Source organism: Juglans microcarpa x Juglans regia, chromosome 2D (assembly GCF_004785595.1).
Source record: "Juglans microcarpa x Juglans regia isolate MS1-56 chromosome 2D, Jm3101_v1.0, whole genome shotgun sequence".
NCBI classification, from domain to species: domain Eukaryota; kingdom Viridiplantae; phylum Streptophyta; class Magnoliopsida; order Fagales; family Juglandaceae; genus Juglans; species Juglans microcarpa x Juglans regia.
In genome coordinates, this window is record NC_054596.1 from 40,317,943 (window position 1) to 40,435,124 (window position 117,182).

Sequence of the window (117,182 nt, forward strand, 5' to 3'; positions counted from 1 at the left end):
AATATTTAAATGGAGTGAATGAGGCTTAAACACCTATATGTTTACTTAATTAATAAATACGAAGCCGTATAATATATATATATATATATATATATATATATGCATTATAAAATTATCTGGGTACGTGATTGGACAGATGCAGCAAAAGGAATGATTCACACTGCATATATTTCCATATATGCCATAGATAGATATTAAATGCTTGTGCTGATCAATTGTTTCGTGCTGTAATTATAAGCGTAAGGCATTTCCCGATCGAACAAAACAGAAAACGAATAAAGACAAGAGACTACTGCATGGCGAGAGGTGGTGGGTGGGAAATTTATTTCTTTGTAACTTTGGTAACCCTTCCATGCCATCTCACTGTGCTGCCAGAAGTATGAAAGGCCGTTGCAGAGGAGATGTCAAGGGCCATTTAATGCTCTCACTGTAATGCTAGCTATAAGAAACTCAAAATCCAAGGCGATCGAAGAAATACTAGCACAGAAAAGATGGGAGGGGACGGAAAATGCTTTTAAGTTGGTAACAATTAATGATCGATCAACATGAAATCAGAAATGTTCTTAAATGTCAATCACCAATATTCTATCTGATTCAAAATAATTTTAAAAACATTGATAAACGTATTTTCAATTGCATGACAATGATGACGTACTTGTGCAATGATGACTTTTTCTTTAAATGCACTTGACAGTAGTGTCTCTCTCCTCTCTCTCATATTCATCAACAATCAGGCCCTAGTACTATTAGAGCTGATGCATGCATGCATGTATGCCTGACTTTTATGTTTCATGCCTACATGCAGATAGACAATGCATGTCAGCATGAGAATGCTAGCATATACATCGTGAGGTATATGACCAGGATATCGTGCTATATATCAAGGCTATGTTATATGTATAGGTATAGAGTATTGATATATATATATAATATATTTTCACAATATATTTTATAATAATATTATTTTTATAAGATGTTTTATAAAAATACTGTTTATTTAAAATATAATTGTATAAAGTATTGTAAAAAATAATGTGTAAATCATTTTCTATATGTATATAGGCGCTTACCATTGACCTATCTTATATTTATATATAAGGCTAATTAATATGGCTGACTCTATATATCCAACATGTCAAATTCTGTTCATGATCAAATATTTCAGCCCTTTTTTGAAAAAAATTAAGATCATTTGTGTGTATGCCAAGTTTTTTCCAACCCAAATAATATATATATATATATATATATATATATTAAGAAAAGATAATAAGAAAGAAAATCAAAAGGACAAACAAATATTCAGTATTTATTGGTAAGGCCGGTGGAACATCATTTACATCAACAATATATAATAGAGACATGGTCTAATTTGTCTTTTATTTCTTTTTTGGAACCATGCATATATATATATATATATTTAGATATAGATATATAGGCATGGACTTTATCATTTTCATGAATTGATTAATTCCCATGCTTAATCATTTCTTTGGTTCTTTTTCCTCGTCCCTTTAGAAATAGCCTAAAACCAACCAACCAATCGTCCAAGAAGCTCGTGCCGTATAGTATTTCATTTTTATAAACCCAAGCTGCAGGATTTTACTTGCATTGAAGTTCTACTTTCATTTTATATATGATTCAATCATGCACGACGACTCTGAATGCACAAGCAATTTCTCTGGGAAAGCTAGGCATGCATTCTCTGCAGCCAAACATCATCTAGATCTCAATTATCATCAGAGCCCAAATATAGTACTGTTTAATTAGCAGTATAATAATCCTGATAAAAGAGCTAGCTCCAACTTGCAGCCAATTTGTTATCATCATGAGCATCACTACGTACCACTTGACCAATTAATTATTAATTAATTTTGACAATACAATATATATTGATTTGGACTAGGTAGCGCTGAATATAGTCTATAACTTTTAGCAATTATTTATAAATGTAATGGCCTGGCAAATATCAAATTAAATAAAGAAAAAAGAGCTACTATTTGTGATAATGATAGTAATTACCAACATCAAGTTAATTACGCAATTTTTTTTAAAGATTATTTTGTCTTTTTTTTTTTCTTTTCTTTTTTTTTTTAAATTTTTTTTCGTTCATTTGATTGATTGATTGGCATTAAATAACCACTGAATAATGGAACATCAAGGGAAATATATACACAAAAACAAGTGCATCTTGATCTTATATTTCGTTTTCATGTATGGTATAAAGTAGATTGATGGAGATAGATCAATATATATATATATACATTGGACAAGATCGATGGTCAATGCATGAAACGTACGTTAATGATGTACGTAGATGTTTCGGACCTCTCCTTACTTACACGAAACTAGAGAGAGTCAATACGATGGATGTCTGCAAAGATAACATGAGACTAGATCATGTTTTGGTTCGGACCTTTACATCACACGAAACTGGATGTGTTTTAAAAGACTAGATATTATTATAAGAGCAATCACACGCAATTCACACATGTGATTTGAGCATCTTTTAGCCCAAAAACTGCCATATATTCATATATCTTTCAACCTCCAAACATAATATATCGCACATGATGCATTAATTGTTTAGCCTTAAAAGAACCATATTTACCATGCACATTAATTATTTTGAAGTTTCTACTTAATTTCTAGTCGTTGGTAGATGAAGAACATGACGGCCAATTAGTCACTTCATTCATCAAGAAATTGGAATTCATTTTATTGATCATGATCAGAGACAGCTATATATATTTACACACATCAGTTTAATTAAATGCCACAGCTACCATATATAGCTTGGTGCATCATGATCAGTTCATGAATATATACTTCCCATCTCTGTTGATCAGACAATAATTCATGAATGTACCTTCAAAAAGGGAAAAAATAGTTTGCAGCTTAGGATTGAAATGGGATCGAAGCCCCTCCCCATATCTAATGTTTGGTTACTTCTTGTACTGATTTCTTTGGGGGGACCTTCTTGTACGTACTAGTTGATTTTGAATGAAGAAATACATGATCATATTGAGTAAACCCTAATTTGAATTCGTTTTTATTCAGAGAAATGATATATATTATATTCACACACACACACAAGACTCAATATATAAATATATATATATATATATATTTTTAATGTAACCTTATTTTTTTATTTTTTATTTTTTATTTTTATTTCTTTTTGGGATTGTTTGAGTGGGTGCATGACATGAGGTGAAAGGGACGGTTTTAAAGGTAGGGGGATATCCCGACACAAGCACGCCTTACGGAGCCGAGCTTAAAAGCAAATTAAAGGGTTTTAGCATTTATTTCGGGTTGTCCCTCTGAGACGTAGTAGTACCACACCCATCCCTCACAATCCCAATACAAAAAATAAAAAAATATTTACTACTCAATGCAGCATCCGCATTTATTGGACAGTGCCAACACCATGATCACACTATTCTCTCTCTCTCTCTCTCTCCATTGGTATGAATATGAATGTATGACTTGACTTATGCTCACTCTTACAATCTGGGCAGGGCCTTTGACTATTCTTTCCTTCTTTCTATTCCCCATTTTAGGAGTTTGGCATTACACGCTTTCCAATAGTTTTTTTTTTTTTCTCTCTTTATTCTAAGTATACAGAAACAAATAATAGAGAGAGTGTGAGAGAGAAGGTCAGAGGAAGAGAAAAAAAGGAACATTTCAGAGCAACACCTGTTACATCTCTTTCTCCACCTTACTGCCTTCTTTATTTACGTGCTTTTTGTCCCCCGTCTCTCCCCCTTTCCCCCCGGCCTAATTTCCCACCTCTCTTTCTAAATAAATCAAATCAACACCCTTTTTACCACCAACAACACATACAGCCGATCGATCGCCTCTGGTCTAAAGTCCACAAAGCTTGCTTTATAAAGGTTATTTCCCTATGCAATGACGGTCGGTGTACGTACCTGCATGGTGTTCATTGTGGGGGCAAGTAGTGTAAAATTCTAAGTTTGACTGGTTTAACTGATTTTGTGGTGAAAAATGAAGATATTTAGTCGATGTAAAGACGTCAGGTCTTTAAAGGCTAGCTGTGTGTCAGGTTATCAAAAAGTAATAAAAAGTACTATATAATACTGTGATAGTTGATCTGAAAAATGCATGCGTAGATTTACAAGTAGGAAATATAGATGAAAGTTTGATGAACATAATCAGTTATGAAACAGATCTGTTGGTTTAAAACAAAGAATCAAAACAGAGAAAAACAGAGAAATTACTTGAGAAACCTCAACCCTTTTAGTTCACGGATTGATACTATGGTTCTACCATTCATCTTCCATTGATCATGCTTTTATAAGCTTACATAGACTCACAAAATTCATTTAAAACAGAAATATAACTTCCAATTCAGACTAATAATAGTAAAACTAAATATCGTAAAACATGAATAGGAACATGAAAAGTTTCTAGGAAATAAACATCACACTAACTAATCTTTAATACTTCTCATTGATATGATTTCCCGTTACACTAAGTTGTGATCTAAGAAACTGAAACTTGTCTCTTGGGAGTGCTTTTGTGAATATACCAGCAAGTTGCTTTTCTAATCTACAGAACTTCAAAGCAATTTCACCATTTGATTCAACTTCACTCAAGAAATGATATTTAATTGCAATATGTTTAGTTCTACAATGCTGGATTGGATTTTTGGCAATTGCAATGACTGATTTATTATCACAGAAAATTTCAATAGATCCTAACAATTTGTCTCCCATATCTTCAAGTATTCTTCTCAACCGAATAGCTTGGTTTACACAGCTTGCAGCTGCCACATACTCGGCTTCTGCAATAGATTGTGCCACATTACTTTGCTTTTTTGAATTCCAGGAGAACATAGCTGATCCTAAACTGAAACAGTAGCCTGAAGTGCTTCTTAGATCATCACAAGAACCTGCCCAATCACTATCTGTAAATCCTACCAATTTAGTATTTGATGTTTTTCTATACCAAATACCAAAATTGATAGTTCCTTGCAAGTATCTCAAAACTCTCTTGGCTGTTCCAAGATGTATTTGGCTAAGACATTGCATGAATCTAGAAAGTAAACTAGTGGCATACAAGATATCAGGTCTGGTGTTCAACAGATACAGCAAATTGCCTACTAAGCTTCTATAAATCGAAGCATCCACCTTATTTCCACCATCTTCATTTTTCAATTTCTCATTAGGAATTAATGGAGTTGCCACGAGTTTATAGCTTGACATATTGAGTCTTCTTAAGAGATCTTCAATGTATTTTCTTTGAGAACAGAAAATTCCCTTAGCCTCTTGACTCACTTCTATGCCTAGGACATAATGCATATTTCCTAAGCCATTCATCTCAAAACTTGCCATCATTTCTCCTTTAAAATTTTCAATCATTTCAACATTGCTTCCTGTAAAAACCAGATCATCCACATAAAGAAATGCAATGATCAAATCATTACTGTTTTGAGACTTTATGTATAATGTAGGCTCACTCTTACTCCTCCTGAAGCCTTGCTCAATAAAATATTGATCAATTCTCCCATACCAGGCCCTTAGTGTCTGTTTTAATCCATACAAAGCCTTTTTTAGTTTGTAGACTTTGCCTTCTTCTTTCTCAAACCCCTCGGGTTGATCCACAAAAACCTCTTCTTCCAACTCCCCATTTAGGAATGCTGATTTCACATCTAATTGCAAAACTTTCCAACATTTTTGAGCAGCAAGTGAAACTAAGACTCTAACAGTATCCATCCTTGCAACAGGAGCAAAGGTTTCATTGTAATCTATTCCATGTTGCTGCACATACCTCTTAACAACCAACCTTGCTTTATGCTTCAAGATAGATCCATCCAAATTTAATTTAGTCTTATAAATCCATTTTACTCCAATAACATCTTTATTTGCTGGTAAAGAAATCAACTCCCAGGTTCATTTTTCTCTATCATTCTGATTTCTTCTCTCATAGCTTTCTGCCAAACTTCCTCCCTTGAAGCTGCTGCAAAGCTATTTGGTTCAAGTGTAGCATAATTACAATGCTCATATACTTCACTAAGAAGTCTTGTTCTTCTTATTGGAGATTTGACTCTTCTTCACTGTCATCAGAGAATACTTGAGCAACTATAGGACTTTCTGTGTGAGTTTACTGAATATCACATGTTTCAGCTTCAATTTCTTCTTCTTCCATCTCAGTTAATGGTTGAAATGATATCTCAACTCTTGGTTGAACAACTTTTTCAGCTTCCCAATCCCAAAATGCATCTTCATTGAACTTTACATTTCTGCTCACAACCAGCTTTCTAGTTTTCAAATTGAAAATTTGAAAACCCATTGAAACTGAACTATAACCCACAAATACACCTCTTTTAGCCTTCTGTTCAAGTTTGGTTCTTTTCTAAGATGGAATATGGGTGTAACATATACAACCAAACACCCTTAGAAAGCTGGCAGAGGGTTTTATCCCAGTCCAAGCTTCAAATGGTGTCTGATTTTCAACTGATTTTGTAGGCAATCAATTAAGCAAGAACACAGCAGTGTTCACTGCTTCACCCCAAAATTCCTTGGGTAATTTTTTCTCATGTAGCATGCATCTAGCCATTTCCATCACTGTCCTATTCTTCCTTTCGAATACTCCATTCTATTGTGGAGAATAGGCCATAGATAGTTGATCTTCTATGCCTTCAGATTCACAAAACTTCTCAAATTCTCTTGAGTTATACTCACTGCCTCGATCACTTCTTAGTGTTTTAATCTTATGTCCAGATTGATTCTCAACTAGTAATTTGAACTTCTTAAAGGTTCCAAAAACTTCAGATTTTTCATGAAGAAAATAAACCCAAATCATTCTAGTAAAATCATCTATAAAAAGAATGAAGTACCTTCAGTGATTATGGGTTGAAGTCTTCATTGGACCACAGACATCTGTATGGACCAGTTGCAGTCTCTCCTTGGCTCTCCAGCTGCTCTCTAATGGGAATGGAAGTTTGTGATGTTTTCCAACCAAGCACCCTTCACACACTGATGTCTCTTTTTCAAAGAGAGGTAGATCCTTCATCATCTCCTTTTGATGCATTAATCTCAATGAATTAAGATTGTAGTGGCCAAATCTTTGATGCCACAATCTGGTTTCATCTATGGTTGCCACCATAGCATTAGGAAAACTCCATTGAATGGGAAAATTTCTGCTCCTCCCCATTTTCACTTCAGCTAGTTCCATCTTACTCTTTTCATCAAATATTATGCACATATTATTTTCAAAGCACAAAGAGTAACCATTTTCCATTATTTGGCCTACACTCAATAGGTTTTGACCAAGGGATGGAACCAGCAATACATCCTTGATGAATTTTGTACCCTTCTTGGTCGAGATGGCCACTGTGCCTTTGCCTCTAGCTTCAACAAGTTCACCATTACCCATCTTAACTTTGGTTTTGATAGAAGTGTCCAGACCAGTGAAGATAGCCCCGTCAGTTGCCATGTGATTGCTACATCCACTGTCTATGAACCAGATATTCTCTTCTTGAGTGAGAGCTTGACATGCAAAAAACAAATGCTCATTCTCCTCTTTTTCTTTTGAATAGTTAGCTTGTTGATTGTTCTTGTATCTGTAATCCTTTTCCATATGCCCAAATTTTTTACAATTCCAACATTGTGGCTTCCCGGCATGATAACAATTTTTTTCTAAATGGTTTGTCTTCTTGTAGATACCACAGGGAGGAAATTCGCCCATTTTCCCTTTCATCTTGCTTTCCTTTTAAGCTTGATCAGAATTCTTGTAATCCTTTTGAGGCTTCTTTTTATAATCTTTTGTTTTTTCATTTTTCAGATTCTCCAAATCACCATCATTCCTTCTAGCTAATCTTTGCTCATGGGCTTGAAGGGAACCCATCAACTCAGTAACTGACAGAGTTTGCAAACCCTTTGACTCTTCAATAGCTGCTACTACATGATCATACTTCTTGGGTAAACTAATCAAAATCTTTTGAACAATCCTTTGATTAGTCACCTCTTCACCATGGGCACGCATCTGATTAACTAATTCAATTAATTTGGAACCATATTCTTTTACTGCTTCAGATTCCTTCATTTTTAAATTTTCAAACTCCTTTCTAAAGTCTTGAAGTTTGATAAGTTTTATCTTAGTATTTCCTTGAAATTCTATCTGCAGAAGCTCCCATGCTGCCTTTGAAGTTTCAGGCCTCATCAATCTTGAAAAGATTGATTCAGACACAGCCTATTGTAGGATGAACAAAGCCTTTCCATCTTTGGTAGTTTCTTGCTTGGATTGAGTTGAATCCGAAACTCCTACTGCTAGAACTGTCATCCCCTTTTCCACTACATCCCACAAATCTTGAGAGATGAAAATAGTCTTCATTTTGATGCTCCAATAATCATAGCTTTCACCACTGAAAATAGGAACAGATGTTGATGATCCAAAGGTAGCCATTTTCGACCCTCAGATGAACCTGGTTAGCTCTGATGTCAATTGTTGGTTTAAAACAGAGAAAAACAGAGAAATTACTTGAGAAACCTCAACCCTTTTAGTTCACAGATTGATACTATGGTTCTACCATTCATCTTCCATTGATCATGCTTTTATAAGCTTACATAGAGACTCACAAAATTCATTTAAAATAGAAATACAACTTCCAACTCAGACTAATAATAGTAAAACTAAATATTGTAAAACATGAAGAGTTTCTAGGAAATAAACATCACACTAACTGATCTTTAATAAGATCTCATTCATTTAAGTGAAAACTAGCTAGGCTAGCTAGGTTTATGAGCATCTATGTCGATCTAGTAACGATTAAGGAGCTACGCGTACGATCATGTTACTCGAAAGTGAGTAGCATGATCGATCTTTGGGTCAAGATATATATGTGTGTGTGTGTGTGAACAAGCTAGAACGAATACATGCAGAATTAAACATGATATATATGGTTCTACTCAATCCCATGCCCTATGGGTGGAATTCTGCACACAGAAATGCCTTTTGTGCATACTTTCTTTTAACAATTCATTTTCTGCAAAGTGGTTCTTTTCAGCCCCACTTAGCCACTCAAGTGTACCCCAAGTGCATTTTGGGTTTTGTTTTTTTTTTTTTTAAATGTTTAAACAAAAACACACACATAAATTTAGTAGCTGGAATTTTCTTTTCTAAATTATATATGACATCGAAGTTTCAGGCCTTGAATATTGCGAGCTAGCAATGTCGGATCGATACCCATGTCCACAGTAGGCGCTACAGCCCAAGCCTTGAATGGTAAAAGGTTAGGGCTTTCCGCTTAAAACCGCCGCTTGTTTGTTGAATTTCTAGACCCGAGGCCTCCTGCAGGGTAGACATTCAAATCAAATTCCCAAATTCGAATGAAAATGCTAATCATAAAATTAGATTTGATGATACGATATCATATCGGTCCGAGTAACGTTAATTCCCTCAAACCAACTTGTTTGTTTAGTTGAAAAGCACAAAGAACACTTGTAATTCGCATATAGGGCGATGAGAATCAACTTTTTATCATCTTGCACTCGGGACAATATGATAATTTTTTCCTATTTCTCACCCTTGGATTGAGCTTTGGTGACTTGTTGTGCACATAAAAACGATGTAAATTATATGAACAGAACATGGAGAGCAGAAACATATGTGTGTGTGTGTGTGTGTATATATATATATATATATATATATATATATATTCAACTTTAGGACCATAACTTCTGATTAAAACAAAGGATTCAAGAAACGATATTCTGAAGAAAGTATTTCATCCTTTAATCAAACGTGCAAAACAATTACCGGATGTGCAGAGAAAGGAAAATACACAAAAATTCAGGCAAAACCTGTTCTGCTTGCTGGGTTCAGTTAATTAATAATCCTCTTATCTACATAGGTTTTCTTGATGTATGCAAATGTGTGTATCAAAGTGCACAAAAAGAGATGAATGAATATGAAAGAATAAACCAATAGGAGAGTAAGCCCAGAGGAACAAAATCTAACAAAATGCCTCTAATCTCCGAGATGCCTAGCTCCTATACAGCTCATCCTAATTGTGTCATGCATTGGAAAGATTTGACAGAATAGAGGCGATGTGCCAAGAAGCAAGCAAATTCCATTGCGCTAGATCTCAGCCACCAAAAAATGAAAGAGTTTCAGTAACATCATCTACCAGATCCAGACGTAGAAGCCAACCTTCCTGACCTCTCAACGATGATGCACACATGCATTTACTGGGAACGACCTAACGCCATTGTCCAATTGATGTCCATAAGGACTGCCTTCAATAGAAAGGAAGTCTCATTTGATCAATTGAATTCCATAAAGCACAAAATTACCAAGATCGAACAAGTTTTGTTAGAGCTTCCCGGCCTCCACCCCTCAGCACCAGAACACCGTCTGGCTCAGAACATGGACCAAATAAAACTCCTGATCTAAACCCTCACATTGGCTATTCTAGTAATATTTTCAGTAAAGGTAATGGTCTCTGTGTACTTCCTTTCATAACTTTTAACGTCAATAACTCTGGAAAAACTAAGCTGCGCAAATCTTGGACTACAAACAATTTTAATCGTCTGTACTGTCTCAATTTGAACCATATCATCTTTTTTTTTACTTGGGCATAACCTCCTTCCCAACATGTTCAACCCCCCCCCCCCCCCCAAAAAAAAAATTTCTCTTTCACTTATTGTAAAGCGCTGAAAAATTGTTGATTCGTCTCCATTCCATAGACATATTCTGTCTCCTATTCACTGGGAGAAAGGATCTCTTAAAAACTCTTGATTCCTATCCATGCCATGTATATGTTCAGATAGTGACTAACTTTTATGTATCACAGTCCCCATTTATTCACTGAGTTCTACAGCTCCACTCAACTAAATAATGTACATACCCATGGTGGAAAGAAGTCACGAAGTGAAGGAGCCAGGGGACAATTAAGAGTCTGATCTAGAAGCTGTGAATGATGAAAGAAGACCTGCAGCTTGGGCAGGTAAAATGTAACCAAATGTCGACATGGCAGCTGCCGATCTATCATTGAATATGCCCACTTGCCCATCTGTAAGCATGGATCCGAATTTCAACGTGCTCTCTCCGAATCTGCTTCCAACCTGGCCATTACAAGGAAAACATTTTAAGCTTTGGTTCCCAAAATGCAAACACAAATGGAAAACAAAACATTCAGCCCATACTTACACAAAAAACAAGGCCAGTAACCATAATATATATTTTTTTATCATTTTTTTTTTTGTTTTATTGGTAATCAAGTATTTTATTTATAAAAGTAGGCAAAGTCCAAGTATACAAGGAGCATACATGAGAAATACCTAACTAGAGTTTACAACTGATGGTAAAAAGTCATAGACACTTAATCCGTTACAAACAATGGCCCCCACCCATGAGAACAATGTTTTAAAGAAAAAGACTTTCAGTTTATCAATAAATAAAACTTTATTGATCATAAGAATAAGTACAAGCCTAAGCATACGGGACATAAACAAGAGCATTGGCTATGGATTCTGGTTTAGTGAAGGCCAGTACCATAATATATACCTTCACTCAAAAAAACAATCTACATAACCTCTTACAAGATTTCCATCTCAGTTCACTTGTTACATTAGACAAGAAAATCGATACTAATGTACTGCTATTGCATGCAATTCAATGCCCAAATATTTACGTAAGAGATCGTGGGCCCCCTAGCAAGTCCTCACCCAAGGCTACCTCCAGTGGGGGTTGCCTCTTGAAACTACATGGACCAAATTCATATATAAGGACCTAATTGGCAACAAACTATGAACAAAATTCGCTTTAATCGGGATGCTTCTGTGTCGGATCTGTTGGCATTTTCTCATGGTTCTTACCAGTGGGATGTTCAAGTTACTAGAGATGTTCGTGATTGGGAAATGGACACTGTTTCTAAATTTTTCAGTCTTTTATATATAAGTAAATGATTGTATTAATAAGAATAGGCATAGCCCAAGTACACAAGTTCAATCTTTTAAATTCTACGAGAGGCCAAACGGTACATGGGATAGGATGTAGTGGAGGCCTAAAGGGAGCAATCAGTTTACAGTCAGATCTTATTACAAGCTGTTAGCATCACATGGTTATGTTCCTTTCCCCTAGAAGAGAATTTGGAGGACTCGTGTGCCTTCGAAAGTAGCTTTCTTCATATGGACCACCTCTCTTGAGAAAATCCTGACCACATACGATTTGAGGAAGCAGGGTTTCATTGTTATGGATTGGTGTTATTTGTGCAAGAAGAATGAGGAATCGGTGGATCTTTATTACTGCATTGTGAGGTGACAAGAGTGTTGTGAGATGAGATCTTTAGTAGAATTGGCATGGCTTGGGTGATGCCTTTGAGGGTGGTGGATTTAATAGCTTGCTGCAAGGATATTCAAGGCTGTCCCCAGGTAGTTGCAGTTTGGAAGATGATTCATTTGTGCATTATGTGATGTATTTGGATGGAAAGGAATGATTGATGCTTTGAAGATAGGGAGCGCACAATGGAGGAACTTCGGAACTTTTTTGTGCACACTTTATTGCTCTAGTTTTTAGCCATTGTACTTAATGGAACTGTTCATGACTTTATGTTTTTAATTTTTGGCTCCTAGAATGTATTTAGGTATTTTTTTTGTATACTTTCTGTGTACACAGGCTTCACCTACTACATTCGTATTAGTAAAATTTTCATTCTACTTATAAAAAAAAATCGTTTAGTCTTTTTTTTGTCAAAACATATTATTAAAAGACGAGGACAAAAGTTTGACATGCCATCCAATGTAAGAGCAACCCCATAAACACCATAAACATAAGCTTCAAGCTAACCACAAGAAGCTCAAATCCTTCCATCTATATCGAAAGGGTCAAAGGTTTCATTTTAATAATCTTATATCATCATTATTATTATTATTCTTTTTTTATTTTGGTATCATCATAACATTCGACTCTATCCAAATACTAAGTGTTCCAACTATTTGCGAGGTCTACCACTACAAGAGAAGTGACTTTTTCCAGCGATTATTTTCGCTGGGAAAAGTTCCTAAATCGCCGGTATTATTTTCGCTGCATGTTCGCCGGTATTATTCCTCCGCTTCTAATCAACCACAACGGAAGCAAAAAATCGCTGTGAAAAATGTTATCTTTTCCAACGATTTTTTTCGCCGTAAATTCCAAATAAAATGCTGCAAATATCCATTTCGTTTATCTATTAAATCGCCGGAAAAACTTTTGTGGCGAATTATAGTTGTCGTTAAAATTTTATTAATCGCCACTAATAATAAGCTCTATTCCAATGAATAACTGAAGTCGATGTACAACTATTTGTGGCAACTTATAATCGCCGCAAATAGTATAAAAAGCGTTGCTAAAAAGTATTTCCGGCGATACTAGATCGCCGGAAATAATTTAAATTTGCAAAAAAAAATTTCGGCGAATTTTAAAGGCCGCAAAAGATATTTCACAAAATAATTTAAAATAAAAATTCCACAAGATTAACCCTGATGACTATACCCAAACTATACATATTAGAGATCCTTATATATAATATATGTCTATTATTATTCTTCTAATCTATAAAATCACAAAAGACTTGAAAAATCCAAGAAATTCCAAAAAGATCATGACAACCACAATAATGGTAAGAGCCAGTATTCTGCATAGCAGAACAGCAATTGTAGAGACCGATAATGGAGAAGGTTAGACCAAAAAGTACAAACCAAAGACAAGGAACCCCTTAGTTATTCGTTAAAATTAATAAAAAATTATACAACTATAAGCAGCAACCCAAAACTGGTTATGAGCATTCAACAGTTCTAAGCATGTAGCTGACATTTTCACATCACCTCTCTAATTTGAAGAAAATAAATAAAGCTTACATGAGCCGATGTTACGAGATTAGAACCCATATGATCAAATAAATGCCTACTTTCCTCACAAAGATCTAAAATAGATACAAACAATCATTTCATATGCTCATATTAATCAGATAAATGCTCAAACAACTTATTGAGTAACGTCATTATATATATATATATATATATAGAGAGAGAGAGAGAGAGAGAGTTGTTTTTCATTAGAGTTCTTCAAACTTGGGACTTGGGAGGATGGGTTGGGTAGATACATAAACATGTGCAGGATTTATACGTGAGGTCTAACCTTCCTCCGGAAACATAAACACTTGCTAGAGAAAATTAGAAGGAAAAAAGCACAAGGATTATTAGTTTATCTTCCCGTATGAACCTGCTTAACAAATATATGCACATAAGCATTATTATCAATGGCTACGCAAGTTTCACCTGTATTGTGGCCCAACCAATCAACAATTATTTCTTTAAAAGCAATAGAATATAAATGAAAGAAATAGAAATGAGTTGTACCCATTAGGGGAAACGTGGTACTTAGGCCCTGCATACATATAGGGAACTCTACCTTTTTTTTGGGTTGAATACTACAGGGAAAGCCTCGACCTTTGACTGGATACAAACAGCATGCCTTGAGTTCCAGACAAGGAGGTTCTCCACAGTGATATCTGATATACCACCAGACATTTCACTGCCTATTGATACGCCAGCACTGTTACATTTCAGCAAAGGGAGATCTCAGTCACTATCTGAACATGTCACACTATCACATGCATGTCGTCAATCGACCAACCAAAATAAAAGCAAAGATCCCAACTACAGTGAAAGCAAGGGCAACAGTTGGTTTAACTGGTAAAAACTATTTAAGTTGCATAAGAAGCCTATAATCAAATCAAATCCAAAATTTCATCAAGTATAGTGAATTTCTATATGAGGAGTTAGCTCCTGGTGTATTGCACATTATTGGACCCCCTGCCTACCAAAAGGTTGAAGATTGGCCTCATTTGGTTGGGCCACATTCGGTACAGTACAGGACCAAATGTTGGGCCGAGAAGCCACGTGGGTATAATGCCTTACTTTCTTTGCTCAAACTTTACGAACAAGCAGCAGATATATTTATATCATGCAATCTCCCACAACTGAATGTGAATCCTTGCTTCCCACTTTGAAGCTTATATGGTTACAAAATTTCTTGCAACATATTGGCTAATCATTGTAACACAACGTCAAATGATTTCATCTGTTAATATCTCGTGCATGCAAATAATAATGGTAATATTTTTGGATGTCATAAGTACTAAAATGTGGCGAAAGAGGAGGCCATGATGGCACCCTAAGTCCAAAGTTCTTGAAAAAAGATCAGGTCAATTAAACTGTTAGAATGAGTACAAGATTATGCCCTCTTTCGATCAAAAGCATAAATATATATAGATATATATATATATATATATAGTACTGTAGAACCAATAGAGCTTTCAATATTTCCTGAAGACAAAATTTAGTATTTATTAAGGTTAGTGACTCAAATTCAATATAAAAACAAAATACAACATTCTATTTAAATATCAAAACATTATGCTGGAACTTTATTTTGCTCTCACTTGTCCAAAGAGCAATTAAGAGCTGTAAATTGTGCAACAATCTAACAGAAAGGCATCCAAAGCAAGCACTTGTAATCATTTGACATGGTTTAAGATAATATAAGAAGTTTTGTCCAATGTCAGCGTATGAATACCCAAACAGAATACCTAACAAGCAGTGAGTATATAATATTACCTTGCTATATGCTTTCCATCTACAATATTAGCATGTTTCATTGTCTAATCTAGATCCTCGACCACCATAGACAAGTCACTACAATATTAACATGTTTCATTGTTTGAATATAACTCAGTGCAAGAAAGTTACAGAAAAAGTACCCATAGATATTTATTGAGAACCTATATCTGGGCACACAAAACCCATATATGAGCAAACTACATCTAGAACCCAAAAGGTTATCAAGAACCCAAATCTGAGCACACAAAACCTAGATCTGGGCAACTACATCTAAAACTCATGTTTTTTAGAAATCATATTGGACGGTTCATCATATGGGTGTATGTAAAACAACAATAAGATATGGAAAACAGACGAAATACCCACTAAATCTGACGGCACAAACAAAACCTAGACAAGAAATTAGAGGTCCGAGATAAAGAAATCAAATAAAATGGAAAAAAGAAAGGGGAGAAGACAGACCCATGTACATAATTGAGAGCACAAGTGGGGAATCTTACACTAGTTTAGATTTTTTACAAAAATTCTATTATTTTTTACAAAAGAAAAATGATTGATATGTAGCTACAAATTCCCCATCAAAGTTACTTTCCTATATGCTGGTAAACAAAAATAGTTAAGAGCGAGGGAGATACAAACTTGAGTAAAATGGGAGATATCAAAGTTCCACGACAATATCAGTCATTACTTGCTATCAACAACTTGAGTAAAATGGGAGATACAAACTCTGTAAACAGTTAAGAATTTCTCCAAACCAATTAACAATTTCGCTTAATTTGAGATAAAAGCTACTTTCCTATATGCTGGTAAACAAAAATAGTGCTCTGTTCTGGGTTGGCTTACGGCGTTGAAGGGGAGGGAGGGGAGCATGGGGTGGTCCCGCGATCGTGGAAGAAGGCGGCTCAAGACTTGTACAAGGAGCTTGAGCAAGATCCGTGAGGAGGAGAGCAGATCGACGGTGAGAGAGAGGGAAAGCTTTGGTGGAGGGGTTGCAGACCCTTGGAGGGGTAGCTACGCCGGTATATGTAGGTGGTGTGGCGGCTGAGGACGCGGCGGCATAGGGAACCTAAGGGAGAAGGACTTCGATCGTGAAGAGCGAGGGAGAACTGCGGGAGAGAGAAACCGCGAGGGAGGGCCTTGGCTGGGTTGGCCGGCGACGGTGGAGGTGGACGGTGAGGGTGGATCAACGGCAACGTGCAGTGGCTGCTACGTGGAGGCATGAAGAGTGGGAATCGGGGAGAATAGGGTTTGGGAAGAGATGGGAGGGGGGTGTGACGCCCCGACTCCCATGTTCAAAAACAATGGAATCGTGATGTCAGGATGATGACAACACGGGTCACGCATTCCAACGAAATGTGCTCAAGTGTGTGCAATATGCAAGAGTGCACAATAAAAATCGCAACGGATAATATAAATAAGTCATCTAAGTACCAGAAATTTAAATACAAATATTCAAAATAAATTACCTTTAAAGAGTTATACAGTCATCCCAAATATATTACAAAGTCAACACATAAATTGATAAAAAATGAAACTCAATAAACAGGAGCAATCCCAGATCACTCCACCAACAGAGCCAAGCTAAGGCTCGTCATCCTCATCTGCTTCAAAATCTACGATACCATAAAATGGTACCACAAGTAAGTATAAACCAAACAACTCTCGGGATAAAAACATATTAATGCAACCAACATACATTCATACGACAAAATCCACTTAGCCATAAAATACCATTTTTCTCCAAAAATGATTATTTCCAACACACGCCAAAATCCCATTTTGGCCCAAAAACATAGTCTATCATTTTTCCAGAAAATGATTCACACAAACAAACCAATTATCGGACACTGTAGGCGGGAATCGCAGGCGGGACTCTACCACCGTCGCTGCTTACCACCATCCCTACCGCGTGCACCGTAGGCGGGAATCACAGGCGGGACACAACCACCATCCCTACCGCGTGCACCGTAGGTGGGACTCTACCACCATCCCTACAGTTCCTTTCCACACAATGAATACTTATCAGAGCACTGTAGGCGGGAATTACAGGCGAGACTATACCACCATCACTGCTTACCACCATCCCTACCGCCTGCACCGTAGGCGGGAATCACAGGCGGGACACAACCACCATCCCTGCTTACCACCATCTCTATCGCGTGCACCGTAGGCGGGAATCACAGGCGGGACTCTACCACCGTCCCTGCTTACCACCATCCCTACAGTCTCTTTCTTTTTCTCAAACCAGTCAATCCAGTCGTTTCAAACACACCCAAAAATCATTTCTCATATGAAAACCCAATTTTCAAATGAACACATGAACATGTATGCAATCATGCGAAAACCCAGTTTTCATTTACAAACATGAACATGTGTGTAAATATGTCATATACATGAAACAACACCACAACAACCAACAGTTCACAATACCAACCAAACACACAACTCCGTCCATAATCCATCCGACCCCCGAATTCCTCGGACTCAGTCCGGCATGTCCAACCAGATCACAATAATATGTGTTAGTGCAAAAATACATTTAAATCACGAAAGTTTTTTGGAAAAATACTTACAGTGCTATATAATAATTTTCAAAGGATCACGAAGCTATAAGAAGTGGCAGCTCAACAACGTAACAGTGTAAAATACACTGTGGCCGTGGGTCTCAAATACCCACTTTTGAATGGAGACAAACTAAGACCCGAAATTGATAGGGTAGGGCCTAGAGAGGTCGGTGAAGCCAATGGTGGTGGTGGTTTGCCGTGGGTGGCGGCGCAAAGGGTGGTTTTAAGGCCAAAAAGTCGAAATCTGAGATAGGCTTGGTTGTGCTTCACCGGTGATGGATCGGAGCTGGGGGTTGGGTCCATTGGGTTGGTCGAAGGTCGAGGATGAAGTGGTGAAGAGATGGTGGCCGGAGGTGGCGCGACGGCGGCGCGCGAAGGAAGAGAAGGCTGGGGCTTGGTGTTGCGCGTGGAGGCTATCGGTGGCGAGATAGGGGCTGGGATTTGGAAGGTGAGGTCGCCGGCCGATGGAGAGGTGAACGGAAGGGGCGGTGTCGGTCACGGCGGCGGGCTGGGTGGAGGAGAAATCGGACGGGAGAGAGGGAGGGACTACATGCGCGGGGAGAGAAAAGGAAGAGGAAGAAATGGGGAAAAAGAAAAGAAAAAGCAGAAAAAGAAAAGTGGGGAAAAGAAATGAGGTTCAATCCTTACATCTTGGGTCATAGAAAATGATCCAACGAAAATGATTTTAAAACAGCAAATCCATTAAAATAAATTAAACGTAATGATACAATGAAAATAAAATAATTAAATCTTACAATCAATTGATTTAATAAGAAGAACAATTTAAATGTACAACAATAAATAAATATTAAGAAAACATATCAAATTTAATTTTCACAATTTAAAGATCATAAAATAACTCATTTAAAATATCTGATAATTTTAAAATAAGAGAATAAATTTTTGAATTATTAAAAATAATCTTTCAGTAAAAATACACTAAAATACAGGGTGTTACAGGGGGAGACGGTTGGATGGAATTAGAGGAATGAGGGGAAAACGCGGGATTTTAATTTTATCAATTTTTTCCGGCGCAACTGATTCGCCGCTAATAAGAAAATGACTTTGCAGCGTCAATATTCGTTGGCAAAAGTAACTATGGCGGCGATTTTTAATTCGTCGGAAATAAAAAGTCGCTACAGTTACGATATTCTATTGCGGCGACACAAATCGCCGTAAAAGATACAAAAAGTCGCTGCAAAAAATAAGCAAGAAACTCTCATTTCGCATTCGTCAATTTTGCGCTGAAATTCAGCGGCGATTTAAAAATCGCCATAAATAAGTACTTTTAGCGGTGATTTTTTTTGCGGCGATCTTAAAATTGCTGGAAAATGTATAATTTCTTGTAGTGTACCCATTGTTCTTTACAAAATAAGCTAATTATTTTAGCTGCCACCTAAGTATTTCATCAACAAATTGCCTCTCATGAAAGTGCATGCGACATCTTAAAATGAAATGCTTTACATATGAGACTGAAACCCTTAGGTAGGAATACCTTCTACAATTTTTTAAAAAAAATATAGATAGCAGTCTTACCTGCATGAAAGACTTCAATAATGGTGCTGCTACTCCAAAGCTGGAGTTATCGTCCAAATCCATCTTTTGGGAAAGCTCGCCATTTGCATAAGCTTTCCAGGACGTTCTTGAAGAGATATTATCTGAAGATGTTGAAATAGATGTCTTAGTTGTGCCTCTTGAAGACAATGCTGGAGCACTGGATAACAAAGATGGATTTAAAAGTCAAATAGTTTTTTGAAGTATATACAAGCTGCACATCAACTCTATGTATACATAAGATTGATTTCAAATCCTCAGCTCAGGTTTGGTAGAAGTTGATTAAATAAATTAAAGCACATACTTACACACAAATTCACCTATATATGCACATTCACACATAACATATCGATTGACAAGAAAGCAGAACGCTAACCTGATTGGAAGATATTTGAAGCGAGGAACTGTAGAGCATCTCATAATATTGGACACTGAATTAGCAGGCAGCTTCTGAACAGTATCTGTGTACATTCGATCGTGTTGCACAAAGAATCGAAAGAGGACGGCATGTTGTACGTATGATTGCCTCTCATTCTCCCAGAGGTATGGCTCATACCTGAAATGAGTTAAAATAAGTTAGGAAACAATTAAAAGATATAACCAGTTAATAGTCAACAAAAATGATTAAAAAAAAGTACATATAAGTAATCAATTAATGAATCAACTAGTAGGAAAACCTTCAGAAAACAAATAAAGCCTTTGGGTGTTTTTTAGACAAAGATCTACTCTAATCATCCTTGGCAATGCACGGATAAGCACGCTATTTTATCCTTGACTAATCAGGAATTTTTTAGCTATGTACTTCACAACATAAGCAAACTATTTTATCCTTGGTTCTAATTATGTAGTGACAGCACAATCACTATGCACAATCACAATCACACTTCATAACACAATCACACCTCTACGTGATAGCAAATCAACCAGATATGATGTTATATGTCTGCCAGCTACATTCATTCGCTTTGTGAGATGAGGGAAAGAGTAGCCATCAACAACTGGAACCTGGATAGGAATCAAGTGAAATAATCTAAAATTAACCTTCAGATATACAGTACATGACAATGCTGCCTTCTTTAACTCTGTCCGTTACTCATCAGATTTTAATCATTTCTCCAGCTTGAAAAAAAATTTCAATGAACCCATTGAAAGCAAAGATGTTCCCCTCTTCAAAAAAACTTGAGTGGAAGAATTTTGAAACATCATATGTCAGTCAAACTACAAATCAAGTAAAACTCAACAGACCTCACAAAATAACCTTTAAAACTTTTAGTATCAGTGGTGGCACCATTTACTCATTATTAAAATTATCTTACCTGTCAAAAAAGTTTCAGCATCAAGAAAAGCAAGAGTGTTTATTGCATTGAAGCCGAAGTGATCTACATATGAATTGATTAACTCTGTTTGTTGACAAATATCGCGTTGGGTACGTTGGCTGAAAGTATAGATAATTGTTGCAAACAGGCTTCTCCCCACTTTTCCAAGCACTCCAACTTCTTTTCACGATCATATACCAATTATGCCCGAGTTGCAAACTGTTCCACTTGGACTTCACAATCAGACATTTAAATTATAATCCCTTGAGGATAACACAAAGACATAAGCAACACAACCCCCGTTTCTAATCCTAACTTCGAAGATGATACTTTTAGAAAATTTCAGCACTTAAAATGAGCAAAAGAATACAATTCAAACATTTTTTTTTTTCCCTTCACAAGAATGAAACTTACGTAAGCCAGTCTATTGGATCCAATCTTTGTGTAAGGCGGTTTACCAATCCATAAACACGCTCTCTAGTCAGTCCTTGATCCTGCTTCCGTCTGAAAGGCAGCTTTGGCTTGAGACCAGTAGAGAACTCCTCATTCATACAGGACTCACCTCCAGAAAGAATATCAGCAGCAAATCTCAAGTCCAGTAAAATCTGCAAAACTCTTTTTTCTGACAGTTGAGATCCACCAGCCCCTCTAGTAGAAAGGAAGTCCCCATAAACGTCAATGATCTACATGGAAACAATGCTATCAATACACAAATGAAAGTAATTCAGGGATGCTTTTGAGATCATGGAGTACTCCAATGGCATTACTAAAATAACGGCTGGACACAACTAAAAATGTTAAAACTTTTACTCCGTTGGTCTATTGTAATTGATTTTAATGGCATGATTTTTCATGACTTCCTTGCATCACTAAAGTAGTATGCATAGGCAATGCTCTTGTATATGTCTCATATACCTCGAGCCTTTGTGTATTTTATGATCAATAAATTTTTGTTTACCGATAAAAAAAAAAAAACAGCTAAAAAGTTAAAAATAGGAAGAAAAATCATTTACATTTATAGAAGGAACAGCTTGCAAGGTATTCATTTTTTTTTTATATATATAGAGAGGCTCTCATGCAGCTCAGTAAGGAGCTTGATTAAATACTTAATATCTATAACATGAAAAGATGAGAATGTAGGTGTTCTTTGGATTTCAGACGTTGTGACAAAGCTTAGTTAATAAATTAGTAAAAAACACCGCTATCTGAAAGGATGTCAAATAAGGCCCACCCATGTGAATATATCATTGGCTAAAGTAACAGCAACTAGGGGTGTAAATTGGTCCGGTATGGGGAAAATTTTTCGGACTGGACCAGACCAGACTGAATATCCCTAGTTATCGGTCCGGTCCAATTCTTTTTTTTTAATTTTTTTTAAATAAATTAATAAAAAAATTGTTTATAATACTAAATTAAAATTAAGTGAATTATTAATGTGGATTATGTAACTAACTCAATAAAAAATTATTTTATATGGTCAATGATAAAAAAAATTAAATAAAAATTACATTCTTAACTTATATAATTACTATATAATTAGTTAATTGATAGAATATTAATTTGTTACTAACATATTTAAAATTTTATATTTTTAATGGTGATAAGTTAGATCAAAATTACATAATTAATTATACAATTATTATATGAATAATGTATATATTTCTTTTAAATTCGGTCGGTTTGGTCTGGAGTGGGAAACCCCTGGACCGGGACCGGACCGAAAAGTCTCAGTCCTATATTTTAGGGACCGAGACCGGCCGGTCTTGGTCCTGGGTTGTTTCGGTCTAGACTGAACCAACCAGTCCGGACTGACCAACTTTCACCCCTAACAGCAACTGATCACAACCTGATTGTGGAATGCTGCAGAGACATGTTGTGATAAGGAGTGGTGTTGCACATGCAAAAGGGCTGGGGAAAATGGATCATCTCTTACTTCTATGTCAAATAGCTAGTACTTTGTGGAAAGCTGTTTTTTGGCCTCTTTGGGTTGGTATGGGTGATGCCGAGACAAGTGGTAGATCTAATAGCATGCTGGAAAGGCCGATTTTAAGTGAACACAACTAAATATTATGGGAAAGATTTCGATTTGCTTAATGTGGTGCATTTGGCATGAAAGAAGTTATCGAAGTCTTGGACACCACAAGGACAATGGAGGATCTTAAAGCTTTATTCCTTTTTTTATTGATAAACAAAAATTTTATTGATGATATTGATAGGCATAGCCTGAGTACACGGGACATGTACAAGAGCGACACCTGCGCATAGTGATCTTAAAGCTTTATTCCTTAACACGTTATACCTGTATACCTGTGGATGGATGCTTGTTAATGTTTTTCTAGCTTTAGTTCTCAAGAGTTTGCCAATCTTTTTACTTTCTCTAGTAAGGTTTTTTTTTTTTTTTTTTTTTTTTTTTTTTTTTTTTTTTTTTTTTTAAGTAAACTTTCTCTAGTAAGGTATATCTAATGTATTGTCCTAGGGTACTAAGATAGTGCGTTTTGAACATCAATAAAAATTATCTTGCTGGAGAATAAAAATCAAAAACTAAATGAACAATCAGAATTGCCTTTAACTGGTGTGATTCAATGTTGATTTCTAAACAAGTTGATCTAACATTTAATTCATGTTGATTTACTCTACGGCTAATTTAAATGTCTTGCTTCTAAAATTTCCTATATTATATATTACTGTCAATACAAAAGCAAACAACTTTCTATTAAAAGTCGTTAATATAAAGTAAACAAAATTTTAGGAATATCACCTTTCAAGAATGAGTGATATCCATGCCTATTATAGTATTTAGGGCTACAAGCCCATTTACCCTAATTAAACTTGTCAAATGCTGAAAATGTCAAAAGTGTGGAGAAGAAAAGGGCATCAGATATATATTTTTTCAATAAGAAAAGGGCATAAGATAATACAGGAAGAAAAGACAGATAAAGGAGACAAACCACTATGCCACATACCCTCAAGGGAGTTGTTGATGACAATGCATCATCTTGTCCAAGATCCTGAGAAATAATAACTGAAAGCTCATCTGTTAACCATGATATCCATAAACTATGTGCTCTAATGCAAAGATCTCGTGTAATTCTATTAAATTCTTCGAGTTTTGAGCTTGCAGTTTCACTGTCTCCGAGCAATGCTGCAGAGGCCAATGATGCTTGTCTTTTAGAGCCAATGTGCAATTGTCTTCCAAGTCTATCAGAGATTGGATAATCAGTAGCAACTCTATATAGTTGTCTCAACAAGGAAGGTAATTTCTCAAAAACCACATACACGGTTTCATTTACCCAGAACCTTGGAGAAGCAAGTATCACTGGAATGTGTGTTGTGTGGACCTGGAACGCAAACAAGAGTCGCCCAATAAAAAGGGATCTCTAAATAGTTATAGCTGGAGGAACAGGCTGACCTTCCTTATTGGTCTTTTCCATGGCCGCATATAAATTATAAAGCTCACTCCTCAATTGAATCAATATAGTAGACATGCTCTCATAACACTTGTTTTGTAGATATGGTGCCAGATCCCTTAACCTTAGAGCCGCCTTTAGAGATTCTAAGAAATCGAGAAGGTCCTCAAGAATGCTTTGACTATTGGAGAATGAATCACAACAACATACAAATAATGGAAAAGAGATTGCCATCACATGACATTCATTTTGCTGCTCACATTTACGTTTGTAATTCTATTTTTTGTTTTTCTTTTGCTAAGTTGTATATAGAGGGCACTATTGTCTTTTAATAGCTAGAGTTAGTTAGAATATTCTTTCCACTTTTGTATATATAGACGTACTGTTTCACTCCAAAGCATAATACATGAGACACAAAGAATATTTTCATTCTGCAGTTGTTCTTCCTCTGTGCTCTTCCCTTCCATTTTATTTTTTTTACATGGTACCAGAGCACCAACGATCCGATGGCGAATGTAGAAAATGAAAATATTTCAAAATATGCCCATGAAAAACCTTCCCCAAATAGATACCTCAATTTCTCAAACTCTTTCAACCCATTCCGAATTGAGAATGGTGATAATCCAGCTGCTGCACTAGTTTTTGATCTTTTCACTACTGATAATTATGTCAACTAGTCACGTACCATTAGTCGTGCTCTTCATGCCAAAAATAAACTAGGGTTTATCAATGGCACATTGCTTAAACCGACTACTTCCTCTGACCCTCTCTTCGAAGCTTGGGAGAGATGCAACGATTTAGTTGTTTCATGGTTGCATAATTCTGTAAGTTCCTATGTGAAATCCAACTTGGCTTTAGTTGATGATTCTCGAACTTTATGGTTGGAACTTCAAGATCGATTTACTCAACAAAACGGTCCTCAAATTTTCCAACTCAAACGAGATTTAGCTAGTCTATCCCAAAGTCAAGATCCTGTTAGCATCTATTTTGGTCATCTTAAAGGATTATGGGATGAACTTGTTGTTTATGATCCTATTCCTGACCGTGAATGTGGAAAATTAAAAATTCTTCATGACCGATATGACCGTGATTGTGTCATTCAATTCCTCATGGGTCTGTCTGATTCTTACTCCCACACTAGAGAACAGATCATGTTGCTTGATCCTTTACCTCCTCTTAACCATGTTTTCTCAATGATTCAGCAACAAGAACACCAACATCAAATCATTTCCACTCCCAACCCCTTTGATTCCATGGTCATGCAAGCCAAACCCTTCTATCATTCTTCCAAAACCCCAGCCAAATTCAGTAACCAGAAAAACAATCGCCCTTATTGCTCCCATTATAAAATCCCTGGCCATTCCTTTGATACTTGCTTTAAGGCAGGTAATGTTGATCCACCACAATGCACACATTGCCACATGACTGGTCATAGTATGGAGAAGTGCTATAAATTAAATGGTTATCCCCTAGACATAAGTTCCATGGCAAAACCAAACATGTTGTAACAGCTGTCACTCACCCTCGAGCTTATTCAGACAGTGACCCTGATGAAGACTCAACTGACTCCATGGCTCTCACCAAGAGCCAGTACCAGCAACTCATTGCCCTTTTGCATTCCAAGGACACCAGCTCAGCCATGGCCTCACTAACAGTAGCTCAACCTCCTGCCTCATCTTCAAAAAACCAAGTCAACTCTTCATGAGTTTCTGGTATGGCCACTTGTCTCTCTACTCATACACAGCACCCTTCACAGCCACACACTTCATCTTGGATACTTGACACAGGTGCACCTCCATTTTCACATCCATTACAGCCACTACTTGTTATTAAGTCAAATTACCAAATGGAGAAGCTGTTCCTGTTACCCACATTGGTGTAGTAAGACTTTCTGACCATTTGGTTCTACATAATGTCCTATGTGTTCCTTCATTTCATTTCAACTTGTTGTCTACCAAGAAACTTGCCCAAGACAATTGTTACTGCCTAATTTTTATGTCCAATTCTTGTTTTCTCTAGGACTTAGCATCTTGGACAACGATTGGGATGGGTGAAGTTAGAGGCAGTCTTTATCATCTCCTCAGGTCCCGAGTGTTACCTTCAGCTCTAGTTGATGCTTTGCCCAATTTCATTCCACAATATCCTTCCACCTCTACTTTTGACACTCATAAAAATTCCATTTCTGACTTATGACATTATCGACTTAACCATCTTTCTTTTTTAAGCTTAGTTTTGATTACTAATCCTATTGTAAGAAACAATTTGAAATTCAATGATCATACATCTTGTTCAGTTTGTCCTTTTGAAATTCAATGATCATACATCTTGTTCAGTTTGTCCTTTAACAAAACAACACTGTTTACCTTTTTCCCAATCACAGTATTCCTCTTTACATGCCTTCGATATTATCCACTGTGATATATGGGGTCCCAACTCCATCATTGCAAATGATGGATCTTGATATTTCTTCACCATCCTTGATGATTATTCTCGGACAACTTGGGTTTATATGCTTAAAAATAAATCAGACACAAGATCTTACATTGTCTCTTTTTGCAATTTAATTGAAACCCAATTCAAAACAAAAGTGAAGGTTCTTAGAAGTAACAATGAAACCGAGTTCCAAATGAGAGAATTTTTCAAAAACAAAGGCATTATACATCAAAAGAGTTGTGTAGAAACTCCCCAACAAAATGGAAGAATGGAAAAAAAATACCAACATATCATGAATGTTGCTCAAGCATTGAAATTCCAATCAAACATCCCCCTCCAATTCTGGACTGACTGTGTTCTCACAGTAGTTTACCTTATCAATCGAACACCCACCCCTCTTTTGCAAAATAAAACCCCTTATGAGACTCTCCTCAATGATCCCCCAAAATACAACCATTTAAAAGTGTTTGGATGCCTTGCTTATGCCTCTACTTTATCTCATGGAAGAAAAAAATTTGATCCTCGAGGCAAAGCATGTGTGTTCTTAGGCTATCCTTTTGGTGTCAAAGCATACAAATTACTTGATCTCAAAACTGGGCAAGTATTTTTGTCCCGAGATATCCAATTCCAAGAAACCACCTTCCCATTTCATCCCACTCATTCTCCTTCCTCTCCTATTTCCGTATCTTCTCCACCCCTATTCTTTCAAACTTAACACATTCCATACCAGTTTCTCTATCATCAATTCCTCCAACACCTATCCCTCCACTTCAGACAGTCCTTCCTTTCCAATTGTCCCCCCCCCCCCCACCAGCATCTTCCATTCCCAATCCACCACCCTTCCCTACCTTTTCTCCCATTCCTCCTCGAAGGTCAACTACAACTCGAAGTGCCCCTCAATACCTGCAGAATTTGCATTGTCAAAGGACTGCTCTAACTGCACCCATTCCAGAGTTGAACAAGCAGCTACTGTCCTCTTCAGGTAAGCCTTTTTCACTACACAACACTCTTTCATACCATGTTTTCTCACCACCACATCAGCTTTTTCAACCACCATCTCATCACACAATGAACCTAAGACTTATAAACAAGCCCTTAGGGACCCTGGATGGTGCAAATCAATGGATCTTGAGCTAGCTGTCTTGGAAGCAAACAATACTTGGCAACTCACTGATTTACCTCATGGGAAAATTCTCATTGATTGCAAGTATGTTTATAAGATCAAATACAATTCAGATGGGAGTGTTGAAAGGTTGAAGGCACGGCTAGTAGCTAAAGGCTACACTCAACTTGAAGGGGTGGATTATCAAGAGACATTCTCTCCTGTTGCAAAATTGGTCACCGTGAGATGCCTTCTTGCAATTGCATTAGTCAAAGACTGGCATTTATATCAATTTGATGTAAATTATGCCTTCTTACATGGGGATCTCCATGAAGACATTTACATAAACAAACCTCCTGGTTACACTAAAGGATCTCTTCACCAAGTTTGTAAATTACTCAAGAGTATATATGGCCTCAAGCAAGCATTGAGGCAATGGTATTCCAAGTTCTCCACTATTTTAATTGACTCAGGCTTTTCCCAATCCAAGGCTGATTACAGCCTTTTTACTCGAGAAACACATGGCCTTTTTGTTGCCATTCTTGTGTATGTTGATGACATACTTGTGGCAAGCAATAATCTTAATTCTGTCCGTGCATTGAAGTCACTTTTACGCAGCGAATTTCAGATTAAGGGCCTCGGGAAACTAAGGTACTTTCTTGGCATTGAAATTGCAAGATCCTCTAAAGGAATTTATTTATGTCAACGAAAGTACACATTGAACATCCTAGCAGACTCAGGCAATCTCGGCAGCAACACAGCTAAAGTTCCAATAGAACAAAATCTTAAATTGACTCAGTCTACTGGGATACCACTACATGATCCAAGTATTTACGAACGCATGCTTGGTCATCTTTTATATCTTACTATATCTCAACCTGACATCAGCTTTAGTGTCCAAACTCTGAGTCAATTCATGGCCACCCCTACTGATGTTCATCTCTTGGCAGCACAGAAAGTGCTTCGATACCTCAAAATTGCTCCTGGTTAGGGACTTTTCCTCCCTAGTTCCTTCTCTTTTCAACATGAAGCATACTGCGACTCTAACTGGGCTTCCTGCCCAAATACAAGAAGATCCGTCAATGGCTATTGCATGTTCCTTGGCTCTTCCTTAATTTCTTGGAAGTCCAAGAAGCAAGCTGTTGTTTCTCGATCCTCAGCAGAAGCAGAATATCGTTCCATGGCAGTCACTTGTTCATAATTAACATGGCTCAGGTTCATCTTGGCTGCTCTTCAAGTTCACCATCCACAAGCTACCTTGCTCCATTGTGATAACCAAGCCGCCATACATATTGCTTCGAATCCCATCCTCCATGAATGTACTAAACATATCGAGCTTGACTGTCATCTATTAGAGACAAAATTCAAGATGGCAGTGTATGCACTCGTTATGTCCCAAGTTCTGCTTAGGTTGCCGATACCATGACCAAAGCTCTATCATCTAAAGTCCTCCTACTTCACTTATCCAAGATGGGAGTCGTAAATCTTTACGCTCCATCTTGCGAGGGGGTATTGGAGAATAAATCACAGCAGCATACAAATAATGGAAAAGAGATTGCCATCACATGACATTCATTCTGCTACTCACATTTACGTTTGTAAATCTATTTTTTGTTTTTCATTTGCTGAGTTGTATATAGAGGGCACTATTGTCTTTTAATAGCTAGAGTTAGTTAGAATATTCTTTCCTCTTTTGTATATATGGACGTACTGTTTCACTCCAAAGCATAATACACCAGACACATAGAATACTTTCATTCTACAGTTGTTCTTCCTTTGTGCTCTTCCCTTCCATTTCATTTTGTTACACTGACAATAGCTGTCTACGGCATCTCTAATTTGACTAACTTGGGAACCAAGATAGGCTTTCAGAAAAGTCTGGAAACCATTCTCTTCCGGTGGTGCTTTAGACACAGAAAGAGCACCAGCCTTCTTAGCATTGGATTCAAGAAACCAAACCCCACCACCTACAGAAGGTCTGTTCAAGTACTCTTGGAAATCAGTCTGTACACCAAAATAACTCTCTCCAATGGCAAGAACCGAATCTGCCACATTCACATCCCTCATCAAATCCTCAAACACCATTGTTATAATCATTTTCATCCTCCTTACAAAAGCATCCTCGAAGATCTGATCCAAGAGATTAGAGTCCTCCTCCAACACAACCTCCCTTATCCTAGTCCAAGGCAACTCAATCTTCAACCCAAAAAAATTCTTCAACTAGTCCAAACTGCCTGATAACACCGTCTTACTCTCAACCATCTCCCTCATGGACTTCTCGGCCAAAGCAAACTCTTGCCCAGAACCGATTACGTCAATCAAGTACCTTCCATTAATTTTATTGATAAGCTCTCGCCCACATTCCCTTAACCACAGAGAACAAGTCCTGGCAATATACTCCTTATCAAGCATTACCATGACGGACTCCAACTTATCCCTAAACAACTTCCAAAGCAGGACCTCCACATTCGGATTCGGAATCCCTCCAAATAACTGAGATGCAGGAGGCAAACTCAATATGACTTTATAAAACGTCAGCATATCATTTAACACTTGCAAGAACAATTGACCAATTTGACCCACAATGATTTGAATTATACTCAAAACCTCGCAAAAAAAGGACATGACGATGTCACAATTAGCATCATGATTGTGTAGTGTTTGCGAAATCCACGACTTCCTGGAGTCGAGAAAGAGCGATAGAACCCGCTTGGGGTCCAGCTCGTCGATTACTGCCACGCTGGCCAACGCATCGGCGTAGGCCGAGATTGGGAGGCCCCGCTGTTCTAGCAACCGTTCGCGACCCCGCAGCGAGATCTGCTCCTTGAAGCTCTCCACGATCTGCCATTGGTGCTAGAGTATAGGAAAACTCGTCAGGATCGATACCTCTCCATGATTCTCTTAGTTTGTCAGCCTGTCATGCACGTGCTTGGTACGTACGTACCGTTCGGCAGCTTCGAGAAACATGGACTCATCGAGGCAACCCCATATGTTCTCGGGCGTGTCGACAAGGTACTTGACCCAGCAGGCGATCCCGTAGGTCCGGGATCTGGTCAAATTGGGGTTGGCAATGAAAATTTGGGGTCTCGGAAGAGAGGGAACGAATGGCATTGTTGATGGAAGAGAGATTGGAGGCGATAGAGTGTGAGTACTTGTTCATGAGGATGATGGAATCGGCCAAGTCGATGAGGTCACGATATCGGGTTCCAAAGAGTTGATGGAGCTCCTCCTGCTTGAGCTGGATCTGATTCTAGGTGGAAGCCTCCACATTTTGGATCTCCGATATCGGTTTGGAACGAAAGAACGACACGGTGTCGGATTCAACTAAGGGCATGGTGCCCACTCTATTCAATTTCAATAACTCATTCAAACAAAATTCACTCGTCTCTGTCACTCTGAGTTGAGATCATGCGAAGAATTTGATGGTGCCGGAATTGCAGTCTGGTTTGGTTGGTAACTTGGTAGGAGACCTTGGAAACGTAATGTTATCTCCGCCGACAATAGTTGGGCCTAATAGAGCCTTTACAAACCCATACTGGGCTGGAGTTTTGAGCTCGGGTTGGGCTCAATATTAGGTAGGACTGAGATTGCAAAGAGAGCTAAAACCCCAGCTCTCTAACTCTCTCTCTCTCTCTCTAACAATATCACGTAAGAGATCTATGAAAGTATATGTGGGAAAGGCCTGTGATTTGTGATTTATTTTACCGAGTTTTGTTATAATCGGTCACTATTCATCTCCACACCTCACATCTGATAATTTTTTTATAGAATATGAGGTGTGAGATAGTGAATAATGACTGATGAGAAGAATTATTCTTTTAAGAAATATTACGAAAAGCTTACCTTACATATTTTCATCTAATTAAAATATAATTTATTATTTTTATATTTTATTTAAACAAATAAATATTTTAATATTAAGATGAAAGGATAAAAACAGTATAAGATTTTTAACTAGAATTGTTTTTTACTGAAATTTATTTATTTTGCTCTCGATACCATAGGTCCCTCACATGACCACAAAGTAGTTTTCCCCAAAAAGAATTCCGTGCGTTGACCGAGATCAGCGACTATGACAGGTATTACCAATTCCTTTTTCTTATTTTTTTAGTTTTATTTTTTTAAAATTTTGAATGTATGTATGACTTTATCAAAGCTAGAAAGTCCAAGTTTCTTGAATATAACAATAGGGTGGGGCTATTCTGCGGGTCCCAACCTTAACGCAGGCGGTTTTTTTTTTCTTTTATATTTTTTTAATATTTTTAAATATTTTTAAAAAATAAAAAAATACACGAATATACTTAAAATCACTTCTTTAATCACTAAGTAAAAATAATAATAATAATTTTTTACCAGTGATCAAATAGAATGGGCGAAATGGAGAGACAAAGTAGTTTTATTCATAATAATATAGCGGCGGCCAAAATTTATATTTGTGTTGATAGATTATTTGTTTCTTTGTAATGTATGTCCGATATTAGTTGATGTAATATGTTAAATTCTAAAATTATATTTATTGTAAAATAGATCTAACATATTATATAAAAAAAATTTATAGTTATAACACTTCTCTTATACAATATAAGGATGAAACAAAAGTTGAATAAAATATTGTTAGAATATATTTTTTAATACTATTTTTATTTTAAGATTTGAAAAAGTTGAATTACTTATTTTATTTTATGTGAGAATTTGTAAAAATTATGATGATAAGATGAGATGAGCTGAGAATATTTATTTATATTTAATAGTGATAAATATTATAGTGATTTTATATTTTATTTATGTATAATAGTGATAAATATTATAGTGATTTTATATTTATTTATATATAATAATGATAAATATTATAGTGATTTTATTTTTTATTTAAATATTATAGTGATTTTATTTTTTATTTATATATAATAGTGATAAATATTATAGTGATTTTAGAAAGATTTTGGTATGAAGATGGTTCATTGCGTTTGGCATATGGAGTATTTTCAATAGTACGAAAATACTTAAAAAGTGTTGATGTATGTTGGCTACCTAAACGTAGCACAGCTTCAATGGTGGCCGGCCGGCCGGCTCTGAACTACAGAGAATAGTTGTTCTCTTCGATCAAGAACACGATGAGGTTTAATTTAATTCGCAAGTTTGATTGTGGAGAATGACAAGAAATTGGTTGGACGGAGAAAAATAATATGTTATTAGTTTAAGAGAAAAAACAACTTTGGACATTTAAAAAGTTTTTTGAACGTGAATTTTGTAAAAAGTTTGCGTTTTAGTTAACATTGATATCAATGATATGCAAAATGGTTTTAGATTTTTTTGGAAAGATGGGTATGGTTGTTTTTTTAATATTTTTTTAGGATTAGCTGTTACTTAAATTTATTTAGAGGCCAAAAAATTTATATTTTGAGTATTGTAATTCTATAATATCTACACCAAATATTATTTATATGGTATAATTTAATTTAAAAGATAAATTTAAAATATTACAAATCAAATTTTACTATTTATGTGATGAGGATGATATATTCTACGTACCAATATAATAACTCATATATTTTTTATTTTTTATTTTGTTGGATTTTGGAGGGGAGGGTGAAAAAACATTTTGGAACTTTTTGATTTTATAAGCTTTTGTTATATGTTTAAAAGTACTTAAACTGTAGCCGCTCAAGCCATATTTAGGGCCTGGAGTTGCATTAAAAGTATTAAAAAGTGTTTAAATATTCTTAACAATTCTTTAATGAAAGAAAAATATATTTTTTATGTGTTATATATTAAGTATTTTTCCTCAAACGTATTTTTTTAGATAATGTGGAATATAGTTCTAATTTTAAAAAAATTATTAATGAGTGAAAATACTTGTACAATTTTTAAATAGTTACAACTTTTAATAATATAGTCATAATTTTTTTAAGAGAAAATATGCTTGTATGCCATAAGGTGAATATTAAAATTTAAAAAAAAAAACAAAAACAAAATGCATTGTCAAACACATGCATCAGTCACCACCTTCGAGCATAGTAGCATGACCCCTTTAAAAAATCAAATAATCTTTAATGTCAATTACGTATAGAATTTTTTTAATTTATTTCCAAATAAATATAACATATTTGAAAGTTTTTGAAATATATGAGTATCAAATAGTAAATAATATTTTGATAGTAGAACTTATTATTTAAGCTATAAAACTATAAACTATATCTTCCACCATAATCACAAATATGCACTTAGTCATATACTCCAAAAAAGACTAATTAATAATACAATTGAAATCATTATAAAGAATAATAACTTCCTATCTCCAAGTAATGAGATAATATACATGACCACTTATCCTTATCATTGAATATGAAATATCACATAAACCGTATGTTTTCATACTTTTCATCATTTTAGGAAAAGTTTGAATAGTGAGTTGAGTTGATATGAGATGAGATAAAAGTTAAATAAAATATTGTTAGAATATTATTTTTTAATATTATTTTTGTTTTGAGATTTGAAAGAGTTGAATTATTTATTATATATTGTTTAAAAATTTAAAAAAATTATAATAATCAAGTGAAATTCAAACAAGTCCTTAAAGCTTAGTCAAACATAAAATACTCAAATTGAAGTGTATATCTTTCTGCAGCTCTGTTTCCTCATGCCAAACTCTCTCCCCCTCTAGACATGTTTATTTATTTATGCCTGAAGGTCAGTCAATTACGCATTCACGTGAATTAATTTACTCGTTCTTTGCACCGACTGTTTGAAGTTATATTTAATGCCTTTACTTTTTTCTTTTAAATCATGTCATTTTTAGACTTTTGATTGCTTAATTTTTGGTTGAGTGGATGTTGGATAATTGTAGGGCTGTCATCAGTTCATTTTGAAAGCCAAATTGATGTAAAAAATTAAGACAAAAAGACTAAGAGAAGAGGTCGTAGAGAGACGGATGCCATGCAGGAGTCCACCACCCGGCCCTTTTCTTGCTCTCTATATCAATGTGTTCTGTAAATTTGTAATGTTTTATCATTCCACAATCCACCCTGCATGCATCAAATTTACTGCATGGAAACCTTTTCTCCTTTTCCATAAATAGCCGTGATTTTGCAGAGAAAGAAGGAACCTCGAAGAAATTGATATCAACTGTACCATGGCACACAGAGAATCGCTTGGGAGGTTCAGAGAAGAGGAAAAACAAGTACGTGGATTTTGGGAGCATTGTAATTAGCCGTAAGGCACTCAAATGGATATTAATGGGGTCCTTTCTCTTGGCTTCCTTCGCCGTTGCAGCCCCCACTATCATCTTCAAGTCCTCGCCCAAGCACAAGCCCCATTCTCCCCGTCCTGACAATTACCCTATTGCTCTCCAGAAACTCGTCATCTTCTTCAACGCTCGGAAGGCCAGGCATATGATCCCCGTCCTGATAGTTACTCTGTTGCTCTCCAGAAAGCCCTCCTCTTCTTCAACGCTCAGAAATGTAAGTTACCAGTACTTTTTCTACCCTTAATTAGCTACTTCTTTTCTCTGTTTCGCTTCAAGAAAATCTTATTTTGCTGATCCACCAACTATCTATCTTAAAATAGTCCAAAGTCCAAACCATCAAGTCTTATGATCATATATGAGGAGATACAATATGATCACCCACGTAACTTTGATACCTCTTTGATTTCTTTAACCATGGATTTTTTTTTTTTTTTTTTTTGTCCATAAATAAATACCTCATTATATTATTGAATATTCCACTGAAAAACTAGAAAAGACAAATAAACCGAAGTACCAAGGATTGAAACAGGACCAGGTCCAAACTTTGTGGTACCATTGAGTATGAATATTTCAGTTAAAACTAAATTATAAACTAACAATAGGTAAATAGATGTTAATTGGCTATGAATGTGCTGCAGCTGGAATATTGCCTGAAGATAATGGTATAGACTGGAGAGGGAATTCAGGACTAAGAGATGGGATGAATGATACCAATCTGAAGGGAGGGCTTGTTGGAGGATACTATGATGCTGGAGCCAATGTCAAGTTTCACTTTCCAATGGCTTATGCGATGACAATGCTAAGCTGGAGTGTGATTGAATACAGTCACAAATACAAGGCCCTTGGCAAGTATGACCATGTTCGGGAACTCATTAAGTGGGGCACTGATTACTTACTCCTAACCTTCAATTCTTCTGCCACCAAAATTGATAAGATCTATTGCCAGGTGATCTTTAGTACATATTCCATAAGGAAATTACTTTTTTATTTAATTATATAAACTCTTAATGATGCTAATCCCCACTCTGAACACAATATGTCAAACTCTTATATGCAACTTAGATTTGTTTCTTCTTCTTTTTGCTTTTACTTCTGGGTTCCTTTGATCTGTTGTAGACCATATATATGTTGACACACTATTTACACTTTTGGGTGGGGGAAGAGAATGTAACATGACAAAAACCTTTGACTTCTTCTAGGTTGGTGGACATCAGAATGGCTCTGTGACACCAGATGATCACAACTGCTGGCAAAAACCAGAACAAATGGAGTATACACGGCCAACACAAACTTGCAAGGCCGGACCCGAACTTGCTGGAGAAATGGCAGCTGCCTTAGCTGCAGCCTCTATAGTTTTCCGGGACAATGATGCCTACTCTGACAAACTTATCAAAGGCTCCAAAACCCTCTTTGCCTTCGCAAGGGATATTGGAAGACGGAGGCCATACAGTCATGGCAACCCTTATATTTCTCCTTACTACAGATCCACCGGGTACTACGACGAGTACATGTGGGGTGCCACTTGGTTGTTCTATGCAACAGGAAACATTTCTTATCTTTCACTGGCTATCCACCCTGGGATCTCTAAGAATTCCAAAGCATTTAACATGATTCCAGATTTGACCGTGCTAAGTTGGGATAACAAGTTACCAGCAGCCATGCTACTGCTGGCAAGGCTGAGGATGTTCCTGAAACCTGGCTACCCTTATGAGGATATGTTGCTGAGGCATCACAATGCGACTGGTCATATCATGTGCTCTTATCTTCAATACTCGCCCATATATCAGGTCTTCAACTGGACTCGTGGTATGTACTATTTAGGATCTCAACTCTTCGATCTATATACAATATAGTTCAATCAAAGTGTTGCTTATTTTATTGCATTACTTGCCTGTTAGTGATTTTGATGGAATAGTAGTACTACATATATATTTAATATTTCCCCTGTTCAACGTAGAAACTAGTACATACATAATAGTCTTAGGGGTAAGAGCGTGCAATTTGTATAATAATTAGGTCAACCCCTTTTTAATGACTTCATGGGACTCCAATTGTAACATTGATTAGTCTTTTTCAAGTATGGACCAAGGTGAGTCCTAGGCTTTCGAGTATAGTAGTTTTTTGTTATATTTGAAATTCATAGAACACATTAAATGACTGAAATTGGCAAATTGCCAACAAAATGTTTATGATTAATGAAGCATTTCTTCTTTTTAATAGAAAGCGAGTATCTTAGTTTCTCAAATTTATCAAATACAGGGGGAATGATCATGGTGAACCGCGGACGGCCACGGCCTCTGCAGTACGTGGCCAATACTGCTTTCTTGGCATCTCTGTTTGTGGATTACATGAATGCCACCGATGCTCTAACTTGGGGATGTGGCCCATATGAACTTTCATCATTACTTCTTCGAGGTTTTGCCACATCCCAGGTGTCGTCTTCCTCTCTTTCTTTTCTTATTTTCATTCAAATTTGCATCCATTCTTGCACGACTACATCCTTTGTTGTGTGTGTTTTTTTGGGTTTTTTTAAACAGATGGACTATATCCTTGGTAAAAACCCCATGAACATGAGCTACGTGGTCGGATATGGCACCAAGTTCCCTGGACATGTTCATCACCGGGGTGCATCAACGCCAAATAATCACAAAAATTATTCATGCAAAGAAGGATGGAAATGGCAGAACAGCAAGACTCCCAACCCCAACACCATTACAGGAGCCATGGTTGGAGGGCCCGATGAATTTGACCAATTTCAGGATGTGCGCAGCAGTGATGATTACACCGAGCCAACAATGGCAGGTAATGCTGGACTGGTTGCTGCACTTGTATCCCTGACCAACACTTTTGGCAATGGCGTCGACGTTAATACTATATTTTCAGCACTTCCGCCACTAATCTAATCTCCCGACTTAGCCCAACACAACCGCCCTCGAAGCCATGACCCTCTTTGTATTATGAGTTATTCTAGTCTAGCGTGTCAACACATTAGTTGTGTCAATTCACATCCTGATGTGTCTTAATGCGTCAAAACTATCGACTCGCAAATAGAATTTTTCTTGTATTATATACAAAACACCTGTTTGCTTGATTCACAATTGTTAAGGTTGTGTTTCGTACGTTTGGATTGGGCTAAGTTCCTACAATTTAGGCAGGGATGTTTCTATATGCAACCACAAAGACAGTGGTGGGCTCGATGGTGGTCCAGAGAGCCTCCTATGCTAGAGATAATATAAGATTTCTCAATGAATACCCACAAACCATTAAAAAGAATAAAGATTTTCTAAAATTTCGTCCGAAGTATAAGAGTTAGGCCCCGCTTGGATGTTAAACTGAGATAAATTGAGTTCTTTATAAATAGTAATAGGTTGAGATGGTAGAGTGAGTTTTGTGATATCCACCTACCCACCTAAGATAAGTTTAGATGTATTTATGGAAAGTTGAAAAAGATTGTGCGTCCCGCGTGTAAATAGGTGTTAAGTTGAAAAAAGTTATAGATTCTACGTGTAAAGAGATTTTAAGTTAAGATGCTAGTGATTTGAGAATCGAGTGTTTGAATATTAAACTTAATTTAAAATTAAACTGAACTGAAATTCAAGTTTCAAATAGGACTTAGAGTGATCAGGGATTAGAAGTACTCAACAATAATAAATGTTTTAATATCCATTTTGGGTGCATATAGAGTCTAAACTTTGGACAAACAATATCCTGATAATTAAATTAAATAAAATCTGCAAAATAAATAACAATTATGACAATGATTCATTTTTAATTTAAACAGCCGGCAGGCCAGTTGCACGAACCAGTTTTTCCTCCATCATAATCTCCTTTGAAAGTTGTACCATTGATTAAGCGCTCGGATTTAGGCCCCGATACCAATGTTTGGAATATAATTTTGGTGACAGTTTCGATTGAGGCATTGAAATGAAATATTTCGATATAAATATCGTTTTAGATAAAATTTCAGAATAGTATATATATAAATAAATTATATATATAAATATATAAATTATATTTTAAAATAATAATCTATATATGATAAATTATATATATATATATAAATTATAAATAGTCTGGTCAGAATTGTGAGTAAAAAATGAGTTTGCAATTTGAAGAAATGAAAAAAAAAAGAAGAAAAAAGTAAAGGTCGAAATATCGGTTGGTACGGGCCGAAACGGTAGAAATTTTGACTGGTACGAAACTATATTCTTCTCTGTACCAGCTACGCAACAGAAACGGTATATTTCGGTTGTACCTGTCGGTATAGTACAAAATTCAAAACTTTGCCTGATACAGAAACAATTTCATCTTATATCATCTCATCATTATAATTTTCTCAAATTCATACACAAAATATAATAAAGAATTTAATTTTTCCAAATTCTAAAATAATAATAATATTAAAAAATAATATTCTAACAATATTTTATTCAACTTTTATCTAAAATCATCTTATCTCATCTCACTATCCAAATAGGACCTTAATTACAAAAATATTGCAGAAACAGCTGGCTGGTTTTCTCCCTCCCACTCCATTCATCTTCCCCAACTTCAACTTTTCCATCTTTTTATTAATTAATTATAGAGTAATTTTACATACAATCATGAAATACATAAATGTCACACAATCGTTTTAAGAAATAGAGAGATCTACTATTACAAAATTATTTTTTTATGTAAGCTCCATATTTACATACATTTTTCAAAAAAATGTACATCATTTACACATTTTATAACTACAAATATTATTCATCACTTTATAGAATATTCCTCCCTCTACAAATATTATTCATTACCTTTGGGATGATGGACCATTCAACTTTTCAAGAGTTGATAATGGACCATTCATTACCTTTGAATAATTCTATTCATATTTTTTTTATTATCATCATCATTTCATTGTGGTATTAAAGAAAAACTTTATTTATAAGCTAGTATGAATAATATATCTAATAAAATATTTATATGACGTAATTTAATTTTAAAAAAAAAACTAAAATTAGAATCTTACAAATTAAGTTTTATAATTTAAATGACATAGATGGTTAGTTCTACACAAGTTAAAAATAGAATAACTTATATTAAATAATTGGAGATCCTAGGTCAGTCATTTATCGCGAGATATTAAGAGATGATAAAATAGATAATAAATATATTTTTTCTAGAACTTATACACCAACGTTGTGGAATAACTTTGTCTGTTGGAACTTAAATATATACAGAAAAAGGCTGGCTAGAGGAACTGTGAGAAAATTCTACGATTCAAATCTACTCAACAGCCGGTTTATTTTGCCTCCACCACACAACCTGTCATGTGAACCCGTTCTCGTAAGACTCTTAAAACAATCATTCATATATACTAGTTGTGGAGTGACGTCCAATGCACGTTTTTCCAGTGATTAATATCTATAAAATGTAAAAATAATATATTTTTTAAATAAAATTAATTAGTCAATAATTTAATATACAGGAGCAGAAAAATAAATTTAAACAAGCATCATAATGATAACAAAATGTTACAATAATATGAATAATATGAAAATTAAAATATTTTGAATATTCTAACAATAGTTTTCTTAATAAAATATATGAATTGTAGAATTCAATCTTACTACTCAATGACTTAGGGAGCACTAAAAAAATACAGAATTTTTTTATTTCTATATTGTTCTCACATTTTTTCATCATTAAAATAAGTCTCTTCTATTTTGGAAACTCTAAAAATATTATAATGATTTTAGTTAATTAAGAATATTATGAGATTTAAATTATATTAAATTCTAATTATTTATATGATTTTACTCTCTTAGAAAAATTTAACAAAACTTTATTATTTATTTAATGATGAAAGATTAGTATTTTATAAATTAAAGTTGAATTTATATTTTAATTATCTATTTTAAGTTAGTTTATTTTTATATTTTAACCTCCACTGTTGGATCAATTCTGAATATTCAAGATGAATGGTTGAGATTTAAAGTCACAAACCCTATCTTTTCCCTTCATTTTTCCCTCTTCCCTCTCTCTCCTCCCTCCCTCCCTCCAGCCGCACGCCGCTCTCCCTCTCGATCTTTTCTCCTCAGCTCCGCCCAGCACCACCGGCCGCAACTACCACGCCACCACAAAGCCCAGTCACCGGCGACCTTCCCCACGCTGATCTCGTCCCCACAGACCTCTCTCTCTCCCCCCGCAACAGGCCGAAGCTCGTAGCCCTCTCTCTTCCTCTACACGCATGGGTTTCTCCTCGTAGAGCCGCCGTTAGCCACCCCTACGACACCACACCACCACCACCAGCCCGCCGATCTCGTCCCCACAGACCTCTCTCTCTCCCCCCGCAACAGGCTGAAGCCCGTAGCCCTCTCCCTTCCTCTACACGCACGGGTTTCTCCCCGTAGAGCCGCCGTTAGCCACCCCTACAACACCGTACCACCACCAGCAACCTCATCCTTCACCGACGACCCCTGATTTGTGATTTGTGTGATGATTTTGTGATTTTGTGATAATTTTGTGGTATTTTGTGATTTTGTGGTGATTTTGCTGTGATTTTATAGTGATTTTTTAATTGTGTGGTATTTTACTGTGATTTTGTGATATTTTGTTATAATTTTGCTGTGAGGATGTAGAAAGGGACGCGAATGTAGAGAGGGACGTAAGAGGAAGAAGAAAAGCGTAAGGAAAACACGAAGCACTGTTCATTACTATTCACATTTATAGCGGTTTTTAAGTATAAGGGGATATATATATATATATATATATATATATATATATAATATGAGCTTTGCTACTCCTTATATATATTATATATATGAGCTTTAATTTTTTTTTAAATTTATTAAATTATTCTACTAATTATCCATATACCACATATTTAATAAGAGAAAAAAATAAAAAAAAATAACTAAAAAAGAATGTGGTGTGTGATGTGTATGGATGATGAATAGAATTTATATATATATATATATATAATTAGTCTGTTACTTGATTGATCTATTAAGGCCCCGAATACAAATAAATCCTTGCTTTCCTCTATCTGTTAAAACAATCATCTATAATATAATAGGATATTTTCAATCTCTACTATTATATATATTATTTTAGTCTGAAAAGATCATAACATTAGGCTGTGATCTCTTTCGTCGGAGCTAGGCAACCCAAACTCAGTGCAGAATAAAACAAAACTGACTATATATTATATATATAATATCAAAGGGACTGTTACTATGCCGCCCAACGGTGACAGTTGGAGGTGCCTCTTAGGTCAAATGTTATTTTTTATTTTTTATAATTTTTAAATATTTTTAAAAAATAAAGAAAAACACTAACGTACTAATAATAACTTTTGTAATTATTAAGAAAAAAAATTAAAACAAAAATTAAATATATAAACGTAAAAAATGAGAGATAAAATCACGAGAGATAATATCATTTTCCTAACAACCAAACATCTTGACAAGAGAGTACGGCCAAATTAGATATTTCATATTTGAATGGAATTGATTTTATTAGGAAACACAATTTGACTTTTTCAAATGAAGTCTGAACGGCGTGAATAAAGAAAGAATCAATGATTGGCTTGGCTCCTGGCTTGGCTGTGGATGGATCATGGATGGGTTTGCCAACTAAGTCAACATCTTCCAGCTGGCAAGTCCTGATTTGTTCCTTCTCACAATCTTAGTTAGGGATTATTATTTACAGATTTAAGACATCCCATTAATTCACTCGACGACTTTGTACCAGATAATAACTATCCAAAGAGTTATACCTGGACGTTGAGAAAGAGAAGAAAAATTCGGGAATAGAAGTCATGAATCGAATAGTAGTGATTAGTGAAATGATTTGATTATAATATTTTATAGAATTTTGAAAATTAAAGGAGAAAAAAGTTAAATAAAAATATTATAAAAATAAAATAGTGACGTTTTAATGTTGATAAGATTTTATTTGTAAGTTTCAAGTTTTAAATTTTTTTTCAAATCAAATTATATTATATAAGTATTTTACTAAGTGTGCTCTGTACACCAGCTTAATAGAATTTTTCCTACCTAAATAGATTGGATCTTTGTTGTTTTATTTTTCATTAAAATAAAAGTAAAGAAAGAAGTAATGACTGATTCGATATTAGTTTATAGAGTACTTACACGCAATAAATATTAGAAAAATAATATTTACAATTATAGAATACACAAATATTACGTTATCTTATTGAAAAAGTAAGTACATATGAGATTCAAAAGATAAAAAATTAAATTTTTAATAATATATCTCACTCTTTTTTAAAAAGATTGCACAAAGCTGCGCACTCCATAATTATATATAATATTTCTCTATATATTATTTTCGTGCAATAATTGGCAAATTAGAAGATGTTTATTACCTTTTTTTTTATTATTATTTTGGGATGAAGGAAGAACACATCGGTGCATGATCAACAGCTCTGCAGTAGTTGGAAGGCATCTAATTATATGTAGCTAGTGATGAAGAAGCAACAGAGAAATTACGCCCTTTTTTTAATGAACCGTCTAAGAAAATTCAAAGCACGTTAAGGTCAGATTCGTGAACTGTGGGTTGAGGCTTAACACGACACAGCAAGTAACTGTGTTTTTCTTTTTCTTTCGTTTTTTTTTTTTTTTCCTGCTCAGAATTAAAGAAAATGCACAGATAGCTTTCAATTCAGTATATAAAAACACACAAACTAAAAGGGAATGATATTTTCCTGTTCCTCTCTCTCCTCAAGTCAAACTCTCTCTCTCTCTCTCTCTCTCTAAACGTGTTTATTTATTTACGATCATTGAAATATTTTACGTTCATGAATGAGAAACACAAACAGATTACACACGGCGAGAGACAGGCCGACAGAGTCAGAACACTTTTCTTGCCCTGCACTGGCGAAAAATAACACGGTCTCTCGCTCTCATCTATTGACTAAAGTTCTTGTTTTCGATCGATATATAGAGTTGAGTTTATGCATGTATGTTTCAAACATCACACTCCAGTCTTCTCTGTTATTACGAATTTAAAGTTTTATTGAATCCACCCTTCCCCCATCAAACACGTTACTGCGTTTCGTAGTTAATTGGGGAAAAAACAAGAAAAAGGATTGAGTCATAGTTCTTGGGTTCATCATCTGCATGGAATCCTTCTCTCCTTTACCCTGAAAATAGCCGTGAATTTGTAGAGAAAGAATCCCCAAGATATTGATTATTGCCTATTGGGACAAAATAGAGAACAGAATAGATAAATAACTGCACCATGCACTCAGCGAATCACTGGGGAGGGTCTTTTGAGATAACTAACGTAGACGTGCCGGCGTCGGGAGAGTACGACCGGAGCCGTAGCTCGGAATGGGACGCTGCAGCTCTGTACCATCATCAGCATCTGGATGAAACCCAACAAAGCTGGCTGTTGGGGCCACCAGAGAAGAAGAAGAACAGGTACGTGGACTTTGGGTGCATTGTTATTAGCCGTAAGGCCCTGAAATGGATATTGGGGTCTTTTCTCTTGGCTTTTGTCGTCATTGCAGTCCCTATCATCATCGCCAAGTCCTTGCCCAAGCACAAACCCCATTCTCGCCCTCCTGACAATTACTCGGTTGCTCTCCAGAAAGCCCTCCTCTTCTTCAATGCTCAGAAATGTAAGTTAATTAATTGCCATTTCTCCATCTGATCTTTAAGTACTACCTCTTCTCTATAGCCTGTCTTAAAATAGTCCAAACTATCAATAAATCCACATATATGTTACATATATATATATATATATATATCCTGTGTGTATGTAGAAGCTGATCTAATTTTGATTTCTTTCCTATGAAGCTCCAATATTGGTATCAAAATATGTTCTCCCTTGAGCGTTTGGTTTTCATGTGGCAACGATTGGGTAGAAAATTTTGGCAATTTTAAGCCCCTCATGCTGCTGAGCAGAAAGATAAATTGACTTTTTTTTAACCAGTCTTAAATGAGCCACTTGTTGGTTTCGTCTTGTTTCAGTGGTTTTTGAGGCCTAACTTCAATTAACAAGGAAAAAAGAAATGAGAGGTTGGTTTCAAACCTTAGCAGGCTTGACAAATGACAGGTGGGTATAGACAAACAGCAGTCTATATGACAAATGACACCGTGTGGGTCCGGAATTTTGGTAATCCTACTTACCTAGGTGGATATGAGAATGGAATATGTAGGGTTGAAAGTTCCAGACAGAGATTCCCTATCTCCCTTTTCTTTTGCTCCTATTCCAATTGCCTATGTTCCATATTCTGTTACCGTTTGCTTTGGGCTTTGTGCAGTATATTACCTATTTAAATTATATATTGTATTTGTATATTATCTATTTAAATTGTCAACCATTCTATCAATTTGTATTTTAAGAATAGGAGATCGGTTATGGAGGAATTAGTAAACTTGGTACCTCTTTGAGTTCGTCAACCTTGAATACTTTTTTGGGCCCAAAAAAACCTACCCCACTATGTTATTGAATATTGCGCTGCAGGATGTGCAATATTCTGAAATTTACTCTCAGATGGATCCGAAGGATCCTTCCTTGCTGAGCTTAGCATCATAAAAAAAGAATGTTCCACCTAAGCAAGGAGATATAAACTGATGTAATTATTGAAGCAAACCTAGGAACAAACTATGTTGTACCATTGAGAATGATTGGAGTTGGAAACTTGATTATAAATGAATGATAAGCAACAGTTGTTAATCAGATTGGCTATGAATGTGCTGCAGCTGGAAAATTGCCTAAACAGAATGGCATTGCCTGGAGAGGAAATTCAGGGCTAAGTGATGGGAAGAATGATACTGATCTGAAGGTGGGGCTTGTTGGAGGATACTACGATGCCGGAGACAATAGTAAGTTTCACTTTCCAATGGCTTATGCCATGACAATGCTAAGCTGGAGTGTGATTGAATACCGTCACAAATATGAGACCATTGGCAACTATGATCATGTTCGGGAACTCATTAAGTGGGGCACTGATTACTTGCTCCTAACCTTCAATTCCTCTGCAACCAAAATTGATAAGATTTATTGCCAGGTAATCTTTAGTATATATATTCTCTAACGACATTACTTTTTGTCTAATTCAAATGGCTCTTTATGATGCTAATCCTCTCTTTCTGCAACATATGCCAGACTCTTTACAACTTTGATTTGTTTCTTCTTCCTTTTTCCCCTCTGGTTTCCTTTTATCTGTTTTTGTCCATATGTATGTTCTAGAGTGATCAGAATGGCACACACACTGTAGATGCTTTTGGGTGGAGGATGAGAATGTAACATGACAAAAACCTTTGACTTCTGCTAGGTTGGTGGACATCAGAATGGCTCTATGACACCAGATGATCACAACTGCTGGCAAAAACCAGAACAAATGGAGTATCCACGGCCTACACAAATTTGCAGTGCAGGACCCGATCTTGCTGGAGAAATGGCAGCCGCCTTGGCTGCAGCCTCTATAGTTTTTCGGGAAAATGATGCCTACTCCAAGAAGCTTATCAAAGGTGCCGAAACCCTCTTTGCCTTCGCAAGGGACGGTGGAAGACGGAGGACATATAGTCGTGGAAATCCTTATATTGCTCCTTATTACAACTCCACCGGCTACTACGATGAGTACATGTGGGGTGGCGCTTGGTTGTACTATGCCACAGGAAACAATACCTATCTTTCACTGGCTACAAACCCTGGGATCCCTAAGAACTCTAAAGCATTTTACATGATTCCAGACTTGAGTGTGCTAAGTTGGGATAACAAGTTACCAGCAGCCATGCTGTTGTTGACAAGGCTCAGGATATTCCTGAACCCTGGCTACCCTTACGAGGAGATGCTGCAGATGTATCATAATGTGACAGGTCTTAACATGTGCTCTTATCTTCAATCCTTCCATGTCTTCAACTGGACTAGTGGTATGTAGGATCTCACCTCTTCTCATCTGGTTCATTTCTAAATGTGGCATAGTTTATTGCATTAATTGTCTTAGTGATTCTGACCTAGCACTTATAGAGGCCAGTGAAGTGTGGAAACTTGCCTAAGTAATTGAATCTGAGGGTAAGAGCAATTTGCATAATAACTAGTTCTCGTTCTTACAACTGGGATTGTGATGAATCGGTACTTTTGTTGAAGGGTAAGAGCAATTTGCATAAGGAAGCGTAGAAAACTTTCCTTTTTTCCATCTCTTTTTGCAGAGGACGTTTAGGTGCCAATTTGCCAAACGACCAACTCTGCACTATTTGAAAATTCCATTTGCTAGTTAGGCCTAAGATAATAGGGATTTATCCTTGTGAAAGCTCCGATTCTTCTGTAATTGCTTTCAGATGATTAGGTGAAATTGTTATGTACCTTTGATTAATCAACAAATTCTGAACATATTGCCCACACTAATAACATTGAAGATGCAAATGAGTATATAACGGTAGTTCTTTCTTATATTTCGAAGCCATAGAACAGGATTAAACAACCCCTGGACATTGAAATCATCCTCTCAATGTTTTATAAAGCATATGTTCTTAATAGATTGTGAATTTTTATTTTTTCAAATAAAGTACCTAGCATTTTCTTTAAAATTTATGTCAATGATAAAATTACATGCCTGACATATGAAAACAGGGGGACTGATCATGGTGAACCGTGGACGGCCGCAGCCTCTGCAGTATGTGGCCAATACTGCTTTCTTGGCATCACTATTTGTTGATTACATGAATGCCACAGGTGTTCCAGGATGGAATTGTGGCCCCAATTTTATTTCATCCAATGTTCTTCGAAGTTTCGCCACCTCCCAGGTGCCATCTTCCTCTTATTCTTACAGCTTTTAAGTTAATCTGGCATCCCTTCTATCATGACTGTGTAGTTTCTTATAATACTTATTTTGCATTGTTGTTATATAGATGGACTATATCCTAGGTAAAAACCCCATGAACATGAGCTATGTGGTAGGATATGGCACCAAGTTCCCTAGACATGTTCATCACCGGGGTGCATCAACACCAAATGATCACAAATATTATTCATGCAAAGAAGGATGGAAATGGCAGGACAGCAAGAATCCCAATCCCAACAACATTACAGGAGCCATGGTTGGGGGACCTAATCAGTTTGACCAGTTCCGTGATGTGCGCACCAGTTATAATTACACTGAGCCAACTCTGGCCGGAAATGCTGGACTGGTTGCTGCACTTGTATCCCTGACCAGCACTGCCCGCAATGGCCTTGATGTCAATACCATATTTTCGGCAGTTCCTCCACTCTCCCCACGAAACCCACCTCCCCCTCCACCTTGGAAGCCATGATCCGAAGATGCAAATAATCCTGTTGTAGATTCTTGTTTTAAAGTTTTATTCTGCAGCAACCTCCTTTTGTTGTACAAAACTTCTGTTTTGCCGATTCACAATAGATTTATGAGTACACACTCTCTTCCCCTTTTTTTTTTTCATGGATAGTTGACGGTGTTCTTCCAATCTAAAAGACATTTTTCCTTGACTCTTGGAATCTAGATTTCTGCAATGATTGATCAAGACTTTGTATGAAACTTGATCCACTCTGTTCATCTTAGTCATGACCACCTACCAAATCCACAGTACTTTTATCCGGTTCAGTTTTTTGCTTGTTTGGATTCGTGTCTTACATACTTCTATCTTTCTTAGACCTTTCCATTTTTTGTCTAGATTATTAGATCGTTTCCTTTGGATATCCTTTTTTCTGCTTGCCAAAGTTGTTCTCTCCTTCAGCATGTTTTTTTTTTTTTTTTTTTTTTTTGTTTAATTAGTATTAATCATTGAAGAACACATATGTATGGGCATTTCAAGCATGGTAAAACGACATAATGTTTTCCCTAATGAAGGTGTGTTTTGGGGCTCTTCCATGGGAACCTGACACCACCTTACAATAAATCATGGAAGTTGTTTTGGAGCTTATATTAATAAATATTTTCTAAGAACAATAGATCATGTGCCCTGTCTTGCAGTAAGACTCTTGCTTACTATTGACTATAGCAAGAGACATAAGGTTTCCATAGCCGCTCTTCAATTGGGGAAGTGACAAAAACACAAGAAAAAGAAAATAGAAGATTTATCAGAGAAATTTTAGTAAAAATAGATAGCAATGGATAGGATCCCATATGGAATCATAAAAAACATATGCATTTGTGTGCGAGGTTCGTTTGCCTGGTTGAAATAAATGTATATGGATCATATATATAGATTTCTTTAGGTGATAAATATTTCCAAACCAAAATAGATTGACAGATAGTTTACAGACAATCAACTTGATGGGCCAACACATAGACACCATTAACTACTTCTAATGAACAACCAAATCATATACGTTGGGGTGTCACATGCAACTAGAATATCATATAAAACATTATAGGAAGGTAATGAAGTAGGCTACAGTTCATTTGTTGGTCAATGAAGTAAAAGAGAACAAAATAATGATAGAGCGAAACACAAAAATTTAAATATTAATAGTCACTTTCTTAACTAATAAATAAAACAAAAAATTTAAACAAAATAAAAAAATAGTAAATAGATGGTAAGAGAGTAATAAGCCTAATTATCCTTAACAAATTATTTTTACCTACAAGTTTTGTTTTGCTGCCATGTGACAACGAGTGCATTTTTTTTTTGAAACACGACGACAAATGCATAAACTAGGCCCGTTTGTTTTCGGAAATGAGATGAGATGAGTTGAGATTAAAGTTAAAAAGTTGAATAAAATATTATTAGAATATATTTTTTAATATTATTTTTGTTTTAGGATTTGAAAAAGTTAAATTGTTTATTTTATTTTATATTGAAAGTTGGAAAAGTTGTAATGATTAGATGAGATAAGATGATATGTTTTCTGAAAATAAACGAGGCAATATCCAGGTAGCTAGATTACGATTTTGTCCTTACTTTTGCGTTTTATTTTCCATGCGCACTTCCGTCATCCATTGTTATTACACTTTTACCCCTGCTTCATTTGTTATGTGCTTTATTTCTTTCGCTAATGCCCTCTTCCATTTGAGTATTATTATTCACACAGGGGATAAACGGAATGAAAGATGTCAAACAAAATTTATTGTTCATTCTTGTTCACTTACCGATAGTCTATTTTAAATATAAAGATATATATATATATATTTATATAATTGTGGTGTTAGTAATTTGAATTCAATTAGAGTGATACCAAAAGATGATGAAGAAATGCCACCATCTTCATGCCAATCTTGATAATACCTAACTCTACCTACAAACGTCATCATGTTTGACCCGAAACTATAGGACTACGAATATGCTTCCACCTCATTTGCCTCCAACAAATCAAAGAAAGAAACTTGCATTCTTTCTTCACTTCTTCATTGATTATTGCACTCTAGTTGACAAATAAGATCCATATTTTCGTTAACATTTATTTGATTTTAGAGTTTATTCAAAACAATAATAATATTAAAAAATAAATATATTCTAATATCATTTTATTTAATTTTTATATCATCTATCTCTCTTATCATCTGTGTCTCGACTCTCATGTGCACATGCGAGGCCTTAACCTCTTAAGACATGTCCGTCACGTTGTAATGGTAATAATGATAAAAAAATCTGTCTTCTTCAAAAGTCCATTTAAAAAAAAAAAAAAAATCCTCAAAAGTCTCGACCAACCAACCAACAAACGAACAACACTTATCACTGTTTTGTCTGAAACTTCCGGAGTCCCAAACACCCTCCTCGATTTCCTCTCCCTTCCCACGCTCTCGCTTTCCAAGTCTCCGAACATTCTCTTCTTCTTCTTCAGCGCACTGCGAGTTCTGATTTATATAAATGGATCGGCCGCTCATCGACTTAGAAGACGACATTTATACTTCTCATTCTTCCCCTCTCAATCCAACTTCACCACCGCCGCCAGGAGTCCCTGACTGCCACTTCCAATCCTCCTCCTCCTCCGATGAAGACGACCAATCCCAACGCGACGTCGTATCTTCCAAGTCCATCGAGTCCACCTCCAAGCGCCTTGACTACATGCTCCAATTCCTTGACCGCAAGCTCTCAAACGACGCTACTAACCCCCCAAACGACCGCTCTTCCCTCCTTGAGTTCGTCGCCAAGGGTGGTGCCACCGGGATCTTCAAGGTCCCCGTACGATCAGCCGTCCACCCGGGTCGCCCGACCTGCTTGGAGCTCCGGCCTCATCCACTTAGAGAATCCCAGATTGCTAGCTTTTTGAGAACCATCACCTCTACGGATTCCCAGTTGTGGGCCGGGAGCGAGTGCGGGGTTAGGGTTTGGGACTTCAAGGACTTGTACGAGCCAGGGATTGGAGACCTGAACTCGGGGATGAATATACGGCGCCGTTTCAGGAGTCCGTGTCGACTTCGCCTACCATATGTTTGGTCGGGGATGAGGGGACCAGAGTGGTGTGGAGCGGGCACGGGGATGGGAGAATCAGGTGCTGGAAGATGACGATGTCGGAGCAAAACGGTGAATGTAGGAGTCTTTTCAAGGAGGGCTTGTCTTGGCAGGCTCACCGCGGCCCGGTTCTTTCATTGGTCATCACGTCTTATGGTATGCCTATTCTCTGGTTCATTATATGCCTGGTCAGCGAATTTGGTTTATGTAAAAAATGGAACGATTGTCTTGGAAATGTTGAATAGTTAAAAAAAAAAAATTGTCAATACGCCAGTGATTAATGTACCTGCATAGCATACGAGAAGGAATTGGAGAGGGAATTGATCGAAGGATAAATATTAGATTAGGGATCTGTGTGAACTAGATGGTGTGTTCAAACATTCTCCATTAGCTTTAGAGGTTATCAAATGCCTCTTCCCAGAAGAAAATTTTACAAGTACTGGTTCTGACTCTACCTCTTTTGCTTTGTGTAATTTTATTATTACCAACCAGTCAACTATTTAAGACTTTGGGTTGCTGGAATTTATCTATGCGCTTTTGACTTCCTCATCTTGTTTCACTTTCGTTCAGGGGATCTGTGGTCAGGTTCGGAAGGTGGTGCTATTAAAATATGGCCATGGGAAGCTATTGAAAAATCTCTTTCACTAACTAATGAAGAAAGGCATATGGCTGCTCTATTAGTGGAGAGGTCTTACATTGACCTGCGGAGCCAACTCACTGTCAATGGTTTCAGTGACGTAGTAACATCAGATGTTAAGTATCTGTTATCTGATAATTCAAGAGCAAAAGTGTGGAGTGCTGGTTATTTGTCATTTGCTCTCTGGTATATTTTAATTTCCAGCATTGTTGTTTTATGCAAACCATAATAGTTTTTTTTATAAGTAAGAAAAATTTATTAATCCACATAATTAGATAGGGGTGCTACTTGCACCATACGGTGCGGGGTGCCCCGCCCCGCCCCGCATGGGCCGGGGGTGGGGTTTTCACCCCCACCCTGCATCCCGGGGGGCGGAGCAGACTCCCAATCCGCCCCACCCCCCGCCCACTTCAATAATGGACTACAGTCCACTAGTCCCAAAAATTATTCATGGGTCTAAAAGTGATCAAAAACACATTTTTGAACCCAAATTGTAAATTTAAATTTGTAAATATGACTATAATTTAAAAACTATTATTTGCTAATGTATATTTTGTGTAAGTTGTAGTATAATAGGGTGACCCTTTTATAGATTACCTTCACAATAAAAGTCTCACACTTAAGCAATGTGGGATTCTTGTATTGCCTTGGCAATCTATAAAAGGGTCATCATATTACAATACAACTTACATAAAATATTAAGTAAAAGTTATACTTAATACACATTACTATATTTATATATAGTACAAATAATAAATATTTATAAATATGTATATTATAAATATATATTTATATAATAAAATATATAAGTGTGGGGCAGGGGAAATGCAAGGTGGGGTTGGGCCCTCGCCTCTACTAGGGGGGTTAGATGCGGGGTGGGGTTGCCCGCCCAGCCTTGCGGGGGCGGGGCGAATGGAGGCGGGGCAACTGGGTGCGGGCTGCCCACCCCTATAATTAGAGATAGAGAACATTCGTTGGGAGGAATTAGAGAGTTTTTCGGTCAAACTTTATGTTTGGGAAAATGTTCTTGTTTTGAATGGGGATAATTTTCATGATTTTATTTAGCTTCTACTAGTTCGTAGCTTGTATTTATGTGTTTTCTCTTGTATACTTCCTGTGTGCTTGGGCTATGTCTATTTACTTTATTCAATAAAACTTCTTATTACTTAGAAAAAAATATATTAATCCACATAATTAGGCATAACCCAAGTACACATGGAGTATATAAGAGAAAACACCTAATTACAAGCTAAGAGCTGGAAAGAGCGACATAGAAATCATGAAAACTTGTCCCGTCCAATACAATAGCTGATACCCAAAGTAACAATGTATGGAGAAAAAAATCTCTAACACCTCCCAAAGAATATTCTCTATTTTTGAAACAACATATGTTCCTCTCATCCCATATAAACCATATAAGGCATAATGGCACCATCTTCCAAACAACAACAATTTGACGATTACCCTGAATTCCTCTCCAACAAACCAATAGATCCACCACCTTCCCAGACATCACCCAGGCAATACCAAGTCTATCAAAAATCTCATCCCACAAAACCTTTACCATTTCACAATGGAGAAGAAGGTGGTCCACCAATTCATCATTCCTTTTGCACATAAAGCACCACTCCATAATAAGTAGATTATGCTTTCTGAAATTATCTATTGTCAGAGTTTTCCCATGAGATACCAACCGACCAAAAAAAGCAAGCTTGAGGGGCACTTTGCTTCTCCAAATGCACTTCCTAGGAAAATCATTAGAGGATTGTGTTGACATAACCTTGTACAATGATCTAACTGGGAAATTCTTATTTCTAGGATGAATCCAAAGCAATCTATCCTCCCCACTGCTCTCCATATTCAAGCCACACAACATGCTGTAAAAATTTGAGATATCCCCCACCTTCCAATCATGTACAACTCAAATGGTGTAACACCCCGCTCCCTAATAAAGTAATTTTTAGAATTTTTGGAAAACCGGTGTGCTACTAAACTTGAACTTAAAAATTTTTCTTCTAACCAAGCGCCAGATTCCATAAATAAGTCAATCTTTATTAAATGCTTAAAATTCAAAAGAGAGTCTGCGGAAGCACTTATTTAAAATCAATAAAGTTTCATGTACTTATCAAAATAACTTATTAAGCTAGAAATAATAAAACTGAGCATGACATAAACAGTCTAGGCCTTTGCCTCGCCTCTCTGTGGTAAGTCCTGTCCTGCAGTCCCATCCTCGTAAGGATCATCACCTGGGGTGGTTAAAACATAAAAATATACAAAAATGAGCCGAATACTCAATAAACAACATATCATACAGTAAACATAATAAACATAAAGTTTCTTAAAAAATATGCATACTCATAAATTACATATGTAAATAACATGAATATGAACTTATCTTTCACTTGTCATAGGCCGATACCCACTGTTGACCCCCGTGAGTTAGGGTTAGTGAATCTAAGTAGATTCCGATTCTGCTCGTGGCCGCGGGTTGTGGACATATTGAGTGCACTACCAACATGTACAACCTAGCGATGCAATATGCCCATAACATATGGTACCATCTTCATATCATAACATAGGCCTTTACGTATTTTATCATTCATATTTCATCATAATCATATTTCATCATAATCATACTTGTATACTTGCCATATCATAAATTTCAAATAAAATCGCATTCTTTCATAAAATGTCGTGATATATGTTTCTTTTTTATAAGTAAGAAGTAAGTTTCATTGATATGAATGAAAGATAGGCATAGCACATGTACACATGGAGTATACAAAAGAAAACGCATAAATACATTCTAAAAGAACTACATTAAAGATAAGAAATCATGCACATTGTTTCTATTAAGGACAATAGCTGAAAACCATAGGAGTAAAGTGTGTAGAAAAAAGTTCTGAAGCTCTGCTATTGTGTAGTAAAGTGTGTAGAAAACCATGCACATAAAATTATGATTTTTCATAAATCTTTCGATGCATAACTCCTTTCATAAAATCATGAATTTTCATAAATATTTTAATGCATAATCTTCACATAAATCATGGCTTTTCATAAAATATTTGAATGCATAACTCTCATATAAAATCATGACTTTTCATAAATATTTTTATGCATAATTCTTTACGTAAAATCATAGATTTTCATAATTTTATTATGACTTGGGTACATAAAAAAGGGCTTCCAATGTAGGGCATACATGCATAATACTTTTATAAAAGACATGTCGTTTACCATACATAAGTGTAAGGGTATGGTCATGCTACTTACCTCAATCCAATATTTACGGCATGAAATCGATCACGTGAACTAGAAGGAGAGAGAAAATGTGTTGGATGCTGGTGGACTAGAGGTGCTCTACGTGATTTTGGGAAAGCAGAAACCACATTGGGGCTTGAAGAGGAATGAGATACATGTAAAATGCATGGGGCTAAGCATATATATAAGGAGTCGGTTTAAGGCCCTGTTTGGATTCAGAGATGAGTTAAAGATGGTTTTAGATGAGTTAAATAAAATATTGTTAGAATATTATTTTTTAATATTATTGTTGTTTTCAAATTTGAAAAAGTTGAATTATTTATTATATTTTGTATGAACATTTAGAAAGGTTGTAATGATGAGATGAGATGAGTTTCCAATCCAAACGGGGGCTAAGAGTTTTAATGTGAAGATGATTTGTAGAATTGTAAGAGAGTTTTATTGGGGCATGAATCCTAGTGGAAGGTGGAGACGTACATGACTTAGAGTTTGAGAAGGCAGTCAGTTAAAGAGTTTTAACATGAAGACGACTTGTAGAGTTGTATCCCCGTTGGAATAGGATGTCGACGAGTTCGACCAAGGTCACAATTATTCAAGAAAAAAGTTTGAATTTAAAAACATGATTTAGTAGTTCATTAAATATAGGATTAGCAATGACTGAGACTGCTTAGGAGACTTCAATCAGTGATAATTTTAAATTGAAATAAATTTCTAATGACTGATCTTTAAATTCTAAGAGGAGTCTAACTCGTTCAATAAATAATAAATATGATTTAACCTAGTTATTGAGCCTAATTAAAACTCCTAATTAACCTCAATAATTTATCGCTCATGGGCTTATTCAATATGGCCCATTAAATATAGTTTAGGCCTAATAAAAATTATCAATATTTTGGCCTTAGAATTATTGGGCCAGGTTGTTACAAATGGACCTCACATTCCACTGTAAAGAGCCATTGGAGTTGTCCATATAGTCTACCGTAGAAGCTCTCTGATCCAATGCAATCCTAAAAAGAGAAGGGAGAGCATTCTTTAGGGCAACATCTTCACATCAAATATCATTCCAAAATCTGATCCAAGATGCCACACCCACCCCATATCTGAAATTGCTAATGAAATCCCTCCATCCATTTTGAATAAATTTCCACACTCCCACACCGTACGCACCTCACTTCATTTGGACACCAGCCTCCCCAAATGCTCCCAAACTTGCCATCAAGGACGTTCCTCCAAAGAGCATCCCCTTCCATGTGATACCGCAACAATCATTTCCCTAAAAGTGCCTTACTAAAAATTCTCAACTTTCAAAGCCCCAAACCTTCACAAGAGATTGGGGTGAAAATCTTGTCCTACTTAAGTAAATGAAACTTTTTTTCTTCCCCCAAGCCTCCCCAAAAGAAAGAACGAAATATCTTTTCCATTATATTAGCCAACCCTACAGGCAAAGCAAATAAAGATAGAAAATACGTAGGGAGGTTAGATAAAATACTTTTAATTTAGGTGATTCTTCTCCCTTTAGACAAATAAATCATTTTCCATCCAGCCAATCTCCACCCTATGTTTTCAATAACACGATGCCACATTGCCTTACACTTGCGAGGAGCCCCCAAAGAAGACCAAGATACCTCATTGGCAAAGATGGCACCTTGCAACCCAAAATATCAGCTAAGTCCCCTTTCTTATGTACCAAACCAACAGGTACCATTTCAGACTTTGACAATTTCACCTTTAGGCCTGAAATAGCTTCAAAACATAACAAAAGGGCCCGCAATGAACGAATCTGGTCGAGATCCAGCTCACAAAAAAATTAATGTGTCATCAACAAAGAGGAGATGTGAGACATTTACGCTGCCATTTGAAGATGTACCCACTGAAGAACTAGGAAACACCCATCCATAGCTACCTCCAACATCCTGCTCTGCACATCCGTTATTAGAACAAAGAGTAAAAGAGACAAAGGATCCCCTTGTCTCAAACCACTGGAACTATTAAAAAAACCCACAAGGTCGCCATTTACCAAAACTGAAAATCTAGCAGTAGTAATACAATGCTTCATCCACTTACACCACCTCTCCCCAAATCCATACCTACCCAGAAGGTACACTAAAAAGTCTCAATTAACATGATCATAAGCTTTATCCATGTCTAGTTTGCAAAGAATTCTAGGAGCTCCGGCTCTGATCCTACTTTCCAAACATTCATTAGCAATGAGTACCGATTCGAGAATGTGTTTTTGCAATTAAAAAATTACTTCAATATAGTTTTGTCGTGTTTTGAATTAATTTTTTTTATACATTACCAAGTTTAAAGAAAACTGCTTCCTTGAATTGGAATCATCTATTGCTGCCAATCTTCTTTGTTCAGTTCTTTCCCATGTGGTTACTCAATCCAACCAATGATCTTATTATCGAGGATTATCCATGAGGTAGATTTGGCTTGGTAACTAGCCCATTGACTAATATGGTGGATTACTAGATTTTTTTTTTTTTAGATTTTGGTCTTTTTTGGTCCATCCATAGCATGCATAAACTATGCTTTTAAAGGTGAGGAGGAAATGATGGTCACTAATTTGATTACAGTACGCCAAATATGCCACTTTTAATTTGGGGCTGTAAGCCCTATATTTTTTTTTTTTATAAGTAAAAAATTATATATATCAAAAGGAGAAACCAAGTACACTGAATGTATACAAGAAAACACCTTGCCCAAAATGACCCAAAAAGCCCCTATATATCAGTGTGGTGCATGCTTATTTGTGGTGTGGTGTATAGAGTAAAGCTATAGAGCAGCCTACTGTAGCACATCAGCTGTAGCACACCTGAGTTGGCTTCTTTTTTTTTTTTTTTTTTTTTTTTTCCCTCTGTACGCTAGTTTTTTTTTTCCTCTACACACCGAGCAGTTCACTGTACCACATCACTGAGCAGGTCCGTAGCACATCAGCCGTTCTACACGTAAGGTGTTGCGGCTGCAATCAACAGTAGGCTGATGTAAAGATTTATTCGTGGTGTATATGTGCATGGAATGATGCCCATAGTTATCGTTTTGTAATTATATATTCCCTGCATAGTGCCTGTTCAGTTTTTTCTTAGATTTTCTTCGTCTATGGATATGATTTATTTTTGTGCTTTTATTTCACAGGGATGCTCATACAAGGGAGTTACTAAAAGTGTTCAATACAGACGGTCAAATTGAGAACCGGGTGGAATTTTCTCCTGTACAGGATTTTTCACTCGAACAAATCTCTAGTTCAAAAAAAGAAAAAATGCAGGGTTCCTTTGGTTTTTTTCAGCGTTCACGCAATGCCATAATGGGGGCAGCAGGTGCTGTTCGTCGAGCTGCAGCAAAGGGGGCAGTTGGAGATGACAATCGCAGAACTGAAGCACTGGTATTGACAATAGATGGGATGATTTGGACTGGATGTACAAGTGGCCTACTTGTGCAGTGGGATGGCAGCGGCAATCGTATACAAGAATTTCAGTATCATCCTTTTGCTGTTCAATGTTTTTGTACATTTGGGCAACGTATGTGGGTTGGTTATGCAAGTGGAACAGTCCAGGTACTCAACCTCGTTGGTAATCTGCTCGGAGAGTGGGTAGCTCACAGCAGTCCTGTGATAGAAATGACAGTTGGAGCTGGTTATATTTTCACCTTGGCTAATCATGGTGGCTTACGTGGATGGAACATCACATCTCCAGGACCTCTTGACAGCATACTACGTTCAGAATTGGCTGGAAAAGAATTTTTATACACGAGGACAGAAAATGTGAAGGTTTTGGCTGGCACTTGGAATGTTGGACAAGGAAGGGCATCTCAGGAGTCACTTATCACCTGGCTACATTCTGAGGTCTCAGATGTTGGGATTATTGTTGTTGGGTTGCAAGAAGTTGAAATGGGTGCTGGTGTCCTTGCAATATCTGCAGCTAAAGAGACTGTTAGTATTTCTTTTGGTAGTGCCCTTTTCTTTTGGTTGAACACTGTTGCCAGTAAGTTGACCATAGTGAAACTTGACCAAATTTTATGTTTAACATTTGGAAGAAAAGTGAGACATTTCACATGCTTATCATCTACTCTATTAATGTTAAGCCACATTGTACCATGGATTTTGTTGGGGTCAGAAAGTATAGATTCTTAAATGCATTTGTGTAAGAAACATCAGAAGTTCTCCTTAAAAACAATGAAAAGCTTCTCAAATGTACACTTTTGATGCATGTTGTAATGTTTGAGAATAGATACTAACAACTCAAGAGGCTCAGGACTCGGGAAAGAATTTTGGACAAAAGAAATTCAGTAGATGGAAATAAGACAATAATTGTCAGTCGTTTATGAACCCCTAGGGGTTGGCTCAAGTGGTAAAAACCTTGGGTTTGGGGTATGCTCCCCCTAGGTCTAAGGTTTAAATCCCCTTGTGTACAAACAATCTGTAGGGGCCATCAGACTGGGGGGTTTTCCCCCTGAATTACCCGAGGTGTACTTGCTGGAAATTCCTTGCCAAGGGCCTCTGCACCCCCGGGATTAGTTGGAACACTGTTCCAAGACACTCGATGCCAGTAAAAATAAATAAAATTGTCAGTCGTTTCTGATATTTAGATAGCATTGGAAAATTTTTAGATATCGTTACAGAACTTTAATATGTTTGGGCTGAAAGGAACTGGAAATGGGTGGGGAAAGCTGTGAAAACATTATAGATAGTGAGAGAAGATAGCTTGGCTGAGAGGATATAAATGGAATTTGGACAGCATTGTCTTTGAATTTTGTGAAAAGGCTTCATTTTATATGTTATACCAGAAAACTCATGAAAAATTTAAAATCATGCAAAATTTAAGTACCCTTTACATTAGTTTCATTGATTGGCTGGTATTTTTTTAATGGTAAACAATATTTGTTAAAAAGGAAAAAAAAAATATACATCTAAGTGGGCTATTTTAAACCGATGTTCACAACCTTATCATTGTAAATCAAAGGAGAAGGGCTGTAATAGAAAGACTGGTTTCTTTCTCTCCTTATTATTGAAAACTTTACCTATCTGCTTTTATACTTCTGGTGTACTTTGTTACTATCCTTATTTCAATAAAATTTTACTTCTACCTATAAAAAAAAAAAAAAAAAAACCTTTACCTGATCTCTTCTCAGTAGGATTTTATCACCTCTAGTTTACCTTTTCTTTTCTCCATATCAACTGTAGGTTGGACTTGAAGGGAGTTCTGTTGGGCATTGGTGGCTGGATATGATAGGCAAAACATTGGATGAAGGATCAACATTTGAACGTGTTGGTTCTAGGCAGCTGGCAGGTTTGCTCATTGCTGTGTGGTGAGTATATGTCATGGAAAGATCTTAACTGAGCTCTGGGGGATTTTCTAAAATTCATAAATTGAACTCTTTTAAAATTTAGGGTATTTATGGATGTCTGATTTAATTTCACTGGCTTTTTAAAAATGATATTTGAAACGAGTTTTTCATGGCACTGATGTCAAAACACTTTTTCTTATCAAAAATGGAAATGTGTTGATCATATTTTTCATCTTAAATCAGGCCATCTTTTCCTTTACACCTGGGTGGTAATCTCGCTTTTTTTTTTTTATTATAAAGATCGAAAAAACAAAGAAGCAATGGGCAATTTCAGATAGCCTTGCCTCCTGAAATGCACTATAATGCAATGGCCTAATTGATTTTCTGTGATGTTCAGCTCCTCATGATGTATATATACAGCTTGTGTTTTTCTCTTTTTAGGTGTCTATTTCTTTCTCTTTAATCTTGTTTTGGACCTCTGTCATTGTTGACTTTCTCATCTTTGACAGTTGAGATGTTGTATTTCAGGGTTAGAAACAATCTTAGAGTTCATGTTGGCGATGTTGATGTTGCAGCAGTTCCATGTGGCTTTGGGCGTGCAATTGGTAATAAGGTAACCCTGTCCTAGTCTGTTCTATTGGTTTTCATTGCATGATGGTTATTTAATGAGTATGTTTCTTTTTACTGTCATTTATGTCGAGAAAATATTCTCTTCCCATCATACCCTTCTCAAAAACCAAAAGACATTGCAAAAACAAAAAACAACAAGAGGAAGAAGAAATTTCCCTCAAACCCTAGCAGCACTAGTACCAGGAAGAAAACTAACAAAAACTTCACAAAAAAAAAAAAAAAAAAGGATAAGAGTAGTTGTATATGATATAATATTTTTTACTTAGGATGGCATCTATTATCTTTAGTTCGTGTTGCACCTATTTGTGGTCAAATTTTTTTACCTGATGAGGAAGTTAGTGTAATATCAGTTTTGAATTCTAGATTAAAAAATCCATAGTGTCGTTCTAATAAGCAGACTTCTTTTTTCTGCTAATGCTGGCTATTAGATTCTTCTAAATAAGTGTTGATGGCTCTTTTATGACTTTTCAAAAGATTTCAATTATTCTCTTAGTTGAGAGTGTCTACCTTATATTTATAGACAAGATCAAATGTAAATACTTGGATTCTTTGGTTCATGTGGAACCTGCTTCATTATTCTCTTGATGGGTTTGCTAAATTGTCTGACCAGGGAGCTGTTGGTGTAAGGCTCAGAGTGTATGACCGGATAATGTGCTTTGTTAACTGTCACTTTGCTGCCCATTTAGAAGCAGTTAATCGGCGAAATGCAGACTTTGATCATGTATATCGAACAATGACATTTTCCCGGCCAACTAATCTTTTCAATGCCGCAGCTGGTATGGTGCTGTACCTGTTGTTTTTCTTGCTTGCCTTCTCAATATATTTAAATTGGCATGTATATACTTCTAATTGGTCTTTTTTGTTGTAGTTGGTTCTTCTTCTGCTGTTCAAATGCTCCGTGGTCCCAATGTACGTAATTGTATCAATTGTTACAGACACCATTTTTATTACTAGGTTGCTTTTTTAATAAATGATTGTACTCCAGTTTATGATAAGCCATGATTCCTCTGCAGGCTATTGGTGCTAACACACACACTGCAGAAGGAATGCCTGAGCTATCTGATGCAGACATGGTCATATTTCTTGGCGATTTCAATTATCGGCTTGATGATATCTCTTATGATGAAGCAAGGGACTTTATTTCTCAAAGATGCTTTGATTGGCTTAGAGAAAGGGATCAGCTCCGAACAGAAATGGAAGCTGGTAATGTCTTCCAAGGGATGCGTGAAGCAGTTATTACATTCCCTCCCACCTACAAGTTTGAAAGGCATCAAGCTGGTTTAGCAGGTTGGTTTAATCATGACACGTATGAATTTTTATATTTCTTGTATTTGCCAGGGAATAAAAGAGAGAAACCCAAAGGGAAGAAGTGACTTTATTGATTTATTGGTTCTGAATTGTGTGCTGGTTGAGCTGGTTAGAGGAGCATGTAGTGACTACTTTATTCGTTTTTCACTCCATTAAGCATTTGTCCTGTTTGTAAAAGCTTTTCTTTTCTATTTGATATGTTGTAAATGCTGGGGAACCTTTTGGAAGTCATTGCATATGGATCTCCTCTTGTAGATTGTCCTCTTACAAGGGCTGCTAAAAAGCTTCTGAACTGGTCTGTAAATTTTCTGTAGGGTATGATTCGGGTGAAAAGAAGCGCATTCCTGCCTGGTGTGACAGAATTTTATACCGTGATAGCCGGTTAGCTTTGTTATCTGAGTGCAGCTTAGAGTGTCCTGTAGTCTCTTCTATATTAAGGTAAGTTTTCCAATGATTGCTTTTGAAACATTTACAGGGAGAAATTACTCCTACAAACATATTGTACATGATGCCTCAAATAATTTACACATCCATATATTGTCAAGAGTAATGTTAGGTACAAGCTTCAAATAGACAAGCTTCATATAAGCCTTTTGTAAAAAAAGTGGGTCCCACTAATAAAGAATAGTTTTTTTTACACTTTTTTTAGGTGGAGTCCACTTTTTTACAAGGGCTTGTATGAGGCTTGTCTATTTGGAACTTGTATAAATCATTTCTCTATTGTCAAAGCCATGTTATATGGCATTTTCCCAAGCATTTCATGCTTATAACAAATTAATTTGACTGGACTCTTTTAGTTAATTGATTTGCATAAAATTTCATGTAAATTAGATGGCAACTAAGGCTTTGTTTGGTTACACAAATGAGATGAGAAATCTGTGAATAGTAGGGAGATAATTTATGAATAGTAGTGAAATAGTTTTGAGTTAAGATTTTTATGGGGTTTTGAGAAAGGAAAGAGAAAAAGTTGAATAAAAAAAATTATAAAGTTAAAAGCGGGTTAAAATATTATTTTTTTAATATTATTTTTGTTTTGGAATTTGAAAAAGTTGAATTGTTTTTTGTGTTTTGTTTGAAAGTTTAGAAAAGTTGTAATGATTAGGTAATGATTAGTTGAAAAATTTGAAAATATGAAATTGAAAAATGTGTTTGAATAGTGTTTAGATGTTGAAATGAGATGAGATGAGATGGTTTCAAAGGTTTGTGAAACCAAACCAAGCCTAAATCTTTTATGGGACTAGAAAGCATGTAGAAGGGGGAATGTGATTCAATAGAGTCACAGAAAAGTTGCCATCCTTTTGTTTTTGATAATGAGGTTTGACTATTATACCTGGTGCAATTTGATCTCGGCACGTGCTCTCTTTTTCTTTCTCTGTATGTATATGTGTTTCTACTGCCATAAAAATAATCATAGAAATTCATCAACTCACATAAGTTTGTTTCTTTTTTTCCTTTCTTGGAAAATAAATTTTTTACAACTTAACGGCTCCTGTTCAATAGGTATGAAGCTTGCATGGATGTGACAGACAGTGATCACAAGCCTGTCCGCTGCATATTTAATGTTGATATTGCTCGAGTTGATGAGTCGATAAGGAGACAAGAGCTTGGTGAAATACTTGAATCAAATGAGAAAATCAAACGTATGCTTAAGGAACTATGCAAAATACCAGAAACTATTGTTAGTACAAACAACATAATCCTTCAAAACCAGGACACATCTATTTTGCGTATTACAAACAAGTGCGGGAAAAATGAGGCTTTCTTTGAAGTAATTTGTGAAGGTGAGTCTTCTGTGGAGGAGGATGGACAAGCATTTGATCATCGTCCAAGAGGTTCCTTTGGCTTCCCACGATGGCTTGAGGTGACTTCTTTTTCCTTGATTAACTCTATCCGTATCCTAGTACTGGTAAAGCAAATCAATATAGCTGGCGATGCATATTTGCCCGGACAATTATGTTAGACCTGACAGTGCCTAGGTGACTGTCATGTGATGTTATGTTATTTTAGTAAAAGTTATGGTGTCCTCAGGATATATATTTTATCAATGTCATTCTACAACTTTAGTGGCTTTCTATTTTTATTGATATCTATCTGTGCCTAGATCTGGTCCAGTTTAATGTTCTTTAGTACATGAAATAGTAGTTCCATCATTAGGCTTCAGAGATCGGATGTTCTGCTGGATCTAGATTTAAAATCGTCTTCTTTATTTTTCTTGCATTTAAACCAGGTCACTCCAGCAGCTGGCATAATCAGACCTAATCATATTGGAGAGATCTCAGTTCATCACGAGGAATTCCAAACTCTGGAAGAGTTTGTTGATGGTGTTCCACAGAATTGGTGGTGTGAAGACAACAGAGACAAGGAAGTCATATTGGTGATTAACGTGAGGGGCAGCAACACAACCGAGACAAAAAATCACCGTGTTCGCGTGCGCCGTTGCTTTATGTCCAAGACAAAACGGTTTGGCCCCGAACTGAACAACTCTAGGCAAATCCAAGGAACGGTTCTTCACCGGTCAGATGTTCAACGCCTTAGCAGTTCCTATGATGTGGTTGCCCATCTCAAAGATTTGCATAGTCCTTGAAGTAGACGCTAATAACAGGCATTAGTCAGTGAGAAAAACAAGACACAGCTTAAGGGATCCTCTTTTCTCGACATAGTCCTGTCATACAATCACCTTGCATGTAAATACTTGAGCTGTCATGTTGCCTTTTTAATTTTTTATTTTTTTCCCAGTTGATTTGCATTCATAGCATTTTTTATTTATGGTTCATCTGGTGTCAATTTTTTGAACTGTCATCAGTTTGACGTACAAAGCTACAAGTCCATCTTTGTAATTTTCTGGTTTCAAGTGTACAGAAAAGTGAATGAGTCACGCAGCAGGAGGGGTTTGGATTTTTATTTGATCTACTCTATTATCGATGAACCCATTTACTGTGAAATATTAGCGATATCTGTCCTCATTTAAGATCAAGTAGAGCAGGTACCACAGCAAACTTCCATAGATGGCTTTGAGTTGCTTGTTCTTGTTTTTAGGTTGCTGCACCTGCTGTATTTGATCTCCGTTTGGGTACCAAGAATACCTCAAGTATTATCAGAATACTCAACTACTATTCATTATTTTACTATTACTTTTTACCTACTTTTTATTACTAGTCATTACTTTTCATTACTATTCAATATTCTATTATTATTTTTTCATTATTATTCATTACTTTTCGTTTGATTTCTTACATTATTGTGAATAGCACTCCCATTTATTGAAAATTGACTTTGCTGGGACTAGCCCAAATAGGCTTGGCTTGTGTAATGTCGGGACAAGCTAGAATATGAGAACTGAAATTTAGGTAAAATTGGGTGAGAACTGGGGAATGGGATTCATAATATACTGTCTGGTACATCTAGTCATCGTCGACTACGATATGTCGTTTTAACATCAAGTGTTTTGCTTATGTTGAGTCACACCATTCACATTTTCCTATGAATTTAGTCATTTAAGTTAACAATAATTTGGAGTTTTAATGGTTTACAACTTGGATTTCATCATTTCTAATTACTAGATACTTTCCATATGATGAGAATCTATTACACTTCCAACTTCTGTTCGCTTTGCTGTGGATAAAGAAGTTTAGACAAATGAAGCCACAGAAATCATAAGAATCCTTTACTCTTCAACTTCTTGTTGCAGTTAAAAATAAGTTCAGGCAACTAAAGCAAACTACATCATGTAATAATCTTGCTTGAATGAAACGTATGCACCAGGAGCTTGCGACAACGAATGTCAAAGATATCTGAAGCTTCTCAAGCGGCTGTTTCAAGCATCTCAAGATGTTGGCCCGCGACTCTTCTCGCTCATTGCGAGAGTCTATGGCTATTATTTAATGATGCATTTTTCTATTCGTTGAGAAGCATTCGAGACTTGCAACGCATCATAATCCTGAATTACAGTGAAAGCTTTAAAACAAAATCCAGCTTTTAATCATATAAAGGGTGAGAATTTGAGATGGGTGTCGCACCAACATGCTGTGCAGTGCAGCAGCATTCACTCTAAACTAACACTAGTTGGCCTCCTCCACCTGCTATAGGTGTACCTATAGCTACATCTGCAACTGATTAGCTTTCTTATGCTGTAATAATCCAAGTTTTACATCTCCATCTGCCAGCCCTTCTTGACATATTAGCTTTCTTATGCTGTGATAATCCAAGTCGATATCGCCGACTGCCAGCCCTTCTTGACATATGACTTTGGAGATGGAACTACTCGAATACCAAATGCAAAGATATAACCATGATGGCTAGTTTTAGGAACTTAATGTTCTTGGGATTGTACATGTAATTAACCTCAAAACCTATGTCTCCCTCTATATCATTCATTCACATTCAGTGTCAACAATTTCACTTGGATTTCTTAGACTGCCTTGTCAATCACCTTTCTTTGGCATGGCCTACAGATTAGATGAAAAAGAATGTTCCAAATGAACATACAAGTGATTTACTGTTTCTTGGTGGTTGATAGGATCTGAAACCTGCACCTAGCCTTTAACAAGCCGTTACTCTAGGCTTATTGGTTCCAAAGTCAATCTTCAGACTTTCAAACAAATCTTAATGATGCCACAATTACTAGTTTGAAGACAAACGGGATATCATGTTGAGGCCATGCGGTAGTGACATTGATTGACAATTTGGGGTTTCAAGGTTCTTTCTCTGTCAACATATTGGCAGCCCTCCAAACTCCAGAGTTCAGATGTTTGTTTTTATATTCATAGTTTCTATTGAAATGCTAATGATTTCTCTATCAGAAACGGATCCATGATTTCAAATGAACATAGCCTTGATGCTTCCCACTTCATAACCTGTTCATTGAATATCCAAATCTGGTCTGCATAGATTTTTTTTTTTTTTTTTTTTAAAAAGTCACTGTAGCCCACAAATGCACCTTGTCCTACCACTCAATCTGTTGTCGCACATTTGGACACCTAAAAAGAACTTCAAAATATTATTATGAAGAAAATCCACATTCAGCCGAACTTTAGATGGGTCAAAGTGGGTAGGGGCACTCGGTCACACTCCAAATGAGACAGAAACGACTGCAGAGGATTCTTGGCCCTGTCACTTCAAGCATAACAAAGGTGGGAAACACTCTTGGTCCACCTCTGCGGACCTTACACCGTACAATAAATCTTGTTCAAACACTTCTCCTAACAAGGAAGTTGGTTGGCTTTCCTATTAGAGTAAAATGCTAAAATCCAAGTTCAAGCCTCAAAACTTTGCAAAGAAACCACTTGAGGCTCTAAATATCTGAATTTTAAAGTAATCGCTCAGCACTTTGCATTTGGAGAAAAAGCTATTCAATTTTAGATACATACATATATATATATATATATTTTTCATTTTTCTGGTGTGTAGCTTGATCATTCTTGTTATTGCTTCATGTTGGCAGTTGACGCTGCAGCGAATGATTAATGAGCCTCATGTGGTTGAAGAAGAAGTTCTTGAGTTGACACCATTAACCTCTCAGTTTTTCATATGAGTTGCATGTTCAATCTATGATTTATCCACTTTATCATAAAACCATATTTTAATTAATACAGTTGTTCTTCAACTGATAATCTGAAACTTTAGATTTATTTTTCTTCCATATTTCACCAATCTCATGCACAATGAATTTTTTTGACCAACTGATGGTTGCTTGCTTGATCTAGGATCTACAAACCCTCTTAATTGCTTGCTTGAGCAGCAAGTTCATCTGATTAAGACTCTAGACATATACTATTTATCATTTTTCAACTCCAAATGCAGAACTTTTTTTCCAATGGAATATTGGAACCAAAGTTTATTTAGAAACCTGTTTATTGACACACTAAGCACATCACCAATGTAGAAGCCCACTACATCAGCTAGCATAGCTGCATAAAAAAGTCTTTATGCTTTGAGTTTTTTTTTATTACTATTCTAAGTCCCAAAGTAAGTGGTGTGTTTACAAAACAGCTTGGAAGCAACAGAACCCGGTGATGGCAAACATTACTGAACTTGACGTTGGCTGCACAATCACAAATCATTGCTTAGGAGCATGCCTTTGCTGAACACAAGTTCTCTCGACCCTTTTTGACAGTTAAAAGACAGACACCTTTTAATTACTAATAGCCAAATAATTAACTTCATGATAGACCCCTAGTTATATATTAGGTATTTCAATTAATAAAATTCTGGTTAGGTGATACTTTACTTTTACTGTCGGTAGTGGCTTATGCATCTTCATATGATGGTAGTCATATATATATATATATATATATATATATATATTCTCTTTATTTATTTGTCCCCGTCTATGATTATCTTTGCATGGTCTTGGTTAGAAAAACCAATTTGGTTATTGATGCCTGAATGGATGGAAGTAACTTTTTTGCTGCAGAAGAATGATATGGAATTTTAAAAAAAAAACTTAAATAAGCACTATATACAAGTTTATTACATAGAGAGTAAAATGGAACGATATGAGAATCCTCATTCAGAAGTAGAATGATGATCTTTACCAAAAACAAATATCCTCCCTTCTGCATCAAGTGGAGCACTTCATGCTGTGTTTCTGCTTTGCTTTGCCTGCATGAATCATGTTCATAAATAAGAGTCAGAATCTTATTTCCAGTATGACTTATTGTCAAGTTCTATCCAACTGGCAGTGCCTTCGGCGATTTTTAAAAGCGCAAGTATGTAGATTCATCGTAAGTGTTAAAGCATGGTGATTTTTAAAGAACTGGGAAGAACCAGAAATATATAAGCATTCAGTTCCAGGTGAAGGGGTTTTGAATTACTACATTGTTTATAGCATGGTTGCTTGAGTGCTGGATCATCGGTTGAAGCTGGAGAATCCTGACCAAATATCATCTCGCAACTCATATCATCAAAATCTGCAAATCAGAAGGTACAGCATAATTGTGTTACCGTTCAAAGATTGTAAGAGTTAGTGATCATATGCTTTTAAACAATTGACTCGCACACATGTGACTAATGTTCAACTTAAGTGCTTTCAGTGGGTGCTTTTGGATTCTTGTGGTAAGTTGCACATGGGATAGCTAATTGAAGGATAATTGGCTTCATGAGAAACAGACAAATTTAGTGTCTTTCATTATACAATGCAGTGTAGAGCACTAATCATGAATGTTTTGAGTCACGATTAGGAATTCAGGTAGTAATCTCACCAGCAAAAATATGTAATCATATGTTGTTAAGTGCTAGAATTCTCACCAAACTTGGATGGGTCTACATGCAGCTTTGTACCCTAAGTGGCTAATACTCGGGGCCCTCCATTGACATGATGAGCGTGGCCTCCACTTCTTTAGTGCAGGAAATGCTACAGTTCCAACTAGAAGTCGTTTTTCTTTCATTGATCTTTGTTCCTTTTTCTGTATACTAATTTTCCTTTTAAGAGGAAATTTAAGGTTTTCATATCTTAGATAGCCACTTTTCCTGTTCTAGTTCTCCTAATAAGAATGAAGTAGAAAAAATAAATAAATCCAATTTTTATATTAACTTAGTGGAGAATCCTGTTGGGGTTGTCCCACATCTATTGTGGAAGGGGCTAGTAGTCAGTTTATATGTGTGAGGGAAAGCCTCACCCCTTGAGCTAGCCTTTGGGGTTGAGAAAGACCCAAGACCATCCAAAACTGATATCAGAGCTCAAGTTTACCAACAATCCGCAGAAGAAACAGATTGTCACTGCTCTGATCCAGGGCCCGATGTGTGAGGGGAAGATTGTTGGAGTTGTCCTACATTTGTTGTGGAAGGGGCTGGTGCTCAGTTTATAAGTATGAGGGAAAGTCTCACCCCTCGAGCTAGCTTTTGGGGTTGAGAGAGGCCCAAGACCACCTAACAAATCCTTCCTCTCTGTCTATATGCAATTTACCAAAATTTCCCAAACAAACAAGATGTTGATAATTTGGCTCATTACTGAGTATTTAAGATTGTGCTTGCTGCAAGCATTTAGAAGCTAGATGGGGATACTTACTAGGGACCATATTGACTGGCATTCCCAGGGAGTCCTTGATAAAGGCTTGGGATGGCATTTTGCAGAGATTAATACACATTCCCACACAATTGGTCTCCTCCAAAAACCTGCAACTTTGAAGGACAATATTAGAGGATTACGTGGAAGATGCCAAGGCTTGGTGAAATCAAGATGATTTTGACATTGGTAACAAATTTGCTGATGATCACGATGGTCATGATGGCGAGAGAGAAGAATACTCTAGGGGTGACACAATCATTGGAGCGGATTGTCTTACATGGAAGTGTCTTAGGTTGGTGAGGTGGGGCATAGTCTTGAGTCGATATTCACAGTATACAGAGAAGGGTGAAGCTAAAGTTACCTGCACTTTTTTATGTGGACTACATTCCTCTCTCTTCTTCCGTTGAGCTCCGACTCCCTTACCTTATTTTGTGAAATTTATAAGGTGACTCCAGTTAGATTCGATGAACAATCTTGTATCAGGATCTTATTTGCAGATTGCTCTGCATTTATGCATGCATTATGTGTGTGCCTGCACATTTGTTAGTGATTGATCCCAAAAGGATGAAATTCTAACAGTTGAAGGCAATGCAAAGGCAAAAATTTTCAAGACTGGTGCTTCCATGAATGTGAACCAGACCAATATTGACTCTAACTGGTTTGGATTGGAAACTCATCTCATCATTACAATTTTTTTAAATTCTCACACAAAATATAATAAACAATTCAACTTTTTCAAATCTCAAAACAATAATAATATTAAAAAAATAATATTTTAACAATATTTAATTCAACTCATTTAAAACCATCTCAACTCATCTCTGAATCCAAACAGGGCCTATTGATTTTGAATGATGATGCAAGATAATTATTCACGCATCATCTTAATCACTTGAGATGCCACTTGCTACATGGATATAATTTGTGCTCCGCTTAATATTATGAACAGAAGCAAATGCCAGTGGTGAAATGCAATGCTTGGCAGAACCAGAGGAGCTAATCTGTCAAGTTTTCCAAATCAACTCCTCTCCCATCTGATCTACTATTAGAAAAATGTTATTCGTCATCCCCGACGCGGCATCAAATGATTGGCTGATAAGTTAAAAGGAGTACATAGTTTTCCAATTATTTAATGCCACGCAAGAGAATGATGAACAACATTTCTCATTAATGTTCCAATACCATGAAAAACTATGCTGGACTAATTACTTGTCTGCATTACACACTGTTGCAAATGCATGCCTATGTTGTTTAAGGAGCATTATGTCACAGATTTTAACCTGTCGCCTTGTCAGGTACTCATTCACATGTATTTTTGTTTTCTTTAAGTCACTGTCAAATTATACTCATCAATTAATGATGAGTCGTGGATGACTCTCAATCTAACATGGTGCACGTTGCATCCCCTCCTGTTCCTATTACCTAGCTTGTTCGTGTTTTCTCATGAGTATTTCATAATAAATTTGTACTAAAAAAGGTGCCAGAGTAATTTCACATATATTTAAAAATAATATTCTATCCTTACCTCGCAGTATCCCACTAGCCAAGCAAAAAACACAGTGGTGAAGGCTGCAAAATATTCCCTTGCTAATTTAGATTGGGGTAGCAGTGTCTTTATCTGTCATCGGTCACAAAGACATCAAGAATTAGTGAATGATCATTAACTAACAAAGCATATAATAAATCATGTTTCAAAATAAAATATAAGAAATTAGCACTACTAAAATCCATGTAACGACTTATATATGAGACATGGGTTTGTGCAGGAATCTTTTCAATCGACGGCATAAATTAAGCACACATCTTGAAAGCTCAGTCTCAAAGAACGATTAATACAAAGCACATCTCCAGTTTAATTTGCAGCTTTCCTGAGTTTTCTCGAGTTGGCTAGCTTTTTACATTAAAATTGTTGGAATTCTAAGTTTCTAGCCTCAAAAAATTGCAACACTGCTTGTGGGTACTAAATTTCAATGCAAAAAATCCAAACTAGCTGTTGTGGATTTGCAGTACATTAGATTGGCGAATGCCTTTTTCTTTCTTTTGTTTCTGAGGAGACAGAATTCAGAAGTGTTGAACTACAACTGAAAATTGTAATGAACATTGAAGGAAAACAAGATAATCTGGATCGTCCTCTTGTATCAACCTGCACTGATCAGGTTGAAAATATTGCATCTGCATAACTGGGTTCTGGAAAACGTGATAAAAAATCGTCTCCACAGTTCCTCATGGAGAAAAATAAGAAGCTAGAGTTGAGTCGAATGCATGAGAATAAATCCTTTTCTTCTACACTAGTTTTTTGAAGAAATTGAAAAGTAAATGGACTTGCCAAAGAGAGGATTGGCCTTGGGAAGGCTCTCTCGAGGGCGTGAATGACCACTTCACGTTGTTGAATTGGATTAAAGTTTTGTGATGCCACTCGAGCTGCCTCCACCAAGCTTTCATAGCCACTCTTGCTGTTCCTTAACCCTGTAAATATATAAACTTTCATGATTAGTTTTTCTTAGTCCATGCATATATAATATCCCACAAAAACTGATACATGAGACAGAAATGAACCTGTTGCAGCTTGAACACTCTGGGATAGATGGTTTATGGCTATCTGATCGAACCAGTTATCATTATAGAAGTTAGTCTTTCTTGCTTCTTTTGTTACGTTTTCCGAGGGCCTCATGAGCACGGCAAGAACAGGAGAGCATACTGGTTTACAAGGGTGCCTCCGGCGAGCCAAAGTTGAGAGAGGGCTCCTGCTCTGAGCAAGAAAATAATTTGCATCCATTTCAGAGAGAGAGAGACAGAGAGTCTGATGAAAGCCTGAATAGTGAATGGTACGAGTTACATGTAGAACCTCCGAGCAAATAAAAACAAAGACTGCATGAGGAGAATTTCGAGGGAAGCCATGCTAAAGATCCTTAGTTTGGAGTCATGCACACATCATCCCTCGAGCATTAATATGTTTAATAAAGATGCTTTTTGGTGCGTAGCGTTTTGACTTCTTTATAAGCTTAATTGGTGGCCGCTAGCCGCCCCCATTTGCATGTTAATTGCAGGGTCAATGTAATGAAGCTGCCTCCGGATTGGTACAAACAAGAATAGTTAGCCAATGGGGTGTATTCAAAATTGTATTTTCCCTTTGATATATGAGAACAGATGCAGGGTAAGGTCATTGCCTAGACCCCCATTAACTATAAATGTCTATACATGCATGCATGCATGCGTATATATAAATATATCTGTATATGTATATGTATATGCATGCTAGTTCAGATTAAGCTTTTGGATTTTTCCTCGAGACTGGTTTGGGTTCGGTTAAAACTGAAGTCATAGATGCGTCTCTTGTATTATGTTATGGGCACACACCCCACATAAATTGGTAGCTCAGTTAAAATATAAAATAAATAATTACATCTTTCTATCAGTTTCAACTTTTAAAATAAGTAATAATTTTACATAGTATCAAAGTAGAAGTTCTGAGTTCGAATATTAACTCTACACTCTACTTCTATCTAATTAAATATTTCACGTGTTGGGTCATCTATTAAAATAGGAGTCCGGTCCACACCTGAGAGGGAGTATTAAAATATAAAATAAATAATAAAATCTACATATTCCACCAACTAAAATTTTTAGAATAAATGATAATTTTACATAACTAATTGTAGGTAGGAGGGGAAAGAGATCCCTTCCTGTGACTCAGCTTATGCGCGCAAAGAGGTTCTCCAAGATAAGAAAATGATCCCTTCTCGACCTAAGATCAAATAAGAGGCCGGGGAGGGGGTTGAGCCGTTGAGGGCGGCTAAAGGGGGCAGAGTGGAGGGATCCCTTTCGCATCCTAAACAAGGTTGGAAGTCGAGTCAAATTCTTTCTACCTTATCCTAAACCAGCAGGTTGGATCTCATTAATAAAAACAATAATAAAAGATGTAGCCTTAATATCTTTACACGATAATGGATATTGACTCTCGCATTAGTAAATCTTGTCCACCTTTCATTATCTATGTTTTATACTTTATTTCTTAATATCTTAAAATAATCAAGGTTATTTTCTTCCCTTTTATGTTCATCTTTTACATTTTTGACAAAAAAAAAAAAAAGAGTACCTTTTCATGGAGGGTACTCACCTCCCAGTAGAAAGGAACACTTTGAATCAAAATTTTGAATTTTGTTCCGGTGACCATTCCAATTGAAATATTGGAACGGAATATTTTGATACTAGTACGTTTTCGTATACCGTTTCGAGATAGTCAATATATAGAAAATTTATATTCTAAAATAATATCAATATAAGTCTTACAAATATACATATTTGAAAAACTCAATAATATTTCTAAGTTGTAATTAGTTCTCAATCACACTGCTAAGAAAGAATCAAATATCTTCATAAAAAAACACAGTACATATACGCTATCATGAGCCTCTTCTTGCAATCCGTTGTTTCTAATTATCTTGCAAAAAATGATCAGGTCTAATTGCCTCTCTCACCCATTTACTTTACTTCAATTCATGTATTAACATTTTTTGAGTATTTATTTCTTTTTTGTAGGGTTTTAAGGGCTTTAACTTGCTTGTATAGAAAATGATACATATATATATATATATATATATATATATATATATATATGTGATGAAAAGGGTTGAGGCTTTTACAAGTTTACCCTTTTTTTCAGAATATTTTTCAAATTTTCATTTAGCCCAATTCTGAATCAGAATATGTGTTCCAGCCGAAACACCAGAATTCGACTAGAATGGACCGAAATAAGCCAGAACGGCCAAAATTTGAGTCAAAATAGAACAACTCATCACACCTTGCCGGTTACTGTTCCGACACGAAAAATTCCGACAAATCCAACTAAAATGGAACAATTTTTAAAACCTTGCTTTGAATAAGAGAAATTTTTTGTTGAGAATTTTTTTGATTATGCTCTTATTTCATTTTGTAAATGTTCACTTTCCATCATCCCAAGATCATTTCTTTGTTTTTTAAAAAAATAATTCAAAAGTAGATATGGAATGCATTTCATCGTAGTAGACTAAAAATTGGATGTGAATGTGTTTTTTATAAGATTTGAAGTGAAAAATAATAAATAGTAACTGATGAAAAAAATTATTCATTTATAAAAATCACTAATCACCTCAATTTAAACATATTTTCAGCATCAGAATTATATTCTCTCAAAAAATTTCCGCATTAACAGCAGACTCTCAAAATGATTATTTTTTGAGTTGTAATTATCTTTGTAGTTCCAACAGTTTTCTGAGTTATTGTAATTTTCTCGAAAACAAAGAGCAGCCCAAAAAAGGCTCAGCAACCGGGCCACAAGGCTTGAAATAGGCACTAAAAAGATTGCCCAAAATGTATGTAAAAGGGTTTTAAATAAAAATAAGATAATATGTGAATAATAATAAAAAACTTTATAAATAATAATAAAATGACTTAAATTAAAAATTTTATAAGATTTTAAGAAATAAGAGAAAAAAATTGAATAAAACTTTTATATCTTTATTTTTATTTTAAAATTTAAAAAAATTAAATTATTTGTTATATTTTATTTGAAAATTTAAAAAAATTCAATGAACAAATAAAAAGACTGAAAATTTGAAATTGAAAAATATATATTTGTAATGCTTAGATATTAAAATGAAATAAGATCAGATAAAAATATATTACTATCTAAAATAATAATAATAGATATACAACTTTTTTACGATTCTTTACGTACCACAGTTTTAAATTTCGTACCGTACCGGCCGGTACGGCCGAAATTTTTCGTTTCGGCCGTCCGGCCGGTACAGGTACTATACCTGTTCCGTACCGGCCAAAATACCGGCCGTACCGGCCGGTACCGGTCATACCGACCTAAATTTCGGTCTGTACCGGCCTATATTTCGGCCGGTACCGGCCGATATTTCGGCCTGTGTTTTTTTTTTTTTTTTTTCGTTTTTTCAAACTACAAACTTATTTTTTAACCCTCAATTCAGACTAGACTATTTATAATTTATATATATATGTATTTGTATATAATTTATTTATATATAGACTATTATTTTAGAATATAATTTATATATATATTTATATATATAATTTATTTATAGATCGACTATCCCGAAATGTTATCCCGAAACGCTACCCCGAAACGGTACCGGTACCGAAATATTTCGTTCCAGTGCCTTGACCGGTACGGTGTCCGGTACGGTATTCAAAACATTGTTACGTACACATATTTTAAATGAACAGTATCATGGTAAAATAACTTATAAAAATACTTTCATTTTAAAACATAATATATATAAGAGAATGTAAAACACATTCAAGCTCGAGTAAAAATACCAACTTTGATTCCAACTCCAAGAGGCTGTACATGCAGAGCCAAAATTAAAGACCACATTGAAATCGAAGTCAGGAATCTAGGGTTCAGATCTCAGTAAGAGCCAACCCAACAAAATCGTTAAAAAATTAAGGTTCACTGTTAAACTAAGCTCAAATCATCTCAATTCATCTTAAATTAATTATTGATGAGATACACTATCTCTTTAAACTTCCCGTAAAAAAATTAAACACATCTCAAACTATTTCATAAATTTCAAGCTAAAACATTAAACTCATCTCAACTTAAAAAAATTAAAAACATCTCAATAAAACCCATAAAATATTACTATTTACAAATCAACTCAATTCAACTCATCTTAACATCCAAACAAAGCCTAAACTAACTACAATCGAACAGATCAAATCTCTGAAGAAGAAAATCAAGAGGATACATACAAAACTCATAAAAGTAGTGGTCGTTCTGGGAAGTAAAAACAAAGACAACATGCAACAACAGAACAAACAAGACCGAAAGCAATTTATGATCAGCATTAGCATTCTTGTCCAAGAAAATGCTATTACAACTCTAACTTGTGTGGACAATTACAGAACCAAACAAAATAAACCTGAAGCAATCATTAAATATTAGATGCAGAAAACATAATTCAGACTCATAGGTGATAGTCAAATAGTCAAATGTGGTTAAGATAACCACATTCAAGACCAAATTAAACAAACAGCAACTCCTACCTTAGAACAGACATAAAAGATTAGCCCATGTGTATACTAACCTAGCTAGCTGATCTAAACATACATCGAGAAGGCTGAAAATGTCTCACAAACCAAACACATTAGCCTACAGTTAAAATTCGCTATTTGAAAATCAGCTACAAATAGACCTAATCTTTAGAGGTTTTGTTGATGAGGGATTTGTGGATGTGGGGGATGACTCCACCTCCAGCAATGGTTCCTTTGATCAGAGTGTCAAGCTCCTCGTCTCCCCTAATAGCCAGCTGCAGATGCCTGGGTGTGATTCTCTTCACCTTCAAATCCTTGCTTGCGTTTCCAGCCAGCTCGAGCACCTCCGCAGTCAGGTACTCCAAAATGGAAGCCAAGTACACAGCAGCGGTGGCCCCAACTCGCCCATTCGCAGAGATCCGGGTTTTCAGGTGCCGATGAATCCGGCCCACCGGAAACTACACGCCCACGATGCAAAAGCAGAACAGACACCATCAACAAGATCAGAAACATACCATAGATACCCAATGATTTGTTTTATTCATTCTGGGAAATACTCTATGCAGAACTGATGTGAGGCAAATACCAAACAAAGAATATTACGATATTAATCAATTAAAATTGTCACGTAGGAAGAAGAAATGCCTGGATCCCGGCACGAGACGACTTGGAAACGGGTCTTTTCTTGTCTTTTTCCTTATCCTTGTCCTTGTTAGCGGCGGTGGTCTTTGCAGCCAAGAGCCCCTTTCCTCCTTTACCCGCCATTTCTCACCTATTATTTCGGTTCGTTTTTAGATTTGCAAACAAAAATAACAAAGTTGACATTGATATGAACAATGGCATACATTTGCGAGTAAAAGATAAACACAATTTTCGAGTTTTATCAACGAGAAGAAGACAAGAAAAAAATGGAACAAATATCCTCCAAAATTTAGGGGCAAACAAGCTTAATAGGGTGGAAAATTAGGACATGAAAAAAAATCCATCTAAATGAGGTTTGACTTGTTAGTCTACCAGATCTGGATGCGTCAATCAACCAAACCAAAGAAAATCAAAACAGAGTTGATGAGGTCCAGAATATATGTAAACGCAATACAAAAGAAATTTGTCATACAAAGTAACCGAAGTGAAGGGTGAGAAAGCCGTGAACATGAAATGTAAGAGGGAAGTTAAAATCAAAGTATCTGACACCAGAACCTTTTCTCACAAAATCCATAAAAGAAAAGAAAAATCAAAACAATAGGGGGAGAGAGAGAGAGAGAGACCTGAGAGCGCTGGAGAGCGAAGTAGAAGACGTAGGAAAGCGTAGTGTGGGAGGAACGGAAAATGAGAGGAAGTGGAAAAAGTTTTAAGGTTTATTTATTTATATTTTCTAACAAAATATTTTGTATTTGAATGCGATGAGATCGAAAGGAAGCGCGGTCTGTTTTGGGTGGGAAAACCCCTCATTTTCGTTGTTTTCAAATTTTCAACGACTCTTTTTAGCACGCGCCACGTTATCAAATTTCCAGGGCCTAAAAATAAATAGGATTAAATTAGTATCGTCATAAAAAACTCGACTCATGGTATTCACATAACACTCATCTCATTAAAAACTAATAAAATATTTTTACAACTTGAAAAATTATTTAAAAATACTCGAACCTTTTAAAAAGTCAATATATAATTTTAAAATATATATAAAAACATTTTAAATTCTTTAAAATTTGTGTATTTAACTTTTCCTAAGAATTGACTTATTTATTTACATGTCACATTTACACCATTAGTAACTCTTAACATAGAGTTAGGTGGGAGGATTTAATTGAAAAAAAAAAAAATCGCAAGTCCAATTCTTGGTAGTTGAATAAATAGAAAATGTTAGAAATTCAGGGAGGATTTTTTTTTTTTTGTTTTTGGCAATCATATGAAAATTTAGGAACTAAAACTACATTTAAGACCAAAAAAAAAAAAAAAATTACAATTCTTGATAGTTTAAGACTTTAATTTTATTAAGTAGAAAATGTTAAAATGAGAAATATTATTTAAAAGTCTTTACACCACACACATGCATCTACATAGCATAATTTGATTTGTAAATGGTAAATTTATATTCCAAATCAAATTATGCCACGTAGGTAGTATAATATGTGATGTAAATATCTTCAAATAACACTTCTCAATGTTATAGATACAATTATTTTATGAGTAATGTTATACAATACACTCTTATCCTATTTTGATAATATTAAGTAGTATGTGGCACATTTATGACCATCAGATGATAAAAAAAATGTAATAAATGATCATTTAATGGTGATAAATATGCCACATACTACTTAGTATGATCAAAGTGGGATGGTAGTATGGTATATAGAATTTTTCTTATTATTTTATATTTGTGCTTATGTGGTCCCCAATATCAATTTTTTTTATCAGTAATAAATTCAAAAGTTAATATAATTAAATATTATCACATCATTAAAATTGAATTATGACGAGTATTAATGGTGTATTTTATGACATAACTCTCGTTAAAATTGTAACTCTCGTTAATGGTGTAAATTTAAAATTTTAGCATTAAATTTTATGGCATTAATTTTGCTGATTAAATGAGACTCAAAACATAAATCTTTGAACCTCTTAATTTGCATTCTCAACATTCTAATTTGCCGAAGTTTAGTTCACACAGAGTGTCTGTCATAAAGAAAGAATTATGGAATATAAATGATTAATTACTCTGTCAACTTAAAACATAAAGAAAGGATTCACAAACTCAACATTCTAATTGCCATCAACTTAAGTTTTAATATTAAACTTAATTTGGGAAAAAATCATTTCAAATATATAAGAGAGAAATAGACACATTACGTAAAATTCTTTATTATGAGAATCGAAAACAGAGAACTAAAGAAAAGCTTTGAGGAGAAAATGAATAATATTTTTCAGTGTTAGAATTCATTTATTACAATTGCTGTACAAAGATCTGTTTATATACAATTTCGAGCTAATTACTATCTGACTATAAAAATAATGCCACCTGGCCAACTAACTTAACTGTCAACCTATTTATTTGGGCTTCTTTCTTTATATTGGCTTCTTGAAGACTTCAATTCTAAAGCTTCTATATAAGTTCGTATATTCCAACACCCTCCTAAAAGGGGAATGGATATTAATCATTCTCGTCTTGCGGATAAGATGATGAAAAAAAAAGTGAACCAAGTAGTTTAGTGAGTATATCTACTAATTGATGTTTGGAAGGGATATGGATGATTTAAATAAGACCTTCTTGGAGTTTTTCTCGAACAAGGTGACAGTCTAGTTGGATGTGCTTTGTCCTTTCATGATGAACGGGATTTGAATCAATGTCTGAAGCTGGTTTACTATCAGTGTAGAGCAAAGCAGCTTGAGGATGATTAATGTGTAAGTCAGCCAATAGATAAGTTAGCCATTGAAGCTCACAAGTTGTAGAAGCTAGAGCTCTATATTCAGATTTGGCAGAAGAATGACCAACAGTTGGTTGTTTTTTCGACTTATAGGATATAAAAGAATCTCCAATAAACACTGTAAAACCAATGAAACTTCTTCTAGTATCAAGACATCCTCCATAATCATTGTCTGAGTAAGCTTTCAGATGTAAAGATGAAGTTGCATACAGAAAAATCCCTTGGCCTGGTGTTGCCTTCATATATCAAAGAACCCTTTCAACAGCTTGTAGATGTGTTGAACTGGGATTAGCCATGAACTAACTTAATGCTTGCATTGAATAAGCCAGATTAGGTCTAGTTATTGTAAAATATAATAGATGACCAACAAGTCTTCTATATGAAGCACGATCAGATAAAAGAGGGGAGGAATCATTTGTACTCAGCTTTAAGTTGGATTCCATAGGAAATGTTACAGGCTTAGAACCAAAAAATCCACTATCTTGCAAAATATCCAAAGCATATTTGTGTTGGCATAGAGTAATACCCTTAGTTGATCAAGCAACTTCAATCCCCAAGAAATATTTAAGTTCACCCAAGTCTTTAATTGTGAAAGAATCATGCAAAAAACTCTTCACAGTGGCTATATCATGAATATTATCAGAGATAACGATAACATCATCAACGTAGATCAAGAGAGCCATAAAACTTTTTGATGTTTTTTTTATGAATAATGATGAATCAGATTTAGCTTGAGTGAATCCAAATTGAAGCAAGGATGAAGTCAGTTTTGAAAACCACTGTCTTGAAGCCTGTTTCAAACCGTATAGGCTCTTTTTGAGTTTGCAAACTCTAGGATCAGTAGGAGAAGAATATCCTGGTGGTAATTGTATGTAGACCTCTTCATTCAAGTCTCCATACAAAAAAACATTATTTCCATCAAGTTTATGTAAATGTCAATGCTTTGTTGCAGCAATAGCAAGTAAAAGATGCACGGTAGTCATCTTTACAACAGGAGAGTAAGTGTCAAAACAATTCAGCCCTTCTTGTTGAGTATACCCCTTAGCTACTAATCTAGCTTTATGTCTTTCAACAGCTCCATCAATTTTGAATTTCACACGATTAACCCATTTACATCCTATAACAGTCTTGTTTGGAGACAAAACAGCCAGTTCCCAAGTGTTATTTATTTCAAGAGCTTTACTTTCATCTGTCATAGCAGTTTGCCATTGATGATGTGAAATAACTTGTTTGAAGGAATTAGGTTCAAAGATGAAACAGCAGAAACAAAAGTATTATGTTTAAGAGATAGTTTAGAAGTGGAAAGATAAATGGGTGATAGAATAAGGCTTACCAGAAGATGGAAGATAGCAGCTGAAAGATGTATGAGTTGCTGAAGATGATTGAGTCATATTGCCACAATAAAAATCCTGCAAATATGTAGCAGTATGCTTGACTCTCTCGAATCTTCTAAGGCTTGTAATTTCATGGTTCATTGGAGAGAAAGAGGAAGAGATATTTGGTACAGATGCGGGGTTAATTGAAGAAATGGTAATTGATGAATTGGAAGAAGTAGCAGGTACTAATACAGGTATTGATGGAAAGGAAGAAATGACAGTGTTTGATGCATATGAAAAGGTAGCAGGTACTGATGTAGGTACTGGTATAGGTACTAAAATGAAGTTAATTTCAGGTATTGTGGAGTCAAACACTTGAGAAAAATTGGGGAAAACAAAGTAGGGGTGATACCCGCATGGTGCGGGGCGGGGGGTACCCTCCCCCGCACCCCGCCCGGCCCCCCGCTTAGGCCGCCCCATTGTGTTTAAAAAAAAAAATTTGGTCTACAAATATTTTTTAGACTCAAATTATAATATAATTTAAATAATAAATTAAAATTTATAAATATAAAAAAACCTTAAACTCATTAGAGTTAGATTTTGGATTGATTTGGCCTAAGAGGCCAAATGAATCCAATGACTTGAATATAATTTTAAATTTTTAATAAATTGTATATATCTATATACAATATATTTATTTATATATTAATATATATAAATAAAAAATATATATGTGGAGCGGGGGCGGGGGCGGGGGCGGGGCCCTGCTGGGGTCATCCTGCCCCCCGCCCCGCCTAGGCCCTCTCCATGCGGGGCGGGGGACCCCGCCCCCGCATGGGCGGAGCGGGGTAGCCAGCTCGCCCATGCAGAAGCGGGGCAAGGCAGCGGGGGCGGGGCCCCACTGCCCACCCCTAAAACAAAGGGTGTATGATTAGTGTTTAGTATAGAAAGAAAAATAGACTCATGAAAAATTACATTTCTAAATACAAATGTTTTTAGAGTGGTGAGATCTAGCACTTGTACCCTTTGATATTGGGTCGACAACCAAGAAATAGACATTTGGTAGCTCTTGGCTGAAATTTTCCTCAATTATTTTTTATAGTACTAGCAAAACATAAGCAACCAATGACTTAAAGGTAATTGTAGACAGATGGTTTTTGAAAGAGAAGATCATATGGTGTATGATTGTTGATTACAGATGAAGGAATACGATTGATGATATGTGTAGTAGTTAATACACAGTCACTCCAATAGGTTAAAGATAATTTGGATTGAAAAAGAAGGGATCTAGCCACATTTAATAGATGCTGATGTTTTCTTTCGACTTTTCCATTTTGTTGAGGGGTTTCAATACAGGAAAAATGATGAATTATGCCATGGTTTTGATAAAAAAAAATAGGCATGTTGAATTCTTGGCCATTGTCTGTTCTGATGGTTTGGGGTTTGGTACTAAACTGAGTATGAACATAGGTAATGAAATATGTGAGTAGGGATCGAGTATCTTCTTCTTTTTTCATAAGGTAAAGCCAAGTAAATTGTGTGTAATCATCTACAATCGTTAAAAAGTACTTGTAACCAGAATATGAAACAGTAGAAAAGGGGCCCCAAATGTCACAATGGATCAATTGGAAAGCTTTATCAGAATGAGTATGTGATACAGGAAAAACTAACCCTTTAGTTTAGCTAAAGGACATATCTCACATATATGATTGTGAGTTGGTTTTATAGAGGAATCTAGAGTACTGATGAGTTGTAATCTTGAAAGAGAAAAGTGTCCCAAGCGAAGATGCCATATGTCAGAATTAATGGTGCGGGTATGAACCAAAGATACAGAAGATAATCTGGTTGAGTCAAGCAATTTATTCTTTGAATCAACAGGAAGATTTTGTAAATGGTATAGACCAGTTCTAACTTTAGCAAGCCCAATCATCTTCCATTTGCTGAGATCCTGCAAAATGGATTTAGATTGGAAAAATAACAAACCAATGGAATTATCCTTAGTCAATCTTGAAGCAGACATAAGATTGATGTTCAAAGAGGGAACATAAAGGGCATTATAGAGTAAATTAGAAGAAAGATTAACAGTTCTAGTGAAACTAACAGGAACAAAATTGTCATTTAGTAAATGGACTAAGGATTATTTATAGGTATATGTATTGAGGTAAAAAGGTGAGGAGAACAAATCATATGATATGTTACTCCAGTATCAAGAATCCAAGGAGAATGAATGGTTAAAGAATTATCATGACAAAGAGAGGTAAAATGGTTACCTAAGGTAGAGGCAGTATTGACTGCTGAATTGGAATTAATTGTTGAAGTAGACAAGCTATTAGCAAGTGTGAGTAGATTTTGTATTTGCTCTTGAGAAAAAATCATTTTTGGAATATTTGAATTTTGCTCCAAAGAATAAACATTATTAGCATTGGGTAATCGTGGAATAAGTCATCCTTCAGATTGTATAGGAATAGATCTCTTGCCTCCAGGACCTTTCCATCCTGGTGGGTATCCTATGAGCTGAAAACACTTATCAGCAAGATGGCTAGCATACCCACAATGAGAACAAATCACATAATTTTTGCCTTTTCTTTTGGAGAATTTGAAATCATTGGAGGACATTTGCTTTGGTAATTGTGCAGCAGCCATGGCATGAGAGTCAAGGGAAAAATCAACAGCATTAGTCAAAGAATGTTGGCTTTCTTCTTGCAATAACAGAGAAAAGACTTTCCTCATTGAAGGTAATGGAGACAAAAACAACAATTGACTGTGCATAGCTGAGTAAGAATCATGCAATTCAATCAAGAACTTCATCACATAATCTGCTTGTTGAAGATTAGCAAGATTCTTTAAGATTGCACAAGTGTAAGTATCAAGAACTCCACAATGACAAGTAAGAAGAGGATAATAACTAATGTATTCATCCCAGAGTGTTTTAAAATCACTAAAATACTCAATGATAGTTTTGGAGCTTTGAGAAATAGAACTCAAAGATTTCTCCAAAGTGAAAACCCAAGGACCATCACTGCACAGATATCGAACTTTAAGTTCTTCCCAGATGTCAGAGGCATTGGTGAAATAAAGAAGACTACTACATATTTCTTTTGAAATGGAATTCATCAACCAAGATAATACAAGATTGTTTGCTCCCAACCAAGGAATTGAAAGGCAAGTATCATCAAGATTAGGTCAAAGCAGACTTCTGTCGATGAAGGCAATCTTATTCTTTACAGTTAGAGCAATGGAAATTGATCGACTCCAAACAACATAATTTTCACTAGTAAAAATCCCAGAAACAAGAATAGCTCCAGGGTATTTGTTGGGATGAAGATAGAATGGACTTAAAGAATCATCAGAGGGAAGCAGAATTTTCCATAGAAGCAATAAAGTTTGGATCTGAAGAATCATCAAAGGGACTTGCCATAGAAGCAAGAAAGCAACGGAAAAAAAAAAAATACTCACGATGATACCATGTAAAATTCTTTAATATGAGAATCGAAAATAGAGAACTAAGGAAAAGCTTTGAGGAGAAAATGAATAATATTTTTCAGTGATAGAATTCATTTATTACAATTGCTGTACAGAGATATGTTTATATACAATTTCGAGCTAATTACTATCTGACTATACAAATAATGCCACCTAGCCAACTAACTTAACTGTCAACCTCTGTATCTTGGCTTCTTTCTTTATCTTGGCTTCTTGAAGACTTCAATTCTAAAGCTTTTATATAAGTTTGTATATTAATCCAACACATTAAATAAGAAATACAACATTTATTGTTAATTATTTAATGTTGTCTAAAATATTTAAACGGACAACAACAAATATTCTGGCCGTTCCATTTTTTGTACCGTCGACAAATAAAAAAAACACTCTTTACATATATATATATATATATATATAAAAATTAACGTGGCAAGTACTCCACCTTACATTAATTTACCTTTATCATGCATCGATTTTCCTTAATTTGGACAATAATCTTGTTGAGATTCTAACAGCCAAGTTAATTTTCAAGGCTCTCTTCTATCTTTCTATTTCTAATAAAATATTCATCTTATTACGCCCTTAAATTTTTACATTTTTTAATATAAAAAGCTTCAAATAGTTATATAAAAGAGTATTTGACAAAAAATAGACATGCACCAAACATTGATCTTCCATCGAAATACATGCAGGAACCTTAAAGTTTACGTACATAAACAGAAAGGCATGATGCAACTAGTCATGATCTTCAAATTGTTTGTGCTGCATTGCATGCATGTGGTTTTAAATTATATGTGGCGAGTAATATTGTTAACTTTCGAGTTGTTTAAACAAGTAAATATTATAGTGTCATTCTAATAATTTTCTTGATAAGAAGAAAGGAATCTAAACACTCATGACCGATATAACTACAAATCTTTCACAAAGACATGATGCTATGATCATCATATGCCCTTGTGCTTGTGTTCTATAAGAAAAGAGTAGTGCTATTTGAAAGCCCATACACGACATGACATTATTTGATTTAAAAAATTAAATTTATAAAATTTATAATTTTTAAAATTAAATTATATCACGTGAATTATGTGGAGTATAATAGTCTTCAAATAAGAAAGAAGCAATATTATTTGAAAATATTTACACCATACATCTTTTACATGATCATCATGAAGTGGCCAGATGTTGTCTGGAAGTCTTATAAATAGTATTGGTCTATATAAACAGTATATTTACTATTGTTCACTCAACTCAAATGCTAACTAAGCCCATGCAAACTCTGAACCCCAAATTTCGTTCTAATTTGGAATAGTGCTTCTTGGGCCCGATATGATGTTTTCGTGTAAGATGTCATGATTCCTGTTCTGAACAGGTCAATAATTTTTAATTCACATATAGTGCTGGCTAGTGCTAGTCTACTATATTATTTAAATGCACAACACATAATTGAAAGTCCTATGAATTTTAAGTGTCTCATTACTATACGTACAATATTGTTGCATATATGCAATATGACTCGTTTATCCTACGTACCCACTTTGCAGATGTTGTTGAGGAGCAAACATCACTATAAGAAAATTATTTATTATGGTAAAATATTTCTTATGAAAAATAATTATTTCTTATTAAAATGAGTCTAATTTTATTATAAATAATCATTATCGTCACAAATAATTTGTTATAAATACTCTTAGTGCATGTCGGGACCAGGCTCGCGTTTAGAACTTAGAAGGTGATATAAGTAGAGGGGTGTACGCAGTAGAATAAGTGTCAAGAGATCACAACATTACTAGACCTTTTGTTTATAAGCAAACATGCAATTAATTTGAACTGCTTTATTAAAAGAAAATGACTAAGATATACAAGGAGCTCCTGGGACGGAGTTTCTCATTACAACTAGTATACATGATATCCCACGATATATTTAGGGAAAAACTAAGGGAATTATGCCTTAAATGACTCGTTTTTACAGTCGAGTAGGTGAATTGTGGTGGCATCGACGACGCATCGTTAGAGACTGATCGACCGGTCGCGTTGTGTACGTAATTAGTACTCGCTTTGAACTATCTGCAGGAGAGACTCGTTTCCTCGTCCTTGCAATTTCTAACGAGGGTAAGTACTTAAGTGGTAACACGTACAATTGACTAGGTAGTATTAATAGGTCGGCGGTCCAAGTTGGCGGTGGTCAAATTCACTCACTCAATCGCGAGTCGCAACTACATAATTGGCACATGCATGTATATCATGTTGGCCATGCTCTGAATCTCAAAGCCTTAAGAAGGGATGCCGAAACCATGCATGATAATTAGTGCGCGTATGCAGCGTGTGTTGCTCCCAGAAATGCCGAGCCACGATATATAGTTTGCGGGTAAGCCCTTTGTTAAGTGGTAGCTTGAATTTAGATTGAACAGTGCATGTGTCGTAGGTTCGCTCGAGCAGAGGTTCATTCGGCTCGAGCGAAGTCAGACAAAGAACTTCGCTCGACATTCGCTCGACACTCAGCTCGAGCGAATTCAGATAGAGAGCATCGCTCAAGCATCGCTCAACATTCAGCTCGAGCGATATGAAGACAGAGAGCTTCGCTCGACACTCAGCTCGAGCGAATTCAGACAGAGAGCTTTGCTCAAGCATCGCTCGTATGTTGGCTTGAGCGAAGTGTGCAAAACCTACGCTCGCTCGACACTCGCTCGACGTTCGCTCGAGCCAATGTTCACAGAAGTGAATTCTCACTTTTTCTATAAATACCAAACGGCGCCTCCACTTCATAAGACTTCAGAAATCACTTTTTGTCTAGTTTTTAGTGTTTTCTTGAGAGAGAAGTTTAGAGTGAGTTTGAGAGATAACTTCCTTGTGAAGTTTTGTTGTATTCATCTGTACTCCATCTTTGTTGATAGTGAAATCTCTGATACCGACCCCACCAGTGGACGTAGACTCACTTTGAGTCGAACCACTTAAATCTTGGTGTTCTTTCTGTGTGATTGTCATCAATTTCTTTTGTTTATTTCCACTACTATACTTCGAGTTAGTCTTAGATCTACAGTTATTCCCAACACCCTTGAACCTCAAGCGTTAGCTGTAGCTAGCGGGTGCTTATTGTAATTAAAAACGGCAAATTGTATATATAGGAATCGAGTTTGAAGAAAAGAAAAGCCAAAAAATGGGGAAAAAAACATGTAGACTCAATGGAAACGGAAGAGGATCGAGAGGGAGGGAGCAACCCTGGCCGGCCTCCTCCCTGGTGGAAAAAAGTGAAAAGAGACTAGTATTATTTGTGGTTTATTGGGAGGCCAGGCCTGGTTAGAGAGAGTCGGCCTCTCTCTCTTGAAGATTTTTACTTCTACTAGCTGTCACTACAAGAAAAACCTTCTTTTCCGGCGATTTTATAATCACTGGAAATAAAATCGCTGCATGTTTTAAACACCACATGCCGAATTTGGTCCCTGACTTAACTTATTCCCTTCTTGCAATGATTTATTATGTGTTAGCAGCGACTTTGTTCACTGTAAAATGTTTTTCACCATTGCGGCGATGTAATGCTCGTCGCAACTTATTGTGGGCGCCAATTTCCCCCCAATTTCCCCCAATTTTTTTTCCCTCCACCACGCTCGTTCTTCAATCTCCACTTCGACGAAACCCAAACCAAAATCGAAAACCCATTTCTCCACCTAAGATTGTCGACGGTCACAGCTGTTTGCGACGGACAGAAGTCCACTTGAAGGCTTCATTGCGGTAACTATGTCGTTGACCTTTGAAGTCCCATTTTCCCACACCCTTCCCCCCTAGTTCCTCTTTCTCCATGGACAACCCACATGCAAATGCACATTCCTCATAACCCAGCTTGCACACGGTTTTCATTTAAATGTTAATCGCTTCATTTTCGAGCCGTTCCTTGCCCCTAGAAAGTCGCCACACAATGCCTCCATATTCGGCTTGGAGCTAAGTTTTTGGGGCTTCATTTTCCTGTCGACTGAGCCTGATTTTCAGGAAATATATTCCCTTTCAGGTATATTTTCTTTCCCAAATTTTTTATGACAGAAACCTTCATGCATAACTTTTTGGGCTTCATTCCCATGTTCTTCCGTTTAGGTATAATTTTTGTTTCTACAATAATTTAGTTACACTATCAATCTTAGTTCCATATTCTTCCTTGAGGTTTAATTTTTGTATACCTGCCTTTTCTGTATGTGCTGGTCTAAGTTGTAGATATTAGTAGTTGGCAAAATTCGCCGATGATGTTCAAGCCTGAAACATAGCCTTTTTCTCTCTGCATTTATGGCCCCTTTTGGGGGAAAATTCACTTGCATCTATTAGCACAGTGCTGTCCACAATGTCACTGCATAATCAAGATCATAACTTCAATTAAAATCCCCGCACGTATAAATTTAGTTATAGGGTATTTCGAATATGATCATCATTATAGTTGTATTTTTGTAGTTAATATTCATATATCTATGTTCTTGCTAGTTGGGGGAACTCAAGTTCTTTCTAGTACTGGTCAATTAAACAGCTGAGCAGAGGCAAAAATTTTCCTTAGGGTTTCAAGTGCTATAATACTTGTCCATACCTTAAGCTATTGAGATTTTCTGTACTAAATATTGAGGCAAACATTATTTCCCTTGGGGAACTCAAGTTCTTTCTACATATAGAGACTAATTTATCTTACAATATAAAAAGCTGATCAATTAATTAATTTATCACAGCAAACTATATAAATATATATTAGGGGTGTATATATAAGTAGGTAGGTATTTCAGTTTGTATGACAACTATTTGTAATTTCTGTTTGTGATCAACCAAACATTTATCTTTGTATATGATCTATAGACATATACTTTTAAGAATAAAGTTGTACTAGGCTATTTGTGTTATTACTTTTAAGAATGAAGCTAAACTATATGAATCTTTTATCCCAACATATTTGTGTTATTACTTCTAATATTTAGTCTATAAAGCCACCACCCGGCCAATTAAAGTAATTACTAATTAAATGAAAACTAAATAATATATAGCAAAGAGTTAAATTTATCAACTAAAATATAATACATCAAACAGAAATTGGTGACTTGTTTAAAGTTAAAATTTATTAAAGGAAAAATAATTTAGAGCGGTATCATCTAAGTTATAATGATATATATATATATATATATATATATATATATTATATCTTATCTTCCATATTGGTGCTAATTGTCAAACAATATTGTATTAATGTAACGGAGATCATGATGATGATGGGATCTCTGGTATCTTCAATTAATTGATTTGGTACTACATTATTTTATAGTACTAAACTTATACATTATAATATATATATATTATAATGTCCATGCATTACGTATGGTGCACAACTTATTATATATATATATATATATATATACATATATATATATATGAAGCAGTACTGCTAGCTTATAAACAGAATCAACTATCACTGATTGATCAACTAATACCTAAAATTTTCCATTTGCATATTGTGGCGTATGAGCACATACGTACCATCCATAATGCTTTAATTCTAATATATTTTTTTATTTTTTTGAACCATAATTTGAAAGGGAAAGGAGCTAGAGCTAGGGGATCAGTAATTGTTAAATGTGATCAAACCCATTAAATGCAATAACATTATAAATGCATTTTTTTCCAGATTTGGGTGCTAATTAAGAAGGGATATTGGAGGTGCATGGGTGAATATATTATATTATATAGTGTGTGTGTGAGAGAGAGAGAGAGAGAGAGAGGATATAGGCATAGCTAGTCAGTTTATTGAGAGAGGATATAGGCATAAACTAACTTTCAATATGTTTGCATGCATGAATAGCAGCCACTCTCACGAATCGTAGCCGGCCATGTACGTACTTACACTCGACAAACTCGAACTTTTATCATTACACAAGACATGCAGCAGTACTCCTCTATAAATAGTCTGTTATGTAGGATTATTAATAGAAGTAGCTAATTAGGATCATACATTCTTCAAGGTAAAGGACGATGTCCAACCCGGAGTTCCCTTTTTATCTCATGCTCTTCCAAATCAATCCAATAGGAGAGTGAAGTATCTAGCAAATAAGTCAAATGAAACAGCCACCCAATTGCGGATTTCGTTTGGAACTTCAACTCGCTTAAATTCATTTCAACTCATTATTATAATTTTTTCAAATTTTAATATAAAATATAATAAATAATTCAATTTTTTTAAATTCTAAAATAATAATAATATTAAAAAATAATATTCTAACAATATTTTATCATCTCAACTCAACTCAACTCAATTCAATTCAATATCCAAACGCATCTGTAAGCAGGCTCCAGCATCATCTCACCGTCCTGGCTTCCCCCGCCCAAATGCACTTGGTTCTGTTGACCAAGAAAAGGTACCATATTAATTATAACCACCCACTAATCGGACATATAAATGGAAAGTCTGCCACTGATCATGCCTTACAATTAATATTATTTTATGGGCAGTACTGTTATCAGAGTATATATAGGATGGTTTTCCCAGTTGAAAATTTCAGTTTTTCCGGTCCCTTGCATATAAAAATCTCATCTGCTAAATGCAACGTCCTTGACAAGCTTTCTGTTCTGACTTGGTATAACTTGACAGCTTACCACATATCTGCATGCAGATTTTCATCTACATCAATGTCTTGCAAATTAACCACAACAACAATACCAGGAAGATATTCAGATCATGTTCAAGCAGATCATATCCATCAATCTGAGTTAGATAATGTGTTTCATCTCACCTCTATCTAATAATGTTTTCCATCCATAAGCTCAAATCTTTTTTTATAATTTAAAAACTATATATATAATTCCTTCCAAAGTTGAAGCCCATGCAACACTCATAATCAATGCTAGTCTCATAGCTATATTGAGCCATTGAAATTGACTACGGTGAACTAAACTAGAGTTGGACAATGCCAGCTTGCGCCTTAGCCCCTTATTGCCATGATCTCATGGAATGTTATTCATCTGATATAGATCGATGTAGAACACTAAATATAAATATTTTCAAAGAGACTAAATTAAAGAACTAATTAATCAGACATTATTATGACTTTAGGCTTTACTAGACTTTCATAATCCAATATTTAGAATGCGTACTATAAGATCATGCAGAAGAACGCATGTGTGATAATAGGCCGTCCAGAGACATGAGAGAGAGATTATAGGGACGAGGTTGCGGAAGTGATTGTCGATGAGGTGCACGAAGGGTTTTATATTTAGAACCCGGCTTCAGTACTAAGTAGATGGGTTTTATATTGCACAGGACAAACATCTCTCGTTCATTATGCTAGAGAATACAACCTGTGACAGTGGCTATAGGATAGGAGGTGTGAGATGTTGGGTATGGCCATCATGTACTTGATCATGTTCTATATATATATATATATATATATATATATATATATATAATGGTGAAATGAATTTCATCACTTGATGCCCGTACCTACAGGTAGATCAATAGAATAGTACTTGCCTATCATAAAGTTAATTACAACCATGCACATGATGGAAAGCACGACAAAAGCTAGCTAATTAAGCTAAGCTAGCTTCGAGTCTTAATTCCTAAAAGCCAATAACTCATGTTCACCCAAAATAAAAAATTCAATAAAGCAAAACTGATCAGTAATTGTTAAATATAAAACCCATTAAAACCAATAACATCATAAATGCATTTTTAAATTTTTTGGGTGCAGATTAAGAAGGGATATTGGAGGTGCATGGAAAATGCATGGGTGAATATATTATATTATATAGTGTGTGTGTGTGTGTGAGAGAGAGAGAGAGAGAGAGAGAGAGAGAGAGAGAGAGGATGGTGAAAACACAACCAACAATTAAGGAGCATCGATCCTTAATACGTAGTGTCTGCCTCAATTAGAGGCCATACATGCACCTAACAATCCACCGCAAGCAACATTAGTTAATTAATTATGAATTTCGACTGACTTGAAAGCTCAACCAATGGCATATTATATATATGCATGGTAGTGTCTGCCTTAATTTATTTAGTTTTATTAAATATTCCCACATATTGATTATAATATTATAATATATATTAAATCTTCGGCATGATAAACCTATATAGTCATGTTACGTATACTTAAGTACTATATAATATATATATATATATATATATATATATATATATATTATGCCTTACAATTAAATTAGTTGATCATGAAGAAGTAGTCATGGTCTGATCCCATGACTACTTTTTACTTTGAAACATGTACATATTTAGTGCTCAAGATTAATAATGTACAATACCTGAACCTAGCTAGCTAGCTATGCTTTATATAATTATATATATATATATATATATATATATTTCTACTTCCGCTAGCTTTTACTTAATTTCACTTTCAAAATTAGGTCATGTACGTACGAATTATTTGCCCCGAAGCAATCAAAAGCTGAGTACTGCAGATCCACCCGTTAGATAAAGCCGTCATATGCATAAACCCGAGGCTGGACATATATCATTTCTACTTGACCGTTTCATTTTTTTCGATTATAAACCCATGCAATCACATGGGTTTAGTGTGATTATTTAAATAAATAAAGCACTTTCTACTTACTTATATTCTAATATATATATATATATTCTCATGGATATATATACTATATATAAATACTACTTATCCATGCTAGCTGCATGGAATGGGTAGAATATAATTAACTCTAGCTTACATATTATGCATTGGTATTGCGTAATAATTTTTAGTTCTTACTACTACAATGTATGATATGGCCAAGAATGGCATATTTAGAGCCCCCCCCCCCCCCCCCCCCCCCCAAATCAAAAAAAAATTAAAAAAAAAAAAACTAGTCACAAAACACAATCCAGAATAGGCTACAACTGAATGAACATTTTGTTTACTGCTCATATTCCAGGACCATACTAAGTATGCCCCTTTTGCCTTCAACAAGTGCCTCCCCTCGACCATCCCATCCTACTAACATAAACCTTCATAAGCCTCTTCATACACAGCAAGTTAAAATGCAGGAAGCAAACATATGCACCAGTTATAACTAGCTAGCCTACTTTGTGCACTAGTATACTTTCATTTTCTTTCAAATTGTTATTTTAGATGAAATGAAACTACACTACATAAATTGGGTTTATACAATACTACATGAAATTTAATGAAAGGGAGGAAGTCAACCCACTTGTCGCTTCCATCCATATATCTTTCATGTAGAAAACTTAATGGCCTTTATTGGACAGCAAACATGCAATTTGAATCAATTTCAGTTATTTATTTAGAATGCTTGAAATGAGGAGTTTTCAAGTTTGGCTAAGTGCTAAGTATGGATAGAAGTTAAATGGTTTGATGTTGTGTTTTGTAGTTGATTTTCCCTAAGTGAAGAGGATGTAAGGAAAATGCTTTGAGTTCTGAAATTATATAGTTGGTTTATGCAGTTAATGTTGTGATTAAAATCATTACTCCTATATTTTTTTGCTTTTATTAGTATTTTTTTTTTATTGATTTTGTTTGTGTTATATTTTGGTATTGAGATTTAATCTAAAAATTACTTGGTTTGTTGGGTGCAAATTGTAGGACAGATGTCGAGTGCTTTTGATTGAAAAGCACTTGACTGAGACAACAAGCTTGTTAGTGAGCCATTTCACCCAGGTGTGAGCTGAAAGTCTTTTAGTTGGGGATTGAAGGTAACGAATACCCATACACAGCTGCAAATCCTTTTTTCCATTTCATGAATTCTCAAAACGTAGATGGATGTTTTGTTGTTAGTGTTATTATATATGCTAGACCTTATGAGTTTGGAAAGAAATATGGATTATTATTAGATAATCACTCTAAGTCAAGTGTATTCTACTTACCAAATTCTCTTGGAGTTGGTTTTTTGTTTTGGGTGATGTTGTTCGTTTGTAAGTCTATATATATCATGTGTATATACATACATACACACACACACATATGGATATATATATATATATATGAGAGTGAAGGTGGTGGACATGTAGTTGGCCATCGACGGTTAATACTATCACAATCAAACATTATTGGTCCAGTGTTGATAAATACATATATATCAATACACATCAATATTTTGCATAAGGGACAACTAGGGTATACGTAGCTAGCGTCATCATCAAACTTGACTCACGTTAATTCAGATGACAACTGGTTTCGGTACCAAATTTTGGAGAATATGGAATCACATGATGTCATAAACAAGACGAAAATAAAGTTTAGTCACCCAATTATCCTTGAAAAAAAATTTAACTAGAAACCTTCTGAAATGCCTAGCTAGCCACATTCATAAATCATTTTCAAGTTACACATTTATTCTCCTATCCCAACATTTGGCCTATGGTGAGTTTTTCATCGAACCTATATATTTATGGTCTCTGCTTAACTAACTTTCTTCCCCACCATATCTTTGTTTAGATAGACAAAAGTTGGATGAATGACCCCAATAGGCTTGTATCACCTGTATATGCCGAAGACGTTAAATATTTCCTCACACAAACACGAAACCATGCAAGTGGAAGGGATCATATTCGGTGTCCATGTCGTGCATGCCTTAACAATCTGTAGCTGCCTGTATTTGAGGTGGAAACCCATTTGTTTATTAAAGGAATCAACCCAGATTACACCCAGTGGATATTTCATGGGGAGGAGGACACAACATTGTACGTCGGTAATGATGATATTGATGACGATATCATCCAAGAAGACGATTATATAGATGACATGCAGCATATGTTGGATGACATCCGGGCAAGCACCTTCGTTGATGTGCCCCAAGATAGCACTCCTGCATCAAACAGACCACCAATTACTGAAGATTCACCAGCACCATCTTTTGACCAGCTACTAGAGAATGCTCGACGTCTGCTTTTCGACAGGTGTACAAAATTTTCAAAGTTGTCATTCATTGTCAAGTTGTTACACATCAAATCAAGCGGTGGATGGTCAATTAAGTCATTTGACATGCTCCTTGATTTGTTGAGGTCTGGCTTTCCTAATACCCTCTTGCCACAATCATATGAGGAGTCAAGGTCTTTGGAGCGCGGTTTGGGCTTGAAGTACCACAAAATCCATGCGTGCCCCAACAACTACATCTTATTTTAGAAGGAAAATACTGCTCTTAATGAATGCCCTGTATGTAAGGCTTCGAGGTGGATACCAAATACACACGGGTCATGCTCAATACCTCAAAAAGTGTTGCTTCACTTTCCTTTGAAACCGAGATTGCAGCGTCTCTTTATGTCTGCAAAGATAGCAGGTGATATGCGATGGCACAAAGAGCAACGAGCGATAGAAGATACTTGTATGAGACATCCGGCTGACTCTGAGTGCTGGAAGAAATTTGATGAAGATCATGGTTGGTTCACTGCGGATCGTCGCAATGTTAGACTCGGTCTGTCAAGTGATGGCTTCACTCCATTCAACAACTTGGCTAAACCTCGTAGCATTTGGCCAGTGATCATTGTCCCCTATAACTTGCCACTGTGGTCATGCATGAAAGACCAATTCTTCATGACATCTCTGATTATTCCTGGCCCAAAATCACCAGGGAATGAGATCGATGTATATTTGCTGCCGTTGATCGATGAACTGCTTGAATTTTGGGAAGATGGGGTACCTACATATGATGCCTCAACTAAGGAGACGTTTATATTGCATGCTGCCTTATTGTGGACAATCAATGATTTTCTTGCCTACGGGAATCTGTCTGGCTGGTCAACAAAGGGAAAATTGGCTTGTCCATCTTGCAATGCCGACACAGACTCCAATTGGTTGAAATATGGCCGAAAACATTGTTACATAAGACATCGACGTTTCTTACTACCAGATCACATATGGAGAAGGAGGAAAGAGTTGTTCAACGGTAGAGAAGATCATCGCATGCCACCAAGGGATATAGGAGTTGAAGATATTCAAAATCAATTGCAGATGATTAGGGATGTTCAGTTTGGCAAATCTCATAGGAAGAAAAAACGCACTGCTGAAGAGTTGAACTGGACAAAGTGTAGCATATTCTTCGTGTTACCTTATTGGTCAACAGTTCGACTTCGGCATAATTTAGATGTTATGCATATTGAGAAGAATATTGCCGATAACATCTTATTCACTTTAATGAACAGTCCAGGAAAAACTAAGGATAACATCAATTCAAGGCATGACTTGGAGATTTTGGGCTATAGAAAATAATTACACTTGAGGCGTGATGGTGATCATGTAACATTGCCACATGCACTGTACACATTACACGGAGATGAAAGGAATAAATTTTGTGAGTGGCTATCTGATATCAAATTTCCAGGGGTTCGCTTCCAATATCTTGAACTTTGTTTCTCTGCGTAATTGCAAAATCTCAGAGTTGAAAAGTCACGACTGTCACGTTTTCCTTCAAAGACTACTCCTCATTGCTGCTGGGGGGTATTTAAGAAGTGACATTGCCTTGGCTTTGATTGAACTTGGCACTTTCTTCAAAGAGTTGTGCGCTCGAACACTGGATGTCAATCGCCTATCCCAACTCCAAACTGATATCGTCACCATTCTATGCAAACTGGAGATGATATTCCCTCCTTCCTTTTTCGATGTTATGGTCCACCTAGCTGTCCATTTATCCCGTGAGGTCAGACTTGGAGGTCCAGTACAATATAGGTGGATATACACATTTAAGAGATATATCGGCAAATTCAAGCGGTATGTTAAGAATAAAGCCCGCCCAGAAGGTTCAATAGCCGAGGCCTACATTCACACCTAATGCTTGACATTTTCCTCCATGTACCTCAAAGACATTGGGACGAGGTTTAGTCAAGCGGACCGCAACATTGATGCTGATGAAGAAGAAATGTTAGATGGATTCAAAATTTTCAACCAGAAAGTTCGTCCCTTGGGCATAGCTTCTAACGTGCAATTAGAAGATAAACTATTTAGGGCAGCCATCTGGTACGTGCTCAACAATTATGCAGAGATTGGACCTTATATAGAGTAAGCATTAACGAGTCTACTTAAAAATCAACTTCCATGAGATCTTAACAAGTTGTTATGAACCCAATACCAGCTAACTTGAATATGTTGCTTCGCCTTGGTGCACCAAATGCAGGGAACACTACAAGAAATGTAAAGTGCAACACCCAAATTGCATCGATCACACGCATCAAACTGAGTTTCCAACTTGGTTCAAGCAACATGTAAGTTCTTATTCATCCTTATCTAAGTTGAAATGCTATAACTTTCATTTTATATGCTTTGGAATGACGAAAATAAACGTTATGAAATTTGTTTTTTTTTTTTGTATAGATCCAGGAACATTGTACCTCGCATACACTTGATGTGTCTGCTGATCTGTATGCTTTAGCTTTCGGACCTGACCGTTGGGTTGCAACATATGCTGCTTACATAATAAATGGAAAAATGTTTCATACGAAGCAGCGTGAACTTCGCTGGCGTACACAAAATTCTGGGGTATTGGTAACCAGTGATGAGGCCACAAATAATGTGAACTTCTACGGTGTTATTAATAATATCGTAGAGTTACGCTACATGGAGTGGCATCAGGTGTACCTGTTTGAATGTGATTGGTTTGACGTTGGTGATCAAAAACGAGGGGTGCGGGTGGATGACCATATGATTAGTGTCAACATGAATAGGACTTGGTATAAGGATGAACCATTCGTGTTGGCAGGTCAGGCTGATCAATATTTCTATATAAGAGATTTAAAGGCGAAAGGGAGTTGGGGTGTTGTGCAGAACTATGCAAATAGGAATGTATACAACATTCCGCCACTGTCGAGGGTTCTCGAAGATATTGATGGCGAATCAAGTACTCATGATACCGATCAAGAAAATGAATCATCATATTGTTATGAACCAGTGCAGTATGATAATACAGATCAAGTGGCAACTCCATTGAATAGGCCTGATATACTACCTAGCCATGTCTATGCACGAGAAATCATGGATCCGGATGGCCAATGCATAGATTCAACAGGCTTTATTAATGATGACATGATCACTTTTGATTCTGGAAATGCGGCCAGTGATGGGGAATATTCAGATGAGGAGGACCTATCAACAAATGAGGGGAACATTCAGATGAGGAGGACCTATCAACAGAGGATGAGTCTGTATCAGATTTATAATTACAACCCAGGAACTTCGTTCATTTAAGGTTGAGATATTAGATTTCTTGTTTGAAATTCCCATGTGTACATAAACATCTGACAATATGAGATTGTTTGAAATTGGTATGTGTATATAGACAGTTCAATATGAGATTGTATGAAATATATGTTTTGATTTATTTCTTACCACCATGAAGGATTTGCTTTCTCCTAGCTCGAACTACTTATGATTCAAATAGCAAACAATCTTGAGAGTAGTATTCAGCTTTTACAACATCCATACCTAATTTAACGAAGTCTAACATGTGATTTTATTTGCTTCAGGTGACGTTCAATAACAGGAGGCCGCATGAGGAGCACTATGCATTATCAAGGTATATGTTTTGACAATTCAGTTATTCGTCTGTCTATGTTATGCTCATAGTGTAAGGGTTAGTCTACCCAAAAGTAATTGAAAATGGTAGATAAATGATCTTTTTTACGAACCTATCTGTAACTTTGAGATTATTATGTATCAATTCACTTATCAATTTTATCATAATGTTATTAATTCGTACTCGTGCAGGTAACCAACCGGGACCCAGTTCAAGAGGCGGAGGCAGACTTCGAGATATTCGTGGAAAGCGTTATATCCCATACTCAGGTCGTCACATCCGACCAAGTGGTGCGAAATTATCTTCATATCACAGCATGGATGAGTGTAATCAACCCTCCTCGGATGACTCAACACAACCCCCAAGTCCCCCGCCATGCGCCAACCCAAGTCACGCGCCAGAACCTATTCAAGAACCCTCACCAATTGCAGTGGAACAATCACCTCCTAGAGAACAAACTGGTGCATGTTTTTCCAATACTTTAATTTTGAAGGCATTATCATGTTTGTATGTGTTATTAAGTGTAAATATTCCACATTACATTTAAAAATACTAATCTATTGAACCTTGAAATACAGTTGCAGATGCCCCCACAGAGGTCGTAGCAACGCAGGAACAAAGCAGAAGAACTCGTGGGCCAGCTAAATGCATTTTCTTTGAGAAGTTAAGGAAAAACGGGAAAGTCCAGTTGAAGATAAACGATGGTGAGACAGCCCCATGTTGTGAACACGCTTTATGTTCACAACATGAGTATCGTGGATTGTTAAACAATATTGCGACATGAGTTACAAGCGTTGGTCGGATGTCCCACAAGCGATTAAAGAGGAGCTCATCGACCGTGTCTGGGTAAGTCATTGGTTACTCTTAGTGATTATTTGAAAGTTGTTTATGTAGTATAATCATTGCCTAAATAACGTGATGGGACATAATTATTTGCATGCTGCCTTATGTAGAGTGACTGTGTTTGACTGGGATCGCGAAAACTACCGATTGATGGTGACAAAGGCCCTACGTAAGCGCTTCAACTCTTCCATCACGACTTGCACAAGATTTATCAATCATACGGAAGCCATGTCAATGCGTTGGCTCATGGAACTAGCTTGGTGGACCTCATTGTATGGGTGAAGTTGTGTGAAGGGTGGGGCAGCGATGCCTTTAAGATACATATGCTCTTTCTCACATACAACCATATATGTATCAACTTAATATGTCTAAATATTGTTGTGGCAAATCTGTTTGTCTATCATAAGTAATCTTTCCCCGATGTGTATGGCAGAAAATTTCAGCTCAAAATCGGGAGAACCAAAACAAGCAGGCGATTAATCACACATCAGGACGTAAATCATTCGTTCGATTACTTGAGCAAAAGGTATCTCTAAGGGAAAACAATCTTTTCATTTCAATAGACTAATGAAAATGCACTTTACTTGGAGATTTTAGTGACAGTATTACATTACTGTTGGGTAGTGGTTACTCATAGCTTTTGGGCTTAAAATCCAAATGTCTACCACATAATAACGTTTTCTTATATATATATATATATATATATATATATATATATTATATTCTTATACTCATTTATCACACATGTAGCGCACTGAGAATGGAAATTTGGTCGACTTCTACAAAGAGACGCGCTGGTCGAAGAAGAAGAATTCATTGGTCATAGATGCTACAAAAAATACTTATGTGAGTAGTACACTTACAGAAGTTAGGATCTATGTTTCTTTCTATACCTGATAAATGCAAACATAGCACTTGACTAGAGATTTTAATAATCGTTGTTTTGTCAATGTGCAGAAGGAGATGCAAGGTAGGTTGGATGGCCTAGGGCCAGAGCAACTAGTGATGAGGCAGCAGCGACTGTCTATAGGGAGGTTCTTGGCCATCGACCTGGATATACACGAAGACTTGGGGAGATGGTCATCCCCGAGTCAAGTAGACAACGTGACAAACTTCGAATACAACAATACATATATGAGGTTGAAAAGCACAAGAAAGATTTTGAACAATATAAGAAAGATGCTGAAGCCTGCAAGAGTCAGCTAGATGAAATGAGGACAGAGATGCGGGCTCTTAGGGAGCATCAAATACAGATGACAACCTTATGCAGTCTTTCTTTAAGGCTTTTCCGTCATTCACTGAGTCAGTTCGACAGACTCAGTGTAACGATTCCCCCGGCCCATAAGGGGCTTCTCATATTTTGGAATTTTTTGGGTCATTTTTTGTGATACCGGGAATATATGAAGTAACGGTGTCGACGTTTCTTTTGGGTGGTTTTTGTACTTAGTCTATATGACACTGGGCTATATATATATATATATATATATATATATAGTACTATATATATATTTATATATAATGGGATCTATGTCTACACCGGAGAGATAACAAGTTTGGATGTCCTCTTTTTGTTGGGGTTTTGAGCATATGTTCAGACTCCATACCTGAACCATTAAGTGTAGGATAGGTTCTATGGCTATCTAGTGTCCATGTCCCTTTTATTCACTAGTAGACCGGGTTAAGATCTATATCACGATTATGATATTAAAGTTAAATCTCAATGTAAGTTCCTTAATTTAAAAACATCCTATTTCTCACCTAAACGGTACAAATACTTGTTGACTATTTCTAATTCGGTTTGATATGCTCTGCAGTGATGTGGTGTGTGAATGCAGATGACGGGATGTGGCTCGCAACATATTGTTGCAAGGTAGGTTGATTTTTTGTTAATTAGTTGTTTGTAATTCTAGTCATTCTTATCTTCTCTCTGGGTTATCGTTGCACTGGGATTTAGATGCTTATACCATGCTGGTTTCATGTATCTGCATGAAAAATGTGGTTTTGGAACTTTGGCTGTAATTATAATGATGTGCAGGATTTTTTTCCTTTTAAATTTGGGCTTGTATAGAGTTTATTTTACTGTTCGTAAATGATCAGTGTTCTGGAATGGCAATGTGAATGACTATTTGTGTTTAAAGTTTTTGGTTGGTTACTTTTTTACTTTGGCTGGTTTTATGTAGCCTACATATTAGTATTACATTATTGTTGGGGAAAAGCTAGCTGAGACAACAAGGATCTACCTTTCCCTGGAATTGGATTAAGAACTTCCAAAAGTCGCAACTTTTGTCAGATTCTGAAGCAAAATCTGCAGCATGTATAAGGAAAGTTAGTTCAAGGAAGACAGTTTCCGTAATTATAGTAAGGGAATGACGCTCCTCTTTCATGTGAGTTGATCTTAATTTAGTTCAAGTTGTAAACGGGGTCTAAAAAGGATTCACTTCAACTTGCATAATAAAAAAGGTCAAGAATGGTATACTGATACATATGCACCTAATAAATATCCGCTATTATGATAAACATGTTCAAGATTGATAAATTTGAGTTTTACTTATTAAAAAATAGGATGCGATAGACTGGTTTTTGATTAATTTTGAATTTTGCTACTTATTTGATTATTGGAAAGATCTAATCTGAAATGTAGTATTTCATGGCTCTCGTTGAATTTAATAGTACAATTCTCTGTGGGTCATTTTCTTTATCAATTAGAACAAATAAGGTATGTCATTTCATGGTCTGGTCGAAATATTCATCTTTGTTAGTTCCATTCAAAGTTTGGTCATAGGTGATGGCTTGGGGAACTAGCTCTGTTTCTTGTTGATATATCTTTAATCTTATAAGATCTTATAGACTGGAGGATAGAATCCTGCCTGTTCTGTTAAATTTTTTTTTTTTTTTAGTTCTGGATTCAGTGCAGCATGCTTGGCTGCTTATCTAATTTTTCTTGTGGTTCTTCTTTTTGTATAGTGACAATTTGCTCGTTGATGTGTGGTCTGATATACTTGTGATTAATTTGAATTTCATAAACTTAATTCCTGATCTTTGCATATTAATTAACTCAAAATATTGGGCCTGTAATATTCCTTAGTTTCCCTAGTAATCTACTCTTTTTTGTTCTTTGTTATCATTTGTTTGATTAAAAATACTAGCTTATAACTGAATCATTTGCAGCATGGTTCTCGTGATTGAGAAAGAGAACCTTATAAAAGTAGGGAGAGGGACAGAGAAAAGGGGCGCGATAAGGAGAGGGATAGGGATAGAGATCGGGAGAGAGACAGAGGCAGTGATAAGGAGAGAACCAAGGAAAGAGACAGGAATAGGGAAAGGGACAGAGACAGGGACCGGGACCGGGACCGGGACCGGGACCGTCATCATAGAGATCGCCATGGGGATCGAGATCGCAGTGAGAGAAGGGAACGGGGCAGGGATAGAGATGATTGTGATTATCATCGAAGTCGGGATCATGACAGGCAGTACATGAACCGATACATTTTGATTTACTGAATCCCGATGAAATAATTGGGTGTTAGTACATATATGTGCATTATATTGCCTATTATCATGCATGTCTTCTTAGAAATACCGCTGAAGTTTGCTTTGAAACAGAGATGATGATATCTTGCTTGATCGATGAACACACGAAGGGATCAGGACAGAGATATAGTGGATAGGCGCAGGCGCAGGTCTCGATCTCGTTTAGGGGTAGATCTGAGCAAAAATCGAGGTCACGTTCTCGCTCTCGCTCAAAAATGTATTTTATGCAAGATTAATTAGTATGTGTAGGATAAACCTGGCTTCCATGGAGACAGATTGCTGTGATTTTTTGTGATTAAGACCTTGTTGAACTATGGTATGTTTAGGATCTGCTTAATTGTTGAACTATGGTATGTCTAGGATCTGCTTAATTTAATGTGATTTTATACGATTCTCCAGCAATGGCAGAACTTTTATCCCGGGGATATGTATATCTTGCAACTTATATCAACAAATATGTCATTAAATTTGTTATGGGACTTCTACATAATCTCTGAGTGTTGAGTTATGCATCATATGCCAAAAATATACTAATTTCAACCCACAAAATAACATCTTTGATGCTAGAATGAGAAATGGTAACAAACTTCAACTTCAGCACTTATTAGGAAACAGATATTATTGCATCCCCAAATTATGCAAAATTATCGTGTATAACAAATGGACGTGGGTCTAAAACCTGAAAAGATAAAGTTGGGAACTGTTTTTCTCTTGCACCATTTAGAGACACTTCAGAAGAACACCATTGAATGCCATTTTGTTTTGGAGCACATAGTGATGCCAAAAGGAAAACTTAGAGAGACCTCAAAATGTTAATTTGGAGACCAATCTCAACAACCATGCTTCGTTGTAACGCATACCAAAACAAGAAGAGATACCATTTTCAACTCCATTCACTAAAAATGCCATTTACAATAGAATATTCTGATGTGTAAGTAGCTTCTTCTATACATATGCATTTATATGCAAAAGGGATGATAGGAAATCTTAATAATATCATGCAGCTCCACAAACATAAACCGACACACTGAAACAAAAAATATTATGCAGTAAGAGAAACAAGTCTACCTTCTAGATTGCATGCCATTGACAACCACATAAAATAAGAAATTATAAAAATTCGCATGCTTAGTCGAATTGCTATATCAAATGAAATTCAATAGATTGGATATCATCAAGATAAGGTGCAAAAAAATTACAAGTCTAGTTGTTAAAGTCATTCTAGAATATGATCGTGTGTAAAGTAAAACCATATTAAAGTAATACCTTAATTAGTATGTCTAGAATCTGCTTAATTTACTGTAGATTCATGGAAAATCTAGTGATAAGAGTTTAGCTACATTAAAGTAAACTAGGATTTATGCTATTGTTGTATTCATAAGCTACCAGCCCTTTTAGTTGGATGGTTTTTCTACCAATTCTCTCTTTTTCATCATTTACACACTACATACTATATTTTTCTCAAAACCAGAGGCATTTATATACATATTGATGGATTCTTTCATGAGAGAGGTTAGGAAAATATTTCCAAGCCTGTGCTTATAAATTTTAGTGGAAATTTCACAAATATATTTAAAATTTTGGGGTTCATTGGTTTTTCTTCTAGTCATAATGTCATCAAACCTATCTTGATTAATATCATAACTGAATTTTTTTGTTTTTCTTAATGTTGTGCAGTTTGTTGATATTGTCAAATACACGGATGAAAAGTATGAGAAGTAACGTGAGATAAGAGACTTCAAAGAGTTTGGTAACTTTCTCGATCAAAGACTTGATGCCGATGAACGGTCCCACTTAAATAGAGTTATGGAACTTGGTAGTGTTTATTTCATTGACCTTCTGAGTTGAATACAATTTGTTATGACCGTGATGGTTATTTATTATTCCAGATGTAGCTCAGTTTGTAATTGATATGAGAATATAATACACCACCCCAGTGTAATACATATGAGTTTGGATGTTTTATTGATAGATTTTATTTTGCATGTGTTTTCGATGTTCAACTTGAATGAATGAAGCAGAAGTTGGTTGAATGTTGCATTTAGGAACAACCAAAAACCAGGCCTAGTAAGAAAATTGGGTCATCAAGTTTTAACTGCATTCAGTTTTCCTGGCGAATTTAAGGTTTTTAGCAGCGATGTGAAAATCGCCGCAAAAAAAATAGAAACGTGATTGTGCAATACAAGCGATGTGAAACTCGCTGCTAAAACATCAGTTGCAGCGATTTAAATATCGCCGCCAGTTAATTTACAAAACAAAACGCTAATTCAGTAGCGGCGATTTTGTAATCGCTGCAACTGAGTTCACACTGAAGCAATAAGCTATAGTGATATAAAAATTGATGGCAATAATTAAGTAGTGGCGATTTTGTAATCACGGCTAAACAATTTTCAAAATGAAACGCTAATTAACGGCGATTTTCTAATCGTCGTAATTCAGGTTTTCCCAGCGATGTTATGTTCACTGCAAATGAGTATAACTCAATTGTAGCAATGTTAAAATCGCCGGTATTAAGCCATACTGGCGAACATTAATCGCCGCAACTGATATGTCAATGCCGGTGATTTTCTCTCTTTAAGCGACAAAAATTAATCGCTGGAATTAATCTTTCCCAGCGTTTAACAACTGAATCGTATCTTATTTTGCGGCGATTAAAGGTTGAATTTGCGGCAAATTTTATTCCCTAGGAATTAAAATATTTGCCAGCGATTTTTGGGTTCCGTTGGAGTATATCTAAAATGGGGTTTTAATACCGGTGAAATTGCAGCGATTTGGTGGGTTTTCCCAGTGATAATGAATCGCTGGTAAAGGTATTTCCCCTTATAGTGTGTAGTACTTGCTTATGTTTAAGGATTTAGTGCATGGATATGTTGGACTGAGAAAACTCCCTATTAAATTTGTTTTTATTTTTCTTGTGAAAACAGTACGTGACACAATATATATGCTAGCTAAATTTATACTCGATTAAAAAACATGACGCATGCATGTGTTTCATTATTGGTATTCAAATTATTTATTTTTTGTTTCTCAGTGCATAAACATTAGATATTGCAAAGAATATATAGAGAGTATATTCAACCTTAATTTGAAGAACTTGGAAGAGAGTATATATTCAGCATTCAGGCATCCCAAGGGTACTAGAGCCATGGGCGGAACTACCTTAAGGTTTGGGGGGGCTTTGGCCACCCCAAAATTTTTAAAATTTGATGAAAATAAGTTTTAGAATGTGTTTTTATAAAGTAGACTATATAAAAATTAGTATTTAGCCCTTTCAAAATTATTTTTTCTCAACTTAGCCTCTCAAACTAGATTTTCTGGTTCCGCCCCTGACTGGAGCTATGGTAGCAAAGAGGAGATAATTTAGGTGCAAAAATACCACTAGATCGGGTCCCAGAAGTTTCGAAGAAGATAGATATATAGTTCAGCTATGCAGGCTGCTAAAGCTCTACATGATCCTTATATATTGTGAACAAGATAACATGACCGCATGCAAGTCGTTAATATCGTGTTTTGCATGCCTTTGGACCAGGTTTCGGAAACTCAGGTCTTTCAAACTGGGCCTCAATCGGTGAGGTACGGAGCCTTCAACAGTGGTCCGATGCGACTGTACAGTATAGGTGCTTACATCCATGGCGGTAAACAATATTTAAATGTAAAAAAAATAAGAAAAAATGAACACACAGATTTACGTGATTCGACATTGGGCCTACGTCAATGAGAGTTTGGAGAGGGGAGAGTCCACTATAATATGCTTATTTACAGTCTCTCATAGCCTTTCATTTCTCAATATACAATGAAAGCTGTAGATCTTTTTGTTGAAGAAGGAGTTCCCTCTGAAACTCTTAGGTTGAAGAAGAAGTCGCAGAAGAACCGAAAAGTCGAAAGAAGTCCCAAGTCCCAGCTCCTTTTATCTGACCCTTTTCATGCATGTACCTTGGTAGTGGTAAGGGATGTATGTTTTGCGTGTCTAACCCCCTCTCCATTTCCTACTTTCTCCTTATATCCACATGTCTCTTGAAAATGTTTATAAATAGTAATGAAAAATTAATAATAGAATATTGAATAGTAAAAGTATGTGAATGAATAGTAGAAAAAATATGTAAAAAGTAATAATAAAGTAAAAAATAGTAGTGAGAGTGTTTGAAAGTACTTGAGGTACTCTTGTCTTCTATCCCTCTCACTCATTTTATCTTCTAGTGATAGCTCCCTTTGATGGAATGAGTCTTGAAAGCCATTCTGTATCTGGTGTATTCTATCCCTCACACAAGTATTCTTGTATTTCGGAGATCAGAAATCAAATAGAAAAAGAAAATAAAAAAAATTTGCAAGAAAATTTAAATGGTGCAATCTAAGCAAAATCACGTAGGAAAGCAAGCTGGGATTGTGTTTAATTACGTGGGTCATACCCACAAAAGAGATCTGCTCCTAGCTGATGCTGCATGCATCTGAGCAGGCTAGGCAATTGAAAGAGGAGAGATCTAGAATCATGAAAGGCTATTAATGAAAGGGTCACTCAATACATACGTATATATATATATATATATATATATATATATATATATATATAAGATCTCACCAAAACAAATTAATTATAAAGGAAGAATAGGAGAAGTACTCAACTGTCCTTCCATCTGAATTTGGTCGTCCCTCCTATTATTCGTGCTAAAAATAAAAAGATGAAAATAAAGGAGATAATCGAGATCAGAATATAGTGATGATCAGAAGTGTCATGAAGAAGATAAACGTGAAAGTGGAAGGAGGGGTCCATTCTTCATATAACCTAATTTCTTCCCTATCTTTATTTTCAATCATAACATCTATTTATTTACCATAAAGTCAATGAAGTTTTATAGTCTTAAAATATGGAAACATACTGTCTCGTTTGGTTACACAGTTTAAATAAGATAAAATGAGATGAGATATTTTGTTAAAAATTAAATAAAATATTATTATAATATAATTATTATTATTATTATTATTTTAAATTTTAAAAAAATTAAATTATTTATTATATTTTATATGAGAATTTTAAAAAATTATAATGATAAAATTAAAATTAAATAAATTTTGTATAACCAAACATAGCAGTTTAAAAAAAAAACAACCTTTTTTAAATCAATAGTTACTAACGCGTGAAGCAGTATTTTATTACGTTTCAAGAAAAAAATAAGTGAAAAAGAGAGAAACAGGGGAAGGAAAAGAAAGTAAAAAGGTGTCTCACATGCATTGAAGTGCTCAAAATAGGTAAAAGCAATGATAGTGGGAGAAATTAAGGGATTGTGTCTCTGTGTGGGTCATTCTTGGATAAGATTTTTTACTTTGAATTTCCTGTACTGAATATATATATATATATATATATAAACACAGTACTTTTTTTTATGAATGAATAAATATAATTAGGCAAAGATATTTGTTTGATATGAAATAATTAACGTTCAGTCTACTGGAAGTTCATTATTAAGAATAAAAGAAAAATTGACTAAATAAAGTAAAGTGATATAATAAAGTATGATTACTCCAAATAAGAATTAAAACATCTTAAAATGAAAGAAATTTCTCCGAACGTGGGGTGTCTCTACAAAGAAAGGTTTTTATCATTTTGAGGTTTGGAAGAAATGCATCTTTTTCAACTTCTCGATATGAAATAATTAACATTCAGTCTACTAATAAAGTGATATAATAAAGTATGATTACTCTAAAAAAGAATTAAAACATCTTAAAACGAAAGAAATTTCTACGAACGTGGAATGTCTCTAAAAAAAAAAGGTTTCTATCATCTTGAGGGTCAAAAGAAATACATCTTCTTCAACTTCTCGATAATCTATTTTCTTTCATTGTATAGAGAGACTCATATAAAATCATCTAGCATGATATATTTCTCTGACAAATAATTTTTAGGCGTAGGTTTTTTATATTAAATTATGTAAATTTATGTCTCTTTTTATTTCTATTTTATATATTTTATTTAGTTATTTTTTTTTATAAATAAGCATTCGAGTACCGTATCAAATGCCCTAGCCACCATGGGGCCCGAGCTATTATTAATTTACAACACAAAATTCCTCGATAGAAATGAAGATAAAGCAATACGAACATAAAAGGTTTCATTACTTTAACCAACAGTCAAATAAACCATGGGCCCTCCAAATGAAGCTCCAATGAAACTTGAAAAGACAGCAAATTAAGGATGTCAATAGAGGATCTCACCAAAAAGTAAAATGACATTTTCCTTCTTCTTTTCAAGAAGAGTGATCATATTAGCAAAGAGCATGCCTGTTTGTGACTCGTGACTTGTTGACATGAAATTCCAACGCTTTAGAATGGAATATAAATGGCAGACAAAGACTAAAATGCAAGAAATTAAGTGTCTATTTACAAATCTATTAATTGATATATCAAGAAATCATTGTTGTGTAAGTTTGTTCCTCAGTTGGCATAAATAAATAAATAAATACTTGTATTTTTAAGGTTTTTAATTTATAATTGAATTTATCTAACTCAACTGTATTGAATTTCATTTCTTTTTTTTTTTTTGGATGCTGAAAAAGATGGGTGCAACTCTGCAAAAAGAAAAAGAAAAATATTTTAGGGGAAAAGTTGTTCATGGGCCTCTCTGTCTCTAATCCCAGAGACTGAAAAGTAGATCATCACAGTAAGTAACATGGATATCGTGATCAAACTGCATCGTTATATATATAATTATATATGCGAGTGAAGCTCTATCTGGCATGATCATCATGCGCGTATATGGGCCCCAACTCTAGTACACATTGTTGTCCTTTTCATTGGAGCCCACAAGGCCCAATAGAGAATCGTGGGCCCACTTTTCTGTGGCCCCCACGTAACGACAGTGACGTTAATCTTGTAATCAGATATTGTATCTGCAATATTGGATGGATGTTGTTGTCCTTGCCAACCACCCTACAGATGCACGGGGCCATCAATGATCCTTTCCGGCTTCAGTTGATGGAAGTTTCAACCGGATCATCGTTTATATTTGTATGTCTTGCAAGTCAAATCCCTCCTCATTTTGCCTCCCAACCATCTCAATTCCCATTCTGCAATATTGAAGTTTAGAAGTTAAAACGGGATAGAAATAGATATATTAAATAAATTTCACATTGTTTGTTATGTAAAATATTTCAGCTATAAAAAAATTATACAAAAATATACTTACAAATTAACGTGGTTTGATATGATATATCATATTGTAAAGTTATTTTTATTGTAAAATATATATAACGGATCTCATAAATCTACATCACTTTATAGATTTGTTGTTATATAATTTTTTTTTATATTTATAGCAGTTTTCATATATTTAATATCATTCAGGAGATTCATACAAAGACCCATATATGTTGTACAATTCACTTTATAAAAATCATTGTCCTATATTGTAAAATGCCATATAACTCGAATACATATTTGTGATCTAGAAGAAAAGAAAAATAAATAAATTCAACTCTTGTATATATTAAAAGTGAGAAATATTTTGGCAATAAAAAGATTTCACAAAAGTAAACTCACAAACTAATGTAATTTAATATGATACGTTATATTGTAAAACTATATTTTATTGTAAAATAAATTTAATATATCATATAAAACTATGTCAATTGGTGGATTATTTTTTATGAAATCTATTTGTAAGTTTAGCACTTCTAACTAAAAATTGGTATGAGAAATGTTTAGGCTGTATTTGGATGCTGATCAGGAAATCTTAGATGATTTGAGTTTATTTGTGAACAGTAGTGTCATGTGAGTCTCATTAAGATATATTTAAATGTATGAAATAGATTGAAATATGTTTAAGCTTCTCTAACATGATATCTAATAATTAATAGATACATAAAGTATTTTTAAACTCTTATGATTTGAAATTAATACACATGCATTCAGTGCAATTTGATGAAACATTACAGAATGATGACAAATCTCGTCTTATTATTTTGTCTTTTTCATTAAAAAGAAATTCTTCAAGATTCTTTCGTCAAATTCATTAAAAAAAAATATGGATCACATAAATTACTTGTGGGTATCGCACAGCTTGGCTCAGGAAAATGATGCATTTGGGGGAATTGGAAAAAGAAGATAAAAGATAGTAAAGATAATTCGAAAGACGACATGATCATGTATAGGCAGATTCATGTATTAATTATTAATAACAAAGAGTATAATTACTTATACTCTTTTGCCTTTTAATGATGCGACATCAATTACATCGCTTCATAAATTATTTTCCAGACTTCTATTGAATATTCCGACAAACATGTCTCATCATCTTCATCAATTTTATCGTGGATGACATGTTTCACAATCACACATAATATATATAATATCTTAGCCGATCGAACATAAGAAGAACGATCACTTGCATCTAAATCGATAATGTTCAAAGGGTGTTTCAAGCAAGAAATTAAATAAACCAAAAGAAATTAAATAATATATAATATTTTATTGATTATTTGTGTATCGAAATACACCCAAAAAAAAAAAAAAATTGCTTTGAAAAAACTTTAACACGTTTTGGTACAAAGTATCGGTGGGTTTTTTCAGTTTGAGTAGCACCGTCGATCGGTTTCAAGAAGAATCAATAAAATAAACATATATATAATATTCATCATAAATACTGTAAGAGTATTACATAAATGACTAACATCTCATTTAGTTACACAAATAAAATTAAATGAGATAAAAGTTAGAAATTGAATAAAATATTATTACAATATAATTTTTTAAAATTATTTTTGTTTTAAAAATTAAAATAGTTGAATTATTTATCATATTTTATGTAGGAGTTTAAAATTTTTTTAATGATTATATGAGATGAAATTAATATATCCGTCATATATTAATCATATATTCAGGCTTAAGTATTTATTAATCATATATAATCATAGATCTATCAAATATTTCTCAGACTCTTGGAACTATTATTTTTAAGAAATCTCGCTCATCTATTAAATATTTGATACCACATCGTAAACTTATAAAAGATTAATAGTTAAACCGATTGAGAATATATATATTCTCCTCTAAATATTACATTCCTCACTTCAAAGGAAGGTACCTAGCCAGTTACTCCACTCGTCTAAATGGATCTTAACAAAAGAGGCAAGTTACTTGGCACTCATAAACAAGTTGAGGGTGCCAAACTTTTTATTTCTAAATCATTTAGCATTTTTAAGATCTTGTTTAGATCTTAATCTGAATTGAGATAGATTGAGTTTTTTATGAATAATAGTGAGTTGAGATGGTGGAGTAAGTTTTGTGAAGCTTCCCTAAGATGAGTTTAGATGTATTTATGAGAAGATAAAAAAGGTTGTGAGTCTCGTATGTAAAAAGATATTAAGTTGAGATGAGTTTAATAATTTGAGAGTTTGATATTTGAATGTTAGACTCAATTTAAAATTAGACCGATCTCAGTTCAATTTAAATTCCAAACAAGGCCTAATTCAGTTACAACATTTAAGACTTTTTTCGGCCATCAAAATCGTTTAGAAAAAAAAAATAGAAAACTAGCCGCAAATAACTATCCATGACATTTATGCATGTCCTTTCTACATATACATATATATATATATATATATATATATATATATGGTGGTATTGAAAATACACAATAAAAAAGTCTTTATTACATAATTAGGATCAATAACGGATAACCTTTTAAATACGAGAACTCGAGTCTTAATAAATATTCTAATAATTTTTTAGAACTACCATAGGATTTATAGTTGTCCGATGCGTGTGGACAGGACAATCCTCTTGTTCAAAACAATAATAAAAAAAAAAAAAAAAAAAGGAATAAAGTATATTTTTTTGGTAAAAAAAAAAAAGGTTAATCAAATTCAAAGTTTCCTACTTTTTTTATTTTTTTCATTTTTTATGGATGGATTCACTTTTTTTTTTTTTTTAAAAAAAAAAAACATTGAGGGGTCCATTTATCGTGAGGCATCTTTATCATCATATACATATATATATATATATATACATATATATATATATATACATGTCAAGGTTTTATTGGTATAATATCGATCTCACCTTATTAATTAGATGATTTAATTTTCAATGATAGGAATGATTATGACAAGGAAGCTCCTAGAATGACACACGACCAAACCATGATATCCCACGTTAGCTTGACAAGATATTAAACCCTCTTAAAGAAGTTTCAAAATGATAAAATTTGCAAAGCAAAAGTGTGTTAAAGCCATGAATAAGACATAATGGTTGCGACCATGCATGTCACAAACTTCATCAAACAGCTTGAGGTCACCATTTTCCTATGATCCAATCAATACTCCTTTGAAAAATTACCTCTTTCCCCTTCACTTTTTGTTTAAGGAAAATTACATTTCAACATATAATCAATTATATAATTTTCATTTTACACCCCATATTATAAGAAAATTGTAACTCACACTGTAAACTATCAATAAGTTTCACTTTGCACCCACTTTTTGCTTAATAAATTAATGTACCTTTCCTTAAAATCCGAAAGTTAAAATTTTCATTCATAATAATGGTCAAATATTAATTCATAATGCAAATTAAAAAATGAATTGAAACTTTTTTTAGTTCAGGGGTCAAGAATATAATTATATTCAACAATCTATTACTTTTCATAGTTTGAATAGCACACCACACCATTCTACGAACCAGCTATTTATTAATTTGATTGACTGTGAATTACATGATTAAATAAGTAATTTAAAATAATCTTGAAATGTGATGCTTATCATAGAATTTAGAAATTAAAATATTTTGAAAAATTAGTCCTTTTTTCAAATTGAATAATTAAAATAAATCAAAATTTGTATGAGCCGACTAATTTGTCTTTTTAGAATATAAAGTAATGTTATATATAATTTTATAGTATGAAAATCTCACACAAAAAAATAGAATTAACTATTAAAAAATATACATTTTTTTTTATATGAATCTCACTTTTTTAAAAAGATTGTACACTTTTTTAAAAAAATTATACAATACTGCACATTCTAATACTGCTTTCTCCTTCGCAATTAGTCCACATCCTTGCTGTGTATCCTCCACCCACTAGGGACGTCTTTTCTTTTCTTATCTGAAAAATAAAATAAAAAAATCACCAGGGAATTTAGTCATTTGAATTTCTTGATTATTTTCATTTTTCCTTTTTAATTTATGTGTCTATGACTTTGAATTCAAAAAATGCCCAGTCCAGGAAAAATTGGGTTGTGGAGACGTGGGACCAACACCGTCAAGTCTGTGGGCCATATCCATTATAATTTTGTACTTGAAGAGCCCATTGGGCATGACCTTTTTTTAAAGTCTTGTACAAATTATTCACTAATGCTAAAAGAAAGGAAGAAAATTGAAATTCACTAAAATAAATGCATTTCCTTTAAATTTTTGAAAAGATAAATGTATTCAACCGTTCAACCTAATGGTAACGGTTCAACTTTACGTCTTTTTAAAAACGCAACTATTCTTATATATTTGTAAACTACTTTATTATTATTAACAAAAAATTTATTATTATCCATTACTATTAACAGATGATTTGTGATATTCTTAGGCTTCGTTTAGTTACTGAACTCTTCTGAATTCAATCTAATTTTAAACTGAATCTAATATTCAAACGCTCAACTCTCAAATTACTAAATTCATTCTAATTTAAAACCTTCTTACACATGAGACTCACAATATTTTCAATTTAAAACATCTTTATATCTGAGATCCATAATCTTTTTCAATTTCCTATAAAAAAGTATTAAATTTATCTTAACATCCAAACACATTTTAAACTCAATTTAGATGGGTCGCATATAATTCTCTTTACTACTCAACTCACTACTATTCATAAATAATTTAATTTAACTGATCTCAGTTCAACATCCAAATACAGTCTTAGCATTCAAACAAATCCTGTATTTATTTGGGATCATAATTGTTTTCTAATATTCTCATACTACTTCATTATTATTTATAAATTATTAATTACTATTAATAAATTATTCACTATTATTCTCATTACTATTTATAGATCATCTAGATTCTGAGATACTCTCAAGCTATGATTAAGTGTTAAACTCAACTTAATTTATCTCAAATTAATCATTGATAAAATCTACTACTTTTTTAATTTCTTATATAAGTTAAACATAACTCAATATATTCAATACATCAAATATATTGCCATTCACAAATTAATTAAAATCATCTGAAATCTCTAAACAAACAAACGCACTCGACCCTACCCAACCGAAGCCTAAAATTCTTCCTATAGAAAAAGGAAGTGATTCAAATTTTGAACATTGCTCAAAGCACTC

General features: G+C 35.3%; 6 protein-coding genes and 1 pseudogene across 7 annotated transcripts; 4 read left to right on the plus strand and 3 right to left on the minus strand.

The window, feature by feature from the left end:
- Nucleotides 1–10,913: 10,913 nt before the first annotated feature.
- LOC121249511 lies at nucleotides 10,914–31,333 on the minus strand (annotated as a pseudogene).
- Nucleotides 31,334–32,071: 738 nt separating this feature from the next.
- LOC121249512 (endoglucanase 12-like) lies at nucleotides 32,072–37,098 on the plus strand. The gene is made up of 4 exons (XM_041148211.1): nucleotides 32,072–32,078; nucleotides 35,092–35,459; nucleotides 35,856–36,191; nucleotides 36,445–37,098. Exons 1-4 carry the CDS (start codon nucleotides 32,072–32,074, stop codon nucleotides 37,096–37,098), a joined length of 1,365 nt encoding a protein of 454 aa, XP_041004145.1.
- A 226-nt stretch (nucleotides 37,099–37,324) lies between these two features.
- On the plus strand, nucleotides 37,325–38,415 carry LOC121249513 (endoglucanase 25-like). Its single transcript, XM_041148213.1, has 2 exons — nucleotides 37,325–37,334; nucleotides 37,466–38,415. The coding sequence occupies exons 1-2, from the start codon at nucleotides 37,325–37,327 to the stop codon at nucleotides 38,146–38,148; spliced, it is 693 nt and encodes a 230-aa protein (XP_041004147.1). The 3' UTR covers nucleotides 38,149–38,415.
- A 5,562-nt stretch (nucleotides 38,416–43,977) lies between these two features.
- On the plus strand, nucleotides 43,978–48,691 carry LOC121248947 (endoglucanase 12-like). 2 transcript variants are annotated; one of them, XM_041147574.1, is made up of 6 exons: nucleotides 43,978–44,425; nucleotides 44,473–44,876; nucleotides 45,964–46,271; nucleotides 46,539–47,136; nucleotides 47,837–48,009; nucleotides 48,115–48,691. In XM_041147574.1, the coding sequence occupies exons 2-6, from the start codon at nucleotides 44,495–44,497 to the stop codon at nucleotides 48,514–48,516; spliced, it is 1,863 nt and encodes a 620-aa protein (XP_041003508.1). In that variant the 5' UTR covers nucleotides 43,978–44,425; nucleotides 44,473–44,494; the 3' UTR covers nucleotides 48,517–48,691. The 2 variants fall into 2 exon arrangements, with proteins under 2 accessions (XP_041003508.1, XP_041003507.1); XM_041147573.1 differs by having other exon boundaries at nucleotides 43,979–44,417; nucleotides 44,465–44,876.
- Nucleotides 48,692–50,849: 2,158 nt separating this feature from the next.
- On the plus strand, nucleotides 50,850–65,633 carry LOC121248948 (type II inositol polyphosphate 5-phosphatase 15-like). The gene is given in 12 exon segments (XM_041147575.1): nucleotides 50,850–51,532; nucleotides 51,535–51,768; nucleotides 52,183–52,435; nucleotides 58,649–59,441; nucleotides 60,693–60,817; nucleotides 61,325–61,409; nucleotides 62,037–62,202; nucleotides 62,295–62,335; nucleotides 62,440–62,713; nucleotides 63,049–63,172; nucleotides 64,235–64,595; nucleotides 64,962–65,633. Coding segments are annotated over 12 exon segments (3,318 nt in total). The 5' UTR covers nucleotides 50,850–51,027; the 3' UTR covers nucleotides 65,319–65,633.
- A 3,660-nt stretch (nucleotides 65,634–69,293) lies between these two features.
- LOC121248949 (beta-carotene isomerase D27, chloroplastic-like) lies at nucleotides 69,294–73,515 on the minus strand. The gene is made up of 7 exons (XM_041147577.1): nucleotides 73,296–73,515; nucleotides 73,066–73,205; nucleotides 72,265–72,357; nucleotides 71,101–71,162; nucleotides 70,740–70,846; nucleotides 69,550–69,642; nucleotides 69,294–69,334 (listed from the first exon to the last, which is right to left on the minus strand). Exons 1-7 carry the CDS (start codon nucleotides 73,513–73,515, stop codon nucleotides 69,294–69,296), a joined length of 756 nt encoding a protein of 251 aa, XP_041003511.1.
- Nucleotides 73,516–77,663: 4,148 nt separating this feature from the next.
- Nucleotides 77,664–79,174, minus strand: LOC121248950 (histone H2A variant 1). The gene is made up of 3 exons (XM_041147578.1): nucleotides 79,046–79,174; nucleotides 78,426–78,552; nucleotides 77,664–78,238 (listed from the first exon to the last, which is right to left on the minus strand). The coding sequence occupies exons 2-3, from the start codon at nucleotides 78,543–78,545 to the stop codon at nucleotides 77,942–77,944; spliced, it is 417 nt and encodes a 138-aa protein (XP_041003512.1). The 5' UTR covers nucleotides 78,546–78,552; nucleotides 79,046–79,174; the 3' UTR covers nucleotides 77,664–77,941.
- Nucleotides 79,175–117,182: the final 38,008 nt, after the last annotated feature.

Excerpts from the sequence above, each read along its gene's own strand:
- LOC121248949 (XM_041147577.1), bottom strand. The coding sequence starts at position 73,515 with ATGGATGCAAATTATTTTCTTGCTCAGAGCAGGAGCCCTCTCTCAACT. Across the intron at positions 70,847-71,100 it reads GTCCACATAAAAAAGTGCAG|GTTTTTGGAGGAGACCAATT; the intron begins GTAACTTTAGCT and ends TCAAAGTTGCAG. Across the intron at positions 69,643-70,739 it reads GCCAGTCAATATGGTCCCTA|ATTTTGATGATATGAGTTGC; the intron begins GTAAGTATCCCC and ends TCTGATTTGCAG.
- LOC121248950 (XM_041147578.1), bottom strand. The coding sequence starts at position 78,545 with ATGGCGGGTAAAGGAGGAAAGGGGCTCTTGGCTGCAAAGACCACCGCC. Across the intron at positions 78,239-78,425 it reads CGTCTCGTGCCGGGATCCAG|TTTCCGGTGGGCCGGATTCA; the intron begins GCATTTCTTCTT and ends GTGGGCGTGTAG.
- LOC121249512 (XM_041148211.1), top strand. Across the intron at positions 35,460-35,855 it reads CTTCTTCAACGCTCAGAAAT|ATGTTAATTGGCTATGAATG; the intron begins GTAAGTTACCAG and ends ATAGGTAAATAG. Across the intron at positions 36,192-36,444 it reads TTGATAAGATCTATTGCCAG|GTTGGTGGACATCAGAATGG; the intron begins GTGATCTTTAGT and ends GACTTCTTCTAG.
- LOC121248947 (XM_041147574.1), top strand. The coding sequence starts at position 44,495 with ATGCACTCAGCGAATCACTGGGGAGGGTCTTTTGAGATAACTAACGTA. Across the intron at positions 46,272-46,538 it reads TTGATAAGATTTATTGCCAG|GTTGGTGGACATCAGAATGG; the intron begins GTAATCTTTAGT and ends GACTTCTGCTAG. Across the intron at positions 47,137-47,836 it reads TGTCTTCAACTGGACTAGTG|GGGGACTGATCATGGTGAAC; the intron begins GTATGTAGGATC and ends ATATGAAAACAG.